The following is a 144,179-nucleotide window of genomic DNA, read 5'->3' on the forward strand; positions in this document are numbered from 1 at the left end:
TTCTCTGCAGGAGAGGAAGGCATCCTCCCAAAGTGGTGCTCTCGGGGAGGCAGGGGGCTTGTGAAGTCGATGCTGAGCTCCTTGCAGCTGCTCTGCAGAGAGGGGAAAAAACCTGGATTTTAAAGAAGCAAATGGTCCTTTTTTTTGTTTGTTTAAACAAAATTCACTCACAGCTGCAAGCAGCACAATGAAAGCACATTTTAAAATAATCAGATGCTTTTGGGGCCTCCTGCTGCCAGAACAACTTCAGTCCGAGTTGCTGGCGGCTGCCTTTCAAGGCTGCAGCCTCTGGCACCAACTGTCTGGGGGGTGAGGGGTGGGAGTGCAGTGGAGTTGAAAGCCATTGGTGTCAGAAAAGAGGCCAAAAGTTTTATGATCTCAGGGACCCTAAAGGCCTCAGCTGTTTATTTGTTTGTTCTGTTCTCATTAGGATGGTACACGTTTTTGAAAGGCATGTGACATCTAATAGGTTGTTTTTAAAGGGTCATTTCATTCAACACTTCAAAAAATGTTCAGTGATCTTTTAAATTCCATTTAATTACCTAATCTTTATTTTGTAACAGTCATAAAGTATGAGCATGTGAAGTCACTGAGAGGCACTTGAGATGACCAAGGTCTAAAATCATACTAGTTTCTGAATTACCACCTATTCTTCTTGGTCCACTGATTTTTAGATGAGGATGCTGCATCCTTGGAGAATTGTTTAAAATATTCTGTTCTACCATGATGCATCTGTATGTTGTTCAGGCTGCTGAGATGACCTTAGAAGAAAAAGACATGTTGGAGTTGAATAATTTGAGAAAAGCCTAATAAAATACTTAACACGTTGGAAGGGTCAACTTTGTCTAAAATGATATCAATAAGATTCTTCAGCGTGAGGAGCTGAAGTCCAATAATCATCTTGATCACTGGGGCTGGGCACAGGGACTTAGAGTCAGGTGACTTCAGGGCAGATTCCTTCTGGGTTACCTGTTAATTGTGTGATCCTGGGTAAGGCTCTGATTCTCCCAGATTTCTTGCCTGCACAGCAGAGATCAACACTGCTACCTGACCTCATGTCATAAGGACCAAATAGCCGTGCATGTATCTAGTGAGCAAACATGCTACTCATGTCAAGAGTCTAGCCAGACAAACATTTACGGAGTACTACTATGTTTTCAATAAATGTTTCCTTCTCTTTATTTTAAACACAGATTTAGCTATCAAATATCAGGAGTTTATGTGGATTTAAAAATCTTCTGAAGATTGAAAAAATAGATGTAGGACCAATGAAAGGCAATACTGGATAGAAGAAGAATGGGTCTTTTCACCTCAAGACTTAAAGTCTCACCAAGTTCTAAAAGGTTTTTATATTTTAAAAGATGCTCTATATTTACTAGACTTTAAAGGAAAACTGGGAAACCAAATCTGAAGCAAGTCTAATAGCTTGAGATTGCTATTCTCAAAGTCAAATACATCTTAACATCAGAGTTAGGAACCTGGCTATGATTGAAACACACTTTCTTTGGTCTCATTATAAGTAATAGTGATTGTACAATCACTATTGTACTATCTATTGTACTATCTATTATTGTTGTACTTAAGGATTTCGGATAGAACCACATCTTACTGTTAAGGCCTAAGTCTGTTTTTCTTTAATGTGACAGTTGTAGCAGCAATGATAATAATGTCAAAGTCGTTCTAAACTCTGTACATACAGTACTCATTAATACTCATAACAACTCTTGTGGTACTACTTTTCCCCCATTTTGCAGATGAGGAAATTGAGACACAAGGAGGTTAAATGACTTGTTTACGGTCACTCAGTTTATTAAGAGTCAGAATTTGAAAAAAAAAAAAAGCTATTTGGCTTCAGAGTCTGCACTTAACCCACTTATTTATTACACAGTCATTTTCTTAATTATGAGTTAAGTGTTGTCACAGCTATCTTGAAATACAGTATGCCATCTTAAACACCTAAAAGCTGGGCTATATATTATAGTAGAGGAAAAAAAACTTCTTTGAAGTTTACAGTGCTGTTTGTAGTTGGCACTCGGGAATTTAATATGTTCTTCCACTAAGCATATGGGTTGATGGACACATTTTTATTGTGATGTACTTGTTTGGTTTCTTTGTAAGTTGGAGGAAAGTCCATCATGTCACAATATGTCAGTGAATCATAAGTCAAAAAACCTTATCTAGGATATACCTGTTACATTGTGAGCACTGTACAAGGTGCAATTTCAAGAGAATAACAAGAATTTCCCTTTGACAAACACCCGCTTCTGTCTTCTAGAAGCTTAAAGGCTAATGAATCATGCCACCTAAACATAGAAAGAAAAAAGAAACAGAGACTGGAGCAAATATGCCTATGTATACCATAAATATAATCCAGTAAACCATTCTATTCCTAAATATCCTTTAACTCTACTTTCCCTACTCAGCCCCTGCCCTTTGCTTCTCCAGTGCTGACTCAGGTCCTCGCGCTTGCTCCTACAGCACTGCAGTAGCCTTCTCCTTGGTCTCTCTTCCTCCAGTGTATTTCCTTCCAATCCATTTTCCACATCCTCTCCAGGTGACCTTGCTGAAACAGAAAACTGACCCCAGTTCTGTTCTGCTCAGAACTCTCCTCTGACTCTTCACCATAGAATAAAGCCTGAGCTCTTCACCATGACATATAAGGCCCTCCACAAAATCCTCTGCTTGGCTTTCCAAACTTTTCTTCCTTCATGCTTTGCTGTTTCAAGCATTTGGAATGCCTTTTCTGCTCTTTTCTGCTAGGAGAAATCCGTGAATTCTTTTAGACTCAGTTTAACCATCCCCTAATTGGAGAATCCTCCTTTGACCACCTCCTTACTAATCCCTTAGTCAGAAATAATTCTCTCAATTCTGTGCTCTCATAGCACATTATGCAGACCTTTATTATAGCCCTCCCCATGTGTTTGGTAGTTCTTGGACTAGATGTCCATCTTCCTAACCAGAGGAAGGGCCCTGTAAGGGAAGAATTGTGTCTGCATGTTCTATCTGCAGTATCTAACACAGTATCTGAGACAGAAAATGTGTTCAATAAATGATTGTGAATTGAGGAATGAATGGACAAATGAATGATGGAGCAAATCATATTGCTCAAGTAAAGGGAGAATTTTGGAAATTTTCTTTGTTTTTATAATGAGCTCACTTAAATATTGGTTCAGTTGGTGTAGAGAATATAACAAGGCCCAGATGGCACAGTCTAGGGTCTAGTCCCAGACTGTCACTAAGTAGCCCTGTGGCTTTGGACAGTTCACCTAGCCTATGTGCTGTGCTGTGCTTAGTTGCTGGGTTGTGTCTGCCTCTTTGCAACCCCATGGACTATAGCCTGCCAGACTCTTCTGTCCATGAGATTCTTCAGGCAAGAATACTGGAGTGGGTTTCCATTTCCTTCTCCAGGGGGTCTTCCAGACCCAGGGATCAAACCCACGTCTCCTGTGTCTCCTGTACTGCCAGGCGGATTCTTGACCGCTGTGTCACCTGGGAAGCCCCACCTAGCCTATAAGTGCCTCAATGTCTTCACCCAGAAGATAAGGATACAGTTATCTAAAACCCCCAGGACTGCTAATAAGGTTGAATAAAAGTAATTCATGGTCAAAATGCCTTTGAAAAACACAAATAATAAGGCATTTCAGCACAGCTTCTTATAACCAGGATTTTTATATCTAATTCCACACCAGAAAGGAAAAACATATATGTACATATATATGTATATTTAGACTTATGTGTCTACTTTTTATCATCTTATCATCCCATGGTCATCTGCTTGTCCCCCTTTTAAATTCTCTGTACCATAAGAGAGGCTCTAGAAGGTTATTTTTAATAGGTCAGAATGTTTAGAAGCAGAACCTAGAATTACAAAGAGTTTCTTAGAACACATAGTACACATTCAGTACAAAAAAGAGCATTCCTGTGTCAGACCATCAAAACGCATAATTTGAAATGATGAACGTATCCATTTTAAGTTACACATTACTTTGCATAGTTAATATCACTGTAATTAGTCATAGTTCCTATAATTTATTGAAAAAGATGCTCATCCCCTCCAGTGTACTGCAGTGATGAATGTTGGGAGAGCAACTTCGGAAGCTGGAATCAAGAAAATGAGTAACAGTTGGAGAATTAGTATGTAAATCAATGATACCCTTTCTTTTTTGTTCTGAAACCAGGATTTGCGTGACACACAGCAGAACTGGAGAGCTCCCACAAGTGAGAGCTGTCTCCACACTTCGCAGAACTAGGCAGGCCGCTTCAACTGTAGGAAATGTTTAAAATCCTCTCAAACATTTGAGTAAATCTCTAGTAAATATTTAAACTCTGTATAACTAGTCACAAATAAATTAAGCTGATTTTATGCAGTCTCTCTAATTAGAAGGGCACAGCATTTGTTGAAACGTGATTAGTATTATTCATTAAGCAAAAAATTCTCATTTGTATCATATTATCACTATTCTGCATAAACCAACACAATTTGTCATGAACTCCCTCATTTGCTGTATCCTCAAAAAGCAGATTATGCTTATTTTTCATTTGGACAGTGGAAAATCAAGCCAGGTGTTTGGCAGCACCAGAGTGTTCAGGTGTAACTGTGCCAGTGATGGAACATTACGAGCAGCATGGATGAAGAATGAGGCATAGAGAATCTTGGGACTGAGGTGCCTGGAGGCCCATTCCTTCCGAGTGCCCCTGCTGATGAGACAGGTGTTGCGCCGGGCTGCTGGGAGGGGAGAGAGAAACAGAAAAGAAACTTTTTTTGTAGCGTCAGATCTTTCCCCTTTCATCAGAGCCTGAAAACACTTGCTCTAATTCCTGCTGCAGTGGAGCTACCAGCATGTGCGATTTAAAACCACTGCAGCGGTACCTTTGTTTAAAATATTGCCAAAGCATAAAAATTCAACCCTGTGATTTGTCTAGAACTGTCTGTCTGTCTAGACACATAAGCACTGTACATATTTAGGTTTTCAGACTTGCAGATATTGACAGATAAGACAAAGATTATGTTATATTATCTGGACGAAAGAGGATTGGGGCCGCTTTTCCTCCTCTGCCATCTATTTGTTTTGCTTTTAAAATCTTCTTTGTTTTCTAGCTCAGGTTAGAGACTCCATTAGGGCTGCTGACTGCAGCTGCTTTATGATTCTGGCAAAAATAAGGACGGGAATGCTGTGGGGTTTGTGAAATAGTGGCGAGATGATAGGGAATTGTTTTTGAAAGGGAGCAGTGAGTTTCAATATGCTACTCTGAATCATGTGTATTCTTTTGGAACTTGAGAACTATGAAGGACTAGATACCAACTCTTTGGCCTGTGTGTCAGTTTCTCTGTTTTGTTTCTGTATTCCCCTTTGTTAAGTCACTATCATCTCCTATTTTTGTTAACACTCTGCCTTTCCCACATCTTTATTCCTACTACTTCTGTGTGGTTGATTTTCTGAGACACTGACCATGTGAAGTGGGTGGGAAAAATATCCAATAAGACATTATTGGAGAGAATGGGGATATTTACCTAAAAACATATATAACAAAGGGATGAGGTATGATGATAGTCTTCAAGTGTCATCAGAGTGCTCAAGGCCAGATTGGCACTGTGGAACAGTGCAGAAGCTATCCTCAAGCCCAAGGGCGATGCACAGCCTGAGGAAGCACCCTCTAACAGAGCTGCCCAGTCCTAGAACAGGCCGACTTGGAAGATGGTGAGCTCCCCGCCATCAAAAGTAGTCAAGTCGAGTTTGGTCTGGGAGCTTGAACTATATGAGCTCCTAGTTCCTTTCCATAATTAATGTTGATGAGTTTCTTTTTACTGGAAAGGTTGTCCTCTATCAAGCAAAGTGGGAGAATTCCCATGATGATAGAATTTCACAATGTTCAGGAATCTCAAGCCCTTCCTCTTCTATATCTAACATATTCTGAAGCCTGTAAAGCAGGCTCCCTGCTATCATATGTTACCTGGAAAATGTTCTGTTTACACATGGGATGGTCTTGCTGAGAGACCAGGAGAAGGCATGGCACTTAAAACTCTAGTTTTTGAATGCCATTGTCAAGATTTCATACAGAACCCTAACTAGCAGACTGAGGGATTCCTATTACTGCTGTGTGGCCAGTGCACAGCTACAGAGAAGTTAAGGCCCATCCAGAAGTCATCCTTGGCTTTCATAGGATTTCCATGAATGTGGACTTGTCCAGACACAGACTTTGAGTCTCACATTTTGGATGTAAATAATTTATCCCTTTTGGAGAATTTTGCAAAGTTAGAAGATGTTCAGGAATATATCTGTGTGAGGTGGAATTAAGGGACAATTTATATTATTTTCCCAAGTTGGAAATTAGTGGTGAACCTAGTCTTTTGGATAGATGAAATGAAAATTATAAAACTTTTCAATGATGTTTTTAAATTGTGGTCAGGGACCACCCACTTGTTGAAACACAGATTCCTGAGCCTAGGTCCATATCTATTATATTAGATTTTTAGTACTATGTAACAAATCATCATGAATTTAGCAGTGTAAAACAACAACTATTTATTATCTCCTAGTTCTGAAAGTCGCAGGTCCAGTTGGTGTGACTGAGTTTTTTTATTTATTTAAGGTGTCACAAGTCCAAAATTAGGGTTTCATTAGTCCAAGTTCTTATTGAAGACTCTGGGAAAAAATCCAGTTCCAAGCTCCCCTCAAGTTGTTGGCACAATTCAGGTCCTTATTGGCTGTCAGCTGGAGGTGGCTCTCTGCTTCTGGAGGCCACCCACATTCCTTCCTGCTTGGCTCTTTCCATTTTCAAACCAGCAAAGGCATGTGGAGGCCTCCTCATGCTTCGAATCTTTCTTCTTTTGCTGTTTCATGTCAAAGAAAAATCTGCTTCTAAAGGGCTCAGATGATTAGTGTAGACTCAACCAGATAATCTCCAAATTTTAAGGTGCACCCACTTGAGACTTTAATTATATCTGCAAAATACCTTCATAGCAGTACTTCGATTAGTGTTTGATTGAATAAACAAGATATAGAGATCTTGGGGGGTTTAGAATTCTGCCTACTACACCTACTAAATCAGTGTCTCTTCAGCAGAGCCAAAGAAATCTGTCTTTTTAACACCACTCCAAGCAATTCTGATGAATAATCTACTTTGAGAACTACTAGCTTAGAAGGATACTAGAAAAACTGTGAAGTTAAGTGTTAGGTGAGTAATGTAGAAAACAACTTTTTAGGAGTTCCCCATGAGAGACCTCTGAAGACTGAAGATGCCAATGATGACAGAGATGTTCATGGAGAAACTGGGCATTCAGAAAGGAACAATGCAGGTTTTCCAAGCAAGGGAAAAGATGTAGCAGAGATGTGAATGGGAAACATATAATTGATCTTTTGCAGTACAGTTAAATTTAGTTTTACTGGAGTGGAAATGTGTAATTATGATTTGGGGAAGAGGGTGTGGGATTGGGATTATATCAATGTGTAGGACTTTGATTGCCAGGTCAAAGAGTTGAAATAAAGGGATGCCATTGAAAGTTTTTAAAAATAATTTTGTTTAAAAAGCAATTGCAATTTATTCCTTTTATCCCATACTTCGTGAATTTCTCTGCAGTTGATGGTTATATTTTAATTTACTTTTAACACGAAGTCTTGACTGGATTTTAGTGATGACCAAAAACTTCTATTATTTTTATTCTTGAGGATGAATAGGAAAAAGTTTCCAAGTTGTAAGAAATAGACTGGCATATATGAAATGGTAAAATAATCCAGGATTCTGGTTGAAAGAGAGTGAGTGTGACGATCTGAGTCTCTTTTAGAAGCACCTTTCTACATATTTTGATCTCTAAAATGTTTTCCTTACTATCCTCCAGGTATAAATGTATTCCAAAGACCCAAAAACCTTAATGGGGAGTGATGAGAGAGGGTTATTAGTCATTACACAGTCATTAGAATTGAAAGATGAGAGTCGGTTTGTAGCTAGGAACAGAAGGTAGACTACCTTTGAGCCAGGTTTGACAGCTTTGAATATCAGATGAAGACTGCAGATACAGAAAGGTATCATCTGACAAGCATCTTAAGCAGATGGATAACAGAGTGGGTACACTGGAGAGTGTTGTTAATTTAATGACTCCAGATAATTCTTCTTTAAAATTGAAAGCAGGCCACTGGGAAACAGCCAGGAAAGATGTAACTAGTGACTTTCTGGCATCCTATTAGATTTATATGAAGAAAAGGGAAGGACATATGTAGTTTTGAGTTAAGAAAAATTCAAATTGCTTCTCACAAGAGGCAATAGAAACTTTAGTGAATTTTTGAAAATTCAAATCAAATTTTCTTCCCAGAGAAGTGTGGGATTACTATATTTTAGTGTCAATTTGAAATCTTGTGCATAAAATATTAAATGAATTATAGAAGGGTTTATCAAGACTCTTCCTTCCCTAACACTGATGGGAAATTTTTATAAATTTTTTAAAAAAATTGTTTTGATATTCAAGAAAAATTTTGGCCATGCCACATGGCTTGCAGGATCTCAGTTCCCTGACTAGGGATTGAATCATAGCCATGGCAGTGAAAGCCCCAAATCCTACTCACTAGGCCACCAGGAAACTTCATAAATATCTGTATCACTGAAACACACACTTTAGCCTCTAGTGATGTTTTACTTAGAATTGTAGACTATAGAGCCTCAGAAACTCTGCCCCATTAAAGTTCATTTAATCCCATCTTTTAAATTCATTTAATAATCAAGAATGGGTACATCATGCTTTATGAGGTTCTAAGACTATAAAGATGAACCAGACTACATCCTTGTCTTCATGGAGCTTACACTGTACTCAAGGAAACAACAAAAAAGTGGGATTGTACTGCAAGCTGAGTCTCCCACACCCACTTGGAATCAATGAGACTGAACAAGGTGAAGTGAGTCAGTATTAATCACTCCTAAGCTTCTGACCTTCTTGATACCAGTTGGGCACAGTGGGGAGCTGGAGTGAGCTTACATCCCTACTCAAAGGCAATGAAATGGTGTGAATCAGTGCCTTAATTTAAGTAGGAATGTGTCTTAGAGGCTGAAGGGGTAGTTGAACTTTTAAACCACTCATCTGCAATGTGGCAGTATGAGTTAGTACTCCATTTTTGCCTGGGGGATGCCAGTAGGGCCCGTGGAAAGCTGAACGTATAAACTTACCTAGCCTTTATTTTGTACCTTAACAGAGGGACTGTCTACAAAAAACGTCAATAGGATTTGCTGCTGCTGCTGTTGCTGCTAAGTTGCTTCAGTCGTGTCCGACTCTGTTCGACCCCATAGAAAGTCCATTAATACAAAATGCCTAGGTACAATTAAAATTGCTCATTATCAAGAACCAAAAAATTACAACTTGAAAAAGAAATGATAGTCAAATGATACCAATACCAAGATGAATCAGATGTTGGAATTATCTGATAAGAATTCCAAAGCAGCCATCATAAACATACAAAAATAACAATTTTTTTTGACTCGACTAATACAAATAGAAAATCTCAGCAAAGAAGTTATAAAAAAAGAACCAAATGAAAATTATAAAATTTAAAATCATTAAAAGAAAAATAAAATACTGCCTCAGGAGTAGAGATAACAGAGAACAGAATCAGTAAACTTAAGGGTTCTATTGTGTAAATAGAATTTACACAATTTGAAGAACTGAGAAAATAGACTTAAAAAAAGAAGAAAGAGAAAGAATTGAGATAAAAAATTTGAAGATAACATGTTTGAAAATTTTCTAAGTTTGGTGAAAGATTTAAATGTATGCATTCAAGAATCAGAGCAAAACCTAAGTGAGATAGCCTCCAAAAAATCTATTTTAAGATATATTAAAGTTAGCCTTTGAAAACTAAATACAAAGAAAAAAATTTGAAAGCAATCAGAGAGAAATTACACATTACTTACCAATTGAACTGAACTTCAATTTTAATTGAACATCAATTCAAATGACAATGAATTTCTCATCTGAAACATAGGAAGCCAGAAAAAAGGTGGCACAAAAATTGTTAAGTGCTGAAAAAAAAGAACATTCAACCCAGAATTTTGTATCCAGCAAAAATATCCTCAGGAAGGAAGATAAACTCAAGACATTCTCAGACAAAGTAAAACTAAGACTTTGTCACTAAGAGTAAGCCTACTCTTACGGAATGGCTAAGGGACGTTCTCTAAACAGAAAGAAAAAACAGAAGTAGGTTTGGAACTTTAGAGAAGAAAGAACATCAGAATGGGTAAAAATCAGGGCAGTTATAATAGACTGCTTTCATGAATTTCTTCAATTATATTTGATGGTTAAATAAGAAAACCAATACAACTTCTGATGTGGTGCTTAATATATATATATATAAGAATTGCTTAATAAGATTTTTTTTTAATGGAGAAGATAAATCTAAACAGAAATAACATTTCTACACTTCATTTGAACCGATAAAACATTAAGACAAGTAAGCTGTAATAAGTTACAGTCTGGAATGGGAAAAATATTTTTTCCTGAAACTGGAAATCTACTCATCAACCAGAACACTCTCAGTGGACTATACATAGATAAGAAATCAATATTATTGTGTTCACACACACACACAGGAGTCATTCTGGTACTTACTGGATTGAATTCGGGGCTTTCCAGGTGGCCCTAGTGATAAAGAACCCACCTGCCAATGCAGGAGACATAAGAAATGTGGGTTCAATCCCTGGGTTGGGAAGATCCTCTGGAGAAGGCAACCCACTCTAGTATTCTTACCTGAAGAATCTCATGGACAGAGGAGCCTGGTGGGCTACAGTCCATACAGTCACAAAGAGTAGAACATGACTAAAGCAGCGTAGCACAGACTGAATTGGATAAGAGAGAACTTTCCTGGCAATGTAAGTTGGAGATGGGAGTGTAAGTAATGGGGCTTGAAAAAAGCAAATGAGTTCCAGTGTCTGAATTCCTTCTTTAGTTCGACAAAAAAAAACAGACTTCCAGCTCAAATTTGAACACATCTAAGGAGGACTGTGTCTGTCTTCCCAGGGATTTTGCAGATTATTTTCCAATATAGGTTATTACAGGTTACTGACCATAGGTCCCTATGCTATATAGTAAACCTTTGCTGCTTGCTGCATATCTATTTTTTTTAAAAAAATTAGAAACCTAGCTTTCTATTCATACTAAGTCAAACAAGTGGAATCAAAATGTTATAAATTTTTTAGTTAGGCAAAAATTCCTAAGTTTTCTAGAATGTGTATATTATACACACTATGTATACATACATATACATAAGCTTTTCTATTACACTTGATAAAGGTTTGAGAAAGAACATCAGAACAAAAAAAGAGGTAGGGAAATTGGAAAACATATGCTAAATGCATTGGGGGCACTGAATATGAAATAAAAAAATTGAAACAAATTAGATTAAAGTAAAAGATCATCATATAGTCCAGAAAATATCTTACTATTGTGATTATGTAACTATTACTCAATACCATTGTATTATGATTGGTTAACAGAAGAACAATAGATTTCCATATCACCAAAACTAACATTTAATAGAAAAATCTGTAGTCACATTTTAAAATCCAGATGCATAGCATAATTATCTTGGAATTTTTTTGAAAAAATACAAATGCCCAGGTATTTTTGCTTTTTTTCCTCCAAAGCTCCAGATATGTTTCAAATGAGCAGCCATGTATCTGCAGGTATTTTTACTTATGATTTGCAGTAATATACTTGAGCAACTCAAATCCAGTCCTTGTATGGGTTCTGTCCCACCAGTATGGAGAAGCAGGAATTAATTTTGCTGCCACAGGCCTGGTGTCTGATTTCCTAATTATAAATCATAAGTAAACACATCTCTAATAGATGGAAGCCTTCCATATTCCTTTGCCATGTTGTGTAATTACATATTATTGGATTCAGTTTGCTAATGTTTTGCTGAGGATTTGTATATCCATATTCTCAAATGCATTGGCCTGTAATGATTTTTTTGGTAATGTCTTTGTCCAGTTTTAGTATCAGGATGATGGTGGCCTTTTAGAATGAATTTGGGGGTGTTCCATTTTCTTCAGTCTTTTGGAATAGGTTAAGAAGGATATGTATTAGCTCTTCTTTGTATGTCTGATAAAATTCCCCCTTTGAATCCATCTTGTCTAAACTTCTGGTTGCTGGGAGTATTTTAAATTGCAAATGTATTTTTACTACTGGTGATCAGTCTTTTCAGATTGGCTGTTTTTTCCTAATTCAGTCCTTGTAGGTTTATGTTTCTGGAAATTTGTTTATTTCTTCTAGGCTGTCCAAATTATTAGTGTATAATTGTGGCATTCACTTATGATTTTTGTGGTATTTGTTGTTGTTTCTACTCTTTCACTTCTCATTTTGTTTGAGTCCTCTCTCTTTTCTTCTTAATGAGCATGGGTAGACGTTTATCAATTTTGATTATCTTTTTAAAAAATCCAGCTCTTGGTTTGATTGATCCTTGCATTTTTGGTCTCTATTTTATTTACTTCCTCTCTGATCTTTATTATTTCCTTCCTTCTGCTGACTTTTTTTGACTTCGGTTGCTCTTCTTTCTCTAATTCCTTTAGATGGTAATTTAGACTATGTATTTGAGATTTTTCTTGTTTCTTAAAGAAGGCTTGTATCACTATAAACTTCTATCTTAGAACTGCTTTTGCGAATTCCATAGGTTTTGGAAAGTTGTGTTTCAATTTTAATTTGTCTTAAGGTATTTTATGATTTTCTCTTTGATTTTTTCATTTTCATTTATAAAATTTATTTATTTTTAATTGAAGGATAACCACTTTACAATATTGTGTTGGTTTCTGCCATACATTAACATGAATCAACCATAGGTATACATATGTCGCTTCCCTCTTGAACCCCCTTCCCACCTCCCACCCCATCCCACCCTTCTAGGTTGTCACAGGGCCCCAGTTTGAGTTCTCTGAGTCATACAGCAAATTCCCACTGGCTCTGTACTTAAATATGGTAGTGTATATATTTCCATGCTCCTCTCTCCATTCATTCCACCCTCTTCTTCCCCCGACTCCGTGTCCTCAAGTCTGTTCTCTATGTCTATCTCTCCACTGCTGCCCTGAAAATAAGTTCATCAATACCATCTTTCTAGATTCCATTGATTTTTTAGTAGCATGTTGTTTAGTCTCAATGTGTTGTTGCTTTTCCTAGTTTCCTTTCTATAGTTGATTTCTATTTTCATACTACTGTGGTTGGAAAAATGCTTATATAATTTTTGTCCCCTTAAATTTGTTGAAACTTATTTTTGTGACCTAGCATGTGATCTGTCCTGGAAAATATTCCATGTGCACTTGAAAACAGTGCTTATTCTGATGATTCTGAATGGAACATCCTATAGGTATTTATCATGTCCAACTGGTCTATTATGTCATTTAAGACCAATGTTGGTATTTTATTTTTGTCTAGGATGATGTGTTCTTTGATATAAGTGAGATGCTACATCTCAACTATTACTGTATTATTTAAAATTTCTTCCTTTATGTCTGTTAATATTTGCCTTATATATTTAAGTGCTTCTGCATTTGGTGCATGTATGTACATACATGTGTAATATCCTCTTCTTATATTGATCCTTTTATCACTATATAATGTCCTTCTTTGTCTTTTATTATAGTCTTTGTTTTACAGTGTTTTGTCTAATATGAGTATTGCTATCTCTGCTTCATTGTGATTTAGTTAGCATGTACTATCTTTTTTTGTTACCTGACTTTCAGTTTGTGTGTGTCTTTAGCTCTTATATGAGTCTCTGGTAAGCAACATGTTAGTTCAATCAGCCACCCTATGTCTTTTGATTGGGGAATTTAGTCCATTAATATTTGCAGTAATTGTTAATAGGTATGCACTTATTGCCATTTTATTACTTATTTTGCAGTTGTTTCTGTAGTTCTTCTCTGTTTATTTCTTTTTGTTTCCTCTCTTGTGGGTTTGATGGTTTATTTTTTAATAGTTTGCTTTGTTCATTTCTTTCTAGTTTTGTGTATGTATATGTAGATTTTTGATTTGTTATTACCTTGGGGTTCATAAATGTTGACCTATAAATATGGCTACTTGTTTTACACTGGTAGTCATTTAAGTTCAAACACATTCTAAAATATTTGTCTGTTTTAGTCCCCGCCACACACATTTTATGCAGTTGGTGTCATATTTTATGTGTTCATGTTTATCCCTTCACTGTTTATTGTACCCAGGACTCTGGTTCAGTCCCTGGGTTGGGAAGATTCCCTGGAGGAGGAAATGGTAATCCACTCCAGTATTCTTGCCTGGAGAATTCCAAAGACTGAGGAGTCTGTCAGGCTACAGTCCATGGGGTTGCAAAGAGTTGCATATGACCTAGCGACTAACACCATCACATAGTTGCTTTTATAATTTTTTTCTCTTTTAATCTTCACATTAGCTTATTTAAGTGGCTGATCCTCATTCCTTACTATGTGTTTTTCTTTCCTAGTGGTATTTTTCCTTTTCTATAGATTCTTACTTCTTGTTATAGATTTCCTTTTCAATTTAGAGAAGATCCATCAACATTTCTTTTATGCCAGGCTTAGTGAATTTCTTTAGCTTTTGCTTGTCTGAGAAGTTCTATTCAAGTTTAAATGATAATCTTGCTGGGGAGGATGTCCTAAACTACAGATTTTTCCCTTTCAGTACTTTGATTATATCATGCCACTCTCTTCTGGCCTGCAACTTTTCTGCAGAAAAATCAACTGATAGTTTTATTGGGATTTCATTCTCTATGACTGTTTTTCTCTTGCTGCCTTTAGAATTCTCTCTTAACATTTGCTGTTTTGATAATGACACATCTTTGTGTGGGTCTGCTTGGGTTTATCTTATTTGGGACCCTATGTTCATCCTGCCCCTGGCTATCTGTTTCCGTCTCCAGTATTGGGATGTTTTCACCCATAATTTCGTCAGTTACATTTTTGATGCTTTCCTTCTTTCTCCCTCTGAGACCCCTATAATGTGAATGTTGGTATGTTTGATTTTATTCCAGACATCTAAATTCTTCTTGTTGTTTAAAATTTGTTTTTCTTTTTGCTATCCTGATTTGGTGATTTTCATCAGGTCACTCATGTGTTCTTTATATCATTTAGTCTGATATTCATTCCTTCTGCAAATACTCTCTTTCAACAGCACAAGAGAAGACTCTACACATGAACATCTCCAGATGGTCAATACCAAAATCAAATTGATTATATTCTTTGCAGCCAAAGATGGAGAAGCTCTATATGGTCAGCAAAAACAAGACCAGGAGCTTACTGTGGCTCAGCTCATGAACTCCTTATTGCCAAATTCAGGCTTCAGTTGAAGAAAGTAGGGAAAACCACTAGACCATTCAGGTATGACCTGAATCAAATCCCTTACAATTATACAGTGGAAGTGACAAATAGATTCAAGGGATTATATCTGATAGAGTGCCAGAAGAACTATGGATGGAAGTTCGTGACACTGTACAGGATGAAGGGATCAAAACCATCCCCAAGAAAAAGAAATGCAAAAAGGCAAAATAGTTGTCTGAGGAGCCCTTATAAATAGCTGAGAAAAGAACAGAAGTGAAAGGCAAAGGAGAAAAGGAAAGATATACCCATTTGAATGCAGAGTTCCAAAGAATAGCACACAGAGACAAGAAAGCCTTCCTCAGTGATCAATGCAAAGAAATAGAGGAAAACAATAGAATGAGAAAGACTAGAGATCTCTTCAAGAAAATTGGAGATACCAAGGGAACATTCCATGCAAAGATGGGCACCATGAAGGACAGAAATGATATGGACCTAACAGAAGCAGAAGATATTAAGAAGAGGTGGCAAGGATACATGGAAGAACTATACAAAAAAGATCTTCATGACTCAGATTACCATGATGGTGTGATCACTTACCTAGAGCCAGACATCCTGGAGTGGGAAGTCAAGTGGACCTTTGGCAGTATCACTACGAATAAAGCTAGTGGAGATGACGTATTTCCAATGGAGCTATTTCAAATCCTAAAAGATGATGCTGTAAAAGTGCTGCACTCAATATGCCAGCAAATCTGGAAAAATCAGACTGGAAAAGGTCAGTTTTCATTCCAATCCCAAAGGAAGGCAATGCCAAAGACTGTTCAAACCACCGCACAATTGCGCTCATCTCACATGCTAGCAAGGTAATGCTCAAAATTCTCCAAGCCAGGCTTCAATAGTATGTGTACTGTGCAATTCCAGATGTTCATGCAGAATTTAGAGAAGGCAGAAGAACCAGAGATGAAATTGCCAACATCTGTTGGATCATCGAAAAAGCAAGAGAGTTCTAGAAAAACATCTACTTCCACTTTATTGACTACATCAGAAACTTTGACTGTGTGAATCACAAGAAACTGTCAAAAATTCTTCAAGAGTTGGAAATACCAGACCACCTTACCTGCCTCCTGAGAAATCTGTATACAAGCCAAGAAGCAACAGTTAGAACTGGACATGGAACAACAGACTGGTTCCAAATAGGAAAAGGAGTACGTCAAGGCTATATATTGTCACCCTGCTTATTTAACTTATATGCAGAGTACATCATGAGAAATGCTGGGCTGGTTGAAGCACAAGCTGAAATCAAGATTGCCAGGAGAAATATCAATAACATCAGATATGCAGATGACACCACCTTTATGGCAGAAAGCGAAGAAGAACTAAAGAGCCTCTTGATGAAAGTGAAAGAGGAGAGTGAAAAAGCTGGCTTAAAACTCAACATTCAGAAAACTAGGATCATGGCATCCAGTTCCATCACTTCATGGCAAATAGATGGGGAAACGGTGGAAACAGTGACAGACTTTATATTTGGGGACTCCAAAATCACTGCAGATGGTGACTACAGCTCTTACTCCTTGGAAGAAAAGCTATGACCAACCTAGACAGCATATTAAAAAGCAGAGACATTATTTTGCCAACAAAGTTCCGTCTAGTCAAAGCTATGGTTTTTCCTGTAGTCATATATGGATGTGAAAGTTGGACTATAAAGAAAGTTGAGTGCCGAAGAATTGATGTTTTTGAACTGTGGTGTTGGAGAAGACTCTTGAGCATACCTTGGACTGTAAGGAGATTCAACCACTCCAACCTAAAGGAAATCAGTCCTGAACATTCATTGGAAGGACTGATGCTGAAGCTGAAACTCCAGTACTTTGGCCACCTGGTGTGAAGAAGCAACTCATTGGAAAAGACCCTGATGCTGGGAAAGATTGAAGGCAGGAGGAGAAGGTGATGACAGAGGATGAGATGGTTGGATGGTATCACCGACTCGATGGACATGAGTTTGAGTAAGCTCTTGGAGTTGGTGATGGACAGGGAAGCCTGACATGCTGCAGTCCATGGGGTCACAACGAGTTGGACACGACTGAGTGACTGAACTGAAGTGACTGAAGCTGGAGGTGGAGGAGCTAGGGCCAGAGTCATGTGTGAGGCAGGGCTTCCTGTCTGCTCAGTGGCCATTACTGTTCTATTAGAAGTGGGTTGGGTCCCAAGTTGATGGAGCAGAAGTCCTGAGGGTCATGTCTATGTTGACTTTCTTTTGTTTAAGTATGTGGTTGCTTCTCTCATAGCACTGGTACGCTTGTCTTAGGGGGCAGCAGTCTTGGAGAAAGAGGGGCTTGTGCAGTCTCTCAGCTTTGATGAGCCATGGGCTACTGTGGGGTAGCCACATGGAGGTCTGTGTTGCATCTGATGTGCTGACTGCAATCATCAGCAATGGCAGCCAGCCCCTGCCAACTGCATCTAAGACTCCTTTGTCCCTTACAGCAGTTGTGATGCTGAGCAGGCAGGTCCTGCATGGACTTTTGGTGTTTGTCTGGGTGACAGCTATGGTGGTTTGGCCTCTTTCAGAGATATGGATCACCTCTTATGCACTGTCTATGTAAATGCAAACAATAGCCCCCACTCCCACCACTCTGCTAAGATGTCACCCAGGCCCCGTGTGTCCCATAGCTGAGCTCTCTTTCATGTTTTTATAGCCTTTGCTGCAGAAGAGGTATGAGGTAAAGTAAGTGGGGCTGAAGCATTTGCTGGCACAGGCTGTGGTGCACTGCCAGAGTGGTTGTGGGAAACTACCTTCTATTTTTATCTTTCTTACAGCCTTGGTTCTATAGGAGTCTTGCTGCCAGCTTCCTGTTAGTTTTCAGTGAGACTTGTTCCACCTGTAGATGTGTGTATGTTTGATGTGTTTGAGCGGGGAAGTGATTTTCAAGTCCTCCTTCTCCTCCATCTTGATCAGTCAGGTTGAGCAAACAAGTTTTAATTTAGGCCTTAACACTAATATCTGTTTTGTTCTGCATTTGTCAGCCAGACTAGTCTCCATATAAGCTACTAAATTGCTGTTAGTTATCTAACTTGAAGTCTCTTTCTCCAAGCCACATATGATGATCATGGTCTTTAGAAACGTATTACTTTCAGAGTGAGAGAAGGATGAAGATAGCAACCTTTCTGGAGTTTGGAACAGAGCTAGTTAAAGTTGTTTCCATTCTCCTATGCCTTTCTGGTCCTCCTAGACTTTGCAATTAGAGCCAGCAAAGCAGTAACATTAAAGGAAGACAGAAAAGAGGGGAATAATGTGAATCCATCCAAATAAGGGCTCTCAAGTATGGTAGAGAAGCAGAGAGAATTCTTTTGCTCATACCTAAAGCACCTGCCCTAGTTATCATAGACCCACTGTGCATCTAGGAGAACTTCATTACGTTCTATTATTTTCCTTCTTGGAGTGATGGATGATATGTGAGGGGTTAAAACTCTTATGTGGCTATGGTTTCCACACTTCATTGGAGCCCTCTGCTTTACATTCTGCTTGGAGTCAAGGATTTCTTCAATGAAATCTTACATAAATAAAATAGATAAGAATCTAGGCTTTAAAGTGGGAAATGGGGATCTCACATTCTTAATTTTTCAGCTCTCTCCTCCTCAAGGCTCCAATGAGACATCTTAGACCACAAGATCTTCATAATATAGCTGAAAATCACTAAATTAGAAGACAGTATGGTAAACACACCAGCCTAGTTTTCTACCTCCTTGTCCTAATGAGCTTTGTGGGCTACCGCTCTGTAGGCCTGCTCAGGATCACTATCCTTAGCTCACACTTTCTGTTGACCAGCTCTTGGCTGGAATCCTGCTCTCAGTGACTAATAACCTGATTTGGGAGTGTCCTCTATGTTCTATTACTGCCACCATGCTCACCATTCTGAGATGTCATTTTGGACTCTAGTTCTCAGTTTTAAAGGCAGCTGGTCAGTTTCTGTAGATCCTGACTCAGCAGATGCTCAAGTTATTTTCTGCTTGGAGCAGTCTAGGCATGCTTTGTGTGCTTGAACCAGCCCATGTTGTGATAGTCTGTTTCTTCCATGAATAACTCTGAGTTGACAATTTATTTCTAATACTGAGACAGAGCTTATAACCCAATGCTCCTAATTCTACTTCTTGAGAGTATCACAGAACAGGGTTCATTTCTCTTCCACATGACAAACCTCATGTATTCAAGTGTGTGAACACAGACCTCATGTCTTTGCTGAGTCTTTTCATGTTACACATTATCTTTCATGTTATATATTATATATTACATTTATCATTTTATTTTTAGTACTAAATAGTATGTTTAACTGATAACCTCCAGAAATGTTTTTTCTCCTCTTAAAAAAAATGACTAAAGCTTTCAAGTATAAGAACTTCTCTGAGAAGTTCTACAGGAGCTTCAGAGGAAAATAAACTTTCTCTGTACCATCATACTCTGCTTCCTGATTTGGCTATTCTTCTGGAATGGAGCAGTAATTGATCTTGATTGAGAGATACATTTCTGATTCCCAAGGGACTGGATACAGTACACAGATGGAAAGGGAAGGGTCAGTTGGTAGTGACCTGCCACACTATCTGAGGTGACACTTCTGCCCATTCCATCCCCACCAATGAACTGTACTGATGGCTACTGCCATCAAGCCTGACCTTTCCCAGGTTCTAGAAGAAAGGTCTGTTAATGCTTGTTCATCTACCTTGCTCATTCTCCTTGTGAATGAATATCCTCCCAAATGAAATAAACTTTTTGCCTCCCCGATATCTAAGTGGCTAATATAAAATAGGCATTCAATACATAGTTAGTGATTGAATAAGATGGTAAATAAGGAAAAGCCCCAAAGTTGGTCCCTCTCTTCTTCTACAGTTATGCACCAAGGTCCATGCACTAATCCCTTCCCTCTCCAATTCAAGGTCTTAACATCATGTCACCCTATTTACTGATTTTCTCTGATAGTATATGCCAATTACCAGATCTGAACTCTTCTGCTATTTTGAGTGGCCGAGTCCATTTATTCCACTTGCAATCACTGATTTCCATTTTGCACCTTCTAACCCCTATGTGTCCCCATTTCCTGATCCCAGCAAATTCTGAAGAGAAACACTTTTGACCTGAGCCCTGCTAACTTGGGCTTCCCAGGTGACCCTAGTGGTAAAGAATCTGCCTGCCAATGTAAGAGACAGACATAGGTTTGATCCCTGGGTTGAGAAGATCCCCTGGAGGAGGGTATGGCAACCCACTGCAGTATTTTTGCGTGGAGAATCCCCATGGACAGAGGAGCCTGGTGGGCTACAGTCCACAGGGTTGCAAAGAATGAGACACAGCTGAAGGGACTTAGCATACACACACTGCTACACACACATTGGATCTTTAGTTGTAGCTACCTAAGCCTCTGTTGATTGCCTTGTTTTTCATTCATTAATTCAAGGCACATACATTTACTGTATGCTTACTCTATTACTGAGAATACAGTAATAGGTAAAATATTGGTACTTGCTCAGGAAACTTAGGGTCTAGTGGCACCCCACTCTCCTGTGAATACTTTCATCTCTTTGCTGCTGAAAACTTCCTTGAGTTTACCCTGGTTCCCAGTGAGTCTGTCTGTTCTCTGGGACCTGGCCCCATCCCTCTTAGCACCACCCCTCTTCTGCTGTTTAGGTCTTGTACATGAGCCCTGTGAGCCCACCTTGGAAGCCTGTGCTTGCTGAAGTCAGCAGTAAGCCTCCATGGCTACCCTTGACACTATAGGGGCATCATCATACCCTGTGTAACTGAAAAGTTCCCACAAACGTGTACACACACACACACACACACACACACACACACGAGTGTTTCAATGAGTACTCTATTGTACTACATCAGAAAAGACAGTGTTAGTGATATCGGTTGCCTCTTTGACTCTAAGACTTCCTGTTGCATGCCCCCAAACATTTACACTTGCGTTCACTAGGTAACTGGGGTCTCTTTGGATTTCCTGGAATATATGGTGACAAGGGCCTACTGGTTCTGTATCTGAATATGAATAGTGGGTGATAACAAGGACATATTTTTTTTTCTTTTTTTCTTAATTCCATATGATGGCATTGAATGTATCAGAGTGCATATTCATTGCCTTTGCCTCCTGGGTTGAAATGCTGTGCTCAGGCATAATCAGATACGGAGAAATGGGCCCCATTCTCATTCTGAAACTCAATGCACCTGGAACAAAGAACCCCTGATTCTGCTTACCATCTGCTGGGGGAAGAGAAGGCCTCCCACTGCCCCACTTACCATACTTAAATTGAAGGGTGCACTCCCAGCAGGCAATGGAGAGCTTGGATCCACAGCCCAGGTGTGGATTTCACCCTCACATGCCCCACATGAATTTGGAGGGGAATTCTTTGACTTCCACCTTGGGGGTTAGAGTAAAATATAATTTCTAAGTAGGAGGACTGGTAAGGAAAAGTCAATGTTCTGTAAATCACAGAAAAAAAGAGACAAAAAATAGATAATAATTATATGCTTTATTTAATAACGTTCTCAGTAGTTTCAGTCATTTTTCTGTAATTTTCATGATGAATGCAGGCGATACTTTTCTGCATATCCTTAGTGTTGAGAAAACAGGCTGGGGAAATAATTTTTTAGTCAAATATGAAACTGTACATGATTCTAATACCTTAGAGGAGATTTCCTTCTACTTTCCATTGTTCTGCAAATGAAAAGTAAATTATGCTTTGTTAAAAAACTTTCCGTTGAATAGTTTTATAGAAAATGTTTCATTCACTTCAATAAATAAATGTACAACATTTTTTGAAAATTGAGACTCAGGCTTTGTAAAATTTAACTACTCCACCAAATTAGTCTCTCTGGTTCTTATTCTGCAATAGAAAATTATACTTTTTAACTTTTAGTTAAATAGCACTTAAATAAAATGCCTAATTCACTTCCGAGCCTTTGTGAAGCATTAGACCTGAGATACACAAAGATAGTTAATGTTAGAAAGCTAAAGGATTTTTAGTGATTATGCCTCATTTTACTGAGAGGTACATCTTACTGAGCGACAGCATGGTTGAGTGGATAGAACACTGCTTTAGAAATTAGCTTCTTGAAACCTCCTCATAGGACTTCCAATACATCATTCTGTGTTTCTTTGCTGGTGTCTTAACCTCTCTGGGCATTTGGTTTTTCTTCTATAAAATGGATATAATAAATGCTAATGTCTACCAAGCTCTCAAGAATCCTTAAACAAAAGGAGTTTTTAAATGTAAATGATATGATAAATAATCATGGACCTACCTAAAACCTACAAGGGACATTCAACAGATTTCATTCGTGAGACCACTAATCCAAGTTAGAATTATTTAGATCATGAGTTATTCTTTGTTCTATGTTTGTGTTGTTATTTTGATTGATATTTTAGGAAGAGCATGGGGGAGGAAAGGAAGAAAGAAGAACTGAATCTACTGAAATAATTATTTTTGCTTCCAAATGTAGAATTGCATCTTAATCAAAATAATATTCATGCACTGCTCAGCATGATATGCTATGAGAAGTCAAGAATCTTCACAAAGCCTCAAGTCTGGCTTTATTCTTAGAAAAAAAATGGGGCAATTATGGTTGATACTTCATGTCCTTTTTGGCACTTTATAAACACAGAGCAGTTTCCCCTCTGTCCTCTTCAGTTTTACACTGAAGCAACGGAAAAGAAGGAGAGAAGTGTTAATCTGAAAAGCTGTGCACCCTGAAAACTGTACAATAATTGTTGTCCAACCACGGCCAGTTAGCCATTTGGGATGGGGTAGGGACTTGGCACTGATTTCTTTGCCAGCAGGGACAGGAGCTGTGTGAGCTGCTTTCTGGAAAGGCAAAGGCCTTCTAGTGGTATGGCTTGGTCAGGCAAATAGTTGGTTTTGGTAATTGGCTTGAGGAGGTGGAAGAGATGGTTGACAGTCACCGGGAATAAGAAGTGTTAATTCTTGGAAGAACAGGAAGTAAAGAAAGAGAGGTAATCATTGGGGAAAACTGAAAGTGGGTGTAGTACTTGGCTTTGCAGTCAGACCTTGAGCTTCTGGTAGAGTAGATTTTTGAGGTCCTACTAGTCGAGGTCCAAATCCTTTTTCCATCAATTACTTGACAGTGTGATTTGGGGAAAGATATATTACTCCTCAGATTCTTAATTTCTGCTTTTGTAAGGTAGATTGAAAAATACTTTTCTGGATTATTGTGAGGAGTTGAAAAAATAATCTTTGGAAAGAGCTGAGTCTAGTCGCTTCCTGTTATTAGTACTGGAAGGCAAATTGTGACTCAAGGCCAGGAAGACTGATGACCAGCCCCTGAATGTCTACGTTTGGTCAGAATTGATCCTAAGAACAAAAGAAGTGGTGGTAGTAGGTAGACCTGAGCCAACTGTGAAGAATGCTACAGAGCCTAGGAAACAGAGGCTGACTGTGTGAGCTTTGCTGTGCATATGTGGCCAGTTTTACCTTTATCTCTAGAATGAGTTCATGTCTTAGTCACCTTCATATCTCCTGTACCTAGCACAGAACCTGGCACAACATGTAAATAATTATTTAACAAACCAAAGAGAACGAAAAATATGATGTACTAAGTGAGATTGCATATCCTCTGACAAAGGCAGAACCAGAACAACTTTGGCCTTCCTCATTTCAGTCTTAAAAAGGAACTTAGTTTAATCACTTGGCCCTGGTCTCAGACACATAGCTCCAACTTTGATTTTATATATTATGCTGCTGCTGCTAAGTCACTTCAGTCGTGTCCAACTCTGTGCGACCCCATAGATGGCAGCCCACCAGGCTCGCCCGTCTCTGGGATTCTCCAGGCAAGAACACTGGAGTGGGTTGCCATCTCCTTCTCCAATGCATGAAAGTGAAAAGTGAATGAGACTCTCATATTAAGGAGGCTTCCCAGGTGGTGCTAATGGTAAAGAACCCACCAGCAATGCAGGAGACATACAAAATGTGGGTTCCATCTCTGGGTCAGGAAGATTCCCTGGAAGAGGGCATGGCAACCCACTCCAATATTCTTGCCTAGAGAATCCCATGAACAGAGGAGCTTGGTAGGCTACAGTCCATAGGGTCGCAAAGAGTTGGATATGACTATAGTGGCTGAGCACTCACACAGGCAGATTAAGGAATGATCTCCAAAGTAACATGCAAATATATGAGGGCATTAGGTAGAATCTTACAGGAAATGCTTGCCTAGGTGTAGTATAGTATTAGCTTGTAGACAATGAGTTATTCCAGGGGAGTAATGAATAATTCATCTTCTATTATATAGCTGCTTCTCCCTAGAAATTTGGTATCTTTTAGATTTCTCTATAACTGGTAGAACTAAATTTATAAACACAATTATTCATGTAGTTATATGATATTTTTCAGTATCTTTTACATGCTATTTCTTATATATGATGTACTTGATTTATGGGCTGGATTTATCATAGGGATAACAGACGATATCAGAAGTGTGTGTGTGTGTGTGTGTGTGTGTGTGTGTGTGTGTGTGTGCCCAGTTAGCAAGGAGCTCAAGAAATCTTTTGTTGGGTTCAGACAGAATGAATTTGCCTCCCATGTGTTTCTTGGAATCTTAGCCCAAACGTCAGGTTATTCAAGGAGAATTTTATATCCTGGTTAAAGCCAAATCAAAAGAAATCATCAGGTGTTGAATGGTTTCAGATGAAGGTATAAATCTCTTGTGAATTCCTAGTTATAAGGGGCACATTCATTAAGGTTTATCCCAGGGGCACCCAAAACTTGACTCAGATTTTTTTTTTTTAATATTACATAAAGTTCAGCAAAATTAGATTTTTTAAGACAAAATTCCTAAATGAACAAGTTTTGACAGTTGTACAAATTCAGTGGGGAAATTTCTTACTTAAAAATGGTTTCTGGTCTTAGATAACACATTTAAAGACAATCCCCAAGCCAAATATGGGTCTTGTTTGGAGCACATCAAAAAAAGGGCCAGCACTGAATAGCCTGGGCCATCCTTGGTGTCCATCAGTTTTCATTTGTTCCTTGGAAGTGAGAAAGGTTTTGGGCATAGAGCTATCTAACCAATTAGAGAAATATTTGAAGCATTTTGCAGATTTGGGTAGGTAGGCAATATTGCCCTAGTTTCATAGGTGGACCCAGAGTACTTTTAGTTTATGTATTTATGGCTCCTTTGTAATCATCAATTTTAACACATTTCAGAGATTATGTGTGGCCCACAGTCACTGACTTTAGATATCGGACCAAGAGCACCTGTAGGAACCCAGTGCTTTGAAGCAAAGAGCTGAGATAGCACATCTTATCTCTAATTTAAAAGATAGTCATGTTTGTTGAACAGTCAATCACTGTCCTCGACTGTGGTTTTTGCATTGCTTTCTGTCATGGTTGCTGCTCCTTGAGAAGACTGGTGTTCATGACTGTCCTCAGTCCTGGGTCTGATGCTATCCTTGGTTATCTACCAAAGACACAAGATGTAACAACCTCAATTCAATAATCATTCATGATTCACTTAATAGGTACCGTAGAAATCTAAAAGAAGCAGCACAAAGGACCATCTTAAGGGTCCCCAGAAAATAAAGAGCAGTATGAAATATAGTCCACATTTTAGAAAATGCTATACCATTCTAGGGAAAGGAAGAAGGGAAATTTGAGACAGCATTTAAATCACAATACTTAATATTAAATAAGAAGAGATCATGTGGCATGGGAAGTTTTATTGGAAACCAGGAAGTGGGAGAATGAGAGTGTTACCTGGAGAAACTGGGTCTTGGACTGGGCATTAATGAGGGCACAGAACTCGGAAAGAATGAAAAGGATATAGAGGTACAGAGCTGACCTCCCCAGGCCTTAATGTGGGAAACTGGCCTTTTTTTTGGTGGAAGAACTCTGAAACTGAAAGTGACTCAGTCGTGCCTGACTCTTTGTGACTCCATGGACTATGCAGTGTATGACATGCTCCAGGCCAGAATACTGGAGTGGGTAGCCATTCCCTTCTCCAGGGGATCTTCCCAACCCAGGGATCCACCTGGATTCTTTACCAGCTTGAACTACCAGGGAAACACTTGGAAGAACTCTAGTACCCTACAAACATTGCAAGCTTGATGGAATCACTTGTGTGAGACTTTCCTTTGAAGACGAGAAAGAGATTAGTCTTTTGCAGTCAGTGTGGCACAGAGAATCCAAAGAGAAGCAGCCGTCATAAATTCACCTGGCTTTTCATGAACAGAGCCCTTCTTTCCATGTCTTAGCTGCATTATCAGATTGTCCCATCTTCTCAATAGTGTGGTCCATTGCCCCATCACTCCCCTTTAGGAGGACTAGGTAGCCATATTAATTGACTGTTATACTATTAATCCTAAAATTCTGATTTTCCTCTGGGATTTCCAAAGAAAATCTTTCTCTTAGGTTATTTAGTGATACACGTGCATGCATGCATGCTAAGTTGCTTCAGTCATGTTTGACTCTGCGAAGCTATGGACTGTTGCCCACCAGGTTCCTCTGTCCATGGGATTCTCCAGGCAAGAGTACTGGCGTAGGTTGCTATGACCTCCTCTGGGGGATCTTCCTGATCCAGAGATCAAACCAGCATCTTTTACATCTCCTGCATTGGCAGGCGGGTTCTTTACTACGAGCACCACCTAGGAAGCCCTTAGTGATATATATATTAACCTAAAGAGCCTCAAATATTTCTCACTGCCTATCAACTGTGGCCTCTTCAATTAGTTTGACTGAGTGGCAGGAATTCTTAACAGCTTGTCCACTACTTAATGCATCACAACAGGGCATCAGGACAACAGGACAGAGAATCTAGAAGGTAGAATAATATTACATTAATTGAGGACTCCAAAACAACATACTTTTGACTGTCCCAATGAACTGTAAGTTAGTTCATAAGAATAAATAAGTCAAATATGTTGTTGTTGTTATTGAGTCCCTAAGTTGTGTCCAATTCTTTTGCAATTCCATGGACTGTGGCCCACCAGGCTCCTGTCCATGGGATTTCTCAGGCAAGAATTTGAGTGGGGTTGCCATTGCCTTCTCTAGGGGATCTTCCCAACCCAGGGCTCAAACCAGTGTCTCCTGCATTAGCAGGTAGATTCTTTACCACTGAGCCACAAGGGAAGCCACAAATGTGGTGACACACCCTTAAATCAAGTATTTGTGCCAGTTATATACATAAATTGCTTTTCAGGTTTTATTACAAAGCTAACCCTAAACTGGGCTTCCCTATTTATTACAAAGCTTTCCCTAAACAGGGTTAGGAAGATCCCTTGGAGGAGAAAATGGCAACCCACTCCAGTATTCCTGCCTGGAAAATCCCATGGACAGAGGAGCCTGGCAGTTTATGGTCCATCAGGTCACAAAAGAGTCAGACACAACTTAGCCACTAAACAACAACAACTCGTTTTTTTTTTTCTTTATGATTCACACATTTTTCCTACATTTCTTTGTAAGTATTTTAAGTGTCTGTTAGTGTGTACTTGTCTTCCTTTGTGTGTGTGTTTGTGTGTACTGCTTTCTTGACTAGCCTATAACTCCTTGAAGGTAAAACTTGATCTTTTGAAATCACTCATAGAGCCTATCAGATGGATTTAGGTTCTAGTAAGAGCATAAATGTAGCCTAGTTTAATTCATAGAGAACTTGTTTCTGATTCCCCAGTTTATTACATCTACCACTCAAAACATTTCCCTCAAAAGCTTTCTATTTCTTTCTCATTTTTCATTTCATGCTCAATATATATGTGTAACACCAGTCAACTTCATCGCACTTCTTTTTATTTCCTTGTGTTGGAGCCATTTTAATAGTATTTGTTTCAAGTGAAGGTCTGTTATTCAAAGTAAACACACAGGACTTGGCTAGAGAAAACTATTTGAATCATATTCATATAGCAATAAAACCTTGAAAATGTAAATATAAAATACAATATCCAGAGTTAGTAATGTATTCACACACTTTACTGAGTGCTTTTGGGATAGAATATAGCTAATCATAGAAGAATCATCATCTATACTCCATATAAACATCTTTCATCTGAGGAACTTGAAGAATTTTCACTGAAGACAATTATAATATATATTCATAATAACTATTCTTTTCTCATCAACTTTTAATGTCAAGACAGAGATGGGTCAAACATGCAGTTAAGTTTTTGTCTAAAGACTTCACTTTTTTTTTTTTTAATTTTAAAGTATAGGGAGGGTACATGGGAAGGCACACTCTCTTTATGGGTAAATATGGAAATTCAACTCTCTCTCCTTTCCTGCTGGCTAGTTACTCAGTGCAGTTAAAGAGTTTTGTTATTCACCTCTACAGTCCCAGTGGAGAAGCCAAGAGGATGTTTCTTCCTTCCAGGAAAGCTATTTTGAGTGCCAAAGCATTGTGTAACTATTAGATCATTGATGTTAAGGATTGTGGACTTATGATCTGGGTGTAGTGGGGTGCACTGGATTCTAAGGGAGGTGCTGTTCATCTCACTGAAGATGACAGATGGCTTGGAGCGTGCTTATTGAGTGACAGAATCTTTTAGGAAGGGCGCTGAGCCTAGAGTCCAAGGACTGCAATTTGGAGCTTTTGCTCTGAGCTGTACTATATTCTAGCCATGTGACTTAGGCAATGATAAGGATTAGAAATAATAAAAGTAATATTAATAAATAAATAAATAATAATAAGTAATAAATAAATAATAAAAGTAATAAAGTAGTAAAAGCTACACATTATGAAGTGGTTTTTATTCACCAGGTACTTTGTATCTGGCATTCTAATCCTCACTATGCCACCAAATGATAGGTATTACTTTCTCTGTGTTACAGATGGGGAAGTAGACTAAGAAGTTCAATAGCTTTCTAAAGGTCAGTTGGCAGAGCTGGGATTTAAAAATAAGGTCTGTTTAAGGCCAAAGTTCAGGCTTTTTCTCTTAGACTATGATGCTAATAAAGCATCTCCAAGTCACCATGTTTTAAGCATTTACTATAACCCAGTGCTTAGCATATATTCATTTAATCTGTAGAAAAATACAAAAATGCTGTAAGGCTGGTATCATTTTATAGATTTGTAAACTGAAAATGAGAGGAAAACTACTTGCTCAAATTTATAAATTTAGTACATGGCAGAGATGAGCTAATTAAAAAAATCTCCAATTATGTTGCTTTTGTAAACTACAATTCCTTTCTTTAACCTGTAGCGTCACGTTTGACATTTATAACTCTCCTGGGGTGGTAATGAAGGCTAGTATTTTATCTTCCATTTGAAAGATAAGGAAAGAGACTCTTGAGAGTATTGCTCTGGGTTTCCCCTGCCTGCTAGCTTCTCTTCCATATCCCCTGGGTGCTCCTCTTGAGGTTGAAAGCATGTATCCAACCCTCTTCTCTATTTTAACTTTGCCCACTATATCTCCCAAGGGAATTCTTCTAGTCCTATTTTACTGAATGCATTGATGACTCCATACTGATGACTTATTAAATCTCTACTTTTATGACTCTTAAACTGATCACCTTCAAATCTCTACATGGATGACTCCTTCTAAGTTTGGGTCATCCGCTCAGCACCTCCACTTGTATGTCTTTAAGACATTTCAAGCTTAACAAGAGCAAGAACAAATTATTATTTTTTCAAATATCTGTCCAAACCAAGACTTCCACACTCTTCCCTGGATCAGCAAAAGGCACCAGCTCTACCTAATTGCCCTGAGTAGATGACTACTTCAGTCCTTCAGTAAGAGAATGGGAATTTGATCAAGAACATAAAATACAGCTATGGTTCAATGGTACAGCTATGAAAAGTTGAGGATGGCTTGCACGTGGAAAATGAAGAAAAGGGAAGAATTAAGGATGGACAAATTTTCTCTTTATAAAACGGGAATATTTATAATAATTGCCTTATGGTTTTGAGGATTAAACATTTAAGATGAAGTACTTAGTAAAGTATCTGGCATATAGGAAGGTTTCTGCAGCGATGGACTTTTCTATTAAAGGCACCTTATTGTTCTATGGTATGAGTAATGGGAAGAAAAATCTTCATATCTCACATCCTATTGGGTCTGGCTCGGTGATAAGCAGTGAGAAAGAAGCTTGGAGAACATTAAACGTAACTGGGAAAGGGTGGAGGTCCAAAAGTGACCGATAGTTCATCAAGTGTTGTTTTCATCCATACAGACCTTCTGCATATAGTCCATGCATGCTGTGCAGTGTGCAAGTTCAAGAATGCCATTGATTTGGATTGTGATATAAAGGGCATCCCATGTAGTGCAATGGATTGGCCTTACTACATGTTTTCTAATTTATTTGGTCCAACAGGGTACAAAAAAGTTTATTTAACATGATCTGAAGTTTCATGATTCTTGGTTGCCTTTTATCACCAAGGTCTTTTCAATTCCATGCCATCTTAACCTTTAAAAGTACAAGAATTCTTCTCCCACTTCAAACCTCTACATACTAAATGCCACACAATGAAATCTCAATGGCTTTGTTTACTGTTCTTCAGGAGTTATGCAGGGACTCTACTTCCCAGGTGACTCAGTGGTAAAAAATCTGCCTGCTAAAGCAAGAAATGCAGAAGACACCCACTTGATCCCTAAGTTGGGAAGATTCCTTGGAGGAGGAAATGGCAATCCACTACAGTATTCTTGCCTAGGAAGTCCTGTGGACAGAGGCGCCTGATAGGCTACAGTCCATAGGGTCGCAAAGAGTCAGACAAGACTGAGTAACTGAGCAAACATGCCCAGTGACTCTATTTAATTAATTAAGAGTCAGGACATGTCTGACATTGGAACAGAATATTTGGGGAAAGGTATGTCATGGAATCCTGTATGTGGGATCATTACTACTGTGAATGGCAGAGGAGTTGGATGACTCTCATTTATCCTGCTTTCTCAGTGCCCTGCATTACATATGCCTGTTACAGGTGCTCAATAAATATGCACTACATGATTGAACATCTGACTCCCAATCCTTCTACTTTGTATGAGCAAGATAGGACTGGCACTTCCGAGGCAGTCCTGGCATGAGAAATCTCATGGCGGTGGAAGGGAAAACAGCTGCGCTGAGTTGGTTGCACAGAAGATAAAGCACCATTGTGACATTGGTCCTGGACTAATTTGAGACACCGACTGTGCGATTCAGCCTTAGACAATCTGATCCAGAGCAGTGGCAATTTCATGCCAGATGTTTTTAGGCCACACATGGAGTCTGAGAGTTGTTAGATTCCAAGTCCGCAGTGGCACAAATAGGTCTCGACACATTATTTGAAGTTTTTGAGTAAGAAGTGTCAGCTCTGTCCTGAACTTGCTTATACTCTCAGCCCGTCTCAGCCCGTTTGATTTTTATAGCTCTGCTGGCATTGTATCCTCTTGATTTTCACCTTCTTAAGCTTCACAATCCAAATACTCTCCTGTGAAGACTCCAGCATAAAAATCACCGTCCTTAATTACTTCTGTTATTCTTTGACTCTTAGTAGGCATAGGATGCATATGTGTTATAGATCATGTGGGACATTGGTCTTCTACTCCTGCTCAATTGCAATAAGTTAGTGATGGAATTAAAAATACACATATTCCTTCTTTGATTTCTGCCTGTCTTCTTTCCAATACAATTTTCTATCTATAAAATTTATAAATAAGCAAAAAATGGAACTTTATCACCGTGGAAGCTCATTATTTCCCATCTCCATTAAGAAACCCATTTATTCTTTGGCAGGGAGTGTATGGGATTACTTCAGAGCTTGTTAAAATAGTGGAGTCAATTTTGGCAGTTTCTCTAGGTAATGTCTGTGCATCCCCCCCAGCCCTATCCTCCCTAACTGAGGAAGAACTTCAGTATCCAATGGGCTTCTCGCATTACACTAACTCAGCTCTATATTTAGAAAAAGATCTTTTGCAGGAGAGGTTAATCACACTACTTAAGGCAAATTCACAATAGTTAAAATAGGTCATTAGGAATTCATTCAGGTGTGGGCTCCTGTAAATTGACTTCCAAATTTGCAAGGGAAAAGGGGAATGCTTAGTTTTAAGGACAAGACCTATTTAAAAATAATGTTACCTATTAGGAAGGATTATAGTCTACTAAAAGCTGTCAAATCTCAAAAAAAATTCAATTTCTGTTTGAAAATCTTAATAAAAAATTTAGAGACAAACTAGAATAAGCCTGGATAACTAAATTTTGTTCAAGGAAAAAAGGATACCACTATTACTGTTAAGAGTATATGTCTCTTCAGGGCAGAAGATACATCTCGGTCAACTTTCCAGCCACTTTTTAGTACGTTACATAATCTTGCACGTGAGAAATATTTAGTAAGTTGGTTTTGAGTGAAATTGAATGTTTGGACTTGGTTCTCTGTATTTTATTTCAGGGAATATACAAAGATTAAGTTACAAAGAAAAAGTGTAGCTTTCCTTTCTAGACCATTTGCGGGGCCATATGAAAGTGAAAGTCACTCAGAAGTGTCCTGCTCTTTGCCAAGCCCATCAACTGTAGTCCATGGAATACTCCAGGCCAGAATACTGGAGTGGGTGGGTAGCCTTTCCCTTCTCCAGGGGATCTTCCCAACCCAGGGATTGAACCCAGGTCTCCCACATTGCAGGCGGATTCTTTACCAGCTGAGCCACAAGGGAAGCCCAAGAATACTGGAGTGAGTAGCCTATTCCTTCTCCAGTGTATCTTCCCGACCCAGGAATTGAACTGTGGTCTCCTGCATTGCAGGCGGATTCTTTACCAACTGAGCTATCAAGGGGCCATATTGTATATGAGAAATAATGGAAACCTGAGATGCTAGAGACTAACTTGGCCCTGCCATTAACCAGATGTATGTCTTTGGTTGATAACCTCCACCAAAATTCAATTTGCCTTAACTTCAAACTCAGGCCATGGAAGCCAAATGCCTAAAATATGTTCATTTGGATACTTATTTTGCTCTTATCTAGGTCTAATTCTTACCCGTGTTGGTTACCAAAATAAAGGTATCGATTCATTTCTATCTTTGGCAATTAATTCTACTAAATTCATAAATTCTATAAAGTCTACTAAATTTTCTATCAAGCAGCTAACCCACCCTCCAATTTTCTCAGCCCAGGGAGATCTTCTCTAACTGCATCAAACAGATCCACTCTGAAGATCTGGAGTTTTGAAAACTTAACTTTGAGAACTTGTAAAATTAGAGCAGGGTAAAGATACAAATGGCTGTCCTTGCTATACCCAGTTGAAGTTTATACTATTCTGATTACACTGGACCTGAACCTTTGGTGAGCTGAAGTAGTTAAACTATTCGGTGGGAGCAAATCATTACCCATGGGAGATGAATTTGCCCTTCTAGGATGCTGATTAGAGCCATGAAAAAGGAAATTTACTTAATAATGGAAAAGTGAAGGGTATGTTGTTTCCAGAAAGTTGCTTGTTCACACAAAATCAGGCCTGATACTCTTTGTTTTATTGTGATCATTTTATAATCGCTTGTTTTAATGGAAAATTCAGATCTATATTAGGAGAATGGAAGGGTGGCCTCATGATGGATGGGAACAGATACAAATAGAAGAGTGAAGACCTTCCTCTGGGAAGGGGGCTGTATTATTCCATCCAGAGTCTTGTGATATTATTCAATAGGACCACGCTGTGGGGTCAGTCTGAAGAAATCATAGACTAGGGGAGGGAGGAAACCATGGACTGTAGTTGACAGACAAAGGAATGTAGTTGGGGTGGGATTTCACCCTTCCTTATTCAAAAATAGAATAATCTCTCTTTTTTATTGAAGGATAGTTGATTTAAAAATAGAGGAATTACCCTTGACAACTTCTCCCACCAATTTCAAAGGGATGGGAATCCAGACCTTGTTCTACAAGGAGAGGAGGCAATATTGGAGCCATTATACTCCTATGTCAAATCAGAAAGTAAACTCTAAGGTTCCTTCCAGTATTAATAACACCGTGAGTACCCCCAAGAGACTATATGTAGCCTGGGACCAGGAAAAGGCCATTCTGTCAGCATCACTTGGGAAAGGCACAGCTGACTTTGGAAGGTGCTCCTGCCAGCAAAGCCTGCTCCTAAGATAATTCTTACCATTCACTATTAAAAAGCAAGAGACTGGGGGATTGAAACCATTGTGATTTGCCTCTTACAGGATATATGATGTTTATTGATTGTTAAAATTCTACTGTAGAATATTAAAAGTCTGTGTACATGTTGGAAAGTTGATGTCAACTAATGAAGAACTTCAATGGAAAGAGTTCCTTATGTTTAATATTAGACCTCAAGTCAAGAGGAATGTCAAGTGGCTACAGGTCCAAGGTATGCTGGGCACTGGAATCTAGACCTGTTGGGCCAAGCATGTGTCAGAAATGTGGGGCAGTTCTAACTAGACAGTGCTACATATGTTGGTGAAGAACCCAGACTTGGAATTCACATAGAACTGGAATCAAGATTAACATCTAAATCTGAGAGTAGAAGCACCTTCCTCATAGTATTGCCATGAAGAGTCAACATAAGTGAATGCTAAATATTTAATTAACATATAACAAGGCCCAGGACTTGATCAATGCCAGTTATAAGACTGACTCCCTTGCTGACTACTTTAATTTCTGTATTGTAGGGTGATCTAGGGGATGCACTTGGGGAAGGGGCTGGGACTGGCAGAGTATGGGGGGAACCTTTGAGGAATTGAAATAACACCTGTTTACTAAACAGAACAGAGGAAATTTAGTACCTATGAGAGCACACAGGCTGGGCAAACAGTCATAAGATTGAAAGAAATTAAGTTAGATAAAATGCTTAGCACAATGCCATGTAATAAGTACTCAGTTAATACTATTATCATTAATGCGTTATTCGCTCAGTCATGTATGACTCTTTGTAACCCTATGGACAGTAGCCCACCAGGCTCCTCTGTCCATGGGATTTTCCAGGCAAGAATACTGGAGTGGACTGCCATTCCCTTCTCCAATTATTATTAATATTACCACCGTATTTCCTCTTCTTGTGCTTCTATTGCTCCTCTTCCTCCTTATTCTTCTCCTTGCCATCCTTTTCCTCCCCTCTTATTATATTGCTTAATCCAAAACCAAATACGTGTCCTACAACTTCAAATGTAAACTTGCTTTCCATCCAATCTTTGGACCACTTCTTGAAGGTGCTTCCCAAACTCTCTCACAACTCTTGGTATCTTGGTGATTTTTCTGTTCATGAAGTAGCTAAGTCCAAATAGCTTAGTATTTATGTCCTAACTTAATACTTGCAGCTTCCCTGGTGGCTTAGATGATAAAGAATCTGCCTGCCATGAAGGAGACCTGGATTTGATCCCTGAAAAGGTCCCTTGGAGAAGGGAATGACAGTCTACTCCAGTATTCTTGCCTGGAGAATTCCATGGACAGAGGAGCCTGGCGAGCTACAGTTCATGGGGTTACAGAGTCGTACATGATTGAGCAACTAACACACTAACATAACACTTGAAAAAAAAGTAATGCACAGAAATTGAAACCCAGAATCATATTTTTATTTTATTCTTAAATAACCACAATTACTTATTAATTCAATATGTGTACCTGTTGGATACCTTGCAACTTTTTAAACTCTGGAACCAGGTTGGATATCACCACCCCCATTTCTTATTCCACCATGAATTTTGTGTGTCACTTAGTTTATACTTATGTTTTACACAGCAATCATCAAAAACCTAACCCAACTTTGCAAATATTCTATGTCATTGAAAGGAATGTAGCAAGGCTTAAGTTGAAATGATGCTAGTAGTTCAAGGGAGGTCTGAGAAATATGCATGTGTGTCCCTTGAAATTTTAAAATATCCCTGGGCCCTGTGAATTTGCTGAAGTTATTCCTTGGTGGCTTGGCACACAGTTTGGAAACCAGAGGATTAACTAGATAGACTTTTAGAAATAACAACTACTAATAGTTTGGGTCAGTTAAAGACTAATGCAGTCACAACTCAAGGGATGTAGTGGGCATAAACTCTTAAGATTGTGCTTTGACTGTAGGACTCCAAGGATAAATGGTGGTTTGGCTGACTGCCAGTGAATTGAAACTTCCCCAAGCTTATCTGATTTGTTAATTTTGAACTTTCAAGAGAAATGAGAACACCTTGAAAGGAAAATCACATCCCTTACTTTTAGCCATCCTAATGGCCTTTGTCTGCTTTCTGAAACGTAATTATTTGCTCAGAGGTACTGTGTGTTGTGCTACTTTTTCATGGAATTAATGTTCAAGTTATTGGATTAGTAAAATTAATATATTTGTTTCTAAAATCAGATTTTTCTATCTCCGATCCTTCATTGGATTTTTTGGACTGCATTTAGAGCTGTACTTGGGGGTGTGTTGTTGGCTTATCTTCTGTTTTGGAGGAGAGAACATTGTTTCTGCTAGAATTATAGAATCTCAAAAAAGAAGTTATTTTTAAGTAACCTGCTGCCACTACCTTCACATTTTGATGAAGAGAGACTTGCCCAGGCACACGCCTCACTGTGGGGCTAGGTAGGACTGGAACCCAGGTTCTAGCCTCCTACAGTGGTCTGCTATTTGACCATCCTTTTTTACCCAGTGCCAGCTTAAAGGATCCCCTCTTCCATTGATGGCATTTCAGGGTATCAGGACACGTCATTGTACATGACCTCTTCTGGATCCTTAGTCATTGCTTCCTGATGAATTAGTGCTGACCTCAATCCTACACACAAAGCAACATCTAATCACAGCTTCTAACATCACACTGAAATGCTACGAGGTTTGGAGAAGTTTCTTTCTAGTATTTTTAGTTTCTTACAGTCATTTTCTTAAATAAGTGGTTTCTAGTCTATTTAGCATTACAAACCTTTATAACTAAATGAAAAGTGATAACCCTGTTCTCCTGAAAATGCACACATACATGCATGCATGTTTTAGGGGATTCTGTTGAGGCTATGAACTCCTATCAACTCTGGGTTAAGAACCTCTGAGGTAGGTAATAAAAAGCTTTTAAAGTATTACTTACTTAAAAAAATAATTATTTTGCTCTGCTTTTTCTTTGCTAATATATGTAAATCTCATATCTTTAGCCTTTAACTTGTTTTAGTTTTTGCATCTTTCCAAATAAAAGGAAGAGTAAAGATTGTCAATAGTTTGTTTCTGAGATTATGACAAATCATAGGTAAAGTTTCCTTTGAAATGAGAGATAGTTTACTAATAGTTTCCAAATCCAGATGTCCTTCATGGAGGTGCAGAGTGGGCTTTTAAAAATACACATGCCTACTCTGTATCCACTTTGGCCCCATCTGATGATCTAGGCCCCTCCTCCCAATCCAGGAGGTAATTTTTAATATGTGACAATGATATTGATATAGGAGAAGCATGAACCACTGAAAATTTGAAATTCTCATTTTCTAGGTATATTACCTCAAGGCTACAGAGGTGCCAAAATTAGAGACTTAACTGAAAATTTATTGTAAAACTCCTGTTTCCCTGACTTCAATATAATTTATTAAACAATATTTTTATTAGAAAACATTACAACTATACAGAAAGCTCTAGGGAGCAATGAAATTAAAAAAAAAAAAATCAGCTTGATCAAATGGTAACACCTTGTCATAGATGCTTATGATTAAAAAAAGTATAGGAAGACCAGCTTATTTTGATTTCTGGTTTGACCATATTTCCTTAATTCCCATGACTTTCTTCTGCATTAATATATATTTTTCTGATATTTTCCAGTTTCTTTATTTTAACCATTCTGTGTGATTTTGTTTTAGATATGTCTAATAAGCCATACAGTGCTATTGTTTTTTCAGTCTGTTCTGGTATTCTCTCTTTTCCATTTTTATTTATTGAGAATGTGTTATATTTGGGCCCATTTCTATAATCCTATTTTGGATTTCTGTTTGTGTTTTCCTTTTTTTTAAATTAACTTTGGATTGATCAAGTTTTTAGCAGCCACTGAATACCTTCTCTCCCTCTCCCCAGCACACACACAATAGTTATTATTTATGGCAGTTTTTAAATTGCTTTTAAAAAAACAGGTGTGAACATGCAAATATTGCTTTAAAGACAATCACTGATTATATTTATTCACATATTTTATCAGTTTCCGGTCTCACCATTGTTCATTGATTTCTGCAACTTCTGTGTTAATCTGGCAATTTCCTGATGTATTAATATATTCTTTAAAGATCTTTTAGAGAAAGAATGTGAATAGTAAGTTCCTTTTGTTTTTGCATATCTGAAAGTGCTTCCATTTTTCTTTTCTTCCTGAACAATAGCTTAAGTGAGTAAAAACTGACAAATTGACAGAAATTTTCCCTGAGGACTTTTAAAATATTTGTTCATTTTTTTCTGACATTTATTTACTACTGACAAGTTTAACCTCAGTATAATTACCACGGCAATCTCGGTTTTTTTCCCTGCTAAGTTTCATTTTTCTTTAATATCTTAATGTTCAACGCCCTACAGGTTTGATAAGATATTGTTTGGCTAGATTACATTTTTTTATCTTGCTCAATATCCAGAAAAATGCTCAAATGTAGGTATTCATGCCTTCTTTAGTTTTTACAGATTTCGTAGTTATTAATTTTTCAAGTAATATTTCCATTTTATTTCCAGTTTATGCAGCATTTAGTAGACATAAATTATATCTTGTCATCTATTGTTTATGTCTTTTATCTAATATTTGATAATAAAAAAACCCTTTTTTCTCTATATGCTTCAATAAGGGTAAAATTTTTCAGTTCAGTGTTCCAATTTTCTAATTGTTTCTTCAACCATTTTTTCAGTCCAGATTTTACCGTACTATTAATTTTTTTTCTGTAAATTTTTTTTTCCTTCCCAGACTTCTAATTGATTCTTTTTCATATCCATTTTTCTTTTATATCTCTTTTAAAAATAACATTTATTTTTAAGCAAATCTATTTCTTCATTTATCTCACTGAGCATCCTCAAAATACGTGCTCTATATAATTGATTTCTTTAGAATGTTACTATTCAGAATATTTATTTTGTTAGCTATCTTTCTTCCCACTGTATTTACTAATGAGTTTTGTAATTTTTTGGTTTAATGACTCATTTTGAGAGAGAGAGTTTATCATTTTTGTTGTTGGGTTTTAATCCTTTCTTTTTTCTTCTATCTGAATTCCTGTCTGCATTCCTATTTGTGTGTGTGTGTGTGTGTGTGTGTGTAACTGCCACCTCTACCTCTTTCCAGATTGCTGTCATCTAATGCTATTTCTGGATTTACATTCTATAGTGATGCTAGAAATCTCATAGATGCATTCATTTAACCAATGACTGGCTTGGTTAAAATATATATTGCTGACCATGGTGGTTAGCAATATATTTTTGCTTGTGATGCTATACTATGCTAAGTTGTTATCTTTGCTTGGTTTTGTTTTGAATTTTTGGCTGCACAGTGCAGTATGTGGGATCTTAGTTCCCTGACCAGGGATAGAACCCTCACTCCCTGCAGTGGAAGCATGGAACCTTAACCACTGGACTGCCAGGGAAGTCCCTATGTTATCTTTTGTTTTAAGCCATCTTTATAGAACATACTAGCAAGTTTTGCTTTCTGCCATCAAGCAATAAGCCAGTCAGGCTCTTCTGTCCATGAGATTTCCCAGACAAGAATATTGGAGTCAGTTGCCATTTCCTCTTCCAGGGGATCTTCCTGAACCAGAAATTGAACCTATGTCTCCTGCATCTCCAGCAATACAAGCAGTTATTTTACCCACTGAGCCACCTGAGAAGCCCAATATCTATATATAATGATACACAAATATTAGTCTGAATTTGAAAAGCATAGAAATAATTCTAGTAATATTCTCAAAAAGCATAAAATGATTGAATGTCATATAGATAGGACTTAAAGATGTTTCTTCTAGAACTGAAGATTAACAAAGCTGCCTCATCTTCATCCCATTCAGGGAATTGGTCAGACTTACCACATTCAGGAAAATCTGTATGACCTTCATTTGGATTTTTTTTTTTTTTTTGGTGAATATACTTTTTTTTTTTCTGGAGAGAATTTATATGTTTGTATGTAGCAAAATACATATTTCTGTGATGAAGCTGATCTGATGGAGCCTAAGGCATGTCTCTGATGTGTTATAATTCTACTAGACTCTGAATTCCTTGAATGATTAGACCCTCAGCATGGTACCGAGTCAAGTACATGCTTAGGCCCTTCTACCATGGTTCATAGCTCCATTTTTTCTTGTGGTCCACCCCACTAACCCTTTCATTTGAATTATAACCACCATTGTGGAGTCTTCAATAACCTTCCAGACTGTGTTAGAAACCTTTTGTACGTTCACACTTAGCACCCTGTACAATGTATCAGACACTATTTTTTGTAATCCCACAAACATTCCCTACCCCACCCTCCCACACCCAGCCCCGGGTTTCCCTGGTAGCTCAGCTGGTAAAGAATCTGCCTGCAATGAAGGAGACCCCGATTCGATTCCTGGGTCCAGAATATCCACTGGAGAAGTGATAGGCTACCCTCTTCAGTATTCCTGGGCTTCCCTGGTGGCTCAGATGATAAAGAATCTGCCTGCAATGTGGGAGACCTGGGTTTGATCCTGGGTTGGGAAGATACCCTGGAAAAGGGAATGGCTACCCACTCCAGTATTGTGGCCTGGAGAATTCCGTGGACTTTATAGTCCAGTTCAGTTCAGTTCAGTTCAGTTCAGTTGCTCAGTCGTGTCCGACTCTTTGCGACCCCATGAAGTGCAGCACGCCAGGCCTCTCTGTCCATCACCAACTCCCGGAGTCTACCCAAACCCATGTCCATCGAGTCGGTGATGCCATCCAACCATCTCATCCTCTGTCGTCCCCTTCTCCTCCCGCCCCCAATCCTACCCAGCATTAGGGTCTTTTCCAATGAGTCAACCCTTCGCATAAGGTGGCCAAAGTATTGGAGCTTCAGCTTCAACAACAGACCTTCCAATGAACACCCAGGATTGATCTCTTTTAGGATGGATTGATTGGATCTCCTTGCAGTCCAAGGGACTCTCAAGAGTCTTCTCCAACACCACAGTTCAAAAGCATCCATTCTGCGGCGCTCAGCTTTCTTCACCGTCCAACTCTCACATCCATACATGACCACTGGAAAAACCATAGCCTTGACTAGATGGACTTTTGTTGGCAAAGTAATGTCTCTGCTTTTAAATATGCTATCTAGGTTGGCCATAACCTTCCTTCCAAAGAGTAAGCGTCTTTTAATTTCATGGCTGCAGTCACCATCAGCAGGGATTCTGGAGCCCAAAAAAATAAAGTCTGACACTGTTTCCACTGTTTCCCCATCTATTTCCCATGGAGTGATGGGTCCAGATGCCATGATCTTAGTTTTCTGAACGTTGAGCTTTAAGCCAACTTTTTCACTCTCCTCCTTCACCTTCATCAAGAGGCTCTTTAGTTCTTCTTCACTTTCTGCCATAAGGATGGTGTCATCCGCATATCTGAGGTTATTGATATTTCTCCCGGCAATCTTGATTCCAGCTTGTGTTTCTTCCAGCCCAGCGTTTCTCATGATGTACTCTGCATATAAGTTAAATAAGCAGGGTGACAATATACAGCCTTGACGTACTCCTTTTCCTGTTTGGAACCAGTCTGTTGTTCCATGTCCAGTTCTAACTGTTGCTTCCTGACCTGCATACAGGTTTCTCAAGAGACAGGTCAGATGGTCTGGTATTCCCATCTCTTTCAGAATTTTCCACAGTTTATTGTGATCCACACAGTCAAAGGCTTTGGCATAGTCAATAAAGCAGAAATAGATGTTTTTCTGGAACTCTCTTGCTTTTTTGATGATCCAGCGGATATTGGCAATTTGATCTCTGGTTCCTCTGCCTTTTCTAAAACCAGCTTGAACATCTGGAAGTTCACGGTTCACATATTGCTGAAGCCTTGCTTGGATAATTTTGAGCATTGCTTTACTAGCATGTGAGATGAGTGCAATTGTGCGGTAGTTTGAGCATTCTTTGGCATTGCCTTTCTTTGGGTTTGGAACGAAGACTGACCTCTTCCAGTCCTGTGGCCACTGCTGAGTTTTCCAAATTTGCTGGCATATCGAGTGCAGCACTTTCACAGCATCACCTTTGAGGATTTGAAATAGCTTAACTGGAATTCCATCACCTCCACTAGCTTTGTTCGTAGTGATGCTTTCTAAGGCCCACTTGACTTCCCATTCCAGGATGTCTGGCTCTAGGTGAGTGATCACACCATCGTGATTATCTGGGTCGTGAAGATCTTTTTTGTACAGTTCTTCTGTGTATTCTTGCCACCTCTTCTTAATATCTTCTGCTTCTGTTAGGTCCATACCATTTCTGTCCTTTACCGAGCCTATCTTTGCATGAAATGTTCCTTTGGTATCTCTAATTTTCTTGAAGAGATCTCTAGTCTTTCCCAATCTGTTGCTTTCCTCTATTTCTTTGCACTGATCACTGAGGAAGGCTTTCTTATCTCTCCTTGCTATTCTTTGGAACTCTGCATTCAGATGGGAATATTTTTCCTTTTCTCCTTTGCTTTTCGCTTCTCTTCTCTTCCCAGCTATCTGTAAGGCCTCCTCAGACAGCCATTTTGCTTTTTTGCATTTCTTTTCCATGGGGATTTTCTTGATCCCTGTCTTCTGTACAATGTCACGAACCTCTGTCCATAGTTCATCAGGCACTCTGTCTATCAGGTCTAGTCCCTTAAATCTATTTGTCACTTCCACTGTATACTCATAAGGGATTTGATCTAGGTCATACCTGAATGGTCCAGTGGTTTTCCCTACTTTATAGTCCATGGGGTTGCAAAGAGTTGGACATGACTGAGAGAAGAGCCTGCATCTTTCAGCTCCATGTGGTGCCTGGAAGTGAAGTGAAAGTCGCTTTGTTGTGTCCATGGTACCTGGAGTAAGTTCTAAATACAGACTTTCGAATGAATGTACTCACTACTTCTCTGAGGGTTCTTTGAAAAGACTGAAATTTCTGATATGTTGGAGACACAACAATGTCCCTGCCTGCATTAGTCAAAATCTCAGGGATTTTGCATAATAAAAGCAGATTTCTTACTCATATCTTGGCTGCTTGCAGTCATTCAATACAGGTGGCTCATTCAGGACTCATGTCTTGGCTCATTCAGGACAGGTGACACTCTGTCATGTGGCTCTGTCATTTCCTTCAGTGTATGGAAAACGAAAATGAATGAGATAGACTAAATTTGCCTTATTTTATTGGCATATTTTATTGGCCAGAACTCAATCCTATGACTCCAACTTGTTGGAAGGAAGGTTTGAAAATGTAATCCAGTTATGTTCCAGGAGAAAAATAAAATGCAGTTTGGTTAATCTAGCCTTGTAACCTAACCACATTGCCATCCAGGAAGTATAGAACCTAGCTTCCCCTGTCATGTAATGAGTTATATATCACAACTAGTTTTTTTCTTTTTAAAATCATAACATATTGGCTATCAGCCACTTGGGATTTAATCGTCAACATATTCCTAGGCTTTTAGTGTGTCATTTATTATACTTTCTTGATGTGAACAGAAGTTGGTAGGGATATTTGATTGACAAATGTATTTTTTTTTAATTTGAGAAGTAACTTTGTACCTTGATGACAGAAATAAGACATGTTGCTGAAAAAATTATAATGCAGTAAAATATTTTTAAAGAGCAGATGAAATTACCTGCCTGAGCCCACACCATAGCTGGTAATACTTGCCTATCAAGTATTACCTTTATTACTTTTCTCTAGTTTTAGTCAAATGAGTATTTGTGAGGCTCTCACAATAGACATCATTTGAGGCAAATAACATCATTCCTTTTTCACTGAGTTCATCTTTTTTTGTTGGATCCATTTCTTTTCCATCACTAATGTTTCAACTACTAACTGGTCTGGGATGTGTTCTTTTAAATGAAACAAACCAAAGTAGACACAATTAACTTACAATAACTAGAGGCAATTCAAATGTTTTTCTTTTTTTAATTGTAAGCAAATCTGCTTTAGCAGTTCCAAAGAAGTGACCAATTTAGCACTTGCTTTGAAGTGTGTTTAAATATGAGTTTCAATATGAAAATGACTATTCCTTGAGTTTTGTATATGGTAAATAAGGAAATTGAATTTTCCTTTGGAATGCTCTATTTCTTATGTTTCAAAGGAAGGAGTCAGGATTTGGTAAATAAGATATATGCCTCCCTTTTACAGGTTTTCTTTGATTTCCCTAGCCTAAGTAGTCAACTGAAAGGAGTTATTCAAATCAGAGATATAAGACTTACTATATAATGTGCAGTATAATTTTTTTAACTTACATCTAACTGAGAAATTTATAAGTTGAGATTTAAGAGGGAAGGCATGAGGACTGACTGGCCTCCTATAGTTTCTCTGAAGCCTGAAAGATTATTATATCAAAAGTCAGCATTTCATGGCCCCCCTATATCCATAAAGAAAATTAAAATCATATGCCGCACAGCAAGCTTAAACCATTCAAAATGCTCATAAACATATTTAAAGCCAAAATTACAGCTGTTTCTCGACTCTTGGTACCACGTATAGCTCTAGATATGGTTCTTACATTGCTGTGCACACACTGTAACAGTAATTACTGTATTTTAAGCACCACACTATTCTATAAGAGCATTCTTTGGTGGTGATACAGCAACCTGATGACAAAGAGCTCCTCCTGTACTATGTAATTGCCCTCACAAGGGAAGCACTGTGTGTCCTTAATGTTCCACTAGACCTTTGCCTTCCTTTGTTAAGAAAAAGGACAACAGGCCTTCTCAAATGTAGAACCAAAGGAAGCATTTTGTTGAACACGCACAGGGTGGTAACCCATTGGAAGTGTTTTCTTTCTGTACTTTTGATGCAATTTCAAATGTGGGACTTCATAGATCGCATATCAGTTTAAATGAAGGACTCCCTGGTGCTCGATAGCGCCACACTTGTGTGTGCACCTTTTCCTGCCACTGGGCTCTGAAACAGGGCTGAATCAACAGTCAAATATGAACTCTAATTAACTTGCACTGGAACATACCATCTGTTCTACAGAGATGTAGAAAGTGTGAAGTTTTTTGCAAAATGGAAATTTCTCAGATTCTGACAAAGTGAGAGCACATTGATTATTATTGTTTAATCCTCATTACTAGTATTTTATGTTTTTGTTGTTTCTTTTACCCCCATTTTCAGAATTTGAGGTAATTAGTTGAACAACTCTCCAGTGAGAAAGGCAAATGGTACACTGCCATGATGATGGACCATACAGTATGAGATAACACTTGCTTTTAGAAAGTATTTACCGTTAAGTTTGGTGTCTTGTGTTCCCTTGATCCCAGCTATGTTTATGCTACCATCTATCTTAACAGGCTGTCTAGTAGGAAAGGAACCTATGTAGTGTATCATGGCTTTCTCTTGCCACAAATGTAAAATGCATATCTAACCCTGATGGGTCAGGCACTTAAGAAAAAAGTAGAACTTGACAGCATAACATTTAATAGTTTGGGATAAGGGCCATCTTTTAGTGATAGTTTTACAAGGATGTTTTAGATTATATCCTGCTTATTGACATTAAAAAAAATTAGATGTTATCCACAAGTATTTGTCCTTTTGGAAGTAAAGTAAACATATATTATTTGTATATTCATTTCTGTTTCTGAGAAGGAGTACAAGGATGAAGTCTGCTGAAAGCCTCTGAGTACAGAGTCTAGGTGAACTTCTACGAGGTCTAGAAAGACACAAAGTTGAGTTGGGCCTAGTATTTGAAAAGAATCTGGCAGGATCATTGTCCAGTATATGGAAGTTTGCTGCAGATTACAGTGACAGAAGAAAGATGGTTCAATAGAGTTTCCTTTCTCTTTGGGCCTCTGGAGTCAGTCTTCCTCTCCTCACTACCATTCTCCTAGAATAAGTCTAACACTCTGTCTTTGGGTAGAGGAGACCTGTGCATAGGCAAAATCTTTCACACACTTATGAGAATCCAATAAAAGTAGAATTGCTTTGGCTAAGGAAGGAGTTTGAAGGATAGGATCTCCTTCAAACTCAGCCTCCACATCTTGTCTTCCCCAAGTCTTCTCTCCTTAGAAATCTCAGTGGAAACTCACGACTTCCCTCAGTGCAGTATGAAAATCACTGACTCAAGGCAACTCAGAATTCCTGGGACACATTTCCATTGACCTGAAGAGAAGTCATCTTTGCTCTCTATTTTGTCTGATAAAATAAAGAAAAATACTGGAAACTCCATGTTTGAATGTGCAAGACATTTTACAATATAGATTCCCCTAAAGACAGTAGAATTTCTGTTTATGTACAACAATAACTGGCAACACACATATATTTCCAAATATGGGAAGGAAAACTATGAATACACATATGTGTATGTTTATAGGATCAGAGTTCTGCTTATGCAGAATAAGTAGATGCTTATGTTGTGTAATTAGAAAAAAAACTTCCTCAGACAAAATATACTTCCCACTGGCCCTGTTGCATGTGTTGGGTCTCCCATTACTCACTTCTTCAGGTAGAGGAAATGGCTGAAAAAGAATTATCAGCTGAATTATGGCATATAGTTTGCCGTTATTGACTTTTGATATTCTATTTTCAACCAAGCCTGCAGAGAGGAAGATTAGGGGAGTTTGTGAAATACAAGACTGAAAAGATTTTTCAAAGAGAATAAAGGGTATGGAGAAGAAGCTAGGTTTTGGGGAAAATTATTTAGGTTGGATTTGGAGGAGACTGACCAACTGCAGTGTGACATAGGTTATCAGAGACAGTCAAACATTTAAAATCAGAACTATCCAGAAAGGAGGATAGATATGCTGAAAAAAATCTTTGTTATTTTTGCAGTTGTATAACTACTTAGGGTTTGTGTGAGTATAACCTATGCATAAAATCAGTAATCAATTAGCATTTGTATGAAGACACTGAGAGGGAGATTGATTAGATAGCCTAAATCATACTAGAAATTTTTCAATTGTGTTGTTGTTTTTCAACCTCTCAGTCGTGTCTGACTCTTTGTGACCCAATGGACTACAGCACGCCAGGCTTCCCTGTCCTTCACTGTCTCCCATAGTTTACTCAAACTCATGTCCATTGACTCAGTGATGCCATCCAACCATCTCATCCTCTGTCATCCCCTTCTCCTCCTGCCTTCAATCTTTCCCAGCATCCAGGTCTTTTGCAATGAGTCATATCTTCACATCAGATGGCCAAAGCATTGGAGCTTCAGCTTTAGCATCAGTCTTTCCAGTGAATATTCAGGAATGATTTCCTTAAGGATTCCTTTCCTTGCAGCCCAAGGGACTCTCCAGGACTACAGTTCACAAGGGTCAATTCTTCAGTGCTCAGCCTGCTTTATGTTCCAACTCTCACATCTGTGCATGACTACTGGAGAAATCATAGCTTTGACTATAGGACCGTTGTTGGCAAGTGATGTCTCTACTTTTTAATATTCTATCTAGGTTTGTCATAGCTTTTCTTCCAAGGAGCAAGTGTCTTTTAATTTCATGACTGCAGTCACCATCCACAGTGATTTTGGAGCCCAAGAAAAATAAAGTCTATCACTTTTTCCATTTTTTCCCTATCTATTTTCTCATCTATGAAGTGATAGGACAGGATGCCATGATCTTAGTTTTTTGAATGTGTTGACTGGCTTCCTTACTTCTTGCTGAAATATCTAGCTTATCTTTCCTAAAAGATAAAAGAGAAAACTTGACAAAGGCAACCCTAGTAATCCACTGATGGTTCTGTTGTGCCAAGAAATGCATGGAATAGATCGATTTCTCTGTCTACTCTGTGCTACATAGTAAGGGGTAGGGGTACAAGGGTGACAAAGGCAATGGGTCCTTCTGTAATACTGAGCAGGTGAACAGTAAGGAGACAGGTTTTACAGGTTCTACATCCAATGGACAGTCAGTTAACTATAACAACATCAGATGTGAAGTTATCAAAGCCAAAAGATAAACAACTGCTCTAAGGCAGATAAATTTTACCAGCATACTTAAAATATGGGTCTTCCATGAGAATTCAGAAGAGAGGAACATTTTAAAATAAATAAATAAAAATAAAGCCAGATGAAAAAGAAGCCTACAATGATAAATTGCAAAGTTTTAAATGGCCATTAAACTTGAGCAAGTCAAATGGCTACCAAATGGAGTTTCATTTCTCATTTTATTTATAAACATTCACATAAAATTTCAAGGAGAAAAAAGAAAAAAATCCTTGAACTCCTGTGAAAGACATTTTGTGCTGCGTATGTTGAATTACTATTAAGTATTCACCTGTCTTAAATGGGCTTTTTCTCCAGCCTCTGTATCATACATCTTAATGTCAGTAACATCTGCAACAGAATGGTAATGTGGATCAGTGAAGATAATCACCAGTTAATAAGAGCTGCAAATCGTGCTTTGGCTAGTGTACACCGTTTACTGTATTTCTTTGGATAATTTACCAGTACCATTTTATTTAATGCTTATGCTTGATCAAAAAGTGCTTGAGTATGAAATTAGCTGCAAAACTGAATTTTTAAAAATTACTAGCACAGTGTTCCTCTGGCACCATGCAGTCTTTCCCTTTTAGTTCTCTTTTGAGCTTAGATCTCAGAAGTCATCATTTAAAAACCCTTCTTGGTTTGTATTTGTGGATGACACACACGTCACCTTGCTCTTTTTCACTAAGTCTATGTATCACAAAGATGCAAAGATGAAAGGTAGAAAATCTGTGTTTTTTTCCTCCATTGATAAATCTCAAGTGCATTGGGTCTTGCAGGGAAACTTTGACCTTTAGTATTTCTGGTTTTGTTGCTCTTTATTTATTTTGCTGCAAAAGGCGATTGGTCATGAAAAATAACCCAGGGGCGATGCGGTGGGTAGTGGAGGGAAGGCGGAGGAGTGACCTGGTTTTGATTAGTTAATTCAGATTAGGGAGTAAATTCTGATTTCACAGCTGCTGTTCAGGTTCAGTGGCACTACCAATTTTTCCATTTCAAGTTCCCATATATAAAGCTGACAGTTTCCTCGGCTAGAACCCTTTTTAATGTTCCTCTTTGGCACAGGCTCTGCCTTTCCCCCCATGATTTTCAGTAGCCTTCCTCCCCCATGCAGCTTTGCCAGAGCTACTCTGTTGTGGGCTTCAAATCTCCTGTAATTCCAGTCCTAGCAGGCCCTTAAAAACGTAGCAATACACAGATGTGCAGTGAAAATTTTAAAATGTGCACTTTCTTTTAGGAATATGAACACTGAATATCACATAAACCTCTGATGTTCCCCTTGCCACCTTCTAGAGCTAAGCTAACACTTCCTTCTGTGTTTATATTCGTGGCTCTTAGGTACATGGTCGGCCTGGGTTTCGGTTCTTGAGTTTTCCCATCTCTTTCCTTCTGTGCCAAACAGCTCACTGGTTTTACAATATGGACAGGGGCTGATGAGGGAATAGTTTGAGTCCACAGCTTCCACTTTCATTCACTGCCTGAGCTGAGTTTTAATACAGACCTTGGTTAGAGACAAGTCTAGTTCTCCACAAAGTTCCCTTTTACAGTTTAAATTAAGAAATGATAAACATCAAAAGATCAACAGCTTTCCAAAGAAGCCAATATGTAATAGTCATGCCCAGGAGCACTGTTATAACCAAAAGCCTTACAATGAGCATTGAATTGTAGCTTTGTTCTCGTTTGTTTTTCCTCCCTATAATAGGGTCCCTTAAAAGAAGAATAAAGGGAGGGAGGGAAGTTTGAGAATTGAGATTGAAATGAGTCTGATCATTTGGATGTAATGAAGCAAAGAAACAATCTTCAGTTCTGGAGGCTTTTTGTTGTTGTTATCGGGGTGGGTATAGATACATTGAAAAATAGCTGTGTGCAATCCAATTGCAAAAAAAGTCCTGTCATGTGAGTCTTTAGTAAACAGGTGAAGTGAGTATTTTGCAGGTACAGTGTGTGTTAGGCCAATGGAAAACAGTCTCCAAGGGGACTCCATGTCCTTTGAAACATCAAGAAGAGATGGCTCTAATATTTTTCTCTTGTTTAAAAAAAACAAAACAAAACAAACACTTGTGGTGAGTGTGTATCTTCCTATTTTCCTCATTACAGGGTATTTATGGAGTTAGGATTTTTCCTCTTCTAAAGATGGGCGGTCATTCTTCAAATTACAGAATGAAATCTTCATGCTTTTCAGGGTTGTTGGGTCTTTAAAATGCCATCTCTTCTAAGAGACCTCCATAAAATGAGGGACAATGAGGCTGGTTTAAATAATGTACTGGTAGCAGATGGGTTAACAGGCATGAAGCAGAGCTGAGTGCATATGCATTGTTCAGTGTCTTGCTTAACTGTGAACTCCAGAAAGGCATTTTGCATACAGGTCAGCTGGTTGGGGCTGCTTGTCATCATCCAGGAATGGTCATTTCTTCTAGGATGCTGGGTGTGTGAGTTGCTTTAGTCTTTATTACCTAAAGTATCTGTGAATACAGAATGTTTATCTGAGGTTGAGAGTTAATCCATAATTAAACTGATGAAGAGCTTGAAAATACTGAATAAAAGGCACTGTAAGTTTGCAGTAGTCAAAACGAAGAAGGAAGATGGGGGCTGCTATGCAGAAAATGCAAACTAAGGCCTTTCTATGTGCCTATAGCAAAGCCAGGCAGACAATGCACATTTAAGCTGGCATCATAGCTGAAGACGATGCATGTTGGTTCAATATTTAGAACTTTGGTCTGGAAATCAGGAGATGTAGTCCCAATCGTGGTTTTAGTGCTGATTTCTCTGTTAAAGCATTCCCCTCAAAGCCACAGGTCAGCAGGAAAGCAAGTCATTTTCATGTTTTGTGCCTTACATTTGCCGATCTGTGAAATGGGGATGAAGATATTCTATGCTATTCCCTTCTTCATTGGAGATTTGGTTAAGTGAATGAGATAACATGTTTGGATGAGCTATGACTTCCTCTGTGGAAAGATGCTGTAGAAATACAAGCATTCATGTGTTGTTTAAAGGTATCAGCGACCTGCCGTGGTATGGATGCCTGTCAGCAAGCCACGGCCCTACACATCCATGCTACATCTGAGCATCCTCCAGCCTTCCCAGAAGGCGACATTCAGAATCTCCATGGAGAACCACTTTAGGTATTGACACCTTAAAGTAAGATCCACTTTAAATACAAGGTGAAAAACTGCTCTGTTTCATATATTCTAAGTCTCTCACGAGTACAAATGAAAATAAGGAGATTTATGAAATGGCAATGCAAATCTTCACGCTAATCAACAGTTTAGAAAAAATCAGCCAGGAGCCCTGAACATGCCTGTGGCAAGCGTACTGCTTAGCCTGCAAGAGATAAAGTACACTAGTACATATCGGTTAGTCTAATTTATTCAGAGTCGTTGCCATATCACAACCTTGTGTTTGATTTTCTTATAAACTAATAATTTCTTGAATGAACTAATACTGCTACAGCCACTAGTACCTCCACCTTGTAGAAGTTTTTTATTGTTGTGTATGCAACTAAATTGAAATATCTTTCACTTGAAATATTGACTTTAATATCTCATTTGAAAAATTCATGAAGCCTTTGATGTTAAATCCATACTCAATTTAGCCAAATGCCATTAGAATATGCAATACGCCTGAATACAGAAAGCATTATTGTCTGTGTTTCTGCAGAAGAATTACATTTTATGACTGTAACGTCAGGATCTTTTTTGGATTTGTGCATGAGGAAAGGAAAGGGAAAGGCAGCACATTAGATGCAAAATGAAAAGTGGTATTGATTAGGCTCTCATTTACCCACTCTCTGCCTCATTCCCTAAATGCATGGAAATAAGGGTTGTGCCACTGCAACTAACAATGCTCTATAATGAATGGAACAATCTTTAGAAAATTAGTGTGAGCATGTATGATAGTGCACAGATGTTGCTCCGAGTAACTGTCATACATTTCTTTTACATCTCCATTTACATAAGTCTCTTTATTTCCTAATAGTATCATAATAGAAACATGACAATAGTTAATGATTTCATAAAACATGTAATGTAAAGGCTGTCAGAAAGGTAGAACCTTAATTGAAACCTATAGCTATACTGCATTAGAATTACATTTCCTAAATGACTCATGTTAAAAAATGGCCCTCTTGAAAAGAGAAAGACAAAGACAGGTATTTAAAAACAAAAGAAAGCAAAACTCAAGATTTCAGCAAATTAAAAATCCTCTCCCCTCCAGCCACGCCCCCAGTAAAACACAGTGACCAACAAATATTGCAAAATCCACGGCGAGCTAATAGACCGTTTTTTGCCTTTAGTAATTTATGGGCACTTTCCCCCATCTATCGATCACCTTTTAAAAAGTAAACTGCATTAGCATTTTAGACTATAATGGCTCCAGAAAATGTTTGATTTTTATCACTACTAAAACATCGTCGTTGGCGCGAGCTTCCGTTAGCCAGTGCGGGAAGCAGGAGACTTCTTTTTGAGTGAAAAGGCCGCGGGGCACGTGCCTGTTTACACCGGTATTCCACCATGCCCTGCAGGAACGGTGCTGGGGACAGGCCATGGCTGTTATTTATTTATTTATTTATTTTTTAAGACTACAAAGAACACATTTATGAAACTGAAAAAAGAAGTGGAGGAAAAGGAGATGGGGAAAGGAGAAGCCCTTCCTCAGTGGGATAACTGACTAGCTGTATTATTAATAGAAGACATCCTCTAGAGATAGTCGGGTAGGCAGTCCTGGAGCGCCAAGGAGTCCACAGCCCCTGCGGCTGCCTGCTCAGCAGCACCATCTGCTGGTCAGCCTGTGGTCTCTGTCAGTCCGGGTCGGGAAGTGGCCTGTTTCCGCTCCAGACAAGGGTAACTGCCTGACTTCAGTTTTAACATACAGCTTGAGACATTGTACAGGAGGAAGTGATCAAGACCATCCCCCAGAAAAAGAAATTCAAAAAGGCAAAATGGTTGTCTGAGGAGGCCTTACAAATGCTGAGAAGAGAAGCTAAATGCAAAGGAGAAAAGGAAAGATATACCCATTTGAATGCAGAGTTCCAAAGAATACCAAGGAGAGATATGAAAGCCTTCCTCAGTGATCAGTGCAAAGAAATAGAGGAACACAATAGACTGGGAAAGACTAGAGATCTCTTCAAGAGAATGAGAGATACCAAGGGAACATTCCATGCAAAGATGGGCACCATAAAGGACAGAAATGGTATGGACCTAACAGAAGCAGAAGATATTAAGAAGAGGTGGCAAGAATACACAGAAGAACTATACAGAAAAGAGCTTCATGACCCAGACAATCACGATGGCGTGATCACTCACCTAGAGCCAGACATCCTAGAATGCGAAGTCAAGTGGGCCTTAGGAAGCATCGCTATGAACAAAGCTGATGGAATTCCAGTTGAGCTATTTCAAATCCTAAAAGATGATGCTGTGAAAGTGCTGCACTCAATATGTCAGCAAATTTGGAAAACTGAGCAGTGGCCACAGGACTGGAAAAGGTCTGTTTTCATTCCAATCCCAAAGAAAGGCAATGCCAAAGAATGCTTAAACTACTACATAATTGCACTCATCTCACACAATAGCAAAGTAATGCTTAAAATTCTCCAAGCCATGCTTCAACAGTATGTGAACTATGAATGTCCCGATGTTCAAGCTGGATTTAGAAAAGGCAGAGGAACCAGAGATGAAATTGCCAACATCTGCTGGATCATTGAAAAAGCAAGAGAGTTCCAGAGAAACATCTACGTCTGCTTTATTGACTACGCCAAAGCCTTTGAATGTGTGCATCACAACAAACTGTGGAAAATTCTTCAAGAGATGGGAATACCAGACCACCTTACCTGCCTCCTGAGAAATCTGTGTGCAGGTCAGGAAGCAACAGTTAAAACTGGACATAGAACAACAGACTGGTTGTAAATTGGGGAAGGAGTATGTTAAGGCTATATATTGTCACCCTGCTTGTTTAACTTATATGCAGAGTATATGATGAGAAATGCCAGGCTGGATGAAGCACAAGCTAGAATCAAGATTGCTGGGAGAAATATCAATAACCTCAGATATGCAGATAACACCACCCTTATGGCAGAAAGTGAAGCACTAAAGAGCTTCTTGATGAAAGTGAAAGAGGAGATGGAAAAAGTTGACTTAAAACTCAACATCCATGAAATTGAGATCATGGCATCTGGTCTCATCACTTCATGGCAAATAGATGGAGAAACAGTGGAAACATTGACAGACTTTATTTTTTTGGGCTCCAAAATCACTGCAGATGGTGACTGCAGCCACGAAATTAAAAGACTCTGACTCCTTGAAAGAAAAGCTATGACAATCCTATACAGTATATTAAAAAGCAGAGACATTATTTTGCCAACAAAGGTCCATCTAGTCAAGGCTATGGTTTTTCCAGTCATCATGTATGGATATGAGAGTTGGACTATGAAGAAAGCTGAGCGCCAAAGAATTGATGCTTTTCAACTGTGGTGTTGGAGAAGACTCTTGAGAGTCTCTTAGACTGCAAGGAGATCCAACTTGTCCATCCTAAAGGAGATCAGTCCTGGGTGTTCATTGGAAGGACTGATGCTGAAGTTGAAGCTTCAATACTTTGGCCACCTGATACGAAGAGCTGACTCATTGGAAAAGACCCTGATGCTGGGAAAGATTGAAGGCAGGAGGAGAAGGGAACAACAGAGGATGAGATGGTTGGATGGCATCACTGACTCGATAGACATGAGTTCGAGAAGGCTCCAGGAATTGGTGATGGGCAGGGAATCCTGGTGTGCTGCAGTCCATGGGGTCACAAAGAGTCATACATGACTGAGTGACTGAACTAAACTGAGTTGCAGTTTACGACCAATAAGGGGTGGGAGAAACGAAAATCATGTTAGAGAAAGCTCAGCGGAACTGGACCGGCCATATAGAGTATATATAAAACTGGCTTTTTAGAGAAGGAAAGAAAGCAAAGCCTTGTTTTTATGGAGTGAGAAGTGTAAGAATCCCAGGGATTTTAAGAAAGAAGACCAAACCATCTGTGCAAGAAAATTTATTCTCACCTTGATCCTTCAACATCTTGGGTATCTTCCATCCTATTAAATTAAAGCATTACTGAAATACGTTTAAAATTGAGCACCATCCATCATAGAGATTGAGTTAGAATATCTACATAATATTTACACATCTCAACAGGAAAAGTAATTTTTCTTTTCAGTAGTTATCATTTTCGAAAACCCAGGTTGACTTGCAAGCCACTGTTTGTCTCATCCCTTAGTAAGCATTTCCTTAGCTGATGCATTTCACTGATTTGATCTCACTGATAGGGTAATAAAATCATTGGTCACTCAGACACAGAGAGGCTGGGAGCCATGTGTTGAATCACCTGCTGTTAATTCAGAATGAGGTATACAGATGGGACTTGGGGACCCAATTGTGTTAATCTGAGAAATCCCTTGGCAATATCCCATGGATTACAATATTGCTGAAAATATCTGGTATATTACTGCAAGTTAAATACTTCTAGAATTAATTATTAAAAGTGTATTTACCAAGGTTTAGCAACTATTTAATATGTGTTGCTTCCCAATGGGAGATTAGCCTATCTAAGGGCTGTGGAATCTTGGGACCTTTGGAATTTATTTAACAAATGATAAGCACCTGATTAAAAATAAATTAAATGCTAGTTAAAGTATTTAGGGAGCTCATTTCAAGTGTTTCATTACTAAGGAGTTTTCCCATCCCATTTTTATTATTTTAGAGTTACTGACTTTATATACTGAGTAGGAAACAAAATGGCTGCCAGAGAAAAATTGAATGAATGACCATGTTTCTTCATTAATTAATTTTTTCTCTTGTGAGAGTTTTACTTTTTTAAAGGATATTTCTGTTTTGTTTTGTTTTTTTTAACCCCATGAAAATAGACCTCTTAATGCTATAGAATTTTGGAAGAAAGTGTTTGATAACAGGTTCACCAGTTATAGGTTGTTCTTATAGAATTTGCCTGTGTTTCTATTTTCCTCTTGGAATGCATATGTAAGTGTCCCTAACTCTCTTTTCCAAGTTTTTTTCTGGAGCTAGAATTTAGATATTAATGCAAGAAAGAATAATCATTGTCTCTTGTAGAATCTTACATAGAAAAAAATGTAAATCATAATTTATGACAAAATGGTTGAATTCATCTTTTGGATGTATTGAGTGCCCATTATTATTATTTGCCAACCATTGTTTGAGGCCCATTCACATACTTCTTTGAGGTCAATTTTCAAGAAATTGTATGCTTATAAATTTATGTGCATGATATGCACAATGCCAGTCTGCTTAAGTTTGAATCAGAAAAATGTAAGAGCTCAGACCAACATAGATCTTTCCTTAAACAGAGCTTTTGGAGAAAAAAGGACTGTTTTGAAGCCAGTCCAGAAAAGCAATGGAAGTTTTACATCAAAACAGACCTAAAGACATGTTTATAGATGAAACTGTATATTTTGTTTTAGTACTTAAATTATGTTTCATGTGTTTGAGGTCAATTTCTTTACATCTGGGCTGTTTTTGTTTTTTAAAGTGAAAGTCCTTTGAGAGTATACTCTCATCTTTATGTAATTAAAAGACATCCTGACTCTCAGTATATTATGCTTGATACAAACAAGTAGAAAGTAATGATGAGTTCTGAACTTGGATCTCATTCATATCAGTGTCTAAGAGCTGTAGATTAGGAGGAAACTGAGTGGGGGTGGGGACCTGGGGGCATGATAGAGAGAGCAGAATCTGGTGTAGAGAAATGCTGTTTTTGATAATGAGATATTGCCTCTACCTTGTGATCCTCAGTAATGTTCCAGAAGAGATCTCTGAGCTGAAAAGCAGATATCACTAGATACCTGGAAGGACTAATCTCAAACTAAAGACAGTGTTGTAAGTGTACATCTTATAAAGAATATGGCACCTACAGTGGATTTATTCAGATAGGGCATTCCTGCTGTTGACCACATATAGGCCTATAGTCACGAAATCCTGATTCTAAACAGGACTCAGACTTGGATTTGAGGTAACAGAAACCTCCATGGAGCCACAGACTAAGACAGATAAATTGCTGGTAAATGAGAGTACCTGATCACAATGCAAAGGTTGACTGGTGTGGGTTGTGGCTGAGAGCTGAAAGTCAATGATAATAATTGAGTCAGTTTATCTTCAAGATCAGGGATAATCAACCTAAAAGATAAAAGGAGTGGCCTTCTTCATTTATCAGCCACATCCTGAAACCAGAGGACACACCTGCTTAAAGTTCATGGATTCAGTTCAGTTCAGTTCAGTCGCTCAGTCGTGTCTCTTTGCGACTCCATGAATTGCAGCACGCCAGGCCTCCCTGTCCATCACCAACTTCATGGATTAGGCAACTCCAAAGAAAAATGCAGCCTTTCCACAAATCCTGTAGATAAATGTATGTAAAATAAACTTTCCACAGTAAACATGGGTAGATTTACCACTACGAGGAGAGTGAACAAAATCACAAAATAGAACGCGTCTTGGCTTTGCTCATTGGCCATGGCCAGTGGTCAGGCAGCAGATGTGGTCTTTATGCTACTAGCAAAGGCTTTGAAACCTCTCCTGGATTAACTCCCACCCTCATGGCTCCCTGAGCAATGCCGATAACAACTAGCCAAGCGACCGATGCTGCTGTTGAAATTACCTCTTTAGTCTCTCACAGAGCCATCCTCAGTCTATGGAGAACAGCCAACATTTCTGCAGAGATGGCAACTTAAGGGCTGAATGCATCCCATTGTATGTCAGAGTTGCATTATTCCATGGGAAACCTTTCAGCGGGAAGGATATCTGATGGTATTTTATGCTGCCAGGTAGTATTGGTCAATGCTGGGCAGTTTTGTCTTGAGGCAAAATTCTTAGAAGTTGCCTTATATGCTACGGAAGTTCTTGGTTTCAGACAGCTAAAGACACTGATACTGAGTACCTGTTTGTGGTCACTATATTTTTGTGTATATTGTTATCATAATGTTCAGGCCTAGAACTGTGGGAAAACCAACATGCTGAACATATGTATATGGTATCTAGATTACAGTGAAACTATTCTGGTATTAGTGTCAAATAAAACCACTTTCTGGTGCATTAACACTAGAGGCAATCCATTCCTAATCCCTGAAGCTAAAAATAATATGAGTGGCTGCTTTCTGACGCAGAGGATGTTTGTTTTAAGACATTGGGGAATGTGGAATTTGGGCTCAAAGGGCATGGCTTCCTCTGATGGATATTCATATCTTTTGGTACCCTATGCTTAGCTTGCTACTTAAGAAGGACCAGATGAAAAGGGCTGCTCAGCGAATACAGTCCAAATTTGAGTAGATTGTTAGTAGGTGAGTCATTGAGAAAGCGTAGAGTAATAACTGATGATGACTAACACTTCTCTGTTGGCTCAGTGGTAAAGAATTTGCTTAGCCAATGCAGGAGACATGGGTGCTTTCCTTGGGTTGGTAAGATCCCCTGGAGAAGGGAATGGCAACCCACTCTAGTATTCTTGCCTGGAAAATTCCATGGACAGAGGAGCCTGGAGGGCTACAGTCCACGGGGTCTCAAAAGAGTTGGACACGATTTAGCTACTAAAACAACAACAATGATCGAGTACTTCATATATACTATGCACAATACTCAGTTCTTGCATTCATGACTTTATTTCTTCCAACAATCTTTGAAATAGATACTATGATTTCTGCATATTTTTCAGATGAATAAAACCAATGCTTAGACAGATTAAGAAAACTACCTAACCTGGTAAGTGACAGAGCTGGTTTTGACTTTGACTTATCTGATTCCAGGTCTCAGTCTCTTTCTCCTGAGTGTTTAGGTAATGAAAACGTTGGTGTCATATGGAATCAAAGACATTAGGGTTATAAAAAAAATGTAATACAATCTATACTTAAGACTCCCAAGAGATAGTGAAACTTGTGACAATCACCCAGCAGCCCCTCCACCCCAGTTTTGGACACAGAGCTTACCTCCTAGTAGAGGGTTCCCTCCCTGCTGACATTGCTCTTTCTCCCCTCTATGTGAGAAATATAATGAATTTGGTTGGTGCATTTCTTTATACTTTCTCTACATACATGTCTGTTCTGAAACGATGTTATCTTGTTGTTTCACATTGTTTTCATTAAGTTCTGATATGAATGTTTCTTTGAAAGCTGGAAAGAAGGAACCTAAAGAGAAGAGGGAAACCATAGCCCCAATCTCCCATGGGAGTGTGTTGTGCAGTGGTAAGCCTGTTTTACAGATTTTTGGTATTTTCTCAGGACTGTATCAAAGGTCTGAGTGATTTTGCCGGTGTATATTCAGGAGAAATGTTTCTGAACCACAGCACACAAAACAGATCTTGAAATAGTTGCCCTCTTCTATAACTGGGGGCAGAATAGAACTTGCCCTCTTGCCTGCGTGGTGCCATGGTCAGATGGCTAATTTTCTCCGATTCTGCTTTTTCTGGCATTTGGAAAAAGTACCCCAAGAAGTTAAAATCATCCTTACTCGGTGTTCGGTGGCAGCTGCCTGCCTGGTGGCTTCTGGTAGTTTCCTGAAATGTGTGGGCAGAGGAACAGAAGGGCTGAGGAAGGAAATAGAGTGACTGGAATAGCTTTGCCGGCAGAATGTTTGTAGCTGAAGGTGGAGCATATCCAGAGGACACTGTTAGGAATATTTTAAAATCACAGGTGCGCTTCTGCTCCCTGCAATTTAAAGATACACTGCAAATGCAATTTGTATAACTGTTTCACAGAGGGGCTAAGATAGGATTCTTGTGGGTCCTCCCTAGGCAAAGAGAAGATGAGCTGTGTCTACTTCTTCCAAGAATGAATGAATTGTAAAGTTAACTCTGTTTCTCCGGAATCTGGGGTAGAGCCTGTTGGAACTCAAGAAAGATCTTTGAAACAAATGAATAACTAGAAATGTCACATTTTTCCACTTTAGGCTAACCGCTAGCCCACTTGTATTCAGTTCAGTTCAGTTCAGTTCAGTCGCTCAGTCGTGTCCGACTCTTTGCAACCCCATGGACTGCAGCACGCCAGGCCTCCCTGTCCATCACCAACTCCCGAGTATACTTAAACTCATGGCCATTGAGTCAGTGACGCCATCCAACCATCTCGTCCTCTGTCTTCCCCTTCTCCTCCTGCCTTCAATCTTTCCCAATATCAGGGTCTTTTTAAATGAGTCAGTTCTTCGCATCAGGTGGCCAAAGTATTGGAGCTTCAGCTTCAATATCATTCCTTCCAATGAACACTCAGACTGATTTCCTTTAGGATGGACTAGTTGGATCTCCTTGCAGTCCAAGGGATTCTCAAGAGTCTTCTCCAACACTACAGTTCAAAAGCATCAATTCTTCGGTGCTCAGTTTTCTTTATGGTCCAACTCTCACATCCATACATGATGACTGGAAAAACCATAGCCTTGACAAGACGGACCTTTGTAAGTAATGTCTCTGCTTTTTAGTATGCTGTCTAGGTTGGTCATAATGTTCCTTCTAGGGAGTACGAGTGTTTTAATTTCATGGCTGCAGTCACCATCTGCAGTGATTTTGGAGCCCAGAAAAATAAAGTCTGCCACTGTTTTCACTGTTTACCCATCTATTTTCCAGGAAGTAATGAGACTGGATGCGATGATCTCAGTTATCTGAATGTTTAGCTTTAAGCCAACTTTTTCACTCGTCTCTTTCACGTTAATCAAGGGGTGCTTTAGTTCTTCGTTTTCTGCCATAAGGGTGGTATCATCTACATATCTGAGGTTATTGATATTTCTCCCAGCAATCTTGATTCCAGCTTGTGCTTCATCCAGCCTGGCATTTCTCATGATGTACTCTGCATATAAGTTAAACAAGCAGAGTGACAATATACAGCCTCGACATATTCCTTTCCCTATTTGGAACCAGTCTGTTGTTCCATGTCCAGTTCTAACTGTTGCTTCCTGACCTGCATACAGCTTTCACAAGAGGCAGGTAAGGTGTTCTGGTATTCCCATCTCTTTCAGAATTTTCCACAGTTTACTGTGATCCACACAGTCAAAGGCTTTGGCATAGTCAATATAGCAGAAATGGATGTTTTTCTGGAACTCTCTTGCTTTTTTGATGATCCAACGGATATTGGCAATTTGATCTCTGGTTCCTCTGCCTTTTCTAAATCCAGCTTAAACATCTGGACGTTCATGGTTCACATATTGTTGAAGCCTGGCTTGGAGAATTTTGAGCATTACTTTGCTAGCGTGTGAGATGAGTGCAATTGTGCAGTAGTTTGAGCATTCTTTGACATTGCCTTTCTTTGGGATTGGAATGAAAACTGACCTCTTCCAGTCTTGTGGCCACTGCTGACTTTTCCCAATTTGCTGGCATACTGAATGCAGCACTTTCACAGCATCATCTTTTAGGATTTGAAATAGCTCAAGTGGAGTTCCGTCACCTCCACTAGCTTTGTTTGTAGTGATGCTTCCTAAGGCCCACTTGACTTCACATTCCAGGATGTCTGGCTCTAGGTGAGTGATCACACCATTGTGATTATCTGGGTCATGAAGATCTGTTTTATACAGTTCTTCTGTGTATTCTTGCCACCTCTTCTTAATATCTTCTGCTTCAGTTAGGTCCATACCATTTCTGTCCTTTATTGAGTCCATCTTTGCATGAAATGTTCCCTTGGTATCTCTAATTTTTTTGAAGAAATCATTAGTCTTTCCCATTCTATTGTTTTCCTCTATTTCTTTGCACTGTTCACTGAGGAAGGCTTTCTTCTCTCTCCTTGCTATTCTTTGGAATGCTGCATTCAAATGAGTATATCTTTCTTTTTCTCCTTTGCTTTTTACTTCTCTTCTTTTCACAGCTATTTGTAAGGCCTCCTCAGATAGCCATGTTGCTTTTTTCCATTTTTTTTTCTTGGGGATGGTCTTGATCCCTGTCTCCTGTACTATGTCACAAACCTCCGTCCATAGTTCATCAGGCACTCTATCAGATCTATTCCCTTGACTCTATTTCTCACTTCCACTGTATAATCATAAGGGATCTGATTTAGGTCATACCTGAATGCTCTGGTGGTTTTCCCTACTTTCCTCATTTTATGTCTGAATTTGGCAATAAGGAGTTCATAATCTGAGCCACAGTCAGCTCCCGGTCTTGTTTTTGCTGACTGTAGAGAGCTTTTCCATCTTTGGCTGCAAAGAATATAATCAATCTGATTTTGTGTTGACCATCTGGTGATGTCCATGTGTAGAGTCTTCTCTTGTGTTGTTGGAAGAGTGTGTTTGCTATGACCAGTGCAAAACTCTCTTAGCCTTTGCCCTGCTTCATTCTGTACTCCAAGGCCAAATTTGCCTGTTACTCCAGGTGCTTCTTGACTTCCTACTTTTGCATTCCAGTCCCCTATAATGAAAAGGACATCTTTTGGGGGTGTTAGTTCTAAAAGGTCTTGTAGGTCTTCATAGAACTGTTCAACTTCAGCTTCTTCAGCATTACTAAGTCAGGGCATAGACTTGGATTACCATAATATTGAATGGTTTGCTTTGGAAACAAACAGATTATTCTGTCAGGTTTGAAATTGCATCCAAGTACTGCATTTTGGACTCTTTTGTTGACTATGAGGGCTACTCCATTTCTTCTAAGGGATTCTTGCCCACAGTAGTAGATATATTGAGCTAAATTCACCCTTTCCAGTCCATTTTAGTTCGCTGATTCCTAAAATGTTGACGTTCCATCTCCTGTTTGACCACTTCCAATTTTCCTTGATTCATAGACCTAACATTCCAGGTTCCTATGCAATATTGCTCTTTACAGCATCGGACTTTACTTCCATCACCAGTCACATCCACAACTGGGTGTTGCTTTTGCTTTGGCTCCATCTCTTCATTCTTTCTGGAGTTATTTCTCCACTGATCTCCAGTAGCATATTGTGCAGCTACTGACTATACAAACTTTTATTTGTGTCTGTTAGCCCCACCACACTTCTCTAGTTCAGCTTTGAGGTGGGATTAGTGCTAAAGATTGCTTTACACATAGGTGGATTCTGAGCACACCTTCAGAGGTAAAAGGAAAGACTTTTCTGTGCCCACATTTTTCATTTATTTGCTAAAATTGGAAATTCCACCTGAGAAATTTTATTGAAAGGGTTAGAAGAAGGAAGTAAAAGTGAACCTCCTAAAAGTAGTAGTTGCTCAGAGTTCTAAAATTATATATCAAATCAATAAACTTTTTTGAGTACTTAGCCCCAAATACACATATTTATTGATTTATAAATTATATATGCAGTATTACATGAATATGGTCATACATAATAGAACATATGCAAGCATTTTAACTGGAGGAAACAAAAGTGAAATAAAATATTTCATTTAGTAATGGTGCAAAGCCCTTTATTGTCACAAAATTATTATTATTATGACTATGATTAGTTATAATTCAAAAATATTTATCATCTTGGTTTAAATACCTTGTGATATTACTTGATTTGGTTCTAAGTTCAGCTTATTTTAAAATTTTATTTTAATGTCTTTTATAGCTAAGACAAATGCTTCATTAAAGTATGTAGGTAAAATGAAAAGAGACATTGTGGCTGCTTTTACCAATTTGTGATACCCAGTTTTTCTTTTCCTCCAGCACTATTCAGGCAATTGTGTTGCTCCTTGGCAAGCAAATGTCCATCTTTCTTGATGCTAATTCGTTGTCTTTGCAAGCTAATTAGAAGGTATGCACTTTAATATTTTTAACAAATGAGTTTAAATTCCTCTGAGAGTTTTTTCCTAGGGGATTTTTAAACAGGTCACAATATTCTATTTTCAAGTTGTTAAGAAATATGAAGATATGAGAACTTTTTACAGGTGACAGACATATCATTTTCATTAATAAAAGCATATTAAAATGGAAATGATTCTAAATACTAATTTTTAAACATTATTTCCATTGTCTAAGTTTTAGTTTTTTGGTTTTGGTTTTAATGCACTGTTTCTTACGCATGGTTGAAACATCCAGTTATACATTAAAGGCCAAATCAAGTATGTTTTATTTCCAAAAAAGTCAGCAAGTTCATAATTAATGTCTCAAGATTTTCTAGTTCTTGGTCATGAGATAATTAGCTAACTTCTATGTGATACTTCTGAGTATTTTTATGAGCCCTTTCTATCTCTTTGTAGGGAATTGTAAATATTTTACCAAATTTTAAAGGTTTTGTGGTTGTCATGGCTGTTGTTAATCCAGTAGGACTTCGACACTGTTAGCTTCAACTTTTTACTGTAATAGCTTGTGAACAATGCCAATGAAAAGATTTTTTGCATAAATTTTTAAATCTAATTCACTTGTGAAGCTTTGTTTAGTTACAACTTGGTAACATAATACACACATCTCTTAAGCTAAGCAAGCTGAACAAAGCTAAGCAAGCTGAACAGTCTCACAAGACAAGGGAGGCATTCTGAGGCCCCCCTTCTACACTTGACTTCCTTTTCTGTCCGTAGGGTACCTTGTGTAACTTACATGGTATGTGACCACTTGAAAGGCAGACTGCATGGGGATACTGGGGTCAATCTAATATCTATGTTAGATATTAGTAAACTTTTAAAACATCTTACGGAAAAACTCAAATGAACTTTTGGTCAATCCAGTAGAAGAACTGATATTTTCCTTCTCTATCAGAGTATATCACTGTACACCCCAAATCAGAAACTGCATTTATAGCACTGATTCTGTTACAAAGCAAATCTCCTTGGGATATGGAAGTCCTTGAAGAAATTATGTCACTCAGTATGAATTAATTCGACTTTTTGAAAACAGATTTTGATAGAGAACATGAGTGAAGTAAATAGACTCAGTCCTTGGAGATGGTGAATGGTTATTGAAATTCAAGGAGAGACGGAGATGATAATGTACAAAACTAGGAAGCTGGGGGAATGATGCATAAATTCTAGGGTTTTGCAGCAGTTGATTTTTTCTTTCTACTTTTGTGGAAATTCAGAACTGCCTGGCAGGACAAAGCACACACTGCAGCTGTAATATTCCAGTTCAGAGTGCGCTTCTGTACTGGGCCCACCAGAAGGAAAAGGGTTGGGCCAAGGAATAGCCAGTCCTCAGACTGGACCTGGACATGGCCCCCAGCCATGGCAAAGGTGTTTGGTCAAAGTGTAGGTGATTTGAATCCCAAATGATGGTATCTTCCCATGGGTGATTTGTTGCCGTCCCTTGAATTATGAATACGGTTTGGCTTTTCTTCTGAGGCCTAAAATGTAAGTGTTCAAATAGCTTTTCTGACCTATGCCTGTCTTCAACGGGGGAGTTTGAATGGTGATTGTCCAGTTTAACTGTGTTATAGTAAGGTCCCACGACAGGGTATTGAGAAAACCAGTATTTTCAAAGACTATAAGTCCTCTCAGGAAAGCTGCTGGGGTTGATAACCTTCTTCCTCTTATTCTCCTTGAGCCTGGCAGCAGAAGTAGGGGATTTCATTTTGTTCACTGTATTATTTTAATTTCTGGGATGGTGGGCCATCACCTCACCTCTTTCTTCCATTTTCTTCTTGGTTTCCTTTACCCATTTCCTGAAACACTGTCATCAGATACAGAAAGGCACTGCCATTTGTATTGACCATCACAGATGATCACCATCAAATAACATAATTAGATAATGGCCCCTTTATACTTGACATTGGGAGGAATAAGATGGGCATTTTATAATATGACATTTTAAAACATCTGTGTTTTTTAACATCTACCTGTTCTCTGGAGAAAACATGTTTACCCTTGTGAGTCAAAATACATCTATTTTCTGTAAATCCTGAGTGCCACATCAGCTTATGTTACACTTCATGAGATGAAAAAACCTTCACTGTAACACATATAAGATAAAGTCTGTACTCTGCGCTGAGTCTGATGCTGATGGATGAAAACTTATTAGAGGAATGCAGTCACCATGCTTGGAAACTTTGCTGTTAACAGTTTTCCATATCTTTTTTTTCTAATGTGAGCCTTATTTCAGAGAGTTCAGATTAAATGATGAAAGACTGGGTAAAAATTCTACCAAAAATAAAATCCCTCAAACTTGTATACTTTTCAGATTGATATAACTCATAGGTGAAAGTGGGTGGTGAAGAGGAACAGAAAACAGTACATTATCAAGTCTTCTCCTCTATAGAATCCATATAAGCAACTCAGATTACATTGGCCTTGTACTGGTTAAAAGGAGCTCATGAGACACAGAAATAAATTCTATAAAATATTAATAACTAGGGGTTGATCAATGTCAGTGAAAATTCTGGATTATGGAACTCTAAATATATACCTAGTGCTTTTAAATATAATAGCACTCTATTTATGGAGATCCCAGGTCTCTAGCAAATGTAGTCATCAAGACTAGACTAAAATTCAGAACATAGAAAAGGTCTTACTGACAGTGCCGAAAAACCTTCCAGAAAGCATATGTAATGTGCTTCATAGGAAAGCATTGCTTTATTCACAGAAACTCATCTGGACCATTGTGTGTAAAATCAGGCACTTTATTATAAACGCCAGGGACATATTGATAGCACATAATGAACAGTGATGACAAGAGGGAGAAGAACTATTGAAGGCCAATATAAGTACGATAATTTGACATGACTTAATAAAGGAAAAAGCAGTCCCTTATAGCATAATAGGATTATTTTCATGATGGTGACCTTGAATAAATAAGAATGGGTTAAATTATGCTCTGTGCATTCTGTTTGAAAAGGCAGATGATTGTGCAATATGTTTTTATAAGTTCTTTCAAAAAAGGATTAAATGATAATAATTTGCATTCATTGGGCATTTACTGTGGAATAAACTTTGATCTAAAGACTTTTTATGTATCATCTCATTAAATATTCAGAACAATGGAACAATATTAGGAAGAGTTACCATTATTATCCCCATTTTACAGATGAGAAGCTGAGGAAAAAGACTTGAGCTTGACCAAGGTGGAGGCAGTAGACTCAGCCTCAGCGCCCACTTAAGTACTGTGCCACCCCTCCCTAATTGAAATAAATAAATGCTTCTGCTTAAAGTTAAAATCTCAGTTTTCTAGAAATTTTACTGTATGAATTCCTGATGATGCAATATAAATGAGACATTTAAACATGTATTAAAATAGCCTTAATTATGACTCAGCTGTAATTATGTTATCTAGTAAAGTCTTTCCCATATTTCCTTTAGTGATAGATAAGAATGTTTTTACATTTAAGGCTTTGAGTGTTTTCTGCAGATGGAGGTTTATATACAGTATGAAGATAGCTTCAAGGTTGACAACTTGCTGTCAAGATACTTAGGGGAATGCTGAATCTACCCTAGAACTTGAGATTTACAAAATCATTAAGCCTTGTATAATGTATTATTCCTTTGCTTTGCAAAAATATTTTTTTACAGACAGTACAAAGGTAAAACTGAGCTTTGCTCCTGTCAGAATTATCTAATTTCTAATTAGGGGAGCCTGATTTAATGAGATTTTCCTAAGTAGTTGGATAAGCCTTGGATGACTGACTTTAAGTAAGTGATGTGTTTTTTTTTTTTTTCAACCTGTTAATCATTTGTTGCTTTCATAATTGATCAGGCCAGCATTTCTCATAGAGCTGGGTAATTAGGCATTTATTAAAGACAGTATGGGACTATGAGATGAGAGATGAGAAAGAAGAACCCCAAAGGGACTTACAGGCTGCTGTGGTTCCTCACTCCCCTGCAGGCTGCAAAGGGCAGGGGTACTTTGGCAGAGCTGGAGGCCTGCCTGGACACTGGTCATCACCGGGTGAGGGTGATGCTAACTACTGCTGCCAAATGTTGGAGTTTGTTCACACACTAGTGTCAGGAGTTTGGTGAAGTTAGTACTAATATCAACTGCCAGAGCAATTGCATTTCTCCACAATCTCTTTTTATATACACAAGACTATTGGGAATCACTAAAAATTAGAGAGAAGACAGTCATCTGAAACTCTTTGGGTCATCATATTATTTCAAGATGATGAAGGGAACCACTGGAGATCAAATCAGTCAATCCTAAAGGAAATTGACCCTGGATTTTCATTGGAAGGACTGATGCTGAAACTGAAGCTCCAATTATTTGGCCACCTGATGTGAAGAGTCAACTCATTAGAAAAGACCCTAATACTGGGAAGAATTAAGGACAAGAGGAGAAGGGGGTGACAGAGGATGAGATGGCTGGAGGCATCACCGACTCACTGGACATGAGTATGAGCAAAATCTGGGAGATAGTGAAGGACAGGGAAGCCTGGCGTGCTGCAGTCCATGGGTTCACAGAAAGTCAGACATGACTTAGCAAATGAACAACAACAACAGAGTAGAAGATTCTGGATGTCTATAATAGTTTATCAGAATTAGTTAAATTCAATTAATTTCTCTGTAAGTTATCATAGAACAGGCAAACAAAATGATGATATTGGCTACCAAGTAGTTTGTTTAACCTCAACAATTTCACCTCAAATCTCTATTAGTCATGTTCTTGAGTTTTAATAAAAATATTTCTAGAAAGTAGATATGCTCTGGGTTTTCCAACTCTCTACACATCCATGGAATTCACCAGATTCAAAAGGCAATGCGTTTAGAGAGAGCCTGGCTTGGCAGCTTGGAGAATTTACTGTGAACAGACAAAAGACAGCCCAGCACAAACTGCAACTCAGCCCTCACACATAAAAACACGTGCTCCCAAAGCCCATTTCTTGCAATGAATAATGAATTACCTCCCCTGTTTTCCTGAACTTCAGCCTTTTTCCAAAGGGCTATGCAGAAAAGTGCAGTGATGTGGAACAACCAGGTAAGATGAGACAGTCAGTTCAACCCATGTTATTAAAGAAATTGGTTCACCTTTTTGATTCTGTGTCATTGTAGTTTCAGCCATTCATTTGTTCAATAAGCAGTTTGGTATGTTCTGGGAAATAATGAATATTGATCATAAAATCGATCACTTATTAAGAAACAGACTAAGGGAAATTGTTTATCCAGTCAATTGTAATTTTTGATTTGTTATTTATATTTTCCAATTTCGTCCACCCCTCCCTGAGGCTCTCTGGCTCTCAGGAACACCAAGGGAAGGGCTTATAGACACTGGCTGAAACTTCTGAAAGAGCACAAAACCTGATACATTCACTATAGATTGTGCAAACTGACATAGCCTATAATAAAAGAGAATGTGATTGAGAACTGCAGACATGCTGCCTCTTACACCTGTGGCTGTTGGGCTGAAACTATATAGTAAAAGGATTTGCTGAAAAGGGTGTGCACATACTGTTCATGATGTGTAGGTTAGCTATGTCATGCTTTAGAAGATAAGACACTTGCACCCAATTAAAATGTGTGTTTGTGTGTCCATTCAGTCGTGTCTGACTCATTGCGACCCCATAGACTGTAGCCTGCCAGGCTCCTCTGTCCATGGCATTTTCCAGTATAGAATACTTGAAAGGGTTGCTATTTCCTACTTAAGGGGAGCTTTCCAGGGATCGAACTCATGTCTCTTAGGCGCTAACCAAAATTTTGAGTAAACCTGGAAAGAGAAGTTGATTGCTTTGGATACATATATTTGTTTTCGTTGAAGCGTTCCTATTTTTAAACGTTTTTCGTGCAATAAAAATGAAATTCACCACTCTTAGGATTGTCTGAAGCTGTAACAATGAAAATGTGCCCAGTTGGGATAGATTTGAAAAAACTAAGTGATACAATGTGTAGATGGAGCTTCTAGGAATACAGGGGCTGGGGGAATATATATATATATATATATATATATATATATATATATCCTTCAAGATCCTGGAAAAAGTGACCACTGTTTTCTTGTATGAAATATTGATGAGTACTTTGATGAACCCTCTGGGGAAAGCTTGAGTGAGTCCTGCTATGAAACAGCAGACCTGATCACCATTCTAGATGTCCTTGTTAAAACAAGGAGAGAATCAGATGCAACCTCAGAGCACATATGTTTCTAGTTTCATTTTTCACTTATGTGGGAAACCAGGGCTTGAAACCAATGTATAAACTAATCTCATTCCTAGTAGAAGTGATTCCAACTTTTTGCCCTTTTCCCACAGTGCATCTAAGGTAGAGAAAATGTAACTGCATCCCCAAGTGGCTAATTAACTTTCCCTGGGATTTGTGAGTACCAGGTGAATATATTGCTTGTGCTCATACTTCATATGAAATGTGATTTTGAATATCCCTCTAGCTGGCTGAAAACACTGAGATGAAAATTGCCTCTCTTTTTTTTTCACCCTGTTTTCCAACTTGCTAAGATCAGGACCCTTCATTCACAGCTTGTGGTAGCGAGACTAATTTATAAATGAAGTTGCAAGTTTAGACGATTAGTGAATTTCTTAATGGCTACAGAAACTGGGAATTCCTTGTTGAAGAACTAAAAAAGATTATTAATTTGACGTTACTAGTTGGACATCCTGAAGAAGGCAATGACACCCCACTCCAATACTCTTGCCTGGAAAATCCCATGGACAGAGGAGCCTGGTAGGCTGCAGTCCATGGGGTCGCAAAGAGTCGGACATGACTGAGCGACTTCACTTTCAATTTTCACTTTCATGCATTGGAGAGAAATGGCAACCCACTCCAGTATTCTTGCCTGGAGAATCCCAGGGACAGGGGACCGTGGTGGGCTGCCATCTATGGGGTCACACAGAGTCGGACACGACTGAAGCGACTTAGCAGCAGCAGCAGCAGTTGGACATCCCACGTGGTATAGTGCTAAAGAATCTGCCTGCCAATGCAGCAGATGCAAGAGATACAGTTTCAATCCCTGGGTCGGAAAGATCCTCTGGAGTAGGAAATGGTAAGCCACTCTGTATTCTTGCCTGGAAAATTCCATAGACAGAGGAGCTTGATGAGCTATAGTCCATGGGGTCGCAGAGTTGGACATGACTGAGCACACACAGAGTTGGACATGCCAGTTGCATTTATCTTTGTTGTTGTTCAGTTGCTAAGTCACATCTGACTCTTTTTGACCCCATGGACTACAGCATGCCAGGCTCCTGTTCTCCACTATCTTCCGGGAGTTTGCTCAAATTCATGACCATTGGGTCAGTAATACCTGCAAAGCTCCTTTGTCTGTGAATATATCTTTAGACTTGACTATTTTGTTTTTCACCTGCTTTTACCTTTTACTTTGAACCTTTCCTCTGTAAACTAGTCTTCAGTTTGGTTGACATTCCTCCTAGCTGTAAACTTGCTTTCAGTACAGGAGTGAGAGCTACTAATAGGTGATGTGGTAATAGTTTCATGAACAGTGTGTCACACTGAGTCCTTGTGGTTGTGACTGTCTCTTCAAGAAAATTCCTTTTATTAATCTTCTTCTGGTCTTTTTATTTCCTCTTCTTGGTTTGTTTTCCCCTCTTTTCCTTCACCCAAGGTTTCACCAAACCAATCATTATCTGTCTTTCGCATCTCCAACAACTCAGTCCTCTCTGGATCTCTCCTTTTTTTCTGTAAACCATGGATATCCCTCTCCTTACAAACTTTGACTACCAGCCCAGCCCCACTATCCAGCCTGCCTCTGCCCTGCAAGCTAAGAACTTACTTCTCAACTTTCCTTCCCTGAAAAACTCCAAGAACAGGAACTGATGCTTGCCACCTTACTCTTCAGGATATTACTGTTTTGTTTCTAAAAAATAGACCTTCTATTCACTACTTTCACTTCTTAACCATCTTTCTTTAACCATCCAGACTTTACTTTCTGACCTTGACTGTGTTCTTGGGAAGATTGAATCCCAAATCTTTCAACCACTTTTTAATCTCTAAGTTATATGACTTATCTGCAGCATGTGATGTTTCTGGGCCATACCACCCTTTTTTGTTCCTGTGTTGGAAACATATCCATGAACATAGAAACTAAAAATTTCTGTCCTTATATTCTAAAGGAAGAATGCAGACAGTAAGTAATTGATATATACAGTAAGAACTGTATTATCAATTGTGAAACATACAGAGAGCCAGGACTGGATGAGGCAAATGAGATGTCTCAAAATTTAAGGCATCAGTCCCTCTCAGGATTGGCATCTGTACTACCTTAATTCTTTGAATTTTGTGCCCTAGATTTCTCATTTGAACTAAAAGGGAGACCTGTAGTGCAAAGGCCCCCAATGCAGGAATATGTTTGTTAGGTTCTAGGAGAAGCAGTGCTAGAATGGAGAGAGTGAGTTGGGGCAAGTAGTGAGAGATGAGTTTGGAGAGGTAACACGTGGAGAGGTCACATGGGGACTGAGAGTTGTTGGTCATTGTAATCTCTTTGACTTTTAAAGACTGGGGAGCAAGTGAAGGGCTATTGGGAAGAGGACTGATGTGATCTGCCTGCCATTTGAAAAGTCTCACTGGGATTGGTCTGAGAGCACTGCGGGTATACAAGTAGAAGCAAGGGTGATTGCATCAATCTGAGGCAGGAGGAGATGAGGGTCTGGATGAAACCTGGTGGGAATGACAAGGGTGAAAATGGTCAGACTGAGCAGATTTGAAAGACTGGGTCGACCTGATTTCCTGATGGACTGGATACAGATGTGAGAGAAAGAGAGGTGTCAAAGTTCATGCCTATGTTTCTGGCCTGCACAGCTGAGCAATGTGAAACTCTCCTCCTCTGGCTTCCAGGAGAACATCTTTCAGTTTCCTCTTCTATGTTTCCGACTTTGTTGTCTTTTTCACACGATCTTTTCCTGCTTCTGCCTCATTATCACAGCTTTTAGCTCTGCTGTTTCCTCAGGCTTCTCTTCTTTCTGTGTTCTCCCTCTCATTCCCTGTCATGACCTCAAGGCTATCTTATGCTTAATCGCTGCAGTTGTGTCCGACTCTGTGCGACCCTATGGACTGTAACCCATCAGGCTCCTCTGTCCATGAGATTCTCCAGGCAAGAACACTAGAATGGGTTGCCATGCCCTCCTCCAGGGGATTTTCCCAATTCAGGGATTGAACCCTTGTCTCCTGTGTCTTCTGCATTGCACTGGAAATTGAATGTATCCAAATTCCTATCTCCAGTGCTAACCTGTCTTGGGCTATGATGCTCTGTTTCCAGCTCTTTATTTCCAGATTGTCATTAAAGCCGCAGTCATCCTCTCAGTCATCCAGGTTTGAAACTCTTTGTCCTTATTGCACTAGTACCTATGAAACAATGTTAAGAAAATTTTCTTCTCTAGGACCTCTCTTTGATGTCTTTCAAATAGGCCCCATTTGCATCTGTTTGTGTGGCCTTATTTTTGCCTTCCCCATCCATTTATATGCCATCTTTACCTGTCATAAACCTACTCATTTTCTAAGACCTAGTTGAAATATTCCTTCACAAAGCTTTCCTATTCCCTGCAGGTAGAAGTCACCCATACCCTTGGTCAAGACTTGATGGCCATTTTAAGACATGGATCACAACTACCTTGCACCTTAAGAATTTAGTTTCTTGTTTCTTTGATTATCAACTCTTGGAAGCATGGGCCATGTCTGTACCATGCTTGTACCCATGGTGGTGACTGGCAGTCTTTATTTACTCCTCTCATTCCCCAAAAGTCCCTGAATGCCTAATCTCTTTGGGCTTCCAACACTAATCCTGACACTCAACACAAATATACTGAATAAAGTAGTAAATAGGTGGAGAAATGTGATTGTGAATAGATGATCAGCCAGTGAAATTTGTGATATCCTTACTCTTGATACCTTTTAGTCCTGGAAGCAGATAAGCAATATAAAAATCTAAGTATCCTGTTTCTCAGGAACAACAGAAGGAATTCTTTGGAAATGTAGGCGAAAGTGAAGTGAAAGTGAAGTTGCTCAGTCGTGTCTGACTCTTTGCGACCCCATGGGCTGTAGCCTACCAGGCTCCTCCATCCATGGGATTTTCCAGGCAAGAGTACTGGAGTGGAGTGCCATTTCCTTCTCCAGAGGATCTTCCCGACCCAGGGATCGAACCCGGGTCTCCCTCATTGTAGGCAGACGCTTTAACGTCTGAGCCACTAACCCATTTTGGTCTCTAATAATTAATATAAATTTATTATTATTTTTTTGCTTTCAGCTGCTATTCTTAGCTTCTCTCTCTTACAAGTTCCCAAAGAGTAGAACTCTTTCATTGCCCTTGAGTAACTTTGTCCTTTCTCCTCTTCTTTCACCCTGTTTTGGCATTGATCAGTTTCTCTCCAATCCCCGCTAGTAATTGGAGTTTTATTGATATTTTGTGAGTTCTTTAAATAGGAGGGAGACTACAACTCTAAGATTATGCATTTGTATTTTATTCATTTATGTAATATACAATGTGTGTAGGGAGCCTTATACATAACTCTTTAAAGGTTATGTATGTGGATATGCTTTAGGCAAATACACTGTTTCCCTTGCTCATTCCTTTAAATTTCAATTTCCTAATATACGCTCCAGCCCTGTTGAGCTGTGTTAGTTAGAGTTTTTAGGAAATAAAGAAACACATCACAGTTTCCTTGGCTACTGCATGTGCTTGTGTGCTCAGTTGTATCCGACTCCTTGTAACCCCATGACTGTAGCCTGCCAAACTCCTCTGGTCCATGGAACTTCCCATGCAAGAATGCTGGAGTGGCTTGCCATTTCTTTCTCCAGGGGGTCTTCCTGACCCAGGAATAGGATTCGCATATCCTGCATTGACAGGTGGATTTTCTTTATTCTTTTTTATTTTTTTACCGCTGCGCCACCAGGGAAGCCCTGGCTATTACACATATACAGAATAATAAGAAAGGGTATAAGACCTCCCTGGTGGCTCAGTGGTAAAGAATTCGCATGCCAATGCAGGAAACATGGGTTCCATCCCTGTTCTGGGATGATCCCCTGGAGAAGGCAATGGCAACCCACTCCAGTATTCTTGCCTGAGAAATCTCATGGACAGAGGAGCCTGGTGGGCTACAGTCCATGGGGCTGCAAAGAGTTGGATATGACCTAGGGACGGAACACATGTAAGGAGAACTCTAGCAATTGAGAACTTGGCTTTTGAACACCTGAACTATCATGTGGGAAACTATTCCAGCAGACTGAAGCAATTCTAGCAGTTTGCCCTTCTTGTGCGGCAGATTATTTTTGTCCTTGCTCCTCCCTCTGTTTCCACTTCCCCTTTCCCCTGTTTTATTCACTGGTGGCTTTTCTCTCTGTTTCTTCTGTCTCATGGTTTCTGTTTAATTGTTGCTTCTACTATCATATGGCTCTTCCTACTCTGTGGGTTCAGTTCTGCCCATGTGCCTTTCAAAGTGTGTGAAACAGGGCTCTTTATAGATCTCTCCACATGTCACCTACAAGTTCCCCAAGGTGAAGACCTGATTGATTAATTTGTTTTCAATAAGACAAAGACACTCTTGGTTAGAATTTTGCACTGAGTCACTGTATGGGCTTCCTGTACTCCACAAGTGGCTGACTTTGGAACAGGTACTAATTTCTGCTGCACAAACTGAAAATAAAAATTTTAGGAACAGAGATCTCAAAATGCAGGGTAAACCACATACAGATAGTTAGATGTGGGTGACTCTTCAGGGGAAGATTTTGCATCTAATAAGTTCTCAGGGTAGGTAATTATTTACCAATTTTTATTTTGTTTAGGAAATATTTTCAATGAATTTTTTATAGATTATGTCTATACAGGACAAAGTAAACTGGAGATTTTAGTTCTCCTGTGATGTTGTTCACTCTAGGTAATAACGGCTGATGATATATAGAACATCAAAGAATCATAATGCTGAAAAGGGTCTCAGATATAATCTTATTCAGTAGTTCTCAAACTTATCGATCTCAGGGCTACTTTACAATCTCAAAAATCACTGAGGACCCCAAAGGGTTTTGGTTTATGTGAGTTGTAGCTCTCATTATTTGTTAGATGTTGAAAGCGAAAATTTCAAGTGTTTATTCATTCATTTACAAATAATATTACTAAATATGTTGTCAATAAATAAAATAACACATTTCTATGAGAAGCAACTATATTTTTATTAATGAGAAGAGTGACATTGTTTTACTTTGGTAAATATTTTTAAGGTGTGGCTTAATGGAAGATAGCTAGATTTTCATATATACTTCTACCTTTATTTTGATATTATGTGTGTTAAAAGATAAATTGAGGCATGTTAAACTTTTCAAGGGTTTGAGTATGCATGGATTGAAATTGGGCACTGCCAAAGAAAGTGATTAGGAGAGGTCCACCAACAGGAACTAGGGGCAAGATTTTCATAGAGAAGATGAAAGCAAAGCAAAGAAATTATTTGATTGCCTATAACTTAAGGTTGTCTTATTTGGGAAACCTACCTCAGCTATTTGTGATTAGTGTTCTTAAGTTTTACTTTCCTGGATTTGGGTGCGATGGCTCTTGCTTAGGTTTTGATTTGCTTATGTGAGCTACCAAGGTATTAGACATACCTCTGTCTAATGACTGGCTCACGTAGTCTCTGGAAAATTCCAGTGGATACTTGTGAGCCAATGAAAGTCAAACAAGCAGATGACTTCTTAGTATTATTATTCAAAGAGATTTTGATTTCACACACAACCTTAAAGGAATTCAGAGACTTCCAGGGTCCTTGGACCACATTAAAGCAATTAAAGAATCTTATTTTACAGAGGAGGAAACAATGGCTCAGAGAAGTGAAGTGACTTGCTCAGGGGCACACAGTAAGTTGATGGCAGAGCTGGTGTTAGAACTCAGCTATCCTGTTTCTACCCTGCACCTAGATTCAATTACTAAAGGAACAACTCTGCCCACAATGTGACTTGAGGATGACAAACTGCAAGGTCTCCACTCATTTCTCACTGTGGAAGCTTGGCTTCATGTAGTTCACTAAACTCTAGGAGATGGCATAGTGTTGAAAGGGCTCAAGGATTAGAACACTCGATCCAGGAGATATCCTCCTTTCATTAGCCTGTGTGTGCTAGAGTTTCATCCTAAAGCCTTATGTACTGAAGATTTATTATAGAAAAGTAAACAAATAAATCAGAACCTAAGAGAACATGATTGATTCATACCAGTCCCTTCAGGATTTTCCAGGCTAGATCAGATGGGCAAGTCCAGAAGCATGAGTCTCCATGACTGCCTTTAATTTTCCCATGGTCCAAGGCTAACATTGTCCTCTACCTTTGTTTCTGCTCTTGGTAGGCAGTCATTTTCTCCTGGTAAGACTTAGTTGGAATTCACCCCAAACAAGGATAGGACAGACAGCTATGTTCTCCCACTTTCCTGAGCCAGTTCTTTGGGGGAATATTTGTGTTCAGTGATATAATGATGTAATACAAGGCTTATAGCATATTTGTTGTTTGTTTAATTGCTTAGCTCTTTTGGAGACCCCATGGACTGTAGCTGACTAGACTCCTCCATGGGATTTCCCAGGCAAGAATACTAGAGTGGGTTGCCATTTCCTCCTCTAGTAGATCTTCCTGACCCAGGGATCGAACCCACGTCTCTTGTATTGGCAGGCAGATTCTTTATCACCAAGACACATGGTATTTAAAGAGGAATGCAATTTTGAAATCCTTTAAAGTTAATCTGATGAAAGTGAAAGTGGAGAGTGAAAAAGTTGGCTTAAAGCTCAACATTCAGAAAAATAAGATCATGGCATCCGGTCCCATCACTTCATGGCAGATAGATGGGGAAACAGTGGAAACAGTGGCTGACTTTATTTTTATGGGCTCCAAAATCTCTGCAGATGGTGACTGCAGCCATGAAATTAAAAGACACTTACTCCTTGGAAGGAAAGTTATGACCAACCTAGACACCATATTAAAAAGCAGAGACATTACTTTGCCAACAAAGGTCCATCTAGTCAAGTCTATGGTTTTTCCAGTGGTCGTGTATGGATGTGAGAGTTGGACTATAAAAGAAAGCTGAGCACTGCAGAATTGATGCTTTTGAACTGTGGTGTTGGAGAAGACTCTCGAGAGTCCCTTGGACAGCAAGGAGATCCAACCAGTCCATCCTAAAGGAGATCAGTCCTGGGTGTTCATTGGAAGGATTGATGTTGAAGCTGAAACTCTAATACTTTGGCCACCTGACGTGAAAAGCTGACTCATTTGAAAAGACCCTGATGCTGGGAAAGATTGAGGGCAGGAGGAAAAGGGGACGACAGAGGATGAGATGACTGGATGGCATCACCGACTCGATGGACATGGGTTTGGTGGACTCAGGGAGTTGGTGATGGACAGGGAGGCCTGGTGTGCTGCTATTCATGGGATCGCAAAGAGTTGGACACAACTGAGTGACTGAACTGAACTGAAAGCTAATTTTGGGCTTCCCTGATGGCTCAGACAGCAAAGAATCCGCCTGCAGTGCAGGAGACCTGGGTTCAATCCTGGGTTGGGAAGATCCCCTGGAGGAGGGCATGGCAACCCATTCCAGTATTCTTGCCTGGAGAATCCCATGGACAGAGGAGCCTGGTGGGCTACAGTCCATGGGGTCATAAAGAATTGGACACAACTGAGTGATAAGTACAACACAGCACAAAATGAATTTTAAGGCAACCAAAAACAAGCATATTTTTATTCAAATTTTTACTCAAATACATATATCTGTGTATCTATGTAATACGTATATACATGTGTGCATCTGTATCCATGGGTATGCATGTATATATGCATGCATACATGTTTCATCCTGAATTTGAATGGCCCGTAAATAATTATAGCAATAAACACTCTCTTCTTAGAACAGGTGCATGTGCTTTTAGAGAAACATACGAAAAACTATTGAAATTACTCAGGTTTAAACTTGGAATTTAAAATGTGAGCTTTCTTTCAACAGAAAGCATATGACTTAATAAATGCACTTTAACACATAAAACCTTCCAGATTATCTAAATAAGTGATTAATTTCTCAAAGTTTCAGATTCAAAAATAAAATGCTATTTGTATATAGTGAATTTTTTTCCTTTTGAATGAAGAATTTCCATGTCAGATAATCTTTATGGTTCATGACTTGAAATGTGAGGGTCTCATGGAGTTAGTGTGTTGAGAATGTAGCTTATTAATCCTTGTGCAGTTAGGCAGGGCTATGCTCTCTTCCAGAGTGAGCTGGGGAGCGTTCTCTGACTGGCCAGCGTTCTATGGTTGCATTTTCTCTGATTTTGCAGAGTATTCTAATCTCCTCCAGATGAGTGGAATTGCAGCCCTTTTTAACTGACAGCCAAAGACAAACACCACACTGTCCAGCAGATCAAGTGCCACTTTATTCCTCTGTCCACATTCCTGATGAGATGGGCAAAACATCTGCAAGTTCTCCTGAGAAGACTTTCTGAGCTTTTATAATATTAAGACTGACATTTTCAAAGTGAACTAGTATACCATAAGCCTTTTTGCCCCCCTGAAAATATTAATAAGCTTTTCTCACCAAAAATGATTATAAAGAAAGACAATTTTGCCTACTATCTACCAACTAATTTCAGAGTGTTGTTCTATGATTTATGCTGTTTTCTAAAGTTTTCATAGGAATTTTGGAAGTCTTTTATTTGCCTCTTTAAATCTTGCTCTCTCGGCTTTGCATCCTCTAGGTAACCATAACCTGGATTTTTGGTTAATCGTTTTTTTCATTTGCCAATTTTTAACATTATATAAATGACATATACTCTATTTATTCCTCTGTATTTTAATTATTTCCTAAAGTATTATGCTCTTGAGATTGACCCACTACTATAAATTCTTTTTTTTTTAATGGAAGAAGACCAAAAATCTAAGTTAAAGGGTCATTTCTCTGTTACCTTTGTAAGAAGATTTCATCAAGTTTTTAGCTGCTTGGTCACTTATTCCTCTGAAGTTGTGAATGCTATGGTTTATTCGAATTTTATGAAAGCCACTATTATTCACCCATGGTTAGTTGAGAGGCATTCAAGGGCCACCATTATCAACCACAAACAAAAAATATCTCTAAAAAATTCTGTGTGTACTTACAATTCAAGTATGTTTCCTTTGACAGGTTAGTTTAAAAACTGGGTAAATATCTTTGAAAGTATTTACAACAAGTGGAGGTTGTGAAAGAATGGACCAATAGTGTTTGTAGTCATATATGCCAACAAGAAAAAAGACTTTGTTTTACAAGTTTGGAAGCCTAAACTGTCCCAGTTCCGATGAATCGGTCCTTGACAGTTATGAATGGTGGACTAGTTGCATTAAAGCAATGAGGGAGCTAATAGCAGGTTTGAGACTGGGTTTGAATAAATCATCAACCAAACACACAATGGTGCTGGAAGAACAGGCCATACCCTGTGCAGCCATGTGCTCCCTAGTTGCCTGGAGACCATGAATCCTGGGCACTGCAGAAATATTGGAAATATTTTTGGTCACCTTAAGTTTCCTAAGCTCTTTAAGATACAGAACATATTTAAATGTTAAATATATTTAGTGTAAAGTTCAATATATATTTTTCTTAAACTAACACTGCCACTATTACACATAAAGTGTTCATGATTATATGTAAGGTGTTCAATAGCTTTAAAATTACGGTCTATATTTGAAATCTTAAATGGAATTGACCTTTCGTATCACTTTTGAATAAGTGCAACACAACTACTGTGCTACCTTCTAGATCCTTTCAGTGATTGTAGAATTCCTTCAATATGATATCATTAAACTTGTAGGAGGTAGAAACCATTACAAAAAGCCCATTCAAATTTGGTTAAAACTCTTATGAAAATGATTTATTTAATTTATATGTATAAATAATATAACCAAAATGCAGGAAAAAAGTTACTAAAACATAATTCTGTACTAAATTAAAATAGTGTTTTCATTTTGCCTTTCTTATTATGACAGTTGAATTATATATGCTGTACTAAGTGGATGTCTGGTATAAAGAGCAAAGATCAAGAAATGAGTGTTTAGGACAGTAAATTATAGGTTAAAAATCTATAAATAGCTTAATAAATATATTCCCTCATGTAAAAAGCAGAAAATTGCAGGCTACAAAGTAGATTATCCAAATGGTGCTGTTTTGAAATCACCTTAGGAACAGTACACATTGTCTCATCGAGTTTAAAGCTTCTGCATATAAAACTTCAGTTTTATAAAATTGGCTACTTTTGAAATGCTTTTATTTATTTTTTTCTTAAGTCTCATTTCATCCTTGAAATTATTTAAAGGGACATGAATATCTTATTTGGTTCAGGAGGGCAGAATTCATAGTTGAGATAATCAGAGAAGAGAGAAAATAAGAATTTCTTATTTTCGACAGGCTCCAAGCTACAGTCCCTGGAATTGTCCATGAGATTGTGCATGGTATTCTTCAGGTACTGGAATGGGTTGCCATGCCTTCCTCCACAGGTTCTTCCCGACCCAGGGATTGAACCCATGTCTCCTGCAACTCCTGCATTGGCAGGTGGATTCTTTGCCACTGAGCCACTTGAGAAGACCTAGCTACTCTATATTCTCCTTATTTTTGACAGCAACAGTTATGTTCAGGAAACTATACTAGGACAACAAAGATGAAGCAGATAAGAAAACTGCCCTCAGAAAACTTGCTACTTTAGAAGATAATGCATGTACTCACTCAAGTAAATAACACTATTATGTAAAAAGTTAATAATGAAGTTGGAGATGTTTAGAACACAAGATTCATGTTGGATTATCCAACAGAGGAACTCGGTAACATCGGAGTCTTATTTGGGGGGGGGGAGGAATTCCTTAAAAGTAGGGGGAGAAAATGGCCATAATAGCTTTTTTAGAGAAATGCTTCTAGAAGTCCCCTGAGGAGGAAAGTTAAATTTTAGACAAGAAAGGGATTGTTTATTCATTCTAAAGTTGTAATATCTAATTTTCTGAAATGATTTGCATGCTAGGAGAGAGAATTCTCCTGAAAGGAGAGCAACAGTAAAGCCAGGCATGGGAACCATAGCAGGTACTGTGTATGTATCCTTTTCAGGAAAGGAAACCCACAGATCATCTCTTTTGCCTTTATGTCTTTTTATGAGAGAAGTGGGACAGCTTCTAGGCCAGTAGAGTAGGGCTACTGGTGTATTTAGAACATTGATAAACTTTCTAATTATTTCAGAAGTCTTTGGTTTTCTTGTGGCCAATGGAGCAGAATGATTCAACAATTCCAGTTTCACAGGGGTACAGAAAGTAGAGACATGAATCCTTCTGGAAGATAAGTTTATTTTTATCCCAATATGCAAATAGTTGTTTGCAAGTTATTTATCCTATGTTATCACGCTAAATTATGAGCTCTTTAAGGAAGTGGCCACACTATCGTAAAGGGTGCTTTTAATTGTTAGTTATAAAATAACCCAATGCAACTGTCTGAAACCACAAATAATTTATTAGCTTACATAAGAAGTTCTGAGGTTGGGTGGTTCTAAGATTGGTTATTTCAGTGGTTCAATGGTGTCATCAAGGATGCAGTTTCTTCCTAACTTCCCCCAATGTCTTTCTCATCAAGTCAGCTTCCTTCATGGTTGAATGAACTGTGCTAGGAGGAACAGATTCCAGGCAATGAATGACATGAACAAAGGTGCAGAGTCTGAAGACCACAGGACAGTGTAGGAAACAAGAAATTTTTTTATTTGACTGAAATATAGTAATTAATGGGAGCTTATATTGAAAAAGGTATGTCCAGGCATTGTCGGAGAAGGCAATGGCACCCCACTCCAGTACTCTTGCCTGGAAAATCCCATGGACGAAGGAGCCTGGTAGGCTACAGTCCATGGGGTCGCTAAGAGTCGGACACGACTGAGCGACTTCACTTTCACTTTTCCCTTTCATGCACTGGGGAAGGAAATGGCAACCCACTCCAGTATTCTTGCCTGGAGAATCCCAGGGACGGCGGAGCCTGGTGGGCTGCGGTCTATGGGGTCGCACAGAGTCGGACACGACTGAAGCGACTTAGCAGCAACCAGGCATTGTAGGGCCCTGAATATGAAACTAAGGAGTTTAGATATAACTCTGCAGACTATTTAGAACCATGAGTACATTTTAGCTAGGGCACTGATAGAACGAGAAAAGGGCTACAAGAATGTGAATCCAGCCTCTCAGCAGGATGGGCTGGAGAGTAGAAGGCTTAGAGGTGGCCTAAATCAGAATGAAGCCTAAAGCAATAGCTCAAACAAGTAGAAATCAAGGTCTGAAATAGGGTAGAGGATGTTAGATAACCTCACTGAGTCAATGGACATGAGTTTGAGCAAACTCTGGAAAGTAGTGAAGGCTGGCGTGCTGCAGTCCATGGGATTGCAAAGAGTCAAATATGACTAACCAACTGAACAACAAGAGAATGGGAAAAGATCACTAAAAATATGGATACAAGAGCTAGTGCAGAAATAGAATTGATAGGATTTGTCCGCTGGTTGGGTGGGGAAGGGGAGGTGAGGTGTTAAAACACATAAGACATGTCATGAATGCAAATAGGAAACACAAGGAAGGGGATGGGAAACATTTTATGAATTATCCTCTATACCAGGCACAGGCATTTTGCAACAGTGCAAGAATTCACTTCCAGGGCGTATCCATGAGGGAGGTTTATTATCCCATTCTACCAGTGGGGAAATTGAGGCTAAGGGAGAGGTTTAAGAAATGTTCTTGTGCTTAAGCAGTTAGCAAATGGAATCGTTAAACTGGTTCTTCCTAATTTCAAAGTTCATGCTTTATCCTTTCTATCTTCTAAAAATGCACTCAATTTATTTTTATTGCTTTGCTTGAGTCCTCAGTGGCCTGGAAAATGTTCTCTTAAATGACATGCAAGGGTACCCAACCTCTGACTTTGACTTGCTTTTGCAGCTTCATTTTCCATTACATGTCTTACTTCTTCCACCCAATAATGATTATTATTTGGAATTTCATAAGGACACCACATTTCATCCTTCCTTCCTTCCTCCTTCCCTCCCTCCCTCTTTCTTTCTTTCCTTCTTCCTTCCTTCTTTTCTTTCTTTCTTTCTCTCTCTTTCTTTCTCTTTCTCTCCTTCTTATTATCTGCTTTCTTATCCTAGAATGCATTTCCTCAACTCTCATTCCTATGAGAATTACACCTATCTAATTCCTCCATCATTCTTTTTCTGATTATTCATTTTTATTCATTTTGAATTCCAAAGTACTTTATTTGTGATTACTTTAGTAACACCTGATCACATCTTCCTCACAAAGCTGTCAGATCCTTAAGGGTAGATAGTGGTTTCATCAGCCCTCATACTCTATGAAGAATGTCTTACAAGACCACATGTTTACAGGAAGTGAGGGAAGGAGAAAGAAAGGAAAGAGAAAAAAGAAATACAAGAGAAAATAAAAGAGAAGAACAATACATAAAAGTGAAAAGTAACTTGAAGATTACTTTCAGTTATATTTGCAAAAGTATTCTTTATACTTCTTTTTTTTCCCTCTCTTTAAATTTAAGTACAGGTGATTTACATGTTGCGTTAATTTCTGTTGTACCGCAGAGTGATTTAGTTATGAATATAGATATACATACTTTTTTCATAATCTTTTCCACTATGGTTTATTCCAGGGCATTGAATATAGTTCCCTGTGCTATATAGTAGGACTTCGTTGTGAATCCATTCTATTTTTAAAATTTATTTAACTGTAGGAACATTGTTTTACAATTTTGTGTTGGTTTCTGCTGTACAACAGCATAAATCAGCCATAATTATACATATATCACCTCTCTCTTGAGCTGCCCTCCCCTCCCTCAGCCCACCCCTCTAGGTCATCACAGAATGCCAGGCTGGGCTCCCTGTGTTATATAGCACTTCTCAGCAGCTATCTATTTTACACATGGTAGTGTATATATGTCTATGCTACTTTCTCTGTTCATCCCACTCTTTCCTTCCTTCATTATGTCCACATATCCATTCTCTACATCTGCATTTTTATTCCTTCCCTGAAAATAGGTTCATCAATACTATTTTTCTACATTCCCTACATCTGTGTTAATATACCATGTTTATTTTTCTCTTCTGACTTACTTCATTCTGTGTAAGAGGCTCTAGGTTCATTTACCTCACTAGAATTGACTTAAATTTGTTCTTTTTTATGGCTGAGTAATAGTCTGTTGTATATATGTACCACATCTTCTTTATCTATTCGTCTTTCAGTGGACATCTAGGTTGCTGTCATGTCCTAGGTACTGCAGATAGTGGTGCTATGAACATTGGGGTATGTATGTCTTTTTCAGTTATGGTTTTCTTAGAGTATATGCTCAGTAGTGGGATTGCTAGGTCATATGGTCACTTTATTCCTAGTTTTTCTTTTTTTAAGGGCTCTCCACACTGTTCTCCATAGTGGATGTATCAATTTACATGCCCACCAAGAGTGCAATAGGGTTCATTTATTAAAGAATGGGAAATAATCTTTATGAAGAAAGACCCTTGTCACTATAGTAAGGAGATTTTAATAATAGGAAGTGGATTTATATTAGAATATATTCCAGTATGACTTAAGGAAAATGTAGTCAACAGTTCAGAACTGAAAAAATCCTTGATCATTTTCTAGAAATATGGTAAAGAATAAAGCCACAACATCGTATGAGCATGTGTATACCAAATATTCCTAGAAATTTTTGAAAGAATTGATAATCTACTTTTTTTTAAGATTTTGTTTGATGTGGACTATTTTTTTTAAGTATTTATTGAATTCTTTATAATATTTTTTTTTCTGTTTTGAGTTTTATGGCCACAAGGCTTATGGGAACTTAGTTCCTCGACCAAGGATCGAACCTGCACCTTCTTCATTGGAAGGCAAAACCTTAACCACTGGACTACCAGAGAAGTCCCCAATAATCTACTCTGAGGGATTCTTTCCCCCTCTGTGATTCATACCAGATCATGTTCAACTTATTTCATGTATCTCTCTCCTTCACTAGGGGCAAGGGTTGGGCCTTATTAATCTTTGCTTTCTCAGAGCTCAACACAACCCCTGGCACCTAGTAAGCCCATAATCAACACTAAATGAAATTGTATGTACAGTACACAGCCATGACACAGACTAAGAGGGTTGCCAGTGCTTAACTGTATTCACAGGGAATTAAGCATGTTGAAAAGTATCATAAGATTTAGCTTTTGTTTAGCCAATGATTTAAACAATATATCAACTAGTATATCATTAACTTGGGGGTTTTATCTACTATTTTACTTTACTGAGCACAGTACTAAAGAGGAAATAGGTACATACAACGTGGATCCTACTATCCAGGAGATAGTTCTCTGCAGTTAATCCTAGTGTGGGGAGATTTGACCAAATTACAAGAAATAAAAGCTATACTATACAAAACCATGGGCTTCCCATCATGGGTTTCCCAGATGGCGCTCAGTTCAGTTCAGTTCAGTTACTCAGTCATGTCTGACTCTTTGTGACCCCATGGACTGCAGCACGTCAGGCTTCCCTGTCCATCACCAACTCCCAGAGCTTACTCAAACTCATGTCCATCAAGTCAATGATGCCATCCAAACATCTCATCCTCTGTCATCCCCTTCTCCTCCTGCCTTCAATCTTTCCTAGCATCAGGGTCTTTTCCAATGAGTCAGTTCTTCACATCAGGTGGCCAAAGTATTGGAGCTTCAACATCAGTCCTTCCAATGAATATTCAGGACTGATTTCCTTTAGGATGGTCTGGTTGGATCTCCTTGCAGTCCAAGGGACTCTCAAGAGTCTTATCCAACACCACAGTTCAAAAGCATCAATTCTTTGGAGCTCAGCTTTCTTAATAGTCCAACTCTCACATCCATACATGACTACTGGAAAAACCATAGCTTTGACTAGATGGACCTTTGTTGGCAAAGTAATGTTTCTGCTTTTTAATATGGTGTCTAGGTTGGTCATAACTTTTCTTCCAAGGAGGATCAAACGTCTTTTAATTTCATGGCTGCAGTCACCATCTGCAGTGATTTTGGAGCCCAAGAAAATAAAGTCTGTCATTGTTTCCACTGTTTCCCCATCTATTTTCCATGAAGTGATGGGACCGGATGCCATGATCTTAGTTTTCTGAATGTTGAGCTTTAAGACAACTTTTTCACTCTCTTTCATTTTCATCAAGAATCTCTTTAGTTCTTCGCTTTCTGCCATAAGGGTGGTGTCATCGGCATATCTGAAGTTATTGATATTTCTCCCAGCAATCTTGACTCCATCTTGTGCTTCATCCAGCCCAGCATTTCTCATGATGTACTGTGCATATAAGTTAAATAAGCAGGGTGACAATATACAGTCTTGACTCACTCTTTTCCTGATTTGGAACCAGTCTGTTGTTCCATGTCCAGTTCTAACTGTTGCTTCCTGACCCGCATACAGATTTCTCAAGAGGCAGGTCAGGTGGTCTAGTATTCCCATCTCTTGAAGAATTTTCCAGAGTTTGTTGTGGTCCACACAATCATAGACTTTGACATAGTCAATAAAGCAGAAGTAGATATTTTTCTGGAACTCTCTTGGTTTTCGATGATCCAGTGGAAGTTGGCTATCTGATCTCTGGTTCTTCTGCCTTTTATAAATTCTCTAGATGACTTCAAATGCCTCTGCAGAGGTCTTCTCTGTGTAACCACCCAGCTGAAATCAGTTAAGGCTGTTCCATACCCATGTTGACATTCATGGTGACTACTGCATTCTGGTGTCAAGGAGTGTTACCTCCACAAATGATTGCCTTGTAGCAACTTAAATTTTGAGCTTTAATTAATGAAAAGCTTTGCCTTCTATTAAAAGAGCTTTATGAACTATCAGAAAGGTATAGACATTTACATAAGTGCATATCTATTTCTGGCTGGCTGGCTGTTTATCATCAAGCTATATTTGGCTTGGTAGTTAGTGGGGCCTTTGGGATTCCATCCATGGTCTCTCCCTTAGAAGGTGCTCTCCTCTCTCCTGTGGATTTTGCCTCCTCCTGCTGAAGGCCTGGTGGGATGCTTTGTGGGGAAGAGGAGGCTGCATGTATTCAGTGTCAACTCTGTCAGGAGCTTGCCTACAGTGTTGTTTGATCCCAGATATACTAGCCTGAGGCATCTCCTTTTTTTTACTTTTCTTTTTTTTTTCCTCCCTCTTTGTAGTCTAAATGCTATCAGATAAAAGCAATAAACTCTCCTAATTCTTAATGAAATTATTTTCTCCCTTTCACTGCCCTAAAATGCGTATTTTATATTTCCCAATATTCTTGACATTCTTTCAGTTCAGTGGTTTTTTGCACAATAGTCCACCTATTTGACATTTTGGAGTTCACACTTCTGCTTCTGCTATTAATTTCCACCTCAGAAATTTATTACATCATATGCAAATATTAACTGAAAAGACATGGCCCCAGCCCTGAGGTGTTGAAACCCTGGGAAATGTTTTTAGCAAAGAAGCGTGATCAATTACAAAGGCCCCGCATTAATGGAGGGATTCATACATAGTGATAAGGAGCTGATTGTGTGCACACATGCTCATTGTTTCTGGGATGCAGGGAAGGAGTGTCTAGTCAGGGTTAGCAGCAAACCTGGGGGTTTCCTGGGTAGGTAATCCTCATGCAACTCTGTAAGAGATAGGTAAGATTGCATTCTATTTAAATCATAATCACTACAGCATCATAGGTAAAATTGAACATTTTCTAAAAATTTGTTTCTGATATGAGATCAGACTTCAGGATAGAAATTGGTGCCTTTGGATTCAGAGATATTTTGTCATTAGGAATGTGGGTAGATACTCTTCCCATCTAAGAATTCAAATAGGCATGAATTCAAAGTACGCTTGAATTAGATCTTAAGTAGCTATAATGAATACACCAATTATTTTCTTTTTGTAAACTAAATTTGCAGGTTTAGTGTTTCTTTAATAAAGTGCTTTTCTTTTGGAAAAGGGAGTTCAGTCAACTGAGACGTTTTTTCCAGAAAGCTCTGCTTTATGTAAAGCAACTACATCATAAGGGAGGAAAAAAAAAATGGGACAGAAAGCACTAGCTATGGTTAGGGAGAAATCGAGTGAGTGAAACTAAGGGCATGTGAAGAACAGTCAATATCCAGCAACAGCGCAAAACAGTTTCAATTTTCTGGATTATTAATTCAAATTCACACGCACATGCCAGTTAAAATTAAAGGCCTCTTTTTATTGCACTAGTTTAAATTAAAGATTATATTCTGCTCCACAAGTCTGAATTAAATAGCTTATTTTGCACACCAAGCTCTCATTTTAAAGCTAATAAAGAAAAGACATAGCATGTACGTGCAAGCTCGAGACAGGAAGGGTCTAAATTACTACACCTGTTTCACTTGGGAGCTACTTTATTAGTGTTACAAAACTTGGCTTTCAATTTGGCACTCAGAAGCACATTTAGAACAAGCATTTCTTTGTTTTGACAGAGAAGCCGTGGTAAATGAATGACGTTTGAGCTAGGTGTGAAATGTGAAGGTACAAAATTAACTGGTAAGGTAATTACTGTTCTAATTCTGCATAAACAAGCGTTTTGAAAATCATTAATAGTTCAGGGAAATAATGTTAGTGATTAAATAAGGTGGCTTGCATCACTGAGCACAACTAAGCTCCTTTAATTACATTTGAAAGCAAGGGAAAGCAGCTAATTAAAATTAGCACAAGGTTCCTGAATGACCAGCACTGCATTGTTGCTCTAACCTGTATAATTGTGTGTTTATTAATACGTCTTCATTTTCCCTCTCGAGCATTTAACAAAATTATTTAAAATAACTAATAACCTTTAAGGAGTAAATGTGACTGAATCCAGTTATCAAAAGGAATACTGCAGGCCTCGCTCAGGGCCACCATTGATTCCCTTTCCCAATGCCCATTAACACTGGTGGGAACTCCATGGTTGAAACCCAGCAAAGCAATGCCAGGCAGTTTGTGCCATTGGACGGTTAGCATCCCTGGCAATGCTTTATGGGATCCTGGCTTGACCCCTCATTGCCCCTTTTAAGGAAAAAACAATATAATTTGGGTTTAAATGTCTCACTTGACTGTTTTCAGAGCCATCCATTCATCCATGCAGTTAACTCATTCATTTGTTCATAAATGTCATTCCTTCAGTAAAATTTATCAAGCTTTTAGTACTATTCCTGGAGTTACAGAGATGAAAAGGACATGGTTCCAGGAATGACCAGCTATATAATTTGAAGGAATAGAACAAAGTGAAAATGGGAATCCAACAATCATCACGGATTTCATGACAGAGCATTAAGTCCAGTGTGGGGCCTATTGAGTGTGGGGCCCTGTGCAATTGCACCAGATTTTCAGCAGGGAAGCTCAACTCAATGAGCTCAAGTTGGAAGATAAATACAAAAGCAAATGGTGATAAGAAAATGTGATTCTTGTATGCGTCGTTGTGGGCAGAGGAACAATACCCCAACAATTGTTCTCACGTGTGCTGGATTGTACAGATGACACCATGAGTCACTGCCCACTTCTACCGAATACCCCAATCTTTAACCTGCTGGAATCAAAATTCACTCCTCAAACCATAAGCTTCCTAAAAACAGTAACCTTGGTTATTTATGTGGAGATAGGTATTCAATAAAGGAATTTAAGAACATGCTCAAAGTGTGTTGACTGTTGAATAAATGGAATAAAATGACCTATTATGATAGCAACTAAAAGGTTTTCTTTTTTTTTAGTGCTTGTTATATGACAGGCACTGTTGTAAGTACAGTAAAATAATCTCATTTAATGTTCCAGCAACTTTACAAGATAAGTACAATCATTGCCCACATTTTGCAAATGCCAAATTTGGGGAAAAGTATTTAAGAAACTATGTGACAGAGCTGTATTTAACTCAAATGATCTGGTTCTGCCTGGAGAAGGGAATGGCAACCCACTCCAGTATTCTTGCCTGGAAAATTCCACGGACAGAGGAGCCTAGTGGGCTACAGTTACGGAGTCACAAACAGTCACAACTGAGCATGCACACACTGTCTGTCTCTATAGCCTGTGTTTTCAGTCACTGTGCTGAAAGATGATGCAGGCAAAGATAATTGCTCTGACTTGGTCCCCCGTTTTCTGCATTTCAATTTGTGAGCATATATCGACTTGGATTATTTGAAAATCTGAGATGTTTGTTTCATGCCAATAAAATAGTTTAAACACAAGATATAATGGGGGAATTTCAGTTATTTTTTAATTTAGGGAAAATAATTGTTGCTGTAGTGCTTAGGTAGGAATTTATATCTCAGTGGAAATTTATGTTAGTGTTGTCATCAGGCCCCTATGAAGTGGCCCAGTGGACCTGGTAATTACTCTGGTCCAACATCTCTGGGAGAGATCAAATGCTTTTCAAGTTTCTTCTTGCCCTAAAAAACGTCTAACAACAGACTGTGCCATATCTGAGAGAAAGGCTGCATAAAATTTTAAAGATTCTTTTGTGTTTTGAGATATTTGAGTTTGCATAAAGTTTGCAAGAAAGTACAGATGAGGTGTGTAAAGATGAACCTTCATTGTCACACTAGCCTCCAGAAATTTTGTTGAGCAGGAAGAATGGCTGTAGGACTTGATCTACTCTAAGACCACAAAGGAAGCCTAGATGGGAATACTAAACATCTCCATATAATGTTCTAAACAAGATTGATAAGAAAGTTTTTCCTCATCCTTCCCCTTTGTGTGTGTGTGTGTGTGTGTGTGTGTGTGTGTAGAGGTTGTTTCTTCATTCTCCTCATATTTTTTTTTCTTTTAAATTTTATCAGATGTGAGAGGTGAACCAAATAATGCAGCAGCACTCAACAAATTTCTGTTTTCAAATTATTTCTATTCTAACCCTTCATTCTTGGCTTTTTGTCTGAAGATCCACATGACAGTGGATCAGATATATTGACGTGGTTGACCACACAAGTTTTCATGCTTTTTGTCTGTGTGGCCACAGGTTTAACATGATGAACATTCATTTGATAGGATGAATCAAAGGAGCTGGGGATAACTGAGGGTGTCTGAGAGAGCCATGTTGGTGGTGTTTTGTTCCATTGTAGCTGAATTTCATTTAGTGTTGACAATGAAGATGTACTCATTCTCCTCTATTACAATTGCATCATTTCATATTAAATGTTTTGTAAGCTGGTGCGACTGAAAAATCTTGGAACTACATCATTCACTCGTATTTTCTCCGTTACCCAAAACCATAAGAGCAGATGATGAAGTTTTCTTACTTAGCATATTTAGAAGTCTTAGTTCTTTGTTTAGTGGAAAATTAAATCATCAAAAGTCATAAAATTTTAAGTGGGGGAAGAACCATTAGGATAACAGATGCTTTTAAATTAAATGAAACATTGCAAGTGTTCATTGATAATCTCAACAATATAAGCTCTACTTTTGTATCCCATCCGGTTTTTAATCTACTGCTCAGAGGCCCCTTAAGACTCCCATTCTTCATTTACTTTATTAATTTTGCTGATTTCTTGGATTGGACTTCTCCAATATCTGATCTGAGCATAATTATACTACCACATCATCTCTGCCAACATTTTCCTAACCCATTGAATGTTGATTGTTTCTCTGCGGTTCTTTCAAAGATATTCAGTATCTTCCTAATTGTTGAATCTGATGTTTGTATGTTTCCTTGATCTGATGGCATCATTTGAGATGGTTAGAAATTCCCTCTTTTCTTGAAAGATCCTTCTTTCATGGTTTCCACAATCCTTTCATACCCTGGTTTGCTTTCTACCTCTCTGACTTATTCTGCTTGATCTTGTTCATGGACTGCATTATCTTTTCCAATGATCTGAATACAAACCTCGAAGTTTAGCTTCTGCATATATTTCTTTGTACTTTGAAATGGTTGTGTTATCCATGTTGGCAGTGTCCTGTGTGATTTTTTAGGAAGATGAATTCTCCTTTACATTTCTTGCCATAGTTTGTAGTTATTTGTGATGATTGAGTCCTTAATAGATTGCTTGCCATAAGAATACAGCATTTGTGTTGACTTTTCTCATCAGTTCCCATCGAGCACATTGCACATTGCATTCCCATTTTGCAGTATTTGGGATGGAGAAAACACTTGATAACTATTTGTTGAAAGAATGAATGAGTAAATGAAAAATTTCTATGTTTCCATTTTGTTATTTCTCCTGTGCACTGGTCTTAGGTCTTTAGTTGCCTAATGGATGTCTGTATTTTAGTGTCTACTGCCACCTGAAACTTAACATGTCTAAAACCAAACTGTCATTATTTCCCAAACCATATCTGAATACAGCTTCTCAGTTTGTCAGTGATCCTATTATTTCCCCAGTTACAAAGATTTTCAATTATTGACTCATTCTTAACTCCTTTCTATTTGCCTTATATACATTTGTCTTCTATGCATTTCTATTTACTGTATATGCATTGTCTCATATTAGTTCCCATAGCATGTCTATGAATTATACTGTAATATATATAAATGTATATGTATATAGGCATATTAGTGTCCCCATTTTAGAATTTAAAAAAAAAACCCTGAGGCATGAATAAATTGTTTTATCAAATTTGGATGACTATGAATTTGATGGAGCTGAAATTTAAGCCTACATTTGTATATTAGACTTCCAAGCTTAGACTCAGAACAACTTTTCATTTTTATTTACTACCTGGAAGTTGTTTCCATTGCTGCCACCCAATCTGTTTCCTCATCCCCTTGAGCCTGCACTATTGCAATATTACTCAAAAATTTTCTCTTCATTTCTTTCTCTTTCCTTGCTTTTTACAATGGTCTCAAAATACTATTATCTACTCTAACTTTCCATGACTCAACAAAGACTTTGAAGTAAGATCCATTTGCTAAATTTTATTTTAGGGTCTTTTCCAATCTAATCTTCACTAAATGTCTAGTCCAGTTCTAAGTATAGCCATAAATACATGCTACCTTCTGGCCAAATGGACTTAACTGCTTCCTCTATTATGCAACCTGCTTTTCTATTGCAATCTTTCACACTCATGATGCACTGGCTGCTTTTTTAAAAATTATTAATCTTATTCTAAGTCCAAGTCATATATTCATGCCTCTATGGAGCCTTTCCTAATTGCTCCATCTGATAATAATCTCAACTTCTTATGAATTTCTTAAATATTTACCTATAATATTTGTTACTAAAACACCTTATACATAGTTCCTAACAAATCCTTGTCAAATGAATGCATGTGTTATTTTATTTGTAAGTTTTCCCAATGAATTTATAACATTATAAATGTCGGGGATCACATCTTATGGAAACCTATAAACTTTATCTTTGATTGTGACTCAGTAAAGAATCCCAGAATACTTAGATATTTTATTTTACTTGTCTTATAATTACTCTATTTTGTGTGGAATAAAAGCACAACTTAACTTCCCTACAATTAAACTTAATAAGTATTTATTGAGCACTTACTGTATGTTAAGTCCTGGGAACATAAAGATAAATAAGCCATGATTTCCCCAAACCTAAATATCTCTTAGGGGGAAATGAATATATTCAATTGACTATGAAGAAAGACATTATTTCTTCTGGGATGGTAGAAGTCAGAAGTCTTTACAGAGAAGGAAACTTCTGACTTTGGCATTGAAGAGGAATACTATTTCACAAGGTGAAGAATAAAAGAAAAAGCATTCCAGATAGAAGAAACATAAACAAAAACTCAGGAGTGTGATAGGCTGTTCACATTTAGGGATTAGTGAGTAGAACAGGATGGTCTGAGCTTGAGGGAGGGTGGAAGGGAATGAGGCTGGAGCCAGTGCAAATAGGGTCTTGAGTACCAAGTAAAGGCTCTGAATTTTACCTGAGAGACAATGGGAAGACATCAAAGCTTTGGGAACTGCAAATGGCATAACTAGAACTATGCTTTTGAAAGAAAATCTTTTGGAACGTGGTAAATGGTTTCATGTGCAGGAGCCAGGGAGCAGGGAACCCAGCTTGGGGTCAATATTAAGTTCAAACAATAAATGGTATGAATTTAAAGCAGGGATATAATGGATTTCAAACACATTTGGAATGGATGGATTCCAAACACATTTCAGAGATAAGACAACTTAAATTCCAAAGATGATGCATCAGTTGACAATGTATATTGTCAATAACTGCATTATGTGCTTGTGTGCAAAGGCGGGTGAGTTCTTTACCACCGATGCCACCTGGGAAGCCTGTAGTATAGTATGGTGGTTTAGTTGCTAAGTCGTGATGGACTCTTGCGACCCCATGGACTGTAACACCCTGCCAGGCTCCTCTGTCCGTGGGATTTCCCAGGCAAGAATACTGAAGTGGGTTGCTATTTCTTTCTCCAGGGGATCTTCCCCATCCAGGGATCGAACTCGCATTTCTTGCGTCTCCTGATTTGCAGGCAGATTCTTTACTGCTGAGCCATCAGGGAGCCGGTACAGTAGTGTATATATTGCCAAATATTGTATTATAATCTCAGTTATTTTTTCCTCTCATTCTAATGATGGATTTGTAGGGTTGTATTCACCTCACCACCCCCAACTTTTCTTATGTCCAAGAGCAGCTCAGTATTTCTAAGGTTGAGGAGGAAACTACAGGATAGAGACAAACAAAAAACAAAAAAACAAAACCAAACCACAATTCAGTGGACCAAAATAAGGATAAAACTGAAACCTTTTCTCTTTAGCCCTTTATTTTAATCAATTCTACACTTGAACAAAAAGAACCACCAGAATAAATTATGGGATATCTCCCCTTAGAATCTCTTATTGCATTTCAGAGAGGTCTTTGTTTCAAATTTTGTAGATAGGTCATATTTTATGAAATGAAATTTCTTTGATAATTCATGGTCATTCATGTGGACATAATTTTCATTTGCATGACAACTGTGGAAGGTTCACATTTCTGTGACCAGGAGTGGGGCTTGGGAAGGGAGGGTTGGGAGTGGAAAACTGGAACAGAGTTTGATTTGGTGTTGTAGCCATCCTGACACTTTGCACCTCTGGGTACTTACTTTATTTTAAATCCCAATGTCTCATTCCATTAGTGTTTTGATTTTTTAAAAAGGTGCAAACTCCTTAACCTGTTCTCCATTTGAACGATGTTCTCTTTGAGAACACAGAGCCAGCAAATTACTTAAAACAGCAAAGTGTCATGATTCAATAGTCGTAACTTTTCTTCATATTAATAATGGTTTCCCCTCTGAATTATATCTACATGTCAATCATATCAACAGACTAGAAAAATGATGTTTGGCAACATTACAAAACATAGACTTCTTGGAACCTGGTTATTTTCTATTTTTTAAACCTTTAATACTGAGCTAAAATGGATACTAAATCTGAAAAATAATCAATAAGGATATATTATATTCTGCTAAATATTTGGTGTAAATCTTTCAGCCTTTACAAATTTTGACCTTATGGTGGTGTATACTGGTGAATTGTAAATTAGGTGTTTTTAAAACACATATGTTTTTAATTAATGCATGATATAATACAACAATAAATACAACCAAAAATAAAATGCTAATTTATATTTTATATTTAGATATAATCAAGTCAGGTTGAAACAGACACTTGATGTTTCCCACATTGATTCAGCATTTATATCTCAGATGCAAAAGGATCCAATGAATAATAATTTACATATATATACATTTTAAACAGTAAAAATAGATGGAATCATGTATAGGTTTGCATGGCAAGATAGTGGAATACTAGAAAGCAGTTCAATTGTGAGATGTAAAAACTTAGGAAATTGAGAAGCAATTTAAGAAAGATGTATATTATAGCTCCAAATAAATTATGCAGTTAATTATTTTAGAGTCTCCATTAGTATAGCCTAGGCATTCTGTGTTCTTTATAAGCAGCTTTCATATTTTTCAAAATTAATAAAAACCTAAAATATCTATCCTGGCTTAAAAGATTTTTATATCTGTTTCTGTTAGGGTAGGTATGGAATGGTGTTGGTTGACCTTGCAGAGGTAGACAGTGAGTCAGGCTGACATAGAGGAGGGATCCCTTAAGGGTGTTTGTTGACCACAAGTTTTTCTCTTTCTGTTGGTAATCTGGTTTTTTGAGTATAAACTGCTCTGATTAATAAACTTACACAGCAGCAAGGTCAGGTAATTATGAACATAAATTCTGGCATTGCACTGATTGTGTGACCACGAGCAAGAAATTTGACCTTTCTTTACTTTGGTTTTCTCATCTGTAAACTAGAAATCAAACAATTAGGGTAAAAAGTCATCATCTATGTAAAGACAAAATGTTACTGTGCCTGGCATATAATAACTCTATATAAATGTTAGCTATTGGTATCTTTATGAGATGGAATTCTATCTCCTTCTTTACTTTGACTTTACCTTGGTTTACATCCTGCTTCTGAGAACCTAGAAATGGATTTGCTGTCGCTTGGGTGGATCTGTTTCATTTCTTTTTTGCCCTTTAATTCTGACTTGTCTCATTATCCCTTGTGCTTTGCTTTTTGGCCATGAGCCCACAGACCCAAGATTTGGATGAATTTGGTTTCATAGGAACTCAGAATTGTCTTCTCTGATTTGGACTCATTACACATACTCTCTTCCAGTTGTAGCAACTCCAAACCCTGTGTTTATCTTGGGCTCCTTATCTTCTCTCTCTTGCCACATCAATTCATCTTCAAGTTCAGACAATTCTTTATTATATCTTTTACATCTGTCACTTCCTTTCTGATCTTACTGCTACCATTCTATTCCAGTTTCACAGTATTCCATAGGTGAACGCCTCCTTCTTCCTACTTTTCCTGTGCACAGATACTACATCAATCTTTCCAAAATGTTGCTTTTCACTTTTCATTCTTACTCCCACTACCTCTTCAAAAACCATTGCCAACTGAAGTATAGAGACACTTTATCAGACATTTAAGACTTTAATTTCACTTTTCATCACTACCTTACATTCATTCATTTCTCAAATATTTATTTTATGCCAGACATCACAATAAGTAGTGTCAGTACAACGATTTTTATATAAGTAGACAAAGTCTCTGCCATCAGGAAACTTACAGGCTAGTGAGGAAATTGAAAAAAGTGTTCCTGTTGATATCATATATGTTCCTATTTCTATGCTTAAAGGATTCTTGCCTCCTCTCTATTGATCCTAGTCCTTGCTTTCCTTCATGTTCCCCTGAAAGTTTTTCTTTCTAGAAGCATCTTTGAAAGGATGGAAGTTCTGAGAGTCTAATTCACTGCTGGCTTCAGGAAATGCTGTTGCTGGTTGCATTCACTTTTGCTCTTTAACTTATTGCACTGTCCTCCACCAAATAACAGTTAAGCACAAAACATCTCTATTTTTGCCTTCTAAGACAAATCCTCCAGTCCATCAGTTTTACAGATTATCCTGGGGGTTGGGGGGAAGAAGAAAAAGACAATATAAACAGCTTGATTTCAGAATGTTTTTTCTGCTTGATTTCTTTGGACTTACCTTTGATTCTTTCTTTTTTTTTTATAAATTTATTTATTTTAGTTGGGGGCTAATTACTTTACAATATTGTAATTGTTTTTGCCATACATTGACATGAATCAGCCATGGGTTTACATGTGTTCCCCCTTCTGTTACCTTTGTTTCTTTTAGGTTCTGAGAACATGGATAAAACCTCATTAAGATTTTCTGACATTCAGCTCAAATTTCCTGTATGAGTCAAAACATACTAGAAGTTCAAACTGTTATTGGAACCTGGAACATTTGGTGAATGTATATTATACATGAGAACTCTGCTGGTTTTTATAGGAGAATCCCAAGATGAATGAGAAGGGGTTTCTAGCTGCTTTCCTTCTAGAGTTGTCAGTGGGTAGAGTTAATTTTATGGGGAAGGCCTAAGAAAGCAATCCGTGCCACTGTGAATTCTGTCTCCCAAACACTTCTTACTAACCATTCACTTAATATTTATTTACAATTCATATCTGTCATTGTTGCCTAGATCATGGCTCACTGTTTGTTCTTAACTGGTGAGCTTCATTCTCTCACTTTCTCTCCTACCCAAGTGAGAAGTATTTTTTAAAAATAAAATTGTATCACTTCTACTGTGCCATTATCCTCTTTCAAAACCTTTCTTTAACTACCCGTTGCTCTTAGAATAATATTCACACCCCTTACCCTGACTTGCTTTGTCTTTCAAATTTGCTTCCCTAGCATCATGTTTTTATTTTTTCATTAAATAAATATTTACTGATATCTACTATGTATCATGCAATATTCTAAATGCTACATATACAATAGGCCTCTAAATTTAAGGTCCCTGATTTTAGGAGGAGTAGAAAAAATAAAGGATTAGGATAATTTTTTACTACGTTGTTTCTGTAAAAAAATGTTTTACATCCTTGAAAATATCCAACAAAATCTGCTAAAAAGTAATTGTTAAATCAGGTGTAGATAAGACAACTATGAAATTTTTGAGAGAATTCTATAAAAATCTGCATTCAAATTACTTCCCATTGTCTTTAAGTTCTTCCTCTATCCATCAAAAATCTAAACTGAAAATTGTTGATAGTGTATTACAACAGAGAGAAAATAAAATTCTGGTGAGAGGATTCTTTCTTAAAGAAAAAGCCTTATCTCTACATCAAATGATTGATAAATGAATATATGTTTATGGTGTATATTAAAAAAGCATTTATGGTTTTCAACATTACATTTATATTTCTTCACTTAAATGCCACTTTAAATCAAGTGATCAAACACAGATTCCAAATCTTTTTTAAAAAATTGAAGTATAGTTAATTTACAGTGTTATATTAGTTTCTGGTATATAACAAAATGATTCTGATATATTCTTTTTCATATTATTACACAGATTTGAAATCTTAATGGCTAGTGAACTTCTACTGTACTTACAAAATCTATGAAAAAAATACAGCAAGCTCATCTTGTGGAGGCAGCACGGGGTATGGGTTTAGGGACTACATTAGTTTGGGTGATCAGTACAGGCATTTTTTGGCACTCTCTTTGGAGAAGGCAATGGCACCCCACTCCAGTACTCTTGCCTGGAAAATCCCATGGATGGAGGAGCCTGGTAGGCTGCAGTCCAAGGGGTCGCGAAGGGTTGGACACGACTGAGCGACTTCACTTTCACTTGGAAATTTTGGCTTATCTTTTCAGGTGCTTTAATATGCAGTGCTCACTCTCTTGTTCCTTAATCTTCACATATGCTATTTCTTCTGCCTTGATAATTTGAATCAACTTCTATCCTTCTCTCTTTTCCTTGGCTGGTGTCTATGTTCCGTTAGGTCAAACTGAGATGTTTCATTCTCCTAGAAGCCTTTGCTGCCTTCCCCAAGTCTGGATTAGGTTCCCTTGCTATGTGGTTCCTATACTCTTTCCAACACTGTGTAATAATTCCCTATAGTCTCTGGCACATGAAACTTTGTGAGAACCCTAGTTGTGGTATATTTCATTTTCTCCTATTTCCCGGATACCTTGCATAATGCTTGGTATATAATGCTTATCAAGCACACATTTAGTGAAAGAATGTATGCAACAGAGAGGGGAGCCATTTAATGCTGTTGAAGGAACCCCTAAGCCTGTTGCAACCTCACAGAGAAGAGACTACACTAAGTACACAATCTATATACAATTGGAATTTTTTTCCTGAGATGGCATCAACAGTGCTCAAGAGAATGATAGTGAATAAATGGCAGAGAGGTAGATATTAATTATTATGAAGAAGAAATCTTTTATCCTGGTGGTTTATAACCATTGTTACCAGGAAGAAAGCTTCATACTATAGCTGCTAATTTGTTTTTAGGAGAGAAGAATTTATATGCACCACCAAATATTTCAGGAAAGCAGGCCATTTAGTTATTCTAAAATGTATATCTTGAAGTGCCAAAATTTCAGATTTTAATATTTTAACTTGGATATCATAAATGCTAATCAACCAACCTACCCCTATAAACTACAGGCATAGTGAAAGTATATCCGGGACTCAATAAAGATTTTGATTAGTTGAGAAGAGAGGTAAAAAGAGTAGTTATATAAATATACGTATATGAGAAAAACACAAAGTTAATAATAAAATATGAAGAAAATATTTTTAAACTACACCATAAAACTATTAATTATATATTGGAATTTAGTAGAAAACAGAGCCATTAGAGACTTATATCTGAAGGGATTCATTTACTGCAGTACTAATGTAGGCTCAGAAGAAGCCATGTCATCTTTAAGAGTCCCTCTCAGCATGGGTCCTCAGGGGAAGCATTAGATCAAGATTCCAATTTGTTATTTACAATTCATTGACATGCCCATCTCACTGTACCCCGGGATCATCTGTACAGCACATGTAAAAGGCATCTTATCCTTCATCTGCTAGCACCACGTAAAACAGGGCATTTCTAAACCAATAAGAGGCCCTGTGATCTTATATATGTATGCTAAATGTGGATGTTTTCTTGCTGTGATGTTTTTTATTTGGTTTATAGACAATTTATAAAGTTTTTTGTTAGTGGATATGGCCACAAAGGCAGATTTTTTTTTCAGGTTTCTGGAGTGCATTGGTTTAAAAAACAAAAAACAAAAAATAAGCACGTATTATTTGAGGCTATAATATGGCAGGATGCAAGATATAGTTTTTATTTTCCCAGTCTTGAGAAGAAAGGACTCAGAGAAAGCGCTCTCAGCTGGAGTAAGGAGAGATACAGGGAAGATCAGGTACCTTTTAATGTGTCTTTTTCCCACTAAAACCCTGATGTTAGAGGACTTTGACTAGTGACAAACAGTGCAATTTTCTTTGTATGTGAACTAGAGCATTTCAGCTAAAAGCTTAAAGGAGCTTACAGGTGAGATGTTTCAGCAAGAGTTTCTCCCCTGAAAGAATACAGCTTAATAAATGTGCAGTGGCTCTGTTTGGACCCCCTACCTGTCTACAAATACAAAATCATCATCTGCCGCCTTAAACTCATGCCTTGCACATGCATGAACTGTCCCCCTCTGAGGTTTAGTGGAGTGTATTTCATTAGAACCTCTTCGTGGCATTGTGAACCTTATTGTAATGAATGGGTTGAACTCTGAAAGCACTGGGCACTGACCTCCCATCTGCTGATATCCTAAATCAGGCCATTAGAGGATTCCACAAGAAAGAGCATGCTGTTTATAGGTTAATTTATCTCTCATTTGGTTCAACTAGATGTGTGCTTATAAAGGTCCTCTAATTGAATCTTATAGATGCCACAGAGATCTTTCCATTTTAAGGAAGTCTTTGGGAATAAATACAGTCAGTCTCAATTATCTATGGTAATGGGGACCTAGCCAGCACGGATGAACATAAAACAGAGGCAGTTCTCTATCCTTATTTATGTGAATAATTTAAAACCTCCATCCTTATCAAATACTGAGTTATAACTGCTGCAGTGGCTGATTTTGGTCACTTTCCTATTTATTTTGACTGAAAACGCTCTCATCAAAATGCTATAAACAAATAAAAGAGGCCTGCTGCCTGATGACCATGTGTATCCCTTTGAAACATGAGGGAGTGTAGAGATACTGATGGAGACAGATGTAGGAACTCACTTGATTAATGACACAATGCCATGAGAAAAGTAAGACTTTCCTAATCATCCATAGCACACATATGTCCTGGTGGCCTGAGACAGAGCAACAATAATGATAATGAAGGTGACAATGACTATTGAGTACTTACTCCATAAATACTGAGCTAAACATTCACATTTATTTGCTTAATCTTCACAACAAATCAATGAGGTTGGAGCAATTATTACTTCTATGTTTTAGATGAGGAAACTGAAGCTTAACAGGAATTAATTACTCACATGGGGCTTCCCTGGTGGCTCAGTGGGTAAAGAATCTGCCTGCAATGCAGGAGACACTGAAGATGTGGGTTTGATCCCTGGGTTGGGAAGATCCCCCAGCAAAGGAAATGGCAACCCACTTCAGTATTCTTGCCTGAAAAATCCCATATACAGAGGCACCTGATGGGCTACAATCCAAAGGGTCACAAAGAGTCAGATATGACAGAGTGACTAAGAACAAGCACATTGTATGCAATGCTAGTAAGAACCATGTGGGGACTGCAAGTAAGTCATGTCTGATCCCTGAGATTTCCTGTGCTTCCAGATGGGGTACTCCTACCTTGCTACGCCTCTTGTGAGGCTCACAGGAATCCACCACAACAATGCCCAGGACACCTGCTTGCTCACCATCCTCTTGGCAAGCACACATCCTCTTCTCTTCTTGCATCTTGATTTGACATCTTCTGGTACTGAAATATGAAATGCTATTGGTGCTTGAGATAACTGCTATTTACAAAGCAGTGATTGTCTATACAGTCTGGGAAACCATCTCTGCTTTAATTTGATGCTTTTTCAATTCTCTACTTGCTTTTGCCTCCTTTTGCCAGTGCCAATATACAAATGCTTAATTTTTTCTTTTTAAAAAATGTTTCAACTACATGGAGCACACATGTCAACATATTACTAAATTACTGTCATGAATAAAGAGCATACTAATCACCTGGAATGTCTACTCTTTGATACATTGCTGTCTCTGTACACTTTGCAGCAGTCAATTTCTAAATATTTGAAGGTTTGTGCTCCCGGTACTTAGTTAATCCATTTATCACCTTACCTTCGAGGGATAATTGTGGGTGCATAATTTTAGCAACATCATTATGCCTGTTGATATAAGCCAGAGCCTCCACAGTGGTGCAGCCCCTGATTATATGTTCAATTAACTGCCACATGTTGTCGGCACCTCTCATCCACCAGGTTTTCTTCTGTTTGATACTTATAATAATTTATAGCAAAAATAGTCCTGCCAGGAATTGTCACAGCAACCCCGTGGCCTCACAAACATACATACAAGTGACATGTAGTTTTGTTTTCTGGTCTATGTCTTTGTCAAAGAAAGCTCGGGGTCAGGTTGCCTGTTTCCTGGTCTGAGTTCCCCGTGACTTTGGGCAAGTCACTAATTTTTTTCCCAGGAACTACTTCATTTGGGTATGAAATGAATATGAAAATATTTGGCCTGCCTAACTTCACAAGATTATTGTGAGGTTCAATGGGAATCATATTTGCATGCACTCTGAAATAAATAAAGCAAGGGCAAAATGTGACATGTGATTACTCTTACTCTTGACATATATTTCCCTTATATTATATTCATACACACTAAGAAATATTTTTACTTACCATCTTATATTTTTGCTGTTGGGCAATTTTTATCTGTATATTCACAGTAGAAAACACAGCTGTTTTCCCATTTTTTACTATCTGTAAATTATCTTAAGTGAAAGTGTTAGTCGCTCAGTAGTGTCCAACTCTTTGCAACCCCATGGACTGTAGCCCACCAGACTCCTCTGTCCATGGAATTCTCCAGGCAAGAATACTGGAGCGGGTTACCATTTCCTTCTCCAGGGGATCTTCCTGACCCAGGGATCGAACCCATGTCTCTTATGTCTCCTGCATTGGCAGGCAGGTTCTTTACCACTAGTGCCACCTGGGAAGCCTAAATTATCTACAGGCAGGGACAGCAGGGACAAAATCTCATCCTTCTTTCTTTCCTTTATGAAACCTAGTCTTGGGGAAGTGTTTTAGCTTTATGTGTCTTCACTTGGTGGCTTGGAGGTTGTTTGGTTTGAGGGATATACATTGTCGGCATTAACTATGTCCTTTATGTTTATATATTAGGCTTGTGAAATTAGGGCTTTCCAGTGCTGGGTGGTGCTTTGCCATGGAGACAGTGATGTTACAACAATGCCTTTGAATCTACACAGGAACACATTACAAGAACAAATTACAGCCTTGCACCTAGGACTACAAAGAAGACCTCTACTTTGATAACATCATCCCCATCCCCAGTATAGCCATGTCCCACTTTTCCATTTTGCTGAAGTAGTCATTTGGTTTAGATCAGTTGTTGTTGTTTTTTTTTTTAACGTGAAAACTCTTGGGATAAATATGAAGCTAATATCCACGTATGCAACTATCCACAAGGATGGGGAATACGAAAGAACAGGGATGCAACTGGATTATTCTGTGACTTGTGGGAGTTTAAAAAGGCATCATCTTCAAGTGAACAAATTAGAGAAAGATACCACCTCTGTGAGGGAACAGCCAGTGCCAGGGCTTTCAACTTGGAAAGTAGAGTCCAGGATTGTTTCAGCTGCCACTCACTGCCTTTGTGCATAGGGTGAACTGCAGAGTGACACATAGTAACCCTGGACCTAAGGGGCTCAGGCTTATTTGCCATTGAGTAGAGAGTGGACCAGAAGCAGACTTCATCCTGCCATGCGGGTCAGGAGAGTGATAACCCTGGGTTCTGGCTTTTGGAGAAGGGTAGAAGCAATAAAAAATGGTGATGTTCTTGATTGCTAGAAAATCAGACAACATTGAGAGAGGAAGTTGGCATCTTCTAATAGGAAGACAAAGCCCCCAAGCTCTGATATACATATACTTGGCTCCCAAATGCCAACATCAGGTGAACCTATAAGGTGGTTACTGTCAATAGCAAGTTCCTTCCTCTCCACCTGTCTCCTACCCCACATAGATTCTCTGCTGCCCTTTTATGACATCTGTCTCTTTCTTTATCCTCAATCTGGCATTTTCATCTTGGTGAGGTTTTATCTGTGCAGGATTATGGGCAAGAAAAGGAGGTGGCTGAGTGGGCCTTGTCCTGGGGCACATACATCTCTAGGGCATGACTGAGTATAAGAAGCCAAGTACCTCTGGAAATATAACAGTCAACATTAATCTATTCCATAAATATTTATCAGGTATCTACAGTATGCCAGGTCCCAGCCATATAGCAGTAATCAATTGTACAAGCTATTTTCTCTGCCTGAATATTTCTCCATGACCTAACTACTCTTCCTTATCTGTCAGGTCTCAGTTGAAGTTCCCTTTCTTCACCCACCAGCCCAAATTCCTATTTTGGGGGTCTTTTATACTCTATCATAGCATTCTCCACTTTTGCAATAACTATTGCAATAGCACTCTTCCTTGCTAGACTCTAAATTACATGAAGTTAGAACCATGGATGCTGCAGCTCTGGGGCGCAGCTGAGTGGCTGACACATAGTAGGTACTCAAGCTGGTTGATGAATGAATGAATAAATGAATGAAGGAAGGAATGGCTGCCAAGCATAAAGCTCAGTTAATTCATCTTTTGATAGACCTTTATGAACACATTGTTGTGTGTTTGCATGGGAGGTATTTATCTATTCTTAAAACCTAATGAGCTTTCAAAAATTAACTGAAGTTCCCTGTCTAGGTTTTCCCTATAATCTTTGCCCTAGAGATCCTTTTAATAAGAGTATTTTAAATCAGAATATCAGGATAAATTTCTTTTCATCAGCTTTAACAATAACACAGCCCTCTTATATGACAAAAAGGAAATCTCAAAATTTAGTTCATTGGGGTGATTTATATGATTAATTGTGGCCTGCTGCTGCAATAAAGCAATCGTGATAAATAACAATGTGTTGGGATATTTTAATTGTAAAAAGACCATTTCTATGGCCTTTGATTGATCATGGTGACTGTAATGATGACTGAAACTTTTCATTAACCTTTTTATATTTAATTTCTTGTTTTGAGTTAATATCATTATATATCCTATTTCCATGAACAATACAACAGATGCCCTTTAAGAAGCACCTAAACTTCCTGGCACTGTGGCTGCTGAACAAGAAACAGAAACAAACCTTTTCCCTAAGCAAATCTGAAAAAGAAAGGGATTCAGAAAGCCTCCGCTGTCTGTCTTCCCTCCTAGGGAGGTCTCATCATGATGTGGGAACAGCCAGTGAGTATAATATTCAAAACAACCATAGAACATTATTTGACATGAAAATTTTGCTTCGTCTATGAGCCGCTGCTAATGAATTACATATGATGCAAGAAGCAGCATGGCTGAAATATTTTTATTAATACTAATAATATTTTTTGCTTATGCAGAAACTTTCATTAGAGAAAACTGAGTTGGAAAGGAAGCTGTAAAGACATACTTGAGGTAAAATTACTGACTCATAACTTTTTAGTCTTGCCGCTGCTCCGCTACCATGCTGGGGGCAGGGGGCAGAATCAAAGCTAATTGTCACTCACTTTGGGAAATTTTAGTCCAAATCTTCCTTGACTTACATATTTCCCAGTGAATCCAAGCAGTTTTGTTAGTTTGTTTCTTAAGGAGCAACAAATAAGTCTTTCTTTCCTTATGGTGTGAAGTTAAGTCCCACTCAAGAGGAAGTGGTAATGAATATTGCTATACTGTTTTTGGCTGTCAATGGCAAAGTGCTTACTGTGTACCTAGCACTGTTTCCCTGGTGGCTCAGTGATAAAGAATCTACCTGCCAATGTAGGAGACCTGGGTTCAATCCCTGAGTCGAGAAGACCCCCTGGAGAAGGAAATGGCAACCCACTCCAGTATTCTTCCTGGGAAATCCTATGAACAGAGAAGCCTGGGGGCCTACAGTCCATGGGGTTGCAAAGAAATCAGACACTAAGCAACAAAATAGCAACAACAACTAAATAGCCATAAGAACAAGCACTAAGTGCTTACACATACATGTTTAATTTCTACAACATCCCTATGAAATTGGTATGATCATATTTATTCTATAGATAGGGTGACTGAAGCACAGAGAAGTTAGGCAACTATCCCTGCTTGTCCAGACACCTAATAGGAAATGTTTTTGCCCCTCCAGGTTTCGGGCTGAAGAGACTAGGTTAAGCTGGGCAACTGTTAGCACATGCTCTAAGAGCATCCCCTGCCTTTGGCAGTTTCTACAATTTCCCATGCCTTCTATTCCTTTGGTACATGTAGTTTCCTCAGTTTGCCACTAGATTGTAATCTCCATGAGGATGAGAATTTGAACTTGGAATTCTCCAGGCCAGAATACTGGAATGGGTAGCCTTTCCCTTCTCCAGGGGATCGTCCCAACCTAGGGATCGAACCCAGGTCTCCCGCATTGCAGGTGGATTCTTTAGCAGCTGAGCCACACAGGAAGCCCAAGAACACTGGAGTGGGTAGCCTAGCCCTTCTCCAGGGGATCTTCCCAACACAGGAATTGAACCGGGCTTCTCCTGCATTGCAGGCAGATTATTTACCAACTGAGCTATCAGGGAAGCCCTATAAAACAGATTTTTGTAACTAAAACCAAGAACATATGTTTTAATTAGAATATAAGTTGTTTTCTCAAGGGGACAATGATAAAAGATTTTGAAATCAGGGCTCTTCTGGTAAATCCAAGATGTGTGTCACCATAACTACAGTTTCGCCCTTATCCATGGATTCACTGTCTGCTGTTCCAGTTAATGTGATAAACTGTGGTCGCAAAATGTTAAATGGCAAATTCCAGAAAAACACATTTCATAAATTTTAAATTGTGTGGCCATTCTGAATAGTGTAATAAAATGTGCTGCAGCCAAACTTTGTTCCACTTGGAATGTGAATCACCCTTTGCCCAAAGTATCCTTGGGCTACAGCACTGGAAAATGCCACTTTTCATTCCAATCCCAAAGAAACGCAATGCCAAAGAATGTTCAAACGGCTATACAAATTGCACTCATTTCTCTTCCCTGGTGCCTCAGCTGATATAGAATCCACTTGCAATGTGGGAGACATAGGTTCGATCCCTGGGTTAGGAAGATCCCCTAGAGAAGGGAACGGCCACCCACTCTAGGATTCTGGCCTGGAGAATTCCATGGACCCATGGGGTCACAAAGAGTCAGACATGACTAAGCAACTTAAACTTTCATCACATGCTAGCAAGGTTATACTCAAAATCTTTCAAGCTAGGCTTCAGCAGTATGTGAACTGAGAACTTCTAGATGTACAAGCTGGATTTAGAAAAGGCAGAGGAACCAAAGATCAAATTGCAAACATTCACTGGATTATGGAAAAAGCAAGAGAATTCCAGAAAAACATTCACTTCTGTTTCATTGACTACACCAAAGTCTTTGAGTGTGTGGATCACAGCAAACTGTAAAATTCTTCAAGAGATGGGAGTACCAGACCACCTTAGAAACCTGTATATGGGTCAAGAAGCAACAGTTAGAACCACACAGGGAACAAATGGACTGGTTCAAAATTGGGAAAGGAGTATGTCAAGGCTATATATGGTCACCCTGGTTATTTAACTTCTATGCAGAATACATCATGCAAAATGCTGGGCTTGATGAATCACAAGCTGGAATCAAGATTTCTGGGAGAAATATCAACAACCTCTGATATGCAGATGATACCACTCTAATGGCAGAAAGTGGAGAGGAACTAAAGAGCCTCATGATGAGGGTGAAAGAGAGTAAAAAATATTGGCTTGAAACTCAGCATCAAAAAAATTAAGATTAGGGCATTAGATCCCACCACTTCATGACAAATAGAAGGGGGAAAAGTGGACACAGTGACAGATTTTCTTTTCTTGGGCTTCTAAATCACTGCAAACAGTGACTGTGGCCATGAAATTAAAAAAACACTTGCTCCTTAGAAAGAAAGCTTGACAAATCTAGACAGTGTATTGAATGTCAATTTATGGCAAAAACCACTACAATATTGTAAAGTAATTAGCCCCCAACTAAAATAAATAAATTTATTAAAAAAATAAAATAAAATAAAAATAAAAACCAGAGACATCACCTTGCCAGCAAAAGTCCAGCTAGTAAAAGCTATAATTTTTCCAGTAGCATGTACAGATGTGAGAGTTTGACTGTAAAGAAGACTGAGTGCCAAAGAATTGATGCTTTTGAATTGTGGTGCTGAAGAAGACTTCAGAGTCCCTTGGACTGCAAGGAGGTCAAACCAGTGAATTCTAAAGGAAATCAACCCTGAATATTTATTGGAAGGACTGATGCTGAAGCTGAAGTTCCAGTACTTTGCCCACCTGATGTGAAGAACCGATTCACTGAAAAAGACCCTGATGCTGGGAAAGATTGAAAGCAAAAGCAGAAGGGACTGGCAGAAGATGAGACAGTTAGATAGCATCACTGACTCAATGGACGTGAATTTGAGCAAACTCTGGGAGACAGTGAAGGATTGAGGAGCTTGGCGTGCTGCAGTCCATGGGGTCCCAAAGAGTTGGACAAGACTTAGCAACTGTGCATTTTGTGCATTTTGGTAGAGAATTGGGCCCTAGTACTCTGTTACAGACTTTATATTTTTGGGCTCCAAAATTGCTGCAGATGGTGACTGCAGCCGTGAAATTAAAAGATGCTTACTCCTTGGAAGGAAAGTTATGACCAACATAGACAGCATATTAAAAAATAGAGACATCACTTTGCCAAAAAAGGTCCATCTAGTCGAGGCTATGGTTTTTCCAGTAGTCATGTATGGATATGAGTGTTGGACGGTGGAGAAAGCTGAGCGCCCAAGAATTGATGCTTTTGAACTGTGGTGTTGGAGAAGACTCTTGAGAGTCCCTTGGACAGCAAGAAGATCCAACCAGTCCTTCCTAAAGGAGATCAGCCCTGGGGGTTCATTGGAAGGACTGATGTTGAAGCTGAAACTCCAATACTTTGGCCACCTGATTTGAAGAGCTGACTCATTTGAAAAGACCCTAATGCTGGGAAAGATTGAAGGCAGGAAAAGAAGGAGATGACAGAGGATGAGATGGTTGGATGGCATCACTGACTCAGTGGACATGAGTTTGAGTAAACTCCGGGAGTTGGTGATGGACAGGGAGGCCTGACGTGCTGCAGTGCATGGGGCCGCAAAGAGTTGTACACAACTGAGCGACTGAACTGAACTGATGCTGTTATGAGGCTTCCTAGGTGCGCTAGGAGTAAAGAACCTGCCTGCCAATGCAGGAGACATAAGAGATGCAGGTTCAGTCTCTGAGTTGGGTAGATCCCCTGGAGGAGGGCATAGCAACCTCCTCCAGTATTCTTGCCTGGAGAATCCCATGAACAGAGGTGCCTGGTAGATTACAGTCCATAAGGTAGCAAAGGGATGGACATGACTGAAGCAACTTAGCACACACGCTTGCACTCTGTGTTACATATTCAAAATGTCAACATCACCACTCTTTACGGGACATTCATTCTCCAGGAAATTTGTTTAAATTAATACAGAATATAGAACTTATTTATTTTCATTCAAAATTGCGTTTTTAAAATTTTATCTCCATGAAATATCTGAGTCATGGCATCTAGGAAACCAAATAATCTGAGAAGCTTAGAGACCATAGAATGAAGTTTCCAAGGCTATTGTTGAGCCCACAGAATTATTCCCAGTCCTTTTATATGGAACCTGGTGGCCTGCATTCTTGGGCCCAATGCACAGAGTCTAACTCTCCACTGAACAGCCCTGAAGAGATATAAACTTCTTACTATCCAACCTTCCACTGCTTTATATTGTTATCAGAAACTTCCAAAAAATACCCTTGCTCATTTCACAAATGAACCATCTCTTGATTTCTGTTTCTTATGTTACAATACAGTGTTTCTGACTATTTCAAGTAGCCACCTGCTGTTGCTGCTGCTAAGTTGCTTCAGTCTTGTCCGACTCTCTGCGACCCCATAGATGGCAGCCCACCAGGCTCCCCCATCCCTGGGATTCTCCAGGCAAGAACACTGGAGTGGGTTGCCATTTCCTTCTCCAATGCATGAAAGTGAAAAGTGAAAATGAAGTCGCTCAGTCGTGTCCGAACTTTCGCGACCCCATGGACTGCAGTCTACCAGACTCCTCCGTCCATGGGATTTTCCAGGTAAGAGTACTGGAGTCGGTTGCCATTGCCTTCTCCACGAGTAGCCACCAATTGCTTTATATGGCCTAGTAACATTTGGAATGCATATTAATATCAGAGGCACATTGCAAATCACCTTTTAGGTGGAGTCATTCCTGGGAAGAGACCCACAAATGGCAAGTAATTTCCATTTACCTTCTGATTCTGTTACCTTCAGCATCAAAAGGTAACATTCTAAGTGGATCAGCAGAGTGTGGTACCAAACGGGAAAGATTTGGAGTCTGAAATCCAAACACCTCGTTTAGCAATTCAGTGCTGTTTATTTCTTAGATTGTCATTGGTCAGCTCACAAAATCTCTTGGAACCTCAGCTTCCTTATAATAATAATAATAATAATAATAACTACCTGATAAAAGAAGGTAATGAATGTGAAAGTGCCCAAGAACTCTACCATGGTTTATACAATGTAGTTCAGTATTTTGATTTACACTTAGTTTGGGAATGATGAAATGTCGGACACTTTCAAGTGCAAGTGATAGTCGAACACAAAGTTATAATAACTCATTGGATAAAGTACAATCAATTCTGCTATAACCTGACATGCCTTTCTAAAAACCATACGTGAAGTTTATTAATGCCTGAATTGTCTAAACTGGCACTATCTACCAGAAATATAATCCTAACCACAAATGGGAGCTGCATATGTAATTTTAAAATGTCTATAGAGATGGGCTTGATAAAGGACAAAAATGGTATGGACCTAACAGAATCAGAAGCTATTAAGAAGAGGTGGCAAGAATACACAGAAGAACTGTACAAAAAAGATCTTCACGACCCAGATAATCACGATGGTGTGATCACTCACCTAGAGCCAGACATCCTGGAATGGGAAGTCAAGTGGGCCTTAGAAAGCATCACTACGAACAAAGCTAGTGGAGGTGATGGAATTCCAGTTGAGCTATTTCAACTCCTGAAAGATGATGCTGTGAAAGTGCTGCACTCGATATGCCAGCAAATCTGGAAAACTCAGCAGTGGCCACAGGACTGGAAAAGGTCGGTTTTCATTCCAATCCCAAAGAAAGGCAATGCCAAAGAATGGTCAAACTACTGCACAATTGCACTCATCTCACACACTAGTAAAGTAATGCTCAAAATTCTCCAAGCCAGGCTTCAGCAATACGTGAACCATGAACTTCCAGATGTTCAAGCTGGTTTTAGAAAAGGCAGAGGAACCAGAGATCAAATTGCCAACATCCGCTGGATCATCAAAAAAGCAAACGAGTTCCAGAAAAACATCTATTTCTGCTTTATTGACTATGCCAAAGCCTTTGACTCTGTGGATCACAATAACCTGTGGAAAATTCTGAAAGAGATGGGAATACCAGACCATCTGACCTGTCTCTTGAGAAACCTGTATGCAGGTCAGGAAGCAACAGTTAGAACTGGACATGGAACAACAGACTGGTTCCAAATAGGAAAAGGAATACGTCAAGGCTGTATATTGTCACCCTGCTTATTTAAGTTATATGCAGAGTACCTCATGAGAAACGCTGGGCTGGAAGAAACACAAGCTGGAATCAAGATTGCTGGGAGAAATATCAATAACCTCAGATATGCGGATGACACCACCCTTATGGCAGAAAGTGAGGAAGAACTAAAGAGCCTCTTGATGAAAGTGAAAGAGGAGAGTGAAAAAGTTGGCTTAAAGCTCAATGTTCAGAAAACTAAGATCATGGCATCTGGTCCCATCACTTCATGGGAAATAGATGGGGAAACAGTGTCAGACTTTATTCTTTTGGGCTCCAAAATCACTGCTGATGGTGATCGCAGCTATGAAATTAAAAGACACTTTCTCCTTGAAAGGAAGGTTATGACCAACCTAGATAGCATATTTAAAAGCAGAGACATCACTTTGCCAACAAAGGTCCATCTAGTCAAGGCTATGGTTTTTCCAGTGGTCATGTGTGGATGTGAGAGTTGGAAGGTGAAGAAAACTGAGTGCCAAAGAATTGATGCTTTTGAACTGTGATGTTGGAGAAGACTCTTGAGAGTCCCTTGGACTGCAAGAAGATCCAACCAGTTCATCCTGAAGGAGATCAGCCCTGAGTGTTCATTGGAAGGACTGATGTTGAAGCTGAAACTCCAATACTTTGGCCACCTCATGCGAAGAGTTGACTCATTGGAAAAGATCCTAATGCTGGGAAGGATTGGGGGCAGGAGAAGGGGACGACAGAGGATGAGATGGTTGGGTGGCATCACCGACTTAATGGGCATGAGTTTGGGTATACTCCAGGAGTTGGTGATGGACAAGGAGGCCTGGCGTTCTGCTATTCATGGGGTCGCAAAGGGTCGGACACAACTGAGCGACTGAACTGACCTGAGAGATGTTAAAATAAACAGGTGAAATTAATTTGATAGTATATTTCATTATATATAGTAAATATTATTTTTACATATGATAAACATAAGATGTGTTTTATAGTTTTTTGTTTTTTTTTTTTACCAGAAAGGGCATGTAAAAGATCACTTCAATTTATTTATTTATAGCACAGCCATATTTTGATAGCCACATGTGTATAGTGGCAACCGTATTGGAATGATGGCCAATGTTACTTGGGTCACATGCAGTCCCTTGGAGCAAGAGCTGAAGTTCAATGCCCACACTACATGATTGGAGAATGGGAAGCAATGGATGGAAACTAAAGTCTGTTTCTTAGAAAATAGAGAATGGAACATGTAGAAACAAAATCACCTTTACCATCATCATCATCATTGTTCCCCTCACAAAATCTCTTAACTTTCAAAGAGTTAAAATTCCCCATTTCCAGACCATTTTAAGCTAACTCACATTTAAATTTATTCTCTTGCTTAGTGAAAAGTTAGTGGTTTCACAGAGAGGGTATCTGACTGGGATTTAGGATGTGGGATTTTTGGCTGACCTCTATTAGATCTTTAAACCATCTGACTCAGCTGGACAAAGTTCCTTGGTCTTCACTCTTCATCTATAATATAAAAGGGTTCCAATAGATGTCTTCTAAAGTGTTTTCAACTCCAATTTAAAATCAACTTTATTGAGGTATAATTTATGTATAATAAAATGTACCCATTTTGATGTATATTTCAATGAGTTTTTGACAAATTTAACACACTCAAGATACAGAAAGATCCCCATGTTTGAGAATGTTACCTTGTGCTCCTTCCCAGGCAATATTCTGTTGATAGATACTTAGGTTTTTTTTCTAGTTTCTGGGGCAAGTAACTTTTAAACTTGACCCAAGTCAGGGGTGAAATTTGAATAGATTTTCTGGGTCATGTGGTAGGTGTATTTTTAATGTTATAAGAAGCTGTCAAACAGTTTTCCAAGTGTCTACATCACGTTATAGCAGCATATGAGGAGGATATGGCAACCCACTCTAGTATACTTGCCTAGAGAATCCCCCTGGACAGACGAGTCTGATGGGCTACAGTCCATGGGGTCACAAAGAGTCAGACATGACTGAGCGACTAAGCACAGCACAGCACACAGCAGCATATACGAAAATGTCAGTCATTGCATGCCCTTGCCAAGATTTGGTTTTGTCAGTCTCTTAATTTTAGCTTTTCCAATGTGTGTATGAGTTCAGTTCAGTTCAGTCGCTCAGTCGTGTCCTACTCTTTGCAACCCCATGAATTGCAGAACGCCAGGCCTCCCTGTCCATCACCAACACTCGGAGTCCACCCAAACCCTTATCCATCGAGTTGGTTATACCATCCAACCATCTCATCCTCTGTCGTCCCCTTCTCCTCTTGCCCCTAATCCTTCCCAGCATTAGGGTCTTTTCCAGTGAGTCAGCCCTTTGCATGAGGTGGCCACAGTATTGGAGTTTGAGCTTCAGCATCAGTCCTTCCAATGAACAACCAGGACTTATCTCCTTTAGAATGAACTGGTTGGATCTCCTTGCAGTCCAAGGGACTCTCAAGAGTCTTCTCCAACACCACAGTTCAAAAGCATCAATTCTTCAGTGCTCAGCTTTCTTCACCTTCCAACTCTCATATCCATACATGACCACTGGAAAAACCATAGCCTTGACTAGATGGACCTTTGTTGGCAAAGTAATGTCTCTGCTTTTAAATATGCTGTCTAGGTTGGTCATAACCTTCCTTCCAAGGAGTAAGCGTCATTTAATTTCATGGCTGCAATCACCATCAGCAGTGATTTTGGAGCCCAAAAGAAAAAAGTCTGACACTGTTTCCACTGTTTCCCCATCTATTTCCCATGAAGTGATGGGACCAGATGCCATGATCTTAGTTTTCTGAACGTTGAGCTTTAAGCCAACATTTTCACTCTCTTTCACTTTCATCAAGAGGCTCTTTAGTTCTTCCTCACTTTCTGCCATAAGGGTGGTGTCATCTGCATATGTAAGGTTATTGATATTTCTCCCAGCAATCTTGATTCCAGCTTGTGTTTCTTCCAGCCCAGCGTTTCTCATGAGGTACTCTGCATATAACTTAAATAAGCAGGGTGACAATATACAGCCTTGACGTACTCCTTTTCCTATTTGGAACCAGTCTGTTGTTCCATGTCCAGTTCTAACTGTTGCTTCCTGACCTGCATACAGGTTTCTCAAGAGACAGGTCAGATGGTCTGGTATTCCCATCTCTTTCAGAATTTTCCACAGTTTATTGTGATCCACACAAAGGCTTTGGCATAGTCAATAAAGCAGAAATGTTTTTCTGGAACTCGTTTGCTTTTTTGATGATCCAGTGGATGTTGGCAATTTGATCTCTGGTTCCTCTGCCTTTTCTAAAACCAGCTTGAATATCTGGAAGTTCACGGTTCATGTATTGCTGAAGCCTGGTTTAGAGAATTTTGAGCATTACTTTACTAGCGTGTGAGATGAGTGCAATTGTGCAGTAGTTTGAGCATTGTTTGGGATTGGAATGAAAACTGACCTTTTCCAGTCCTGTGGCCACTGCTGAATTTTCCAGATTTGCTGGCATATCGAGTGCAGCACTTTCACATCATCATCTCTGAGGATTTGAAATAGCTCAACTGGAATTCCATTACCTCCACTGGCTTTGTTCGTAGTGATGCTTTCTAAGGCCCACTTGACTTCCCATTCCAGGATGTCTGGCTCTAGGTGAGTGATCACACCATTGTGATTATCTGGGTCGTGAAGATCTTTTTTGTATAGTTCTTCTGTGTATTCTTGCCACCTCTTCTTAATATCTTCTGCTTCTGTTAGGTCCATACCATTTCTGTCCTTTATGGAGCCCATCTTTGCATGAAATGTTCCCTTGGTATCTCTAATTTTCTTGAAGAGATCTCTAGTCTTTCCCATTCTGTTGTTCTCCTCTATTTCTTTGCACTGATCGTTGAGGAAGGCTTTCTTATCTCTCCTTGCTATTCTTTGGAACTCTGCCTTCAGATGCGTATATCTTTCCTTTTCTCCTTTGCTTTTTGCTTCTCTTCTTTTCCCAGCTATTTGTAAGGCCTCCTCAGACAGCCATTTTGCTTTTTTTCATTTCTTTTCCTTGGGGATGGTCTTGATCCCTGGCTCCTGTACAATGTCACGGACCTCTGTCCATAGTTAATCAGGCCCTCTGTCTATCAGATCTAGTCCCTTAAATCTGTTTGTCACTTCCACTGTATAATCATAAGGGATTTGATTTAGGTCATACCTGAATGGTCTAGTGGTTTTCCCTACTTTCTTCAATTTAAGTATGAATTTGGCAATAAGGAGTTCATGATCTGAGGCACAGATTGCTCCCAGTCTTGTTTTTGCTTACTGTATAGAGCGTCTCCATCTTTGCCTGCAAAGAATGTGGTGTTTTATTGTGGTTTTAATTTGCATATCTTTCTGATGACTTGATGATGATAAACTTTTTTCCATGTGCTTATTAGCCATTTTTACAACCAGTTTTGGGGAAGTATGTATTCAAATCTTTTAATCATTTTTATAACTAAGTTATTTTTCTTATTCATCAGCTATAGGTACAGCAACCTGTAGAAGGAAATGGCTACCCACTCCAGTATCCTTCTCTGGAAAATCCCATGGACAGAGGAGCCTGATGGGCTGCAGTCCATGGGGTCGCAGAGTTGGGCACTATTGAGCAACTAACACACGTGTAGATATAGCAAAGACGTTTTTACCTGTGCCTTAAATTTTATTTTCCTAATGATATGTCTAGAAAAGCAAAGACTTTTAATTTGTAGTCCAGTTTATCAGTATTTTCTTCTTTGATTCATGGGTTTGATGTCTTAATCTAAGAAATCTTTATCTACCCCATTTATCTACCCCAGGGAAGTTTTCTATCCTACACTTGTCTGGTAATTTTATTTAATGAAATTTTAGTGTTATTTTTTACATTTAGACCTAGTATCTGTTTTGAGTTAATTTTGTGTAGAGTATAAGGTAAGAAAGGAGACTAATTTTATTTCAAATGAAGTCAACTTTTCTATTATTTTTATCTTTTCCCCTAAGAGACTATATCTGATAGACAGAGTGCCTGATGAACTATGGACGGAGGTTCATGACATTGTACAGGAGACAGGGATGAAGACCATCCCCAAGAAAAAAAAAATGCAAAAAAGCAAAATGGCTGTCTGAGGAGGTCTTACAAATAGCTATGAAAAGAAGGGAATCAAAAAGCAAAGGAGAAAAGGAAAGATATACGCATTTGAATGCAGAGTTCCAAAGAATAGCAAGGAGAGATAAGAAAGCCTTCCTCAGCAATCAAAGCAAAGAAATAGAGGAAAACAATAGGATGGGAAAGACTAGAGATCTCTTCAAGAAAATTAGAGATACCAAGGGAACATTTCATGCAGAGATGGGCTCCATAAAGGACAGAAATGGTAGGGACCTAACAGAAGCAGAAGATATTAAGAAGAAGTGGCAAGAATACACAGAAGAACTATACAAAAAAGATCTTCACGACCCAGATAATGACAATTGTGTGATCACTCACCTAGAGCCAGACATCCTGGAATGGGAAGTCACGTGGGCCTAGGAAGCATCATTACGAACAAAGCTAGTGGAGGTGATAGAATTCCAGATGAGTTATTTCAAATCCTCAAAGATGATGATGTGAAAGTGTTGCCCTCAATATGCCAGCAAATTGGGAAAACTCAGCAGTGGCCACAGGACTGGAAAAGGTCAGTTTTCATTCCAATCCCAAAGAAAGGCAATGCGAAAGAATGCTCAAAGTATTGCACAATTGCACTCACCTCACACGCTAGTAAAGTAATGCTTAAGATTCTCCAAGCCAGGCTTCAGCAATAAGTGAACTGTGAACTTCCAGATGTTCAAGCTGGTTGTATAAAAGACAGAGGATCCAGAGATCAAATTGCTAACATCCACTGGATGATTGAAAAAGCACGAGAATTACACAAAAACATCCATTTGTGCTTTATTGACTATGCCAAAGCCTTTGACTGTGTGGATCACAATAAACTGTGGAAAATTCTGGAAGAAATGGGAATAGCAGACCAGCTGACCTGCCTCTTGAGAAACCTGTATGCAGGTCAGGAAGCAACAGTTAGAAATGGGCATAGAGCAACAGACTGGTTCCAAATAGGAAAAGGAGTACGTCAAGGCTGTACGTTGTCACCCTGCTTATTTAACTTATATGCATAGTATATCATGAGAAAGGCTGGGCTGGAGGAAGCACAAGCTGTAATCAAGACTGCTGGGAGAAATATCAATAACCTCACATATGCAGATGACACCACCCTTATGGCAGAAGGCAAAGAAGAACTAAAGAGCCTCTTTATCAATGTGAAAGAGGAGAGTGAAAAAGTTGGCTTTAAGCCAACATTCAGAAAACTAAGATCATGGCATCCGGTCCCATCACTTCATGGCAAATAGATGGGGAAAGAGTGGAAACAGTGGCTGACTTTATTTTTTGGGGCTCCAAAATCACTGCAAATGGTGATTACAGTCATGAAATTAAAAGACGCTTACTCCTTGGAAGGAAAGTTATGACTAAGCTAGCCAGCATATTAAAAAGCAGAGACATTACTTTGCCAACAAAGGTCTGTCTAGCCAAGGCTATGTTTTTTCCAGTGGTCATGTATGGATGTGAGTGTTGGAGTATAAAGAAAGCTGTGCGCCAAAGAATTGATGCTTTTGAACTGTGGTGTTGGAGAAGACTCTTGAGAGTCCCTTGGACTGCAAGGAGATCCAACCAGTCCATCCTAAAGGAGATCAGTCCTGGTTGTTCATTGGAAGGACTGATGTTGAAGCTGCAATTCCAATACTTTGGCCACCTAATGCGGAGAGTTGACTCATTTGAAAAGACCCTGATGCTGGAAAGGTTTGAGGGCAGGAGGAGATGGGGATGACAGAGGATGAGATGATTGGATGGCATCACCGACTCAATGGACATGGGTTTGGGTGGACTCCGGGAGTCGGTGATAGATAGGGAGGTCTGGCATGCTGCGATTCATGGGGTCGCAAGGATTCAGACTCGAGTGAGCGACTGTATTGAACTGAACTGATATGTATGTAAAACATTACTATATATTGCAAATAATATATATAATACAATAAGGAGATTGTATATATGTGTGTGTGTGTATATAAAGTCTATGTATCTTCTGTGAAATGTTTACAGCATATATCTTTATTTTTATATTTGTGTCTCTATGTGAAGCACTTTGGGACTGAGAGAGCTGAGCATGGATCTCTTTCTGAATGTAGAAATTAGGAGGATAGCCAGACATCTGGAGCCTTGACTCCATCTCACATCTCTGCTCAGGTGCTAACCACGTGAGGACAATGTTCTGCAAGTCTTATGTAGAAACAACTACTAGTCAGACTCCACTGATTTGGATTTCTGGTTATTCTTTCTCTCTGTATCTTTCCATCTAAAGCTCCCTGTTCCTGTGTCCAGCGTACTGATTTCAAAACACTTTATTCCTCTGCATTGTGGATCTATCATCAAATATACAGTGCTTTATACACAAGTAAACTAGAGTCCATAAGACTAGAACTATTCATACTAGACTTGTAAGGGAGACACTTTTTCTATCTGTAGTAGCCTTGAAAATAATGTATATGTAACTCTGGGTAATGTATCCTCCATGAGTTAGGCTGTCTCTTGTTTTTAAATGTCCTTGGAAGAAAGAATTAAACCGACCACCTCTGTAACAATTTTGTCATTGTTTCTGTTTATTTTGCACTGGTTTGAGCTGGTGCATTGCTCTAAGCTGTGGCAGGTTTGATTTTTTTATAGTGCTTGCTTAGTCTTTGTTATCCTTCCATTACTTAGTACCCCATCCTTGACTGCATAATACTGGGAGAACCCTGCCTGCAAATCTGCTTTTGGCAGAGTAAGATATCTTCATCTTTGAGGTCACGTTTCAGGCTTTTGTTCAGTCACAAGTTCTGTTTGGATTTATCCTCGGTGTGTCTACTTGAATATTCAAAAAGTCATCAGCTAGTCTAATTTGTTTTTTTTTTAGCCATGTAAAAGACTGATTTGCTTTGACAGGTGGATCAGAAACAGAATTGGAGCTATTTTATCTGGACCTAATTAAACAACCTTCATTACCGGCAGATATATGTTTGTGACTTAAAATTAGCATGATTGGAATTAAAACTCAAAATATAAGGCATTGAATTCAGATATGGTTGGTTTAAAAATAAATTCCATACATTTTAAATGCAGCAAGTCTGGCTTTTAAATATCCCATAGTGACAAATTCCATTTAGTGTTGTGTGTGTGTGACTGTGTGTGTGTGTGTGTGCGTGCACCATGCATGCATGGCTATGGCTGTAGATAATAGTAAAGATATGGCCCATATTTTTTGATCAGTTTCAGAGCAGCATTCTGAATTATGAAACTTTAGCAAAATATTTTTAAAATCTCACCTCTTTCCCTCCAACCCACAAATGTTGAGTTCAGCTTTGAGGATTTTAGGTACCTTTCTTTATCCTCAAAGATTACGTTTTCTAATCAAATTATTCTGTTCATCATTGTCAAGTTTCTGAGATTTTGTGATTGCTTTTTATTATACGTATCCTGATTGTGTGCAGACGTACATATATATAAACACAGTGGAACCAGCTTAAAATGTTCTTCTGCATGTAACATTTAAAATAATATTAGATTTTTCTTATAGTATTTTATTTCCTTAACCATTTGAGAAATGTTTTAAAAGATTTTGTGTGTTTATATATACACACACTGTACACACATATACAGACACACATGTGCATAAAATATTTTTGTAGTTGTACATTCTAAATAATGATAGGAACTTAGTAATTATCAAAGTATAAATTTTTGTCTTTCTTTAGACTTTTTGAGGGTTATTATGCACTGAGATATATGAGCCAGATTTTACCTTATGAAGAAAAATAAAAGGTTGAATAAAACATATTGACATTTCTGTTCAACGTTAAGGCAGCAGGAATTATGGTGGATTCCTTTTCCTAACAAACATTAATATGAGAGTCCTGGTGTGATGAGAACTGGATATCAAGAATCTAATCCCTCCCCTTGCCTTCGTGCATCAGAAGCCCTCTCCAAATTATTAAAATTCCAGGTCTTTTGTGATACTTCTTGATGCATCATTGTAATTTTACCTGCTTTAAAATGCAAGTAAGAGCACATCCTTAGTATTTATAGCCTCCTTATGTACCTAGCTTTTATTTATAAAATATGAAATAAAGCATTTGTGTTTATCCATGTCCTTTTAAAAATTAGAATTTCCAGCTGGCCCCTTCTTTTTCATGCTTTTACAAATCAGAACAACTTTTCCTTCATGTTTGTTACCTTTGTTTGGATTTGCTCAGCCCATGCTTATTTCCTACGAGGGGTCCAGTTCAGCCATTGCTTCTGCTCCTGATCTTTGTTGTCATTTTCCTTCATGTAAAAGAGGTCCTAACTCAACATATGCTCAGTGGTAGGAGTTGTTTTTATTTGTGCTCCAAGTGGAGTGATTCATTTTCCTCTGCACATTGCCACCATTTTTGAGTCCTTCTTGAATCCCAGCAAGAGCATATCTGAACCAAGGTGGCTGGAATTTAATTTGGGAGCATCAGAATGAGCTACTTGGTCAAATTTGAAATGTGAAGTTCTTAGATTTATTTTCTCCTTCGTTACAGGCAGCTGTGTCACCTTGTGCATAGATTGTACCATTCTGTCTTTCTTTCTCCTTCATGCAGTGAGTATGATAACAGTGTCTTTACCCAGGCTTGTTGATACTGTCTGACAACTCCCTGAATTCTGGAAGAAACTTCAGAAAACTGGTCATATCCAGTAATGTTGGAAAAAGGATTTCTAGATGGTTGGCTTACCCATCACTATGTGAAATGTGTAACTGTAAAATTTTATCAGCCTTCCTTTGTCAATGTCCATCACATCTCATAGTATTCAAAAATGTGATTAATATTTTCAATTTTTGAGCTAGGCAAACAAGTTTGAATCTGAGCCTCTTAATATCCAGTCTTTGTTACCTTGAGTAAATTACTTAATGTCTATAAGCTTCACCTTTCTTACCTATAAAACCAAATAATTATAGTCCCTCACTCAGAGAAATAGAGAATATATAAGGGGAGGAGAACATGGGGTTGATGGCACAGACATTGGGGCTAAATGGCCTACATTCAAGTGCATTCTTCCACTACTTGCCATGTGCTTTGGGGCAAATCATTTAATCTTTCAATACTTTGGTTTCATTTGAGAATGTGAATTATGTTAATAATAGCAGGCACCCACAAAGTTGTGAGGATTAAAGTACTTTAATACCCATAAAGCATTATAACTGCCTCTGGAACGTGGAAGGTTTCTCATAGACTCATGCATCAACAAGTATTTGTGAGGTACCTACCATGCGTAGGTACTGGAGACACAAAAGTGAGCAGAAATCCCTACCCTCTTTAGCTTTCATTCTAGTGGGTGGAAGGAGACGCACACAGATGAAAAGCAAATAAATATATAACAAGAGCTATAGAGAAAAATGAAATAGAGAGAAAGGATAAGGAGAGTGATGAGTGGGATGCATTTTGTAATAGAAAAGTCAAAGTAGGCTAACTTGGAAGATGTCATTTAAACAACCATGTGAAGGTGGGAGGCTCATGCCATGTGGTCTAGGAAAGGCCACATGTGACTTAAAACCTCTCAGCAGGAAGAGACTCAGAATAAGTAGGGGGTGACGATAGCAAAAGATGAGGTCAGAAAGAAGATAATGGCCAGCTTGGAGGTCTCACAGGCTACATCAGGCATTCAGCATTTACTCTGAGTTGAGAAGGAGAGTTGCTGAAGGGTTTCAAGCTGAAGAATGACATCATCTGGCACATTCTATATAGAACACCATGGCTGTTAAATTTAGGGATGGACAATAGGGAGCAAAGGTAAGAACATGGAGAACAGTTATTACTCTAATAAAACCAGATCAGGCCTGAAGCTGTCTGGGATCGGGGTGGTACTGATGGAGGTAAGGTGAAGTGAGCAGGATGTGGATACATACTGAAAATGTTGATGCTGGAATTTTCCATCATTGTTAATTAAGATAATCCATAATTCCTTTGAAACATTGACTGTCACAGAGTAAACTCTTATTAACAGGTAAACTGGTATCAGTCTGAAGTTTCCTTTGCATTTTGAGAGGAAACTGAGGCCTCTTAAATGCCTCAGGAGGGTTTAAATGTAATATCAGGAAGGACTTCTTTCCACAGAAAGCCTTGTGAAACCCTGGATTAAATATCTGAAGAAATTTGAATTCTACTTTGCTAAATCCTTTCATTTAGGAAAATACTTATGCAAAGTTTTCTTAATTGTAGGATTCATTAGATCAGGAGTAGGCAAACTACAGTCTGGGGGCCAAGTCTAGCCCACCTCCAGTTTTTGTAAGTAAAGTTTTATTGGAAACACATCAGGCTCATTTGTTAAGTTTTGTCTAGAAGCAGCTTTTACACTGCAACAACAGATTTCAGTAGTTGCAAAGCCTTAAGTATTTACGCTCTAGCCCTTTACAGCAACTGCCTTAGATCATGTGTGACTCAGTATCATAAAGAGACAATGATTATCATTCGGGGCATGATTCACTTCAATATTCTTGCCTTGAAAATCCCATGAACATAATGAAAAGGCAAAAAGATAGGACACTGAAAGATGAACTCCCCAGGTCCATAGGTGCCCAAAATGCTACTGGAGATCGGTGGAGAAATAACTCCAGAAAGAATGAAGGGATGGAGCCAAAGCAAAAACAACACCTAGTTGTGGATGTGACTGGTATAGAAGTAAAGTCTGATGCTGTAAAGAACATTATTGCATAGGAACCTGGAATGTTAGGTCCATGAATCTAGGCAAATTGGAAGTGGTCAAACAGGAGATGACAAGAGTGAACATTGACATTTTAGGAATCAGTGAACTAAAATGGACTGGAATGGGTGAATTTAACTCAGATGACCATTATAGCTATTACTGCGGGCAAGAATCCCTTAGAAGAAATGGTAGCCCTCATAGTCCAAAGAAGAGTCCGAAATGCAGTGAAAATGGAAGCAGACAGACACTTTACATCTGAGCCACCAATCTCAAAAACGACAGAATGATCTCTGTTCATTTCCAAGGCAAACCATTCAATATCACGGTAATCCAAGTCTATGCCCCAAACAGTAATGCTGAAGAAGCCAAAGATGAATAGTTCTATGAAGACCTACAAGACCTTCTAGAACTAACACCCCAAAAAGATGTTCTTTTCATTATATGGGACTAGAATGCAAAAGTAGGAAGTTAAGAGCTACCTAGAGGAGCAGGCAAATTTGGCCTTGGAGTACAAAACGAAGAAGGGTAAAGGCTAACAGAGCTTTGCCAAGAGAACACTCTGGTCATAGCAAACACCCTCTTCCAACAACACAAGAGACGACTCTACACATGGATATCACCAGATGGGCAATACGAAATCAGATTGATTATATTCTTTGCAGCAAAAGATGGAGAAGCTCTCTACAGTCAGCAAAAACAAGACCAGGAGTGGACTGTGGCTCAGATCATGAACTCCTTATTGCCAAATTCAGACTTAAACTGAAGAAAGTATCGAAAACCACTAGACCTTTCAGGTATGACCTAAATCAAATCTCTTATGATTTTACAGTGGAAGTGAGAAATAGAGTCAAGGGAATAGATCTGATAGAGTGCCTGATGAATTATGGACGGAGGTTCATGACATTGTACAGGAGACAGGGATCAAGATCATCCCCAAGGAAAAGAAATGCAAAAACAGCAATATGGCTGTCTGAGGAGGCCTTACAAATAGCTGGGAAAAGAAGAGAAGCAAAAAGCAAAGGAGAAAAGGAAAGATATACGCATCTGAATGCAGAGTTCCAAAGAATAGCAAGGAGAGATGAGAAAGCCTTCCTCAGTGATCAATGCAAAGAAATAGAGAAAGACAATAGAATGGGAAAGACTAGAGATGTCTTCAAGAAAATTAGAGATACCAAGGGAACATTTCATGCAAAGATGGGCTTAATAAAGGATAGAAATGTTATGGACCTAAAAGAAGCAGAAGCTTAAGAAGAGTTGGCAAGAATACACAGAAGAACTGTACAAAAAGGTCTTCATGACCCAGATAATCATGATGGTATGATCACTCACCTAGAGGCAGATATCCTGGAATGCGAAGTCAAGTGGAAGCATCACTAGGAACAAAGTGGAGGTGATGGAATTCCAGTTGAGCTATTTCAAATGCTAAAAGATGATGCTGTGAAAGTGCTGCACTCAATATGCCAGCAAATTGGGAAAACTCAACAGTGGCCACAGGACTGAAAGAGGTCAGTTTTCATTCCAATCCCAAAGAAAGGCAATGCCAAAGAATGCTCAAACTACCGCACAATTGCACTCATCTCACATGCTAGCAAAGTAATGCTCAAAATTCTCCAAGTCAGTATGTGAGCCATGAACTTTCAGATGTTCAAGCTGGTTTTAGAAAAGGCAGAGGAACCAGAGATCAAATTGCTGACACCTGTTGGACCATTGAAAAAGCAAGAGAGTTCTAGAAAAACATCTACTTCTGCTTTATTGACTATGCCAAAGCCTTTCACTGTGTGGATCACAACAAACTGTGGAAAATTCTTAAAGAGGTGGGAATACCAGACCACCTTACCTGCCTCCTGAGAAATCTGCGTGCAGGTCAAGAAGCAAAAGTTAGAACTGGACATGGAACAAAAGACTGGTTTCAAATTGGGAAAGGAGTATGTCAAGGCTGTATATTGTCACCCTGCTTATTTAACTTATATGCAGAGTACATCATGAGAAATGCCGGACTGGATGAAGCACAAGCTGGAATCAAGACTGCCAGGAGAAATATCAATAACCTCAGATATGGAGGTGATACCACCCTTATTGCAGAAAGCAAAGAAGAAATAAAGAGCCTCTTGATGAAAGTGAAAGAGGAGAGTGAAAAAGTTGGCTTAAAACTCAACATTCAGAAAACTAAGATCATGGCATGTGGACCCATCACTTCATGGAAAATAGATGGGGAAACAGTGGAAACAGTGACAGACTTCATTTTGGGGGGCACCAAAATCACTGCAGATGGTGACTGAAGCCATGAAATTAAAAGACACTTTCTCCTTGGAAAAAAAGTTATGACCAACCTAGACAGTATATTAAATGCAGAGACATTACTTTGTCAACAAATGTTCGTATAGTCAAAGCTATGGTTTTTCCAGTAGTCATGTATGGGTGTGAGAGTTGGACTGTAAAGAAAGCTGAATCCAAAAAATTGATGCTTTTGAACTGTGGTGTTGGAGAAGACTCTTGGGAGTCCCTTGAACTGCAAGGAGATCCAACCAGTTCATCCTAGAGGAAATCAGTCCTTAATATTCATTGGAAAGACTGATGCTGAAACCCCAGTACTTTGGCCACCTGCTGTAAAGAACTGACTCATTGGAAAAGACCCTGATGCTGGGAAAGATTGAAGGTGGAGGAGAAGGGGACGACAGAGGATGAGACGGTTGGATGGCATCACTGACTCAATAACATGAGTTTGAGTAAGGTCTAGGAGTTGGTGATGGACAGGGAAGCCTGGCGTGCTGCCATCCATGGGGTTGCAAAGAGTTGGACATGACTGAGTGACTAAAGTGAACTGAACAGGGCATAATTACAAAAGGACAGAGCACTTAGCAATGAATGAAGATCCTGAAAGGTACTCATAAATATGTTTTTTTTGGAGGAAAAGTCCAATAATTAGAACACTTTCATAAGAAAGTGTCTTCATCTTAATAGGACCTTTTATCTATACATTATAGGCTTCCCTGGTGGCTCAGTGATCAAAAGAAAAAAAAATCCACCTGCCATTGCAGGAGACATGGATTCAATCCCTGGGTCAGGAAGATATCCTGGAGAAGGAAATGACAACCTACTCCATTATTCTTGCCTGGGAAATCTCATGGACACAGGAGCCTGGTGGTCTACAGTCCATGTGGTTGCAAAGAGTTGAACACCACTTAGCAACTAAACAACAACAACAATTCTCCGTGTTACCATGCTTCAGGTGACCATCATAACAACTTCACATTCATTAGCTCATTGAAGGCTCACAACAGTCATTGGGCAAGATAATAGTATTAATCTTACTTTATAGTTGAGAAAGTTGGGGCACATGGGTATAAATGACTTACTTGGAATTACATTTTTGTGAAGTAGTGGAGGCAGAATGCAAATGTAAGCAGTCTGGCTTCAGTTACCATTGTTTTCACCTCTATGATTTGCTTCTATCCAGGCAACTTTTTAGTAGTTGTTTCTTTGCTAGATGCTGTGTGTGTGTGTGTGTGTGTCTGTGTGTGTGTGTGTGTTGGTTCTCCCAGTAGCAGATTCCTAAATGTATCTGTTGAACCTGATCTTGTGAGATTTGCTCAATGCGTAGATTATCAACATCTTTGCTTGCTGTTTAAGTTACTGCTCCACAATAGTGCCATTCAGCTGCTGAGGGACAGAAAAAGGAGTGGAAAAATTACCACGTCCCTAATTGTCTTCTTTCCTGTTAAGTTGATGGAATAATGGAAGTCAATGCCAATTTTGCTGCTTGTCAAGTGTTAAGTTTCAAGGAATAATATAAAATTAAATTTCATATGTTTATGAGTTTATTCAAGCTGAGGGGGTTCTTAACTCTTGAAATTTCAATGTTGGGTTCCTAAAAATGGATATCATTTTCTTTTAAGTAACAGGACATTTTCAAATAAGATTATATCTGTCAGAAATGAAAATAGTGTATTTTGCTTCATTGTAATCCATTCATTGCTTTAAGAGCTCTGGGTTCCCTAGGGAGCATTTAAAAAACCAAATGATGTCCCTGGATGCTGGGTTTTGCATTTGTATCTCTGATTTAGCTTATATATAAAAGCGCAAGCTGTCTTACAATCACCTATTGATAACACATTTGAAATGAAGCAGCTCAACTTCTGGCTTCAGTCTACAGTAATTTTGGATCAAATCATTCTTTCCTTCTCACCATCCCATGGCCTATTTTAGATTATAACATGCAAATAACTGTTTTTCTGCTAATTTCACCCATTTTTGGTTTACTGCCACTCTGAAGATGCAGCTGCCACAGATCAGAAGTTGCAAGCAAAGAGGGTGTTGCGGCTGCTCAAAAAACCTGCTTATTCCTGGACCAGATGTCAGACCCCCCAGAGCTTGTCCACTGGCAGAGTCTGATCCAGAGCCCATGGATGTGGCTTCTTGTTTCTCTTTTGTTGAAACTTGTCATTCTTTCTCACAAAGAAAATTCATTCTCAAGGCAGTGGTCCACATTTCAAGAATTTCCCCACAAAGACTGAGATTTCAATTGCTCTAAGAAAAAGAATTAAGGGTTGCTGTTTTATGTGTATACATTAAACAAATTGAAATAAAAGAACTCACTAGCTTCTAGTGTTTTTGTAGATAAAGGGAAAATGCAGGGAAATAATGCCTCCCTCCCCTCCACCACCTTTTTTTAATGAAAGAGTAGATATTGTACAGAATGATAATGGAGGAAAAGTGCTAGTCTTTCTTCCTTTCTTTTCCTTCTTTCCTTTCTTCCTTCCTTCCTCTTTATGTCTTTTGTTCTAAGAAATAGTTATTGAATACCTACTATAATACACTCTGTGGTAGATTCTGAAGATGCAATTATAAACAAGATGAACAGAATTCATAGCCTGTATAAAAGCTACTGGAAGAGATAGAAATTCAACAAATAATTAGCAATAAATTATGCACAAAATTATGTGATTATACTAGGTAAATTCTATATAGAAAAAGCATAGACTATGATGGGGAAACAGGCCTAGACCATGATGTGAGCTTTAGACTGATGAGCAAGGGAGATGCACAGGGAAAGTCCCATGTAAACTGACACTGAAGAGATAAATGGGAGAAGGCAGGGGAGGAGGCATGGACAAAGATGTCCCTGGGATATGAAGAAAGACATCTGTAAGGAAAGACTGAACAATGACAAAGTAGACTCTGAGATCCTTGTGGGGAGCAGAGGGATGTGAGATGAACCTGGAGAGGTAGTCAAGGGCCATAATTTGCAGTGCCCAATAGACATTATTTACAAATCTGAACTTTATCCTAAGAGCAAGGGGAAGCAAGAGAAGGATATAAGAACTCAGTATCTGTGTATGTGTGTGTGTGTAAATGGTCAGAATTGCAATATTTGATGGAAATTTCCTACAAGTTTAAGAACATTGCAAAAAAATTCTGTTGGAATCCACAATCATTCTCATATAAAATTTTATCCTTAAGCCTGATCCCATTTCAATATGTCAAAACTAAACATTTCCCATGTCTTTCAAACCTTCAGAAGTCTCATGAATCATTATGAGTAATTTTGGAGACTGAGTTAGTTGGAACTGGATTCAGAAGACCCAAAGAGTGAATGGGGCTTGGTATACTGATTTTCAATTCACCTGAATTGGCAAAAATTTGGGGGAATTAGATAAGGGTAAAGCAGAATTCTGGTGACTCAGCTGGTAAAGAATCCACCTGCAATGCAGGAGACCCAGGTTCCATCACTGGGTGGGAAAGATCCCCTGGAGAAGGAAATGGCAACCTGCTCCAGTATTCTTGCATGGAAAATCCCATGGACAGAGGAGCCTGGTGGGCTACAGTCCATGGAGTCATGAAACGGTCAGTCATGACTTAGCGACTAACCATTAATAAAATAGAGCAGAGTTCAAGAGTTCTTGGAAACTGGTCCTCTTTTTTTTTATTTGTTGGTTTGTTTTTCCAGTACATTTGAGAACTGAAAGTGTTACAATGGGTTACATTTAAATAATATTTGCCCCAGATATTGACTTTCCTTACACAATGAACGAGACTGTCTGTTGGCAGCTTAATACCATTTCCGGTCTTCCATGCACTACCAAAGCTGCAAGGGCTTTGAAGCCTAAGAACTAAGTTTCTTAGAGTCTCTGCCAGTAGAAATCTGCTGTAGTTAAAACAATAAAAGACATTTGCACAGAAGATGGAAAGCAAAAGAGAATCAGAAACCATCATTGCTTCTGTGAAGCATTGGGTAATGTCAAAGATGAGGTTTGCCAGAGGTTTCTGGGTATTCTCTTGCCATTACTCAGCACCACTTAGATGCTAGAGACAGCTGAGATCATTGGTATCAGTTTCCTTAAATTTATGCCCTTCTTAATATCCTAAATTTTTCTGAGTCTGTGCTACTATTACTGTCTCTGCTTAGATATGTACTTCTTCTTGTTCTCCTATTAAACCCACACATATTTTCCAAGATCCAGCTTGAAAATTATCTTCTCCTTCTTCACCTTTTTTCTTCCTCATCATTTTCTCCCCAACAACCCCAGCTAAAATAAACCTCAACAGCAACTTATATGTATACCTAACACAAAATTATTATATCACTTCCTGTTTGTTTTGTTTTCTGTCTTCACCGGATAGTAAACTTTCTGAGGAATAAAACTCATCTTTTTTTTTTTGGTATCTCAAGAACTTAGAACTCACTAAATGACCACAGACTTGAAATGTTGATTGAAATAGACTGTCACCTATGTGCCCTGTGTATAAAAGAATAGCTAGGAGAACCACTGGAATATTTATCTTTAAAGGCAAAAAACTTTTCAAATTAATCTAATGCTTCATAAAGTAGCCTAGGGAAAACTTTGACTTAAGTCTTGTCTTGCAAAAAGAAGAAAACTACTAAAGGAATTTTCTTGCTTTTCAAAAAACTGATGTTTTGAATATGTATTTCTTTCAAGATATAAAAATGTAACTCCTGCTAAAGCCTTTGGGCATATGTACAGTTATAAATATAACATTAAAATACCAGTATACATCATAGTTTAATTGTGTCATACAATACAGGGAAGGGAAGAGAAGAGAGAACTGGCCTATAACTTGCAGTAGAAGCTTCTTGTGGATAGTTAGTGATATGGGATTTGAGATGATAAAACAGAGCATGCACAAGCAGTGAGGAACTTTCTAACTAATTGCAAATGCATAGAAGAATAGCAGTGTGACGGCTTTGGTGTGTCATCTGGTGAAACAATCATACATAAATCTCCCAATCACAGTCACCGATAAATCCAAGTTGCAGTTTTAGATCCTGAGTCCTGATGAAATAAGCATAAACACAAAAGGTGGGCTAAATGATAAAATCTTTGTGCTAACACTCAACACAAAGGGGACTAAATTCTAAATTTTAATGAGTCTCTGGCTCAGTGTGGAATTTTGAGCAAGTTATTCAATACCTTTTGGCCTCAGGTACCTCATCTATCTATGGGGATAACAATGTGTAACTTTTACTTACTTTGCAAGATTGTTTTGTTCTTTTCTTCTGGATATTTAAATATTTAGTTCCAGAGCTGACCCCAAGCAAAATTACGAAGTAGAGAAGGCTTTTTTTGGTACTGGCCCATGTCCAAAGTCAGAACTTCATCCTTCCCTCTGATTTCCTCCTCCTACCATGGTTCCTATTCCTAATGGATACTACTACATAGCACAGTAACTGTTCTCTGTGTTATAGGTAGCATTTGCATAACAATTTATAATATATGTGAGAATTTACTTTATCCTTAAGACAGCTTTGTGTGTGTATGTATGTGTGTGCTCAGTCGTCTCTGACTCTTTGTGACCCCATGGATTGTAGCCCACCAGGCTCCTCTGTTCATGGGATTTCCCAGGCAGGAATACTGGAATGAGTTGCCATTTCTTACTCCAGGGGATCTTCCCAACTCAGGGATAGAAATTATGTCTCTTGCATTGGCAGGCAGATTCTTCACCATTGTGCATCTGGGAAACCCTAAGACAGCTTTGGGAGATAGTAATTATATAATTCATATTTTATAGACTAGAAAACAGAGATATAGGTAGATGTTAAGAATCTTGCTCAGAACCACAGACTCAATAAGTGATATATCCAGATTAGAAATCCAGGAATTTTACTAAATAAAGCAAAAAACAATACTTTTGAGGGATACATGAAATCCTTGAAGATTTTAATGTCTTGGAACACAAAAGAATGAACTTAAATAAGAGCTCCCTGGGGATCCATATTCATCTTGTCATGGTTGAATTCCCAGTCCATAGCAAAGTGCCTCACATGTAGTAGTTTCAAAATAGCAGTGACTGAGTAATAGTGAAGGAATGAATAGTATAATAAATGAGTGTATGATAGACTGGCATGATGGTCTTGATCTATATCTGTATGTCTTTATCAGCTATCTATATATGTGTGTGTCTGTAATATATATATATATATACATACATACATGTGAGTACATGCACATACATATTTTTTTGTACAAATGGATTATCACCCTTTCATGGTTTTCTTAACATTTGTATTTATTTTCTACTCTATTTCTTTTCTTTGCATAATGGGAAAAATTCTAGTGGATCATTAAAGAACATTTTTGGATTTTTTAAATAAACTCTTTACTTTGGAATAATTTTAGACTTACAGAAAAGTTGCCAAGAAAATGCAGAGAGTTCCTATATACCTCTCACCCAGCTTCCCCTAATGTCCATTCTATACACGAGAGTTCATTTGTCAAAGTTAAGAAACCAACACTGGCATATTACCATCAATTAAGCTTCAGACTTTAGATTTTGCTAGTTTTTCTAAGAATGTCCTTTTTCTGTCCCAGGATCAAATTCAGGACACTATATTGCATTTAAATGTCACATGTTAGTCTCCTCTAGTCTGTGACAGTTTCTTAGTCTTTCTTGGTTTGCATGACCTTGACAGTTTTGGAGATTAGTGGTCAGTTATTTTGTACTTCCTTAATTTGGTATTGTCTGATGTTATCCTTCTGAGTAGACTGGAGGGAAGTAGACTGGAAGACCTTATAGGGAAGAAAACCACAAAGCTGGGTCTTCACAGGTGGCACTAGTGGAAAAGAACCCGCCTACTAAAGCGGGAGACATAAGAGATGCAGGTTCGATCACTAGGTTGGGAAGATCCCCTGGAGGAGGGCACAGCAACCCACTCCAGTATTCTTGCTTGGAGAATCCCATGGACAGAGGAGCCTGGTGGGCTACAGTCTCTAGGGCCGCAGAGTTGGACACGACTGAAGCGACTTAGCAGGGCACGGCACCACAAAAGTGAAGTGCTCTTCTTGTCACATTCTGTGTTATCAACATAACTTATCACTGGTGACACTAATCTTGATCATCTGATCTAGGTAATATCTGGCAAATTTTTCCATTGTAAACTTACTCCCCACTTCTCCCCTGCACACTCTGTTCTTTGGAAGAAAGTCACTAAATCCAGTCCAGGTCAAGGGCAGGGAAGGTGGGGGATGGGGAAGAGGCCACTAAGAGCCACCTTCTGGAAGGGAGAGTATCTGTGTAAATTATTAAAATTTCTTCTGTGAAGAAAGTTTTTCTCTTCTCATTTATTTATTCCTTCATTTATTTATACCAATATGGGCTCATATATATTTATTTTATATTTTGAGTTATAATCTAATATGGCTGCTTATTTTGTTACTCAAATTGTTCCAGCTTTGATGATCTTTTTCCTAAAGATTTTTTTTGTTCTGATATGAACCATTTTGAAAGTCTTTCTTGCATTTATTACAATATAGCTTCTGTTTTATGTTTTGTTTTTTGACTGCAAGGCACGTGGAAATCTTAGCCTCCCCAACCAGGGATGGAAATGAAACCCCCTGCATTGGAAGGTGACGTCTTAACCACTGGACAGCAGGGGAACTCCCTGATGATCTATTTTAAGATTTTCAGTTTAAGGGTCTTTCACTTGTCAAAACGGCTCCACCATACCAGTCTAGCACCACCAAAGAAAAATTGCTTGGCCTGGGACTTAATCTCATGACATCAAAGGCTTCCATTGTATCCTCATGTTGTAATTAGTTAGAGATTTCTGCTCTGCGTGGTCAACAACTCACTGAAGTCAGTCTTACCATCCTTCTTCAAGACTACTGCTAATGGTCTCAAACCATGATGGGGGGTTCCTAAGGCTACTTCTGAAAAGCAGAAATGTAGTGAAAGTTGTAGAGGGTCAAGGCCCTGACATTTCAGCATTTCAAAATGATCTTTGGGAATTTGGAGAGGAAAGGAAGAAATAATGCCCCATGAGATTCCCATTCACTATTCCCTTGATGTCTTTGATTTCAGTAGCAATTGGAAGCTTAAGACAGGTGATGAATTTGGTCCAGAGTGAGGTTAGTTGAGAAGGAAATGAAAACAGAGGTTTAACAGGAAGATTAGTGGACTTTCTACCTCTGGGCAATAAACGTCTGCTTTGGTCCTCACTAATCAGTTTTCCACATGCCTCATGCCATTTGCTTTACTTAGGATGAGTTCTTAGAGCTCCATTAGAGGTGTTCAAATCACTATTTCAAACAGGCTGTTTTTTTGTGTGTGTTTTTTTTCTCTCCCAATGCCCTCCTTTTAACCCACTCCCTGTTTTCTAAGTGTGTGCACAGAGAGGACTGGTCAAAGGGGAAATTGTGCTGTTTAGGAAGCATGGCCCAATTAAAGAAGACGCAATGGGGAAATTGCTTTAGTGTCCAAATATATAACTCCAGGACAGAGAAACCTCTTTCACACCTGCAATAAGAATGTACACATTTCATAGCTTAGGGTCAAGAGAATGGGCATCTGTTAATTTGCATGTGAAAAATGATCAGAGCTATTTAAATGATAATACATCTCTGGATGGGGAAGGAAAACTGTGTGGTTTCCTTTAGCCTTGTGATATTTAGAAAACATTTACTATTTTTTAAAAGGCAGAAATCAGAAGATTAGAGAAATGTAGGAGATAAATAGTCCTTAATTGTTTCCCTTCAGAGCTGTAACCTCTTTCTTCCTTTCTTTCCCTTCCATACCTACTGAATAAAACCTTAGCAGTTTTCTCATACTCCTTTTCCTCATTTTTTAATGAGCATTTATACCATAAGGTCAGGATTCAAGCAATGCTGCAAATCTTAAATTATTTCAGCTTAAGGGATAAGAGAGCAGAAGGTTAGGGACCATAAAGGAGAAATTGCTCATGAAATGCCCTTTGGAATGCTCCTCATACTCTCTGTTTAGCTTTGAGAAAGTTTCAGTGGTTGACAGATTATGTAATCTGTTTGCCTACCAATAATTTTTTGGCACGGGGAGGTTGTACAGGTACTTCGATTTTAGCCAGTCTCTAGTTAATAATCAATAGTCCTGTTGTCTAATGAAGTGATGGCCTTGACACCCTGGCCTTTGTGCAGTGTTAAAACAACATTGATCGCTACCATTATCACACGCCCTTGATATACTGAATAAGGACGTGGATATCAATCTTGGAGCAGAAAAACATTTCATAAATCTTGTAGAAATAACCAGGATTGTCCAAACAGGCATATGCTTCTTGACAGCAATGTGACTGAGGAGTCTAAGACACAGATAACTTATAATTTATCTCTAAACTCAGACTGAAGAAAGACTCAAAAGTAGCACTTAGCATAACAAGCATTTCTCTATGTGCCAAAGAGGACAAGGGAGTCTCTTGACTTTCACTTTTCTAGAAGATGGAAGTGGGAGGAAAGCTCCTATGGCATTTGGGGTGTGGAGGATGGAGGAAGAGTTGAATAATTTCTCTTTATTGTCCTTGCTGAACTTTGTTTTAAATTTGGTGTCAATTTTAAACGACCCGAAAATTGGAATTATGGAATTTGTATGGAGAGAACAAATTATGGAATTTGTATGGGACTGGCTCTCATCCAGCTAGGCTGAGGAACTGCATGAAACTGGATTTGTTTTTCCGACAAACTCTCTTTGTCAGAATCACAGATTTCAAAACTTTTCACTCAAATTTAACATTTAGTCTCTTTAAAACTAGTTTCTTTGGTGCTCAGTGATGAGCCACAGGTGGGGGATGGGGTTGGGGAGGGAGACACAAGAGGGAGAGGTAGAGAATCTCCTGCCAGTGCAGGAGACACAGGTTCCATCCTTGGGTTGGGAAGATCCCCTGAAGAAGGAAATGGCAACCCAGTCCAGTATTCTTGCCTGGGAAAGCCCATGGATACTGGAACTTGGCAGGCTACAGTCTATGGTTTTGCAAACAGTGGGACATGACTTAGTGACTAAACAACAACATAGTTAATTCACTTTGTTGTACAGCAGAAACTAATACTAAAGACTGTAAAGCAATTATACTCCAATAATAAAACTTTAAAAAACTAAAAATAAAAACTAGTTTCTTATTGGGAAAAGCTAAAATTACTGTGATTGTTCTGATTATGCAGTATTAAGAGATTGAATTATTCCTTATTGCTATGTAACAAATGGTACAGCATCAGAAACAATGGATCAAAATTTGAAGATAGAATTCTTTCTGACTTTGGCAACATTGCTCTTGAAACAACAGTCATGGTTCAGAGTCTCTGGTAGGCACCATTATCACAAATAGATATTGTTGAGAAGTAAGCCTACACCTAATAATTTTCCAGCCCAGAATATTTGCTGAAAGTTGGGTAAAGATTCTGAGAATCAGGGTGTGAATAATCCATAGCAATTACTTTTCTGTTACAGAATTATCCCTGCAGAGTCCACAGAATTCCAAAATGGGTAAACAAGAAAAAAGAATACATAAATTTCTTGACATCCATCTAAAAGTGACAAAAAAGAGCAGAAGCCTTAGCTAGTATCCCAGCAGATAAAACAGCAATATGTTTTATTGTCATTAATTTAAGGATGCAAAGATGATCTCCTATTTTCGTTTTATCACTCATATTTTATTTAATGTATATTTACTTTATGTAATCAAAATGTATTTGTCATTAATTGATGAATGTAAAGGTGGCCCCCTACTTAAAAATAAATACCAGTTTTGTATTTTAAGGTACCAAGAGGTCTTGTTCATGAAAAAACAGATGACTGTAAATAATATATTTGTGTTGCATATTTTGTGTGCATTGTGTGTGTGGGTATGTGCCTTTACATATTTCCACTCTATGCATATATGTAGTTCTTAGTAGTGCTACTGTGGATATTCCCACCAAACAGAAAAATGTACCTCTTTATAAGTTGAATGTGAAATAGGTACTTTATGAAAAGTTCAATTATTAAATACTAAAATCTACTTAAAAATGTATAATATCTATAGATACTTAGTATGGAGGGTAGTAATTTAAATTGAACTAAAAAAAGTCCATCTGGAGAAAGAAATGGCAACCTACTCCAGTATTCTTGCCTGGAAAGTCCTGTAGACAGAGAAGCTTGGTGGGCTACAGTCCATGGGGTTGCAAAAAAGCTGGACTTGACTGAGCAACTAAAGAGCAAAAAAAAAAATCCAAGTCTACTGCAGTTTTCCCTTCTTTGGCTTCCTTTTCAGATTATGTTATACTTTTATTTACAAAATATTTTTGGATATTGCATGTCAAAAACTGAGTAGAAGGAGTCAAAGGAGCACCAGCTCTTCCTGATAGCTTATTCTCAGAAACACTGAGGCGGGCAGTGAAAGGGGTATATCTCTATGCCCATGAATGGTATTCAGCTGTCTGTAGTCTTCTTGGGCCCTCATGCTTATTCATAAACCTTCATAAAGAAAACTACTGATATTTGGACCTAAATAATAGGATGGTGTGTGTGTGTAGTCGGGTCACTCACATGACTAAAGTCTGAAGTCTTTTTAAATAAATGATTTCCTCCCCTTAAACAAAAGAGGAGAGCTTCCGGCTGTGTAAAACCTTTACTCACTAATCTGACAAAAATGTAAATATTTTTACCAATATATTATTTACTAGGCAAGAAGCTTCAGGGGAGGTGGTGGGATAGAAGAGGAACACAGATAAATGTGCCAGCAGTGAGAGCTTTATGACCACTCCAGACCCAACTGTCGTTCCTTCGGTACTTCCTGTCAGTCTGACTAAATTCTGTCATCCCTCAACCTGGTTTAAATTAACAGGTAATTTGTAAATGTCACTTCAGGTTAGGCCTCTCATTTTGCTTCTACTCTACCAATGCAAAGTCTCGGACTAATTTTTCTTGTCTTCTTTTAATAGGATTTTCATTTATAAATAGAATTATGTTCTGAAAATAAATTACAGTAAGTGATGCACAGAACGGGTAGCAGCAGCACTTTCATAGAATTTCAAGCACCTACATCAGAAGAGATTAATAAAAACACTTCAAAGGCTAAATTCTATTTAAGCAGAAGACAGCTTTTGGTTAATATTTAATCTGAGTAACTGAGATCTTGGTGGAAAATATAATTTTTTAATATCTAAATTAATTTTCAAAACAAAACCATTAATTTTGTTTGGAGAGTTTGTGCAGTGAGAAAGTTTTAGTAATATATTTGTAGAGTGAAAAGTTAATCAATTAATTTTGTGGTGAAAAAAATTAGCTTTTAATGTTGTATTTGTTCTAAATGAATTCTTCTTATTTGATCAGGCATGGTGCTTTAGGATTCTTCTTCCTAAGCCTTTCCATCTCAGTAGGCAAAGACGTCGCTAGGGGAAGAATATTCTTTCTAATTACTCTTCCATGGCTGCCATGAGCTTCACCTCATTTTTTATGTAATAAGTCTCAAGCTCAAACCCTGTACCTGGAAGACTGCAAGGGTGGCTAATGGGGCTTATTGCATGGAAGGCTTTGGCATTGTCACTGTAGCAGATCTGTTCCAATCATGGAATTTTTTGCAAAAAAAAAGTGTGGTTGAAAGAGGCAGTGAGGAATTGTGTTAGGTTGAGAGGTAAAATGAGATTAAACTTATGATAAGTCACATGATACTCACATAAGTCACATGACAGATATTCACCACGTATTAATTGACTGAGACAAAGAATTGATATGTATACATATGTGGCTTGAATGAAGAAGTTCATGAAACAGTCAGGTGATCACTTGTGCCATATTATCGGTTCTGTCATTTGCTAACATTGTGGCTTTAGACATACCCTTTCTACTTTCTGAGTTTGAAAATGCACTGTAAATTTAACATCTAAGGCTGATCTGATTCAGTGGGGATTTATGCAGTTGAAATGTGTTGTTTGTGCTGTAATCCTTTTTTGTGATAGCTATAGAGGTAACCCAAACCACAGTCCTTATTACTTTTCTGACTAGGATTGGGTATAGCTGGACTAGGAAAGCTTTTGTCTTCTATCTTGCAGCCAGTACAGCACCATTTTAATAGGAAGAGAAAGGAAATCTTTAGAACTTTGAATGTAAAGTTAGTTTAACAGAAGCTCCAGTTTCAAACCAACTAACATTCTGCGACTATGTTCTCCTGCCTTCTTTCTTCATTCTATTTTGCCAGCACTTTTGGATTATTCTATGTTGCAAGAGAGATGTGGAGACAGATTGTGTCTGGTTCAAGCTTTCACTCCGTTTCTTCTCCACCTCTTCTTACTGTGGTTCAATGAACAAGCGCATTGCAGATTTTTTAATTCCCCAAGGTGATTATCTTCTTACTTGACATAGCTGTTTAATAATTAAAGTCATACAACCACATTACAGAAATTTGGGAAATGGAAAAAATTCTTACTCATAACCCCATCATTTTAACATACTCTTGTCATATTTCCTTCAAGTATTCCTCTTAAATATCAGTTTTTAAATTATAATGTAATTTAAAATCAATAAGCATATAATTCATAGTGTTTTTCTCTTAATGTTTGATTTCCTTTTCCTATATTGACACATAGCTTTTACAGTTATCATATTTTCCAAAAGAAAAGACCATTAATTAAAGGAAGGACAATTAAAGCTCTTTGAATAATAATATAAGTATAATACTCATCTTATAATAGTGATTTTGAAGAGTTTATGTCTAAAGCTTTTGGTTATTATAAGTGAATTTTTCACAGAGACAAAGAGTAGCATTTTATTTCAGAAATGGTGCCACAGGGGCATGTTTCCATTGGCTCAGTGCCGGGCATCTCTGCAGAGTCCCACCTGGTGGACGTGGGGCTCTGCTCTTTTTTTAGCAAATGCCTCTTCTTTTTTTGGTCAGGCTTGTTTAGGTAGATGTATGTGTGTTAGTTGCTCAGTTGTGAGAGACTCTTTGCAACCCTTTGGATTGTAGTCGGCCAGGTTCCTCTGTCCATGGTATTCTCCAGGCAAGACTACTGGAGTGGGTTGGCATTCCCTTCTCCAGGGGATCTTCCTGAACCAGAGATTAAACCTAAGCCAGCAGATTCTTTACCATCTGAGCCACCAGGGAAGCCTGTTTAGGTATGTAAGGACTTCTTTTTGGTAGATGACATATGTCATAAAATATTTGTCTGTGAAGTAGTTCAGAAGGAACAGGGAGAGAGAGCAAGTGAGACATAAACAGATAACTCTTTTTTTTCTTGCCTTAAATAATTAGAGAAAAGAGCACTCTGTAAAGAGAATGGACTGTGTTAAAGGCATAAAAAAGTGCCACTTCAACACAGATTTTTTTTTTGTTATTTTAATGAAATATTTAAGCATTTTCACTTAAGGTCTTTCCTCTTGAGCCTTGTTTTTGAAGGAAATGATGTAGACTATTAAGCTGGAGGGAGAGGAAAGTGTACTGAAAGTCTCAGAATCATTATATTAGTTTTAAGAAATTGCTATCAAGGAACAGTGAATGAATTTTTACTGGTACAGAAAGAATGGAGAGTTGCTTCCTTCCTCTATGTAATGCATGTGTGTGTACACACACAGACATACACATGCACACACACATATTTCTTAATTGAATGATTTCATTTCAAATTCTCATTACAATTGGAAGCCATTATTGGAGGTGCTAGGTGACCCCCACACCTTTGAATAACTTCCCATCCTTTTAAAAATAATAAATGTTCTTTAGGCTTTCACTGAAACCACAAGTTAAAACTAAAGCCCCAAAGGAAAAATTTAGCAAATTCAGCCAATCCTAATGTTGCTATTACTTTATGTGAAAGGGAAAGGAAAGGGAAGTCGCTCAGTCATGTCCGACTCTTTGCGACCCCGTGGACTGTAGCCTACCAGGCTCCTTCATCCATGGGATTCTCCAGGCAAGAATACTGGAGTGGTTTGCCATTTCCTTCTCCAGGGGATCTTTCCGACCCAGGGATCGAACCCAGGTCTCCCACATTGGAGGCAGACGCTTTAACCTCTGAGCCACCAGGAGCTTGTGGCAAATCATGTCCATTTTCCCCCCAATAGTATTCTTACTTGAAGTTAGAAGAAATAATTGGTAAGGTAGAGACATATCACTACCAGTCAACTTCATGAAATTGACTTTAAAAATCTTTGCAAAATACGATGGGTGTGTTTAAGGATAAAATTAATTAGGTCTCTGTCAGTTTGCATGCACTTTTTAGAAAACATGCAATAAAGAAAAAAAAGGAAGACCTGCTTCTTATTTACACAGCCTAGTACTTTGAAATTTCTCATGGCAGAAAGCAGCACATAACCTTCATGTACGTAACCTATGAATTATCCTTGAAATAAAATGTTTAATTACAGTTGACATTTCTGAACCCATTGCAGGTGGTGCCCATCTGAAGAGTGACATTGTTTACTACACTACAAGGCTCCAGGCCTAGTGTCAGAGATTATAAACCAATTTCCATCCCTGCTTTAATGTGGGTTTAATATCAGAAGAAGAACTTTACTGTGTAAATATTAAACATTTTGTTTAAATATTAAGTACCAAAGGTCTTTTCGTTTTGATTATTAAAACAGGAAGAGCCCCAACTTTGAAAGAGGTGCCTTGTATTAAGAAAATGACTGGTTCTGTACCTCCAGGTTAATTATCACTGGCCAGGCCAGAGAAGTGTGTTCAGGCAAAATGTCAGTTGTCTACATGGTGATTTTTGGTCATTAACTGGCAATAGCTGACCAGCAGTCTGCATCACTAATAATGAGCTTATTAGCAACTGTACATTTTCTCTTGCTCTTTCCCTGAGAAATGGTCTGATAATAAGCGACCAAAAATGCTGTCTCCTTGCTGGATGCAAGTAGAGCAAGATGGAGAATTTTAAGGAAGTGACCCATGAGTGAACCAACTGTAGCTTTCATTGGGTTTGATCACCAAACTGCAAAGGAGATAATCTGAAGGGTTGGCAAGAAGAGATGCATTGTGAAACAAATGCCTGTTTGCCCACCTAAGAATGAAATTAAACCAGGGAAGTGGAAATTTATAAACACCTGTCCTGCAGACAAACACTCAAGACAGATGCAAACTCTCCTCTGAGAGATTCCATCTTCCAAGTAATTGCAATGGAAGCCTCTATGAGAATCACAGTTCCTCTCAATTATGGAAAAATGAGCTGTGCTTTTTATTCTGTAGTACATAAGGTTTGCTAGCTTTGTATCCTTTTTCTTGTGTATTGTCTTAAAATCCTTGAGCAGAACACTCTGCATCTATTGGGCAGGTATGAGAGATCCAGATGTTGCTCTTAAATTGATAGCTGTTGGATCTGTCTTATTGAAGTGTTTGTAAGAAGGCAAATAAACTCTGGTTTAGGCTTTTGGTATTCAAATAAATTCAGCACTTCTAAATATGGAAGTGCCTTTAGAATTCTTTCTGCGAGAGATGATGAAACCAGAATCTTGTTAGAGGAATGTTATAGAGCACAGTGGTTTTGATGGGGAAAGGGACCTCTGTTGACTTTTTCTAGAGCCGTTGAACCTATAAATATTTACATACAGAGGGTTAGATGGTGACATTACAAAGTAGCTTACAGAACATGCATCAATTTACCAGTACCTCACAAGAACTTTTGAAAAAATGTTTCAATTATTTAATCAGTTAATATATGTGTATATTAAACATCTGTTTTGTGCCTGGCATCCGTGGTGAGCCTTCAGACATTTAAGATATATCTGAAAAGTCAAGATTATTTTACTTTCATTCAATTAGAAAGGCATTTTATGTATTCAACTGTTCAGTGGTAGAAAAATGTTGGCTAGTTAGGTGTGATCAGATTTCACAAGACCTTAGTAACTAGAGAAAGGAGGCAAGTAAAAGTACTATACTTGGACTGCATGATTTAGGAAGATTTACATCTCGGTGGTAAGAGGGACTTTTGGTGAAGGAAGAGGCTGGCATTGGAGAGACTTGTTATATAGGAATCATCTAATGGTAAATTTAAAAGAATTTAGGGTAATGCAGTGACAATGAGAGTGGAGAGCTGGTTTGCAGAAAATTTTAAATTTGGTGGTTACTAGTAACTCTTTCGGAGAAGGCGATGGCAACCCACTCCAGTACTCTTGCCTGGAAAATCCCATGGACAGAGAAGCCTTGTAGGCTGCAGTCC

At 38.5% G+C, this 144,179-nt stretch overlaps 1 long non-coding RNA gene across 1 annotated transcript; it reads left to right on the top strand.

The window, feature by feature from the left end:
• The first annotated feature begins 3,910 nt into the window (after nt 1-3,910).
• On the top strand, nt 3,911-84,727 carry LOC145507979 (uncharacterized). The gene is made up of 3 exons (XR_014055268.1): nt 3,911-4,134; nt 63,754-63,841; nt 82,093-84,727. It is a non-coding gene; the product is annotated as an uncharacterized LOC145507979 (long non-coding RNA).
• The last annotated feature ends 59,452 nt before the right edge of the window (nt 84,728-144,179 follow it).

This window comes from Giraffa tippelskirchi, chromosome 5 (assembly GCF_054371585.1).
Source record: "Giraffa tippelskirchi isolate mGirTip1 chromosome 5, T2T-mGirTip1v1.2.pri, whole genome shotgun sequence".
Classification (NCBI taxonomy): Eukaryota; Metazoa; Chordata; class Mammalia; order Artiodactyla; family Giraffidae; genus Giraffa; species Giraffa tippelskirchi.